This window comes from Amblyomma maculatum, chromosome 7 (genome assembly GCF_055883805.1).
Source record: "Amblyomma maculatum isolate TAMU_Amacu chromosome 7, ASM5588380v1, whole genome shotgun sequence".
NCBI lineage: Eukaryota > Metazoa > Arthropoda > Arachnida > Ixodida > Ixodidae > Amblyomma > Amblyomma maculatum.
In genome coordinates this window covers 82,384,760-82,528,938 of record NC_139350.1, presented here as the reverse complement: position 1 = coordinate 82,528,938, position 144,179 = coordinate 82,384,760, and the positions used below count along the sequence as shown (strand labels likewise).

The 144,179-nt window shown below is 45.7% G+C and overlaps 1 protein-coding gene across 1 annotated transcript; it reads left to right on the top strand.

Annotated features, from left to right (window-relative positions):
* Positions 1-43,508: 43,508 nt before the first annotated feature.
* LOC146183757 (E3 ubiquitin-protein ligase RING2-like) lies at positions 43,509-140,715 on the top strand. Its single transcript, XM_084608758.1, has 5 exons — positions 43,509-43,748; positions 95,181-95,375; positions 104,229-104,603; positions 136,837-137,017; positions 140,495-140,715. The coding sequence occupies exons 1-5, from the start codon at positions 43,509-43,511 to the stop codon at positions 140,713-140,715; spliced, it is 1,212 nt and encodes a 403-aa protein (XP_084464884.1).
* The last annotated feature ends 3,464 nt before the right edge of the window (positions 140,716-144,179 follow it).

Sequence of the window (144,179 nt, the reverse complement as noted above, 5' to 3'; positions counted from 1 at the left end):
GCACATAAAAGAGCGTCGTCTAACATACAGAGACACAACAAGACTAATAAATTCACTGTCCTCTACAGGATTCATGGATGCCGTTGTAGGGGCAAATTTGGCTTCATTGGCGGCATTAGATTTAATTCTCCAAAAGTTTCAATCTTTATTTGATCACTTTAGGAAATGAAATTTATCAACCACGCGTCAGGATTCTTGACTTAGAATGGATAATTCGAATCAATGGTGGACCAACGATTTGACCGTCGAGCGCTCCAGGGTGCGCGCCATGAGAAGGCGCTACCAAAGGACACGCGATTTCCAAATACGAAAATTTTACGGTGATATTTATTACACCGGATTGGAAACCTTCCGTTCAAAAGTATCGGACGCCTGAAATTCGTTCTTACGCGAATTGGCTAGACAATCATTACAATCGGGCATATTCGGGCGACCGTACAAAATAGCTTTAAAAAAATACAGAGCACCCGTAATTCCTCCATCAGTGAAGCGACCTGATGGCACCATGACATCGTCTGTGCTGGAAACAGCACAGACGTTGTTAGACGGTCAAGTTGCTTCGGTTTCACATGAAAACGATAGTGACGCTCACAGAGGGATGCATCTCGCTGCGGCGTCCCAGTCCCTCAGAGGACTGGACGATGCTCCGTTCACGCGCGGCGAAGTGGGCATGGCGGTGTCCTGCATCGTACCGGGAACTGCGTCTGAATTGGACGGGATAGCGCCGCGTGTAGTACGCGAACTCTGGGCGCGTCACCCGAATTTTTAATTATTTATATTTAACACGACCCTCAGGCTTGGCTATTTTCCAATGGTCTGGCGAAAGGGGCGCATCACCTTTCTGCCTAAGCCAGGTCGCCCTCTGGAGATGACATCTTATCGGCCTATAGTAATGAATTCGACTTTCGTCAAGGTTTTAGAGCATCTGTTGTACGGGTGCTTGTACCACTTCCTGTCGCGATGCAATTTACTACATTCGCATCAATTCAGATTTACGAGACAGTGCGGAGCCGTACAGGCATTAACATGCACTAGTCTCCAAATTAAGAGACATAAGGAATAGCGGCCTATACGCACTTCTTATTTCCATAGACTTTCGTGGCGCTTTTTTGCTCCTGACTTTGCTCGGTGACTGGGGGTGTCCGAGGAACCTCTGTGCACTGCTTCGGTCATTTCTATTGGACCGAGAGGTAGTATTCCACTCAAAAGTGGGAGATGCGGTCGCGCGTCCCACCTTGGGCAGCCCACAGGGTTCTCCACTATCGCCACTTCTGTGGAACATAGTTGTGCGGGATTTGCTTGAGTTGCCGATGCCAGAGGATGTATCGGTGCTGGCGTATGCGGATGACGTCATCCTTTTGCCTGCTTCCAAAAGGAAGGTGTTGATGCAATTGGCGGAGAATGCTCTCGCCAGAGTGTCGACATGGGCGGCGGAGGCGAGAGTTAACATCTCACGAGAGAAGACAGTGTGCGTCCTTATTGCTCCTCCTAGGAGTGGAATGGGGCGCACACTTCCCACCGTAAGGCTGGATGGCGTGCGATTACAGTTCAAGCCGTCCGTAAGAATTCTCGGTGTGGTCTTCGATCGCACTCTCTCCTTCATACCCCATGGCGACATGCTCAAGGAGAAGGCTGAGATGCTTGCCGCGTGCCTCAACACTTTCATGTGGCTCAGCAGTACACCGGCACCGGATCTACTTTACCGCCAGGTCGTTCTTCCTTCTCTCGCGTATGCGTCACCCGTTTGGCGGACGGAATCACCCCATTCGGGATTGCGTGCTCAGCTGCTATCAGTGCAGCATGCTCCCTTATTAGCACTACTTATTCTACAACGACCACCAGGACGCTCCAAATTTTGCTGCATGCGCCGCCACTCACTTTGGATCCTGACCGATTCAACGCGGAGTTCGCGCTATTTACGCAAAGATCAGATGTCACTTTTGGAAGAAGTACATACCGCGCATCGGAAGTGACGAGACCTTTTGACGACTCCCTCGAACACCCGGCAGAGATAATTTCATTTGTGTATGTCCGGTTGGACGTGGAGACGGTGCGGGCATCGGCGTCGTCGCCCGTCTACCATGTCTACACGGATGGCGCATTTACCTCTGTCTCGGCCGGAGCGGCGTACATCGTTATGTCACCAGCTGGCCAAATAACATCTGCAGGCCGCTTCAGGGTGGCAGGAGCGACTGGTGCATACGGCGTAGAACAGATAGCGTTTGAGGAATGCCTCCATTATATACAGGGTCTGCAGGGATCGGCACCTGTGTATATATACATGTATTCCTTGTCGATTCTCGCGGCTCTAGCCGCACCAAAAACTTTATTCCAAAATTTATGATATCAAGCAATTGCTCAAATCTATTATCACACGGAGGCCGATCAGACTTTATCACATTCCTGCACATGCAGGCGTGTTAGGCAACGAGCTCACTGACATTGTTGCGTCACGAGCTCACAGGTCGAGCTGGGCCAGATTGGCTTTAGCTTCAAAAGCTGTGGTCCATGCCAAATTCCACCGGGTCGTTGCAGCGAGATGGGCACCATGGTGGAAAGAAAACAATGAGGGAACCGGGATATTTAATTTCATTCCCGATGCAAATAATTTGCCAACCCCGTTTCCGAAGCCAATTCATCTCACCACTGGTTATGGCCGATTCCCTCATTATTTGCATCGGTTCGGCCTTTCTCCATCATCGCAGTGCCCTTGTGGTGCCCAAGAGGGTGATGTCATTCATTACCTCACATCATGTCCATTAACATCACTTCATCATCAAAACCTAAATCCGCCAGCTCCTCCTAATCACAATGTAAGAGTTTGGCGTTCTTAGCTCGAATCAAACAGAAATTGTGCCTGAGTAATTCGGCTCGTTAAATTTATTAGTTCAAAACTACTGGATTATAACCGTCAAAATTCAGTCAACTATTAGATTGGTGTTTTTTTTTCCTTTTTTACATCGTAACATTTAATCTTTCTTTCGGGGCCAATCAGGCCAAATGAGGTGGGCACTTTTGTGCCTGCCCTGATAAGATTTATTGATGTTGCGATTTTATTTTTTTTATAAATACTGTATATAGTGTATATATATATATATATATATATATATATATATATATATATTATATTATATATTTTCTTTTTATATCTTTTGTATTTAAACCTGTACATATCAAATGTACAAATTATGTTTATGTACATATTATAATAATATATTATTTTTCTCTACATTTATCCCATTCATCTTTTATTTTATCTTTTCTCTTCCTTCTGGGCTCTTCTTCTGTTGTACTCTCTCTAATTTCCATTTTAAGATCCCTCCAGACCTCCTCTCTCGACACGCTTCTGCTAATTCATCCTTCAACTGTGCAGCAGAATTTATTTGACAAATAAAATTGGGTGTTCCTTTTTGGGGGGAGGGGTTGTCTATGTATAGTTCTATTTATTATGTTTTTTGGTTCATGCAATTATGATTAATTTTAAAGGGCACCATTATTGATTATTATCCCCCATACAATAAAATGGCTCTGCGAAGCTTGCCCACCATCTGTGCTCGGTGAACCCTTTGGACACAGAAACGTTACCATGCCACTTTTATTTTTTCAATTGGCTTTTTCCACCAAATTAACCCTTTGCTCAACTGGGCCCTATTCATTTTTCTCATTCCGCTTTATTTTTGAATTTACTTTCCAACATTGTCAGGACTGCGACTTTGGATTGGGGCAAACATAAGTGTGACACTGTGCTGAATACCCAGGACAAAACCTGTGTTGTGACCGTGCACCATCCACCTAACGACCAAGTGATTTTGAAAGGTTGTATGAACGTTACTTCTATGAAACACAAGGAAATCTTCGTATTGGCAGAAACGTCAGAGGTTAGGCTGGCACCTGACAAGGCATTGCTCGTTGTCCTATCAAACTAATGCCAAGTTGCAGCAGCCAAGAAAGTGCCAATAACCCCCCTGCCAATAGAAACCCTGCGTTTACTCAGACAGCTAAAAATTCCCTGCTTAAATTGCGTAAGAAATATGGGCAGTCAAGTCCCTAGAGGACGTCAAAACTGTTGAGTTATTGTGAGATACAGGACAAGCATAAAGGTCATTGCATTCATTTGTCGTTATTTCTCAGCCTGCTCAAAATTATGCCTGGTCAACGAAAAGGCCTATATCAATTCCATGTTCTGAACATTTCAGAGCTCTCATCGCTGTTTGATTCTTGTAAATCAAAACAAACACTAGAAGTTCCAGCCAGAGGAAAGCATCCAGACAAGCCGCTACCGAATGCCAGCAAGCTTACCATGAATACAGTCTGGGTATTTGTGCAAACACAAGTGTGACTCTGTGCTGAATACCTAAGACAAAACCTGTATTGTGACCATGCAGCATCCACCTAACGACAAAGTGATTTCAAAAGGTTGTATGAACAATACTTTTGTGAAACACAAGGAACTCGATTTGGCAAAAACATCGGAGGTTAGGCTGGCACCTGACAAGGCATTGTTCGTCGTCCTACCAAACTAATGCCAAGTTGCAGCAGGCAAGAAAGTGCCAATACCCACCCTGCCAATAGAAACTGCATTTACTCAGACAGCTGAAATATCACCTGTATAATTTGGGTAAGACATATGGGCAGTCAAGTCCCTAGAAGATGTCAAAAGTGTTGAGTTATTGTGAGATATATGTACAGGACATTGCATTCATTTGTGGTTATTTCTCAGCTTCTAAATTACGTATGGTCAAGGATAAGGCCTATATCAATTCCATGTACTGAACATTGCAGAGCTCTCATTGCTGTTTGATTCTTGTAAATCAAAACAGACACCACAAGTTCAAGCCAGAGGAAAGCATGCAGACAAGTCGCTACTGGATGCCAGCAAGCTTACCATGAAAGCAGAGTCTAGTTCTCTGTGCAAACATAAGAGTGACTGTGCTGAATACCAAGGACAAAATCTGTATTGTCACCATGCACCATTCATCTTAACGACCAAGTGATTTCGAGAGACTGTGAATGTTACTTCTGTGAAACACATGGAACACTTCGTATTGGCACAAATGTCAGAGGTTAGGCTGGCACCTGACAAGGCATTGTCTGTTGTCCTACCAAACTAATGCCAAGTAGAAGCCACCAAGAAAGTTCCAGTAACCACCCTGCCAGAAGAAACTCTGAATTTACTCGGACAGCTGAAAAATCAAATGCTTAACTTGCGTACGAAAAAGCCAGCAGTCAAGTCCCTAGGAGACGTAAAAACTGTTGAGTTATTGCAAGATGTATGTACAGGACATTGCATTCACTTGTGGTTATTTCTCAGCATCCTCAAAATTATGTATGGTCAAGAAAAAGACCTATATCAATTCCATGTTCTGAACATTTAGAGCTCTTATGGCTGTTTGATTCTTGTAAACCAAAACAGACACCAGAAGTTCAAGGTAGAGGAAAGCATGCAGGCAAGTTGCTACTGAATGCCAGCAAGCTTACCATGAAAGCAGAGTCTAGTTCTCTGTGCAAACATAAGTATGACTGTGCTGAATACCCAGGACAAAACCTGTATTGTGACCACGCACCATCCACCTTAACGACCAAGTGATTTCTAAAGATTGTGTGAACGTGACTTCTGTGAAACACAAGGAACTCTTTGTATTGGCAGAAACGTCTGAGGTTAGGCTGGCACCTGACAAGGCTCTGTCCGTCGTCCTACAAAACTCATGTCAAGTTCTGGTAGCCAAGAAAGTGATAACCACCCTGCCAGAAGAAACTCTCCATTTACTTGGACAGCTGAAAAATCACCTGCCCAATTTGCATCAGAAATATGAGCAGTCAAGTCCCTAGAAGACGTCAAAACTGTTGAGTTATGGTGACATGTATATACAGGACAGTACATTCATTTGTGTATTTTCTCAGCCTGTAAATTATCTATGGTCAAGGAAAGGACCTATATAAATTGTGTGTTCTGAACATTTCAGTGCTCTCATGGCTGTTTGATTGTTGTAAATCAAAACAGACACCAGAAGTTCCATTGAGAGAAAAGCATAAAGACAAGCCGCTACTGGATGCCAGCAAGATTACCATGAAAACAGTCTACTTCTCTGTGCAAACATAAGTTGACTCTGTGCTGAATACCCAGGACAAACCCTCTATTGTCACCATGCACCATCCACCTAACGACCAAGTGATTTTGAAAGGTTGTATGAGCGTTACTTCTGTGAAACACAAGGAACTCTTCATATTGGCAGAAATGTTAGAGGTTAGGCTGGCACCTGACAAGGCATCATCTGTCATCCTACCAAACTAATGCCAAGTTTCAGCAGCCAAGGAAGTGCCAATAACCCCCTGCCAGAAGAAACCGCGTTTACTCGGACAGCTGAAAAATCACCTGCTTAATAGCAGGAGGGAGGCTTTGTTGCACTACATGTTTGTTGTGCGGCATAGCAGCAAACGTTCAGGACTACCTGGCAGGCGCTGACAGTGCCACAGATGCCACGATGGCATTGGGACTTGACAGTCAAAGAAATCTATGGCCTCCGAGATCACCCCCCCCCGCGCGCCTGCTTGTGTGCACGGAGGTGATCTCGGAGGCCATAAGAAATAGTTTGCATCTCACAATCGTCGAGTGCGGGCGGCAGCGGCGTGATCGAATGTTGCTTTTGCCTTTTTGGTTTTTGTGTCTCGCTTTTCTTGGTTTTAGTGTTAGCAGCGGTGTCGCGGCATGGCCGTCATAGTCGTTGTAGCATTCGGCGGAGGCTGCGTCGGTCGTCGTCTTGAGTGTGGTGCATGGGTGTACGTAGTGCTGTGATGGCGGTGAACATGAAAAAAAGAGCAGCACTGACATTAAAGACCAAGCTCGAAATAAAATCAGGGCCTTCAAGGCCAGTTTGCAAGAGGAGACTGATTGACATCCTTCTTGTGAAGCTTCTTATGAAGCAGGACTTGAAGATCGACTTGCTGGGAGCATTGAAGCGGCATGGGACAGCGGGAAAGGCAAAATGATTGTCAACTGCTTTTGGCATGCAGGTTTTGTTTCAGCAGAGGCCCGTTCATCAAATGACGATGGGGACAATCCTGATGAAGCAGGAGTAGAGCTCCGTGAGCTCGATGAGCCTGGAACGATTTTTCGTGTTTTGTTGGTGACATGCACGCAACAATAAGTTTAGAAGACTTTGTAGGCAGCGACGACAATGTGGTGACTACGGCTTGACTGACGGACGCCGAAATCGCTGTGGAAGTTTCTGAACATCCCGCAGACGAACCTCAGGCTGACCCTGCAGATGATGAGAACATTCTGACTTCACAAGAAGTGCTTGCTGCATTGGATTTACTGCCTCCCACTGCAGTGCTATTGAGAGCAGTGGGTTTACCCTTGTTGAGTGCTTGCAAACTGTGGAATAGGGCATGATACGGAACGCGATCAACACAAAAAAGTTGGCCGCGATAACTCAGTTTCTTGCGCGTAAATAAATGGACGGGATCCAAGTAGGCACCCTCCGAGTTGCTGTGCCTTCTCTGATGGAATTTTGCTGCTCTTGCATGTGTTTTTTACGAAATTTTATATTACAAACTATGGATAGAGCGAACTATTTTCCGATTTTTTAACACTCGTTATAACGAGGTTTTACTGTGTATAATGGAAAAATATGTTCCTGCCTGTCTTCTGTACTTCGAAAAAATCAAATGCAACGCATGTCTTTGCATTTGTTCTTGTTTTCATGTTAGAGATTTAGTGAGGGTCATAGGCTTCACACGCATATTCCAACACTGGCCGCACTATCATTTTGCAAGCTGTTAGTTTTGTTTCTGATGTGGCAAGTCCGAGGGATTGTCTTGCCATGGGATGTGTCACCAGACAGTGCCTAAATTATTTTCAAAATAATGTCTCTCTTTAAACACCTATTTGGTGCAATTAGAGAATGCCCAAATGCCAAAAGTTGTGGTCCTTGTGGCACCTAAAAACCTAGATCTTCTAGAATTGCCACAAGTTCACCTTTACACGACCTCGGAAAACAGTGGCTCATGGGGAATAGAAAGGTCAGAAGGTTTGCTGCAAAAGCTGCTTTGAGAGGTGGCCACTGCTTTCAGCATTTTGCAGTCACATTCAGAAGCAGGCTAATATCTGCAAATAAGTATACATGCACACAATAATATAAGCATTATCCTTTCAAATGTACTAGTCATTAACCGGTCATAAAACAGTCTGCATAAAAGGTATGCATTGTAAAAAATCTTTTGATGACCATACCAACCCATAGTTTGCATGGTAACATCCGCACTATAACCTGCATTGGCGGTGCGTGAGGGAGGGGGGCATTTTCTCGGAATGACAAAGAAATGTGAAATTAGCAGCAAAATTAGGAAGGGAGTGCTCGCAGAGTTAAGGGTGCTTGCTCAGAGTTTTATGGTATGCTGAAAACATATTGAGCTGTGTTCTGAGTGGGTATCACCACAGATGCAGGTGACACTTGTGGTGATGCACTTCCATCTGTGTATCCTTGAATATAGTTCTGATATTCTCACCAGATGTATGTCAGATAAAGTTGCTTGAGTCTAGTAATTAGTACCATGGATTTCTTAAGTATCCCAGAACATGCAAACGCACCAAAGGTCGAGTCATTACACACAGAGGTTTGTTGGGATAATTTGGGAAGTCACAGCACGATATTTGTGATTGATGGCAGTATGGTGCACTTGAAAAACTCTTCGTAACTGAGTTACAATAGTGTTGTGCAAGTAGGCTTAAATACACTCCAAGTGGTTCGTGTGACAAGTATGTTGATATTAGGCAGGCACATATGCCATTGTTAGAGGTGCATTATGGCAGCCAAGGTTTATCGTAAGCGCCTGCATTTCTACAATCTGAAGCCACAAGCCAGAAAGGTACTTGTTGGAGTACTTGGAGTGGTGTCCCTAAGGCTGTGCACCATGTTCCTGGCTCCAGGGATCAGATTTTAGATTGGCTGGCACACACAGCCCAAAGCACATGTGGGGAACGTTTGCACTGTCGTCAGCAAGAGTGTCATGCTTTTGTGGCAGCTGACTGGTTGAGACGGAATAATGTCATGGGGTCTAGACCAATTGCAGAACATTACCACAGTACATATGAATGCATGCCTTATGTGGCCATATGCCAATCAATGACCAATTACTCATTATTGACTAATTATTATTGGTTGAGACGGAATAATGTCATGGAGGTCTAGACCAATTGCAGAACATTACCACAGTACACATGAATGCATGCCTTAAGTGGCCATATGCCAATCAATGACCAATTACTCATTATTGACTAATTATAATTGATCAAATTACTAATAACTGATTGAATGATTACAAATTATTGACTAACTAAATAATTATTACTGATTAGTCACATTTGCATAATAATGAATAAATAATGCTGCACAGCCAGTAAAATCAAGGACATAACAGTAAACATAGAAAAATTGTGAAGATGCAAGGAGCGTAATCTAGTCGCCGATGAGCTGATGTCATCTCCCCAAAATGCTTGCACATGAGGACAGGTGCAAATTTGGCACAGCATTGAGGCTTTCACCTTTCATCACTTTAGTCGTCAAAGTGGCCAATTTTTTTTTTTCAGTTTGTATGAGTATTATATTGTCTGTGCTTGGTGATAAAATTCAACTGATCCCTGCAAACTTAAATTTGCCCACCTACCTTCTTGCCACCCCTTTCTACACTTGCCTTGAAATTCAATTTGTTACCTTAAGTGACCATCTGTTGTCCTCTCTATGCACTACATGCCCTGTGCATGCCCTTTTCTTCTTGATTTCTCTTAGAATGTCATTAACTTGAGTTATTTCTCTGACCCACTCTGCGTGCTTCCTATCTCTTAACGTTACACCTACCATTTCTCGTTCCATATCCCTCTGCATTGTCCTCAACTTATGTAGAACCTTTTTTGTTAGCCTTCACGTTTCAGCTCCATAGTTGAGTACAGAAGATGTAACCATTGTGTACTTTCCTCTTGAGTGATATGTGTAAGCTGCCATTCATAATCTGCAAACATTTTCCAAATGCGCTCCATCATTTTTATTCCTCTAGCTATTTTCCTCTAATGGTCTGGATCTACAGTTACTACCTGTCCTAAGTAAACATATTAGTCAAACACTTCCAGTGCTTCATTATCTATTGTGAACTGCTGTGCTTTCCCGAGGCTTTTGAACATTACCTTAGACTTCTGCGTACTGATTTTCAAGCCAACCAACATTTCTATATTTTTCTAAGTCATTAATCAATCTTTGCACTTCATAGCCTGAGTTACTTAGCAAGGCAATGTCATCAATAAATCGCAGATTACCTGAGGTACTCTCCATCAACTCTTATCCGTAACAGCTCCCATTCCAATTCTCTGATTACTTCCTCTAAGTAAGCTGTGAATATTTTTGGGGAGATAGCAAGATGGCATCTCTTTTCCTAACACCTCCCTTTATGGGAATTTTGTCGCTTTATGCAGAACTATGGTTACTGTGCAGTCACTATAAGTATCTTCCAGTACTTTCACATATGGCTTGCATGACTACCAATGTTTCTGCTCAGTCAAATGCTTTTTTTGTAACCAATGAATGCTGTGTATAAGGGCTGTTTATCTTCTGAGCTTTTCTCTATCACCTGGTTCATGGCATAGATATGATCAATAAAGCACCCTTCACAAAAATCTGCATGACTGTTTGCTTAATGGAAGTCTAAGGTTGTCCTCATTCGTTAACGATTACTGTAGTAAACACTTTATATGTAACATATAGTAAGCTGATTGGTCTAATTTTTTAGGTCTTTAGCATCCACTCCTATGAATAAAAAATTCTTAAGAGCTTTAGAAACCTGGTTACTAGCAAAACATGCATGTTTAGTAGATAGGTGCATTTGGAAGCATAAGATGCAGTGCCAATGTGGGCTCCTTTGAAGTTTAGAGCTGCTCAATATACTTGTTACATTCTAGCTGCCAATGAATTCAGCAGGAAGAGATTTCATAACTTAACCTTTATTTTCATGCTTGTCCTCAGCACTGAGGATCAATCCTTCCTCAGGAAGGAAGATTTTTGTATTACCAAAAGTTTTGTGGCATATTAATCCAGCCAACAAATTAACTAAATGTCATCTTTAGGTTCTAGAGCAGATGCTTCCATGCAAACTATGGGAGTGTAGATAAGAAAGGAGGCTTTACAATACATACCTGTTCAGCACACTATTTTGACTGATTAATGTCTAGTACATTTACAAGAATAATGCTCATATTATTTTGTGCATGTCTACTTATTTGCAGGTTATGTTGGCTTGCTTCTGAATGAGACTGCAAAAAGCTGAAAACAGTGGCCACCTCTCAAAGCAACTTTTGCAGCAAGCCTTCTGACCTTTCTATTCCCCATGAGCCAATCTTTTCCAAGGCCGTGTAAGGGTGAACTTGTGGCAACTAGAATATCTTGGTTTATGAGTGCCATGAGCACCACCACTCTATAGTACAATTGGGCATTCCCTAATTGTTCCAAATGAGTGTTGAAAGAGAGACATAATACTTTCAAAATAATTTATTCATCAACCATGGGTTCATCAGTGCATTAATTATTTTGAGGTTAAAACATAGCTTACCTGGAGCGAGACAGTTTTTATTCATGCCTCTTCACTGTCTTCTTCACTCTTAAATATACAAACATGTATATACAACTGCACAATTACGATGTAATTGAGGTCAGTTCTCAAAAAAAAATTCCACATGTCAAAGGTATAGGTAAAGACAGAGTACACAAAATGCATTGTAAGTTAGCTTATCTATGTTTTGTAGATTCCCAGGGAAGGCAAGCATAGCAAGGGAGGGAGAAACTCAGGCAGGCAGATGAGATTATGAAGTTTGCAGCGATACAGGGTTATGACTTGATTGATGATGGCCCAATTTTAAATGCCACAGAAAATAGGAGTCTGGAACCTCTGAACATGTCTACCTTTTACACAGTATTATTCCTGCACAAGACACTGCAAAGCCATTCAAAACTATGAAGGGGTAAATTCTCACAACATTTGATATGACATGAAAAAAAAACTAGTTTCAGTTAAACAACATAAAAGACACTGGATAAAGTAAGAATTAGAAATATGGTTTCTGATGAGCTGGAAGCTAACAGGGTAATTAATATATGGGTAATTATTATGCTGTAGATACCGCTGAAGTTCAAGACTGCAAGAGCAAGAAATAAATAACAGTATCCACATAAACTATGAATGCACTGCAAAATAGAAATGAGCGGGAGCCATGAGAGTTAAACAATCAACAGCAATCAACACACCCCCATTTTAAATGGTATGCAAATTCAATGCCTCAGCTTATACCTGTGCACATCCACTCATGCTGCTTACGGTCGGACTGTTTTGTGATGCGCCCAATGCAGCGATCAACCACGCATTAATACCAGACTATTGGCTGAGGAAGACGAAAAAAGGGGATCATGCGATTCGGTGATGTGTATTTTGAGCAGATGCCCCGAAGGTGGCGCTGCATGGTCCTGGGTGCACACAAGACTGTCGGTTACCGTAGGGGCCCTCAAACTCGCACATAGGGATCGAAGTCGGCAGCGAGAACAGTTTTTGCTACTGGCTTATCGCACGCACAGATCTACACCCTTGGCAAGGAGGATTCACACTTGATCGATTGACATCAGCATTTCACTCAACATGTTTATGCTGGAGGTATGCTTGAGCAAGCACAGGCAATGCTTTTTCTAGGAAATAGTAGTTGTGACAAAAAGGAATAAAAAAATGCACGGTCCCACTAATGGCTCTAGCTCATCCACCTCCACTGCCTTGTGGGGCACAGGAGAAAATAGAAAAGAAAAAGAACAGGGAAAGATACACGTACTGCATATTTATATTCATAAGTGTCTTTTTTTATTCTCATATCTAACAGCATAGCTCCTATTTCTTCTGGATTTATGTGTGGCCAATCCTCTTCGTGGGTACGTGCCATTATCTGAGGGCACAATAAAATGCGTGTCACAACAGCCGTCGTCCACCACTGAGGCGTGGTGTCGACTGCAATGATGATTTTGCCCTATAAACTCTAACAAGACGGCAATCAATGTAATCTGCTTTGAGACATGAATACCAGGTGCATATTACATATTCTCATAGAAATTTGTTATCTGCAAAAATGAAGTCCTAAGCTTAAGGGGTCTGAACACAAAAAGCTATTTACTAAACCACAAATGCACATGAGCAACGGGCATTCATCTGTCCCTTCCACAATACAAGTATTTTTAAACTAGCTTGAATGAATTCAACATTCCCCTATCTCTCTCATCTTTCTCCTTCCCCTAAGCTGTGGCAGAGAGGCAGCGTGCGAGCAAACTGGCGTAGCACGTCGAGCTGCCCCTCCTTTTTCTCCTCATCTCGGAAAACAGCATCTGCATCCAGGGAGGCAATGCTGCAAAGCCGGAGCACGCGGATGCTCCTATGACTGAGGAAGAAAACAGCTTGGCCCACATGCTGTGCTTCGGTGTTTTGTTCTTCCCTGCCACAGATATGTGGCTCAAGCTAACATTGAGGCATTTGGTTCGGAGAGCAGAGCAGAGTCCCGTGAGAACCTCCACAAGCGTCAGTAATGCCAAACAAATCAGTGATAAAAATGACGCTCCTCTCTCCTTCAATGCTTAGGAATGCCTATGTATGAAGGCAAAAACTTCTGCAGTTTCTTGATCTCAGAATTGGACATAACAGCCAAAGCAGGTGCTGGCAGATGAGTCTGCCACTACACATCTTCCTTGTCTGTAGGGCTGTCCCATCTTGTGTGGTTTGACCAGGAAACACTGATCTTAGCAAAACATGACAGACAGCACACTTCGCACAGGTGCCAGTAGAGGGGTATGCATGCACATGCCATCATCATTTTTATTTAGAGGAGTGCGCTGTTGTGATGACCGGCGAGATGCCACCTCTGTGCTGGTTGGCATGTATCATCAACATAAGCTCATGGATAGATCAAGAGATTGCTGCGAAGTTGGAACACGATTGCACAGCTGACCATGAATTTCTCATCTGGGTGTCTTAGGAATTGAGATTAGCAAGATTTTTCAAGTTTTTTTTTAATTCTTTTGCATTCTTTGTTTCGAAAGCAAATGTGAATACATAACAGGCACACACATTTTATATTTTCTATGCATTGTCCGAGCCAGAATCCATGGCGCAGAACATTTGCGGGGCAGTGGTGAAAATAATGCAGCTATTCCTCATACATGATCATTGGCAAATGTACATGCAGCTTACCATCATGAATGTATTCAATTTATTTTTGTGTACGAGAATCTCGTATGGAAGAAGGCACACGAGCAGCTATCTACAGAGAAAGCGGAGGAGCAGTACCAAATTTGTTTTTATGGTGCAACAAGTACTTCATCCTGTTTATGCAAAGTATCCAATCTATGTTGCTCGGACATACGTACCGTAGGACCGGGTGTTGCTGATTAACACAGCGGTGAGCTCGAGGTCACGGTTGTGGCCGTGTCACATTCCAACAGCATACCAGGGCTTGAACGATGACGTGTTTCATTTAGCTGAGTCAAGAAAGTAGACGTGAGGCTATTGTTCTGTGCTATATTCACAGCCAACCTCCAAAAAATCATGTACACTTTTTCCGAACTCTTGCTCCTAAACTGTACAGCACACAGTATGATGCTCAACTTGACTGTGTCCGCCAGGCATTCTATTTCTTCGTCTTGAATGCACACCACAGCCACAAATATCATTTTGAGGCTTGTGTTCTCCTGAAAAGATCATACAACTCTTTCCCAAGGACAGCGTGCAATGTCATCTGCTCCTTCGTTCTGTGTCACGGTCAGGTGTAGTTTCCGAAGTGCGGTTTCCTCTTTGATGCATAGACCCAAAGCTGAGGCTATCGAATAGTCGAGGCCAAAAGCTGGAATTTCCAGTCGAGCTTGTGATGTGGTGCAGTGATGGCACACACTGCAAAGCCTGGCAGATGTCACCTTTGGTACCCTGCTTTTAAAGCCCGTGAACCTCTGAGAATGCTCGACACTCCATCGTGCTGTGCCGATCTCTAACAAAGCATTCCGTCCCAAAGACTACATTGTCTTTGGTGCCTTGGAAGACATCTCGGCTGTTCGAAACCCACCGCTGGACACACACCAGTAAAAATGGGCACAAGGGTCCCCCAGCCTGGTGCTCAGCTTTTCTCGAGGTGTGCGCTTGGAAGAGGCTCCGTAAACCCCTCTGAGCTTCTCCCAAGCGCGCACCTCTAGAACCATCTTTTAGGGCTGCTAGGTTCGAAACTGGGTTTGGGCCCACTCAGGAGGGGGGTTGCAGTGGCATTTACGGAGCTTCTCCCAAGCACGCACCCCTAGAAAAGCCGAGCACTAGGCTGGGGGCACTTGTACCCATTTTTACCAGTGGGTGTCCAGTGGTGGCCTTTGAACCATGTGTTAGATGCAAACTCACCGAAGTTCAACACTAAGTCTGTGTGCCTTTCGTTATGGTGAAGTCTTGCCTTCTCACCCACTAGCCAACACCGAAGATATGAAATGAGTCCAGTTCAACGTTGCAGCCTCTCCAGGATGGAAAGGGGAACACAATCTCTCGCCAGCTGCTTGACAGTCAAGGTGGCCAGCCAGGGGGCGGTATGCAACAGCTCCAACCAGGAGAATTTGAGCTGCATAGTGAGCCACATGGACCAGACTATTGCAGTGTGACGTGCCGTCCACTGCCAGGACACTGCCGAAGATGAACATCTGGCCACTCTCGGACACAGCTGCCCCATAAAAGTAGATGGGGCTGGGCAGGTGGACTGGCATGCGATGTGGCTCGATTCTGCGGGAAATCCAAGAGACCAGATCATATCATCTGGTCTCGTGACGTCACACAACACGCTGACCAATCACACGTCCGTCTATACTTCTGACGTGTAGGTGCCTGGCGATGGCACTTGCCAACTAACACTTGATATCAAGGCCTGCCAGAGCTTTATGAAACATCATTTGGTTTAGGAAACAACCATGCAAAGGGATGGAACCACAAGACGGAAGAGAAACACGACATTACACCTCCTGAAGGTGCACGTTTTTGCACTGTCCTGTTTCCTATATTCAAGGTGCTCCAACTCGTTCAAAGAGAAGTTTTAATGAAAAAGATTTAAAAAAGGGCATAAGCCATGGACGTATGCAAAATTCACGGGTGATCCCAGATATTGGAACAGTGTGGAACTGACACCATGCATTTCACAGTGGGCTTTGATGTGCTTGATTGGCTGCTGACCTTAGGCTTTTCTGGATATCAAACGAGCCTACGACATTGTACTTCAAGAAGACTTATGGGGCATTCTGGACATGTTAGGTGTGTAAGGTGGAGTAATCAATCTTTGCAAAGATATTTATGAAGATGACCAGGTGCTTATACAATAAAAGAAAGTTGTCGAAGCCTGTAGAGGTTAAGAGGGGGCTTAGGCAAGGGTGTCCTCTTTCACCTTTGTTGTTCATGTTGTACCTGCAAGGATTAGAGGCTAAACTAGAGTGGAGTGGACTCGGCTTCAATTCTTCAAGCAAGGAGAATGTATCCAACAGTTATTGCCAGAAATAATGTATGCAAATAATGTGTTACTAATGTCTGACAACAGGATAGGTTTTCAGGTGTTGGATATCTGCAGGACAGGGGAGATAAATTAGGTCTGAAGTTTAGCAATGAAATACTAGCAGTCATGATTTTTAATTATGATGAGAGCGGCAAACACGATACAGGAGGATATGCTGGAAGTAGAGGATAAGTACAAGTATCTCTGGGTGTGGCTAAATAATGGCGCTGAATATCTAGCGGAGCATGAAAAATATGTAGCAGCTAAGGGTAGTAAGAAAGCAGCCATCATGAAAAACGGGGCACTATGGAATCACAATAGGTATAAGGTAGTGCGAGGGATTTGGAAAGGGGTGATGGTTCCTAGTCAGACTTTTACCAACGCATTCCTGCGTATGAGATCAAAGGTCCAAATGGTTGGAAATTTTGCAGTGCAGGGTAGGTGGGCTTGCTTTGGGAGCTCATGGGAATATGCCAAGTAAGGGTGTGCAGGGTGGCCTGGCATGGACTTCAAACAGTTGATGCTTTTGCAGATTTAAAAAAAATATTTTGATCATTCTCGCACTTCCTTTTGCTGTAGACAGTGATTACCCACTGTCTAAGTGGCCATCATTTTCTATGATTACCCACACTGTATTGTCCATCTAGAAATTGTGCTACGACAGGTCCTATCCCTTTACCAACAGCTTTTAGTGGTAACTGCTGTTACCTTTTATGGTTGTACACTTCAGAACTGTGCCAGTGATTACGTAATTGCTTTAGCAGGCATTAAGTCAATGCTCCCATGGTGGTTCTATGTCACGCTGTCGAAAGTGTGCTGCATAACAGAAACATTCACACACATTTAAAGCACCAATTGTCTTATCCATTTTCTAATTTTAAGGTAGGTGTGCCTCACAGTTATGGATTAAAAAAAAGTATGAATCAAAATAGCCTCATTTGAGACTTGTGGGATGTTAGATCTTATGGGTGCTAGTTATCTTCAACTCAGAAAGGTGCAATTGTTTGCTCACGCGGTGGCTTGGACAGCCGAGTACCTCCCCAGACTACCTCTATTGGAAGTGGACATGCAACAAAAACAACAGGGGTCAAATGCTTAGTGAGCTTCACCCATGCATGACAGGTGTGGAATTTGTTAGTGCTTTGGCTGGTCGCCTCATTCTTTTCTGCATTTGGCTTTTGCACTGTAAACCAGCTTGAGTAATGTACCAATGGTTGAGTTTACCACAATAGACAAAACAGCTGAATTGGGTGTTGACAGCATGGAAAGGCAAGCATTTGAAAGCGAGGGGCCAGGAGATGCAGTAACCCTGCATGCCTGGTTTTTAATACTAAGCTTGGCATCAGCTCGTTCACACTTCATTCCACAACTTTTCTTTACAGTTATAGTAAAACTGCCTGGCTGTCACCTCTGCAGATGTCTCCTCCATCTTATACTTCAAATTGTTGACTGCCACAGATTTTCTGTTTTGTTTCTGTCGCCAGAGAAATGTACTTTGGTCAGGCTACTTGTCAGAATCTAAGATAGTATCTTTCATAACACTCAGGTGGACTTTGTAGACACTGTTATAGGCAAGAATATAAATTAAAATAAAAAGAACGGAAATCAGAACTACAGTGCCTCTTTACAGGTCGGTGATGAATGTTCAAACATTGTTCAAGACCGGAGCTCATACGGTCGTGCCTCTTTACTATGAACCTCGTTAATATGGACTACTCAAAATATGGACAGCATTTCTAGAGACAAAAGTTTTTCAATTCTTTTGTGCCTTGTTAATATTGACAGTCACTGTCCGGACAATACACAAAGTTTGTTGGGGCCCATGTATTCTTGAAACATTAATCTGAACAGAGATGGGAACAAATGCTCTTCCTGCACTTCTAGTGCATGTCATCAGTGGAATGCAGTTATGAAGTGCAAGTGGCTAAGTAATGCCCCTTTTATTCCGTGGTTTTTGTTTACATTGTGAACTTTACTAGCCAATGCACTAACCCTTTCCTTATTGCATGAATGGCTGTGGAGAAAGCACGCTCAGCAGCTTGTGCAAAGTTTGTATTGTGAGCAGTTATAATAAAAGTTACGTCATATTTAAATGAGACATTATTAAACGCCATAACACGCATTGGGTTGAGCTGCATTATTTTAAGCATATTGATGACTGGGATTACAGACTTGTAGTTCACCAACTTGCGACTGATTTCAGCTTCTCTGGCCTCCGTTATGCACAAAAGCAGACCATAATTATAGCCTGTTTGTTTTTAATAATTTTTCTCCATGATTCGTTATTACGGACGATTTATTTATGGACAGGTTTTTTCGGGAACCAAAATGTACATATTAACAAGGCATCATACTGTATAGCGATTCTACTTCATGCATTAACTCCTTGAACAATCGGCTTTCAACAAAGTTATCTGATAGCAGGTCGACTTTCAGCATCCAAGCAATCGTCGTCGGGTTTTCTTGGTTTTGTTGCTGCGACAACTCCTTGGTCCTATCAAACTTACATTTCATAGAAGGCTGTGATGCACTGCTGAAATTTGTTTGCTTATAACTTTCCACCAGAAATGTACTGTGGAAAGAGTAATGTTTGTTCCTTAGGCAGTTTTCCAGCAGTGTCATTGTCATGTTGCAGCTGGTCACGTCACAGAGACACAACCTTACTGTTCACTGCAAACTCTTCGTACCGGATGATGTATGTGGTATTGAAATTCTTCTCGCAAGCATACACATTTGGGGAATTAAATGAGAAGCCAGCAACTTATTTTCAGAGAATGGTACATTGCGACTTCTATCATAGTTTGGTGTCAGATGGAAAATGAAAGCGACATCTTTTCGACATTGGTCCTGTAGCCGGAGCGGCAGCCTGTCACAAAGCAAGATGATGGCATTAATCACACAACGTATGCATTCATTAGCTTAGCAAGCAATTTCTGTGATGACATATTACGGCAGTAAAAGACTACCATATTTTCTGGTTTATAAGACGCACCTTTGTATATGACGCACATCAATTTATTCAGGTTAGGGCAATAAGGCATGCCTACTCGACCATCGCATTCTATGTGCCTGAGAGAAAACTTATGTGTACGTGTGAATGATAGCAAAAAACAAATAGATGCAACAGTAATGTGCGAAAGAACTCTCACTCAGTGAGAGCAGAAACACTTTATTATTACTCAAAGCCTTGAAAGTCTTCATCTTGGTATGCGTTCGCCGATTTCTCGCGACAGCGCTCAAGCATCCTCTGCGAGGAGCATGGACGTCGCCACCTTTTAGCATTTTGCCAGTGAGATGACTACAATTCTAGACACTATAACGACTGTAAATATTGTAAAGGCAGGCACCGGTACTGTTACTGTTTCGTGATAAAGTTCAGCTATGAACATTGCGCAAAAGAAAAAAATGCACATAAGACACACAATTGTATAGTATGCACTACCGAAAATTAAAAAAAAAACACGTCTTATACATCAGAAAATACGGTATTTAAAACCAGTTGGAAAAACATTTATTCGAAAGAAAGTCCAGCCAGTCTGAGCAGTGGGAATGGCAATTCCAACTGGAATCAAATGGAACCAGTTGCATACCATTTGAATCTGACTGGAGCCTTTTGGGAACCCAACTGTTTTTTTTTTCGACTGGGAAAGGTAAGGTAATAAAGTTAGTTCTCATGTATCACTGCCATCAGCTGTCTTTTACGAACTATGGTGACCGATAATTTTCTTGTGGTGAGGACCACGGAGACTCTACGTTGCACAGCCATCCACTTCCAGCCTGAGAGCACTGAGTTGAGATTTCATCATCGTCATGATTTCGAACCAAGCGGAAGGGAAGGTGTTCCCTTTTCAAAATTCAAATTTGTCAGCAGTGAACTCGTCTTCTGCCACTGAGTGAACATCAGCCTAACAACGGAGAGCTTTCACAAGTTGACTAAAAACAAAAGTTGGATGCAGTTGTCGCACTGTTCGCTTAAGACTCATTGAGTGATGTTCAGGGGTGGAGTAATTTCCCATGGACCCCCTTGCTCTTCTGAAGGCACCCTCGCATAGTTCTTGTTCTTTAGCTTTTCTGTTCATAAATACAACCTTTTGTCTGTTTGCAGACTTTCTCATTGCTATCCTGCACAATGCGTCGACAAAAATTAAAAATGCTTCTGCTCTGCCATCCATGTCCCCCACCCCCCAACACCTGCATAGGTCATACTTTCATGTTTCTAGTAGGTTTTGATATACTTCTATTCATACTTCATACTATTCATACGCGGAGACTCTACGTTGCACAGCCATCCACTTCCAGCCTGAGAGCACTGAGTTGAGATTTCATCGTCATGATTTCGAACCAAGTGGAAGGGAAGGTGTTCCCTTTTCAAAATTCAAATTTGTCAGCAGTGAACTCGTCTTCTGCCACTGAGTGAACATCAGCCTAACAACGGAGAGCTTTCACAAGTTCATCATGTGTTTGTCCTTCTCTAGCAATCTAGCACCTTCTAAGCTTAACCATGCCTTTACGTTTATCCTTTGGTCTGTTTGTTTTAAATATCAGTCCGTGTGCCTTGCAGATAAGCTGCTGTTATACCTTACCTGCTCTCTCTCTCTCCCTTCCTCCCTGCTGTCCACCATGGTACATCACCTAGCGCCAGGACCAGTGCTGGGAGAGCCATCTGGGCCAGGAGCTGTACTGGCTGCTGGTGGTGGACACGGTCGTTGGGCTCCTGCTGACCACGGGTGTTGAGAAGTGCTCCGCTCGTTTGACTACAAGCACATCACCCCACGCATCGGACATTGCACTGGACATTGCGCACAACTCTGGACCTCATCTACATCGAGACACCTGTCTGGTAAGTGCCTCTGACCCTGTGCCCCGGTCGTGTTGTTCTCGTTTATTGTCGACTCACCTGTACTGCAAATCTTCTTATGCACACGTTACCGTACCCGTTGCATGTCAAGTTTTGAAGAAAACTTGTCATTGTGCCCCGGACGTGTTGTGCTTGTTTATTGTTGACTGACCTGTACTGCAAATCTGTTCTTATGCACATGTTACCGTACCCACTGCATGTCAAGTTTTGAAGAAAACTTGTCATTGGTTTATGTTATAAGGGTGTTCTAGTTGGAAAAATTTTCTTGTTTAGAAAGTTTTGTGTAAAATTTTTCACAAAAGGAATCTGCAGAGTTTAAGGGAAATTTAGGAACCGAAATTGTCTCACTTGTTTTCAAATTCACAAAATGTTCATGCCGCTACAGGGAAAAATGGCCTGCAATAAGAAATTCATGTCTGAGGAAATCTTCGGTGATATAGCATAGAAAAGTATGAGGATAAAGAAGCTCAAATTCATTCAAGTTAGGTTAAGTCATGTTTTGTTCAAGTCTTCTTCTTATTTAAACAAATACTTTTTTGTTTGTTTTTGAACTAATATTGCAATGCTGTTTCTGCTGTGAGTTCCAACATTCAGGTTCTTACACAAATGCTGGTTTGAGAAAGCCAGTTAGTGTTGTAATGTAGGTGCTGTAAATTAACTGCAGAAACCAGCAGTATCATAGTATTGTTTAGCATTTGTAGCATCATTCTTAGTGCTTTTCTATTGTAATTTTATTCACAGGGACAGTTATGTTTTTACCACCTTGAAAACTCTCAACAATGGCGTCAAATTGCAGTTTCCGAACAGTGTACTTTTCTGCAGAAAGAACTGGCATCTGGAACTGAACCGACATTTGGAAGCTTTTATTTAGTCATTATTGTTCACCTTTATGTATGTAAGTCATGCTGATGCATTAATGAAGAGACTGGGAAAAGATTCACACCTGTGTTATGTGAAATGGTACCCAGAGACTAGGAACATGTTTGTTGGTAGTAGTGCTAAGAAAGCATAGAATCACACGCAATACATGACATGCAATGCATCGAATGTGGTGTCAGAGGCTGATGTCTTGAACAAAGTGCTTGGTTAGTTCAGTTAACCGGCTAGAGCACTGAGGTTTGTGACTTCAGTGCAGATGCAGGTGGTGGCTGGACGCAGTGTTGGGGTGTCACTAGATGAGGTGCTTCTTCGTGCTTGCAACGTGCAGAGCGAGCCTGTTCTGCTGCCGCTTGCTCCCCCTGGTGGCCTGTGTGAAGCTGGTGCTGACATTCTGTGTGGAGAGGGTGAGAGTACTGTGCACCCAGCCCTCAGTGCACCCCTGGCGGGCGGTGCACGCCCAAACAGTGTTCCTGGCACTCACTTTCCTGAACTTTGGGCTGGCCACAGGCACCCTGGGAGATGCCCTGCTCAGGTGGGTCACGTCTTGGTCTTATTGTTGTGCATCTACGTAATGGCTAGTGTACTTATTGATGAGTGGACTTTTACTTGTTGGTAAAGAAGCATGGAATCCTTTGAAACACTCTACTTATGTGTGAAAAAAGGCTGACCGTGAAAGCTGATATAAGAAAGCTGTGCAAGCATTCACATTTACCTTCAGTCATTTACATTGATGATTTCACTCTAATAATGGCTGGTTTTGTTCTAACAGTCTAAAGCAGTGATAGGTGAATGCTTGAAGAAATGAAAGCTAGTGATACACTGGAGCTTGATCGAGGCAGCATCTAGCAGAAGCCCCAATTTTTTTAAATGGTGCACTATGGCTAGACGGCTAAGTTATGACCGTGTTGACTACATTTGTTGCTATCGCAACTTTTCGCCAACCTATTTGTGGGTTGTAAAGTAAGGTAGCTGTGGATGAGTGGTGGGCAGTCCCGGCGGATACATGGTGCTCCATGCATCAAAATAAGTAGTTGATTTTTATTCAAATTCAAATTGCATGCTGTTTTCCCGGCTCGTTCATGCTGGTGGTTGCTCCCTCGGATGAGTGGTACATAGCACCCGATAATAATCTTGAGGACCTGCGTGCACCACGGAATCCAAAACTATATGGCCATGCAGACTTGCCTGCTTCACGCCATTAGGGCTGCAGTCATTTGTAGAGGGTAAAGCCAGGTGCTGTTTTGCTTTTGATGTTTTCTGGCGTTGTTAGGATTTAACTTTAAACTTGTGCACCTGCTGTGGTGCCACCCGTACTGCGATCTTTGAAATGCCCGTTTCCTCGAGAGGGAAAAGAGAGAGACTGCCAGACAAAATTTCATCGTCATCATTGGCATTACCATTGTAATCATTGCGATCAACTGTCATGACCATCATCATCGCTAAATGTCTTTACCTATCACTGACTACCACTATTTTTTTTATGGGCTAGACAGAACCCCTCTGATATCCCGCAGAATCTTGAAGAACCTCGTGGGCACATCTCACAGACAGATCTTGCCCATGCAATTTTCACCATGAGCCGAGTAAGACTTTTTCACCTTAAAACAAGTGTGGCAGCAGGACGAAGCAGGGGCTCCTTCTCTAAAAGCACAGCAGGACAGCCACCTTGCCACCTCACCTCACTGGCTAGAAGGCTGTCCACTGCCACCATGGGTCCACCGCTGCCAACCTTCGCCCTTCAGGAAAATTTTGTCATGCGTGTCAAGCCTCGGCTAGCGGTAAAAGTACTCTTGTAAAAGCATCGGGGTATAATTATCAATAGTAAATCCGCCTGGTTTTATTGGCTTTCTCACACTAAGTTTCGCAGCCGTCCTGTAAATTATTTCTGTCTCATCAGTCTGAACTCCGCCTCATTCAAATTTCTGTTCAAGAACTGGAAATTGTTCGAGTTGTCGCAATTACAGAGTGCACCAAATGCTAGGAGCTGCATTGGGACTGGCATCCACAATAGCAGTTAATTTTTCCGTACTTGACCAAGGATGAACTAAAGTGCTCAATATAGTTTGCTGCTGGTTTTGAAGCAAGCAGTCATGCATCTAGGTTTCGAGGAACTACTAATGGTAGGGAAGTGAGCTAAGCTGCTTTTTGTCCACAATAGATTGTGTTGTAAGCACAGTGATCCGAGTAAATGCCAAAGTATGTAGCGAGAGGGAAAGAACATGTTTTCAGCAGTGAATCCCTCCAACTCTTTTCTTTTGACGCAGATGATGCAAAGACCGTCGATGAAATATGAATGTTTCTGTCACTTTGGAACGGTAAATCCTGCAAACCAAACCAAATCATATTTGTCGACATTAGATGCCTGCTGAAGTGGCGGCAATGCCCAAGGTGATTTCAGAATGTAGTGCTTCGTGTAAGAGTGCAGCATTCAGCCCTCAAACCTGTGCAGTCCTTTCAAGGGTCTGGAGACTGCATATGCAGCCTTCCTGGGGCTATTCAACATGGACAGCTGGTCAGACAGGGAGCAGGCAGAGACTGGCCATGCCCTCCAGTACCTGCTCTCTCCTTTCGCCTTTTTCCTGGGCATTGTGGTGCTCAGGTGAACAGGTTGAAAAAGCTGTTTTGTTGGACATCTAGTGGGAAACGGGGTATCATTGAAAAGTCTCTCTCTGAAATGATGTGAAACGGACTCAAAATTGAGACTGAAAAGAATGTGTCGAATAATGAGTTGCTCGAAATTTAGTCGGGGCATGCGGCCATTTTTCTGAACTTACATTTTCTTATGAAATGCCAGAATAGGAATAAAAAAAAGACTAATCTTTTGTAAAGTCATCGGCCTTCTTGTAAAGTGCTCATGGGACGTGCGCAGACATGCTGATAGAGCACCATTTTTAGGATGTTAGCTAGATTAGCTTATGTCATAAACTGGGCCACCCTAACTTAAATGTCTCATGCATATGCTTCTTTTGTAAAAAAAGTAGAATGCGAAAGTATTATGCCACGGGGGACTTCCGTAAGGAAAGCAAAGAAAGCACAGTAGAAGATAAAGATGCGTGAATGACTTCATCAAGGGCAGCTTTTGCATGTTCAAATGTAATTCAGCATGACAGGCCCCTGAATTCAATTTTCGGAGAAGCAGACAGAAGGTGTATAAAGTCCTCTGCATGTCTCCTGAAACATGTTTTGAAACACCCATTTGTCATGCACCATCATCATATTTTGGGCTAGGTGGTGTTAGGAGAATAAAATGAGGCTTGCGCTCATGCACGAGAGGTGGCGGCACCAGCGACGCACACAGTTACGGTTGCGTCGGTTAGATGGCGCGAGAAGCGGTGGGCGGGGGGAGCACGCAGGAAGGGGGCTTAACCAGAACCACCTGGCTTAACTACATCTCCCCCTTCCTCTTATCCCTGGGGACAATGCCTTCAGGGTCGGCAAAGTCCCCTTAAAAAGAGGACCAACCGTCCCGTCCAGGCAGAGCTGAGCAGCTTTCTCTCAGGAAGAAGTCGAGGCACGACCCGCCAGACTATCCGAACGAGAGCCGGCCCCGCCCAGCTAGTCGTAGTCGTACGCATCGCCGCCGCCACCGCATGCGATGAGCGCGTAGTCGATGTCTATGACTTTGAAGATTTTGACTTTGTGACTTCTCTGTCGGACGAACCGCGGGAGACTTGTCGAGGCATGACCCGCCAGGCACTGCTCCCCGGTCCGAAAGACCGAGTCAAACACAACTCAAAAGAACGCGAAATCTAAGTCGTAACAGTGGTATGAATTCATTGTTAATGAGCTCTTGCCGTCTTTCTGTGCTTGTCAATGATGAATCTCTCCACCATGTCTGTACCCCGTACCCCAGGACAATGGTTTCCAGGAGTGGAACAAAAGCTACAAATTGCAAACATGCCCACTTTTCCTGTGCATCGGATTATAAGTAACCAATAGCTAAAGCAATAATTCTGTGACCAACTAAGATAACTGAAATAATAACTGGTAGTCATTAGCTGTTTCTTAAAACTTAGTATACTGTTAATGTTCGTTATTTAAAGCCTATTGCAAGCGACAACTGCCAGTGCTTGAGAGTCAAGAGGTAAACAGTACTCTTCGTTACAGCAAATTGGCTAGGCATGTCTAGTTACAAGCAGGAGTGTCGTGTGGAAGAAATAGAGCTAAATTATAAATCACATACTGATTTTACTGACCACACTTGCACTTGCGGGAAGCCAAACTGACCTGTGAACTGCACGGACACGAGCTTCTTGCCAAAGGCTAAGAATCCTTGATCAGATTTGACTCATTTGTTCCACAGCAGATCGTTCCAGACAGTTGTGATTGACTCTACACCATAGGTCGGCGGACTCACTCATGAGTCGACTCACTTGGCTCAGGCTCGCACTCAAATCATGATTTGAGTCGTGATTGAGTCTGGACTCACATTCAGATCATGATCTGAGTTGTGAGTGAGTCCGGACTCATACTCAGATCATGATCTGAGTCGTGAGCGAGCCCAGACTCACACTCAGATCATGATCTGAGTCGTGAGTGAGTCCGGACTCACACTCAGATCATAATCTGAGCCATGAGTCCAGATTCACACTCAAATTATTCTGAGCCGTGAGTCTGGACTCACATTCAGATCAGGATCTGAGTTGTGAGTCCAGACTCACTCACGGCTTATGAGTGAGTCCGGACTCGCATTCAAAATATGATCTGAGTCTTGCTGAGTCCGACCTAGAAAATTCCTATGAAATCAAAAGAATTCTTGCTCAGAGGTTGAAGAATCATAATCTGAAGTGATCGAGTGAGTAATGGGCACAAGTCACTAATTAGAACCTACAAATTCGAATTGCCTGTGTAATTCTAATAATAAATAAGCTTCTTGGTGAGCTGATGATGTAGAGCAATTTCGTTGTTTTTTGTTACGCAATTATTTTGACTGTGGCGATTATTGCAGGTTAATCGAGCATTTGTTCTCGTTGGTGTGCTGTATTGCAGTGGCTATATAGTTCTTCCTTTACTGTTTATTTACTTCGAAATATCTCGCAAATAATTTCACGGGTTAGCTGCTCATTGGTGCACAGCGATGCGAACGAACCAGGCTAGTTAGCTAATAATAGGCTAAGTTCGAAGAGACCATTGTGTAACCACTTTTTAATGTTCTTTCTTATTGTGAAAGAAGTCACAGGCTCACCACTACAGATCAAGAATATTGTCCGATATTTCTTTCTGTGTGCCATTGCTCTAATTGGGTAGGCTGTTTGAGGCGGTCACAAATATGTGGCTACGTACGTGGGTAATTTAAACGCATTCCGGTATAGCTGAAATTTTGCTTCGATCGATTTGGTCTAAAACCTGTCCAATATAATTCGCTTACGGTGACCACGATGATGACCTCCAGGGCTGCTTTATATTTTGCCCACCCACTGCCAAAACTTGACCTCGACTGATATAGGTGAAAATCTGTCCAATTTAATGTGACTATGGCAAACAAGCTGGTGACCTTCAAATTTGACTGGGCCTACCCTCAAATTCGGTACCCTCACCCCAGTAGATTGACTCGAGCCAATTTCAGACCAAAATAAATGGACAACATAATTCAATTACGGCGAACATGATGATGATGTCCAAATCTTGGTTTGGGCCACACATGATTTACCAATCCTCGAAATTTGATTTTGGCCAATTTACATCAAAGCGATCAGTTCCTAATTGCATTGACCATCCTTTACACTATGTTACCTAAAATTTGGGCATGATTTCCAAAACTTGGCCCAGGCCACTTTCGAAGTTTCACCTTTAAATTGGTATCCAACCATTATTGACTGTGCCCGACAAGACGGCAACCACCAAATCGGCCATAGCCATATAAAAAATTTGGCCCATGCTATAGCTAAAAAGACCAAGCTTTCATACTATAATCAGCTTAAAAGAGATAATCCCTACCATATTTCTTCCTTTTCCTGTAACCTTTCAACTCAATCATTACTGAAGAAAACAGTCTAATCTTGTGTTGTGACACATTTTTTTCCATTTATTTCTCGCTTTTTTTTTTACTGCCTTCCGCCTACTTATACAAGCTTTAGGACCGTCACTCGTTGCTTGTCACGAGTGGAAATTAGCGAGTCTATGATGAGTGAGTTGAAATGAGTGAGCTCAATGGTAGCGAGTTGAAATTAGTGAGTCCAGATGAGTTTGAGTTCAGATGAGTCATGAGTTGCAATGAGTGAGTTTATGATGAGTCTGAGTTCAGATGAGTCGTTAGTCAAAGTGAGTGAGTTCAGATGAGTCACGAGTCAAAAATGAGTGAATCGAGATGAGTGAGTGAGCGCAGATTAGTTATGAGTCTGAGTGAGCATTAGTGAATCGTCATCATGTGTGAGTTTGAGTTCATGAGTCTGAGTGAGCCCGAGTGAGTTGCCAGTTTGCGTGAGTTGGAGTTTGTGAGTGAGTGCGGACCTTGTGAGTCTGAGTGAGAGTGAGCCCGCAGATGGATCAAATTTTTCTGAGTGAGCACACGTGATTTTGCTGACCTATGTTCTACGCTTTAGTACATTAGACAGATGCTAGATTGCAATTTGTGCTCCAAAAAGTGCTTTTTTATGTTTTTCATCAATTGCACAAATAAAATTTTTCAAACTGACTTTAAAAGACACTTGCCTAGATGTACATAGAGACATTGCCTGCCCTTGCATATCGTAGTAGTCTTGAAATAGATATATCCTAGTAGTCTTGAAAAAAATGTATCCTAGTAGTCTTGAAAAAGACGTATCTTAGTAGTCTTGAAACACAGTTCAGACCCACCCCCTCAGGGGCTTCGAGGGCAGGGAAAGTGGGAAACTTGTCTGAGCACCTTGTCTAGACCACCCAAAAGGAACATTTATCTCAGTGTGATAAACATAGCTGAAGCAATGTCTCATTTTTTTTTCTCATTTTTATGTTGCATGATGTAATGTGCAGCCTGTGCCTGTACTACATGCCAGCCCTGGCACACGCCCATGTTGAGAGGGTGGCTTTGCTGAGGGAACAGCTCATCATGGCAGGTGTACACACTCTGCACAGGCCACGCCAGATATTTTATTTTTTATTTATACATACTGCAGCCTGTTTATCACAGGAGTGAGTGTTAAATAGATAAGCTTCATACACAAATAGACAGTAGAAGCTAGTGTGCACGAAGGCAGAAGACAAAAAAAAAGTAACTCAGAATATTGTACAGCTGCACAAGGACACAGTAACAAAACGTGAATGCAGCAATATACTGTAACACCGACAGATACATAAAATTGGGTGCAATTATTTTCTATCAGCAGATTGTTTAATGGCAAGGACCTAATTGTTCCAGGGATTAAGTTCTAGTACTCAGTAGCATGTAGGAAGAAACGGTATTTGAAATTATCAGCACGAGCAAAGTAAGGCTTAGAGTTAAGCTTATGGTAATTCCCACTTGACCAGCGAATAGACGATGCCAGCAGTACCAATTAAGGTCAGGAGAATATTGCGCATAAATTCCCGCCACTCGGGGAATCTGACTTCATGTGTTGCAGGCACAAGCAAAAGCAGAGACCAAGAAGACATCCATTTGCTGTACAATTGTCGGCGGACACTACAAAAGCCTCGGATAGTGTATACATTTATCAGGAGACTTCCCTTACGACTTTGTGCCAAAAGCAGTGTGTACATAGTACATGTATTGCTGTTTTGGGGATGTTTAAACAGCACAGTTTCCCATTTTTTTTCTTCACCTTTTCTGTAAAGTGTGAACACTATTTGAACTGAGGGGATCAAGGTCGTTGAAGTTCTTTCAAGGCAATGCTTTTACACCGTGCGGCAGAGTTCAAATGATACTACCACTGCACTTTGAAAGTGGCACTTGAGTTGCCTGTATGGCAGGGGTAGAAGCTGACTGAAGAAAGTGCAGGGGGCCGTTACTTTTTTATTATGACGCAAGTTAGAGACGCAATCGGTTGTGTGATTTGTATCCAACTGCAGAACCTAGGTGCCCTTTCTCCTACTTTTAGCCTATTCATCTGTACTAATTTTGACATTGATTACCTCTCTAATGAACCTCATGTGGGCAGAAACGTTTCTTCTGTTGGTTGCACTTCCACAGCTCGCATTAGGCAGCAATGAGGTCACATTCCTTTGTGTCTCCAGGAATGCACTCTGTTCATATACTTCATTAGCATATATGCTAGTACCCACTGGTCTCCGCACAGATTGCAATAGGAATCGTTTAAGCACGAATCATCCCAGTTGAACCAGATATGGCATGGTAGGCAGTTTTGCGAACTCGCTGCACATTTATTAGGCACACAGACAGGTGGAAAACAGACCACCCGAAGACGGGTGCAAGCGGGGTTAAAGTGAGACTGGGGCATCCGCTTCCAAGTGGTATTACAGGAACCAGGTGTTTCATTCATGACAAATTTGTGGACTGACTCTGAAGAATGTGGATGCTCCCATGCTTTGGATTCTCACCAGCAGTTGCTCAAAAACATAGCTGTTGCAGTTTTTTTCTCAGGAAATGTTCGCAGATGACAACATGTCTGCACGTTTCACTCTCCATGGTGTGGGCGATTACTTTGCCCAAGAGGCGTGCAGACAGTCTCACAACAATCACATATACACCGAGGCAGCACAGTTCATTGTCAGAACATTGGTACTGTGTTGACAATGCCCGACCCAGCATATGACCAATATATGAAAAGTATTGGGCTGATGGTTCATGCTGCTTGGGATATTTATACAGAAGTTTATTGGTTCACATATCTTAGGGGCTTGTTTGGGACCTGAGATGAGGTAAGGTCATCCAGGGGCAGTCAGAGTGATGAGAGAGCCTATGTAGTACCAATTCTCCCGCCCTTTTGGGGAAGAAGTTTGCGGGGTCCACGAAATTAGGAACAGTCGGAAAGTGCCCATGCTATTCAAATTCTCCAGGCACGTGTCCCACAGGGGTTATGCAAAAATTATTCTGTGAATGCTGTTGGCATAAAGAGAGTTTTTTTTTGTTGTATGTGTGTGAAAATGTTTTCCTGCTGAAAGTAAGGCTAGCCTAGACCTAAGTGAAAACTGGCATTACACAGTGAAAGATTTCACTTGTATGTGTTTTTTGTATGGAGTTGTGGGAGGGGGATGAAAGAGAGCAGGCGTGAAGCGCAGTCTTTCTTCTCTCCATTTCAGGAAAGTAAGGATAAGGCATTCCTCTGTTTTCTTCTCTCCATTTCAGGAAAGTAAGGATAAGGCATTCCTGCTGCAGCTTTTCGAGAATTTCATGGAGCAGATGGCCATGCACAAGTTTGGTACATGTGAGTGTGGCTTTTTTTCTCTGCCACCGACCGACAGTCATCTCCAGTTTTGGCTCTTTGGGAAAGTTGACTGAAAGCACTAGACCTTTAATGTCGCTGTTTGAGGAGTGTGTATTTGTAGTGATGTCACAGAGTTCAATGAGCTCAGGAGCCCGGAGCATGCATATACAGTGTTTAGGGAGACTTGCTCCAGAACAAAACATTGTTGACATTAGAGCCAGATGGCCTCGAATTTGACATTTGGTTAATTTTTAGGACCTGTTTCTAATTCTGGTGTATATTCCTGCCTATATTGTTTTGTTGAATTTTTTGCAAATCACGCATTTGAAATGTACGAGTGTTTGTGCACCTATTTGACATCAGCATAAATATCACACAGCAGTGAGCAGTCTGTAATTTCCTTCGTTGTGATGTACTCTGCACAGTGGGAGTAAAGCATTCTATATATGAATTTTTTGAAGGTTTAAAAAGTTTTATTCTTTAGGTTGCTTTTTATTGGTGGGACTATGATGCTTTTGCAAATTTATATCTGATGCACCAGAACAAATTGCAATAAATATAGCATGGATGTATTTTGCAAATACTAAATAACCTCCTTACAAAAATTTGTTGTGATACAACTGTGACAGATGTAGTAGTATCCCGCAGAAGCAGTAAGGTTGCTTTAAAATAACAAACAAGAAAGGAGGATTTTGAAATTTCAGCAAATGGTTAATGAATGAATCAGGCACATTTTTTAGCAAACATGGTAAATGCAGCTTAAAGAGCTGAAAAGATTACTTTTCATTAGAATTCTTCTGCAGCATATGTAGGTCCCTCACATTGCTGCTGAAAAGCATCCTCGATGCAAGCTTTCTTCACCATGTGGCAACGATGGGACTTGGGCTCTACAGTTTTTTAGCAGACATCCTTGAGGTGTGCTGACTGTCGTGCGAATTACTCAGTACAGTTATTTCTCAAGAAGGTAGGATACCTAGCATCTTCAAAACTTGCTCAAAGCCTGTGTGTCTTCTATTGAACCAACAGCGCGGCAACTCGAAAACATGAAGTACAGCAGCTTTGAGACAATGGTGGCAGCATTTTCAAGAGCGGTGCATTAGCTCTTGGGGACAGAAAGAGCTCCTTTCTAATTCCTTTGAAAACTGCTGGGGGACTCACAGAATGTAAAAAATGCTATTGTTACGTGCCTGCAATGCCACAAAAGTGGTAGACTCAGTGTTTGAAATTCGTAGCCGGCGTAAAAGCAGCTCAGTTTGCCCATTGGTGCACCCTCTCGCACGCTCACGTCACAAATTTTTATCGCTTCTAGATTATATTCGAGGCTGGGGTTAGTAGACATGAAAGAGGAAGGGTGAAATGTAATAAAACAAGTGAAAAACATAAAAAGCAATTTCTTTTATAAAAATTGCCATTTTTTTTTCACGTGCCTCTCCCCTTAAGAGAAGGCACATACTATGCTGTCTCGTGGTTTAGCAGACAGACGAGAATTAGTTGCGGTATTCCTGAAGATGTTGTTGGCAACATAGCAAAGTTCGATAGCATTTACAAGAGCAGAGTAGGTATCGTAATTAATATTGACTTGAAAAATATTGAAGGTGGTAAAGGCAGACATCCTTACATCTATCTGGTCATGAGAAGAAGATAGTAAAATGATGCTATGGAAACATGCTATGGCAGCATGCTATAAAAACATGCTATGGAAACATGCTATGGAAATATGCAATGAAAACATGCCATGGAAACATGCTATAGAAACATGCCATGGAAACACGCTATGGAAACATGCCATGGAAACATGCTATCGAAACGTGCTATGGAATTGGCAGAGTAGAGTAAAAGGGTAGTACACTTTTCTGGTGGGCAATTTCAATGCCAAGGCCAAGGTATGTGGGAAGGGAGCAGGGAGGTACTACAGCATAGATTCCAGGAATAGCAGACAAGTGTTTTTAGTGGACTGCACAAAGCAAAATAGTTTTCAAATCACAAATACCTTCTTCTTCAAATGGAAGAACCAAAATATGGAAGAGCCCGAAAGACACGAGTAAAAATGCAATAGATTTCACACTTAGAGCACATCCTCACATAGTTGAGAATGTAGAAAGATGCCCAGCGAAGTGGGTGTACACTCTAGCCCTAACGTAATCAACCTGACTATCGTGCGAAAAATTGCATTTATTGTATCCAAAGTTCGTAGTTAGTGGATTTCTCTAACTACAATCAAAACTATACAAAAAAGGCAGCAGCAGTGTTCATTATTCCTTGTAGAAAAATTCTAAAATGCACATCAGCTTCTCTAATGTACATCTTTCAGCTTAGAGAAGGTTCTAAAATTTCAATCGAGGAGGGTATCAGGCAGGGAGACACGATTTCTTCAATACTATTCACTGTGTGTGTGTGTGTATGCAGGAAGTCTTTAGAGAACTTCATTAGGAAGAGTTGGAGGTAAAATTGAGTTGTGGATATGTTAGTAACCTATGGTCAGCTGATGGCATTGCCTTACTAAGTAAATCAGGGGATGAATTGCAAAGCATGTATGATTGGTGACTTTGAGAGGCAAAGTAGAATGGTGGGTCTAAAAATTAATGTGCAAGAAACTGAAGTAATATCCAATGTTATTGGAAGGAAAAAGTGGCCTGTGATAGGTGATGAGGTAGTGGAAGTTGTAAGGGAATTCATCTGCCTTGGGCAGGTAGTGACAATGTGCGTGGAGCACGTGGAAGAACTTGTAGAAAAATAAGAATGAGGAGTGCATTTCGCAGCTACTGTCGGATCTTGAAGGACATTTTAACGTTATCCCTCGGGGGAAAATTATATAACCACCCTATCTTAGCAGTAATCACCTATGGAGCAGGAGCATAAGATGGGGGATGGGATTGGGAACCTTATACGAGAACAGCGCATTCATAACTGGCACAGAATGTGGTTAATTGCAGAGGCATGGTTGAGGCCTTTGTACCAGAGTGGGCATTGTTCTTAGTTTGAGGGTGACCGTGAAAAACTGTTGTACTATTGTCACACATTTGTTTCTGGTGAAATTGAATTTCAAATTGGAGCTCTTTCTTTCCATCCGCTGAATTCAAACTCATGACATCCAAGGCAGAAAAGGGCTTCACAATCATTCCTTGGAATTCAGCGGCATTTGTAGGACAGCCTAGTTTGAGGATGTTCTCACCAAATTTATCTCAATACCACTGCATTTTGTCTATGAAGACAATCGACAATACCTTTTTTTTACCTTTACGACCTTGTAAATTCTCGATTTCTACAAAGGAGTAAATATGACAAGTTTTAATTGCACTTTTTTTTAATGGTTTGCGAGACCTTAGTAACATAAATCACTGCATGGAGTTCACCTCTTTTTTTTTCCTCCTTTTATATAGTTTCGGTTTCAGCTAGTGAATGATAGCTATGACATTGCAAGTGACATTGCGGTCATCTTTCAAATGCTAGTCCTCACACAAGGGCGGGCAGCTTTAATCATTCTCTGTACTCTTAATCACTACAGTGGCATACGCACCGTATTGCATCTGTTGAAGTGCAGTTCATTTCTTCGATTTTAGATGCTTGTGCAAACTACTATATGTTCTCAAATTTTCAGTGCATGCTCAACTGATAATTAATGCTACTGAATGGCATTATCATGATACAGTGCAAAGCTATTATGAAAAACTTTTTTTTGTCAGTCAGAGAACAGGGAATATGAGGAAATGGAGCACACAGCAAGATTTTAAATATATATCTGTGGTAAAAATAGTTATTGAAATGCCATATTTGCAGAAAAGTTAATATAGTATCGCCATCTCTGCATGCGTCATTAAGTAAAGGTGGCCAGCCTATCCCTGAGCCTGCCAGTTACATAAAAAACGAACATCAAGCCTAAAGCAATGTGCCACGAATTGAAAAATATTTGTTCGTGCAGTGCAATGTCAGGGCATGGTAAAGATACCCAGGTGGTCGAAAAAACTCCAGAGCCCTCCACAATAGCACCCCTTTCTCTCTTTCCACTTTCACTCCCATCTTTCTCCCTTCCTTTACTGAGTAGTTCTGGTGTCCACAGAACAAGTGTGATTTATACTGCACCTTTCCTTTCCTATCAGCCACTTATTATAATTATTAAGTTAACCAGTGTACATTGAATGCAGACACGCACACATCAAATAAAAGTCATGCATGTGGGACATGCATGATTACATCCGAGGGGAGAAGGCAAATCTTGCTTGAAGATAGATGACGTTTTGTGAAGTTTTTCTTGAGTTCCTAGAAGGTTTTTGCAGGGTACTATGCTTGTTTCGCTTTGATTCCAAGGCCAGTTCTACTGGTGCAGTGCAGATGCGAGATACCTCCAGCACCGACCTCACCCCACTGGGGTCACCCGTCATCGCACCGGCTGTAGTGGAGGTGGGAGTTCTAATGAGGGGTCACCCCAGTGCTGCCTGGGCAGCTTACCCCGGCCCCAACACCAGGGATTTTGCTACCTGGCACAGTGACCTCACCAGGTCGAATGCACACCACCACCGGGCACCACTGCCATGTGTATCAGGCCAAAGATGATTGTTTTGTTTGGAATAAAAGCATTTATATATGGTTGTGTGATCACACATGCTCATTCACTGTTCTCTTTTAAACACCAGGATAACAATAAAGGTAAAAAGCATACATAATTAGTTTAAACGGGCCTTGCAATGCTTGTACGCTACACTTAATACATATAAATTTCTTATGTCACGCAGATACCGAATCAAAAAGAATTACAGGAATCAGTGCTCTAGAATGGGATTTATTAAGGAATGAATGCAACGAAACCAAAAATTACCCTCAACTCAATTTTTCCTGTCTTTCACTTTCCCATTTCACTTGCCCAATGACGAAAAGTGCGGCACCAATCGGAATAGCCTACATGAACACGTCACTACAACGTTGGGGAAGATAGCTTCTCACGGTTCTCTCATCACTGCAACATGTATTTGCTAAGTTGACGAGCTCTCTTCCATGGTGCCTCGCAGAAATAAATAAGGAATAAAGAGACTGGGAGTAGGCAGCGGAAGGAGAGATTCCTTTATCATCCTGCACCCCCAACTGCTATGCTTTACTCGTGAGCCTGCTCGTTGACCACCCCTTTTTCTATTCTCAAGCATCCTACAAACATGAGGAGTGACTGACGAGATCATTCAATACCTTCTTTCCCAACTTTGGCTGCATAGACATAGGTCTACATGTACTGGTCACAAAAGTTTTTAATGCAAAGTAGTAACCAGCACTCCTGTTGGTGCTTTTTTGTGTCACTCTCTTTCCAGCACCTTTGTGTAAAGCAAACAGGTTGATTAATTCATTTATAAAATACAACCCAGCATAATATATTTTTTCCTATGGATATAATTTTCAGTGTATTTGCTATTTATTCAATCGTCAAATGCTTGCCAGTTGACGTATCTGCTGGAAAAAAAACTTGTACCGACACTGTCACTGCCATTAATTTTGTCCTCAAGCAAATTAAAATACTCAATACCAAAACATGCGTGTTACAACCGGTGATAATTCCACTGCCGTAATTCAACAGTTGCAACAAGGAAGCAAAACAATGCCCAAATTATGTTGCAGGACCCATTTGAACCCTAATCAATCTGCTCCAGGCTTTGTATGAAGTACTTTATTTTCGCCACATTGGTTGCTTTTTTACTGCTGCTATGGTTTGCATATTGTTCTTGCAAGGCAATGAATGGGGGTGCACTGTCGTTCTTGGCTTATTAAGCATGCTATGGCAGTGAGCCAGCTCTCTAACTACACAAGGCCCTGTTAAAGGCATATGTCGCAAGGTGAGACATTGCATATGAGGAATATACAGAATGCACTGTCCCAGCTACAGGCACTGTTCACATATTGTGCTCCAGTGTGCCAGCGAATGGCGTAACATTCAGCGGCACTTTCGCCTACAGGGTCTTTAAATGGGACTGTGCTGTTTCAACAGAAAATCCTTGCTTAGACGAAGTCCAGCACCATCTGCACTGCAAGAGTCTAAATCGTCTTTAGAGATGGTCATTCATCAACACGTGTGGATGATCACTGACTGCATTATTGCTGTTATGTGATGATGCATGCTTTATCTCTGCCATGCAGGACAGAAGATTTTCTGTAGTACATCATGTATGGTTATGTAACTGTTTATCATACTGTAAGCCCTAGAGAGGGTCAGTCAGAAATGGATGAGCATAAAGATACAAAATTGTGTTGTCATATATCACATGAATCAAGGAAAGTAATCGGTGCAATGATAATATGCATCGATAAAAATTAGCACGCCTGCAGAACACTCGTTACGTGCATGTAATGACAACGAAATAAAGTAACTCGAAATTTATTTTTCCATTGTGTAGCATAGTTGCAAAGCCCTATTATTTTTAAACCATCCAAGACAGAAAAGTGAACAAGACAAGTCTGGTAGTTTGCTTCTTTTCTCTGTCTCGTCTTTTGGTTGGCTTAAAAATGAATCATTACCATCTCGCCCAGTCATCAATATTTTTGAAAAGCTCTATTGTCTGCCAGTAACTGTTGCATGTCCTTATGACATCTGAACCGCGCCGTAAGGGCAGGAAGGAAGGTGGTTGAAAGAGGGGCCATAGTGGAGGGTTCCAGAATAATTTCGACCACCTGGGAATCTTTAACGTGCACTAGCATGGCACAGCTATGCTTTTTCGCAAAAGGCTTTCGTGTCTTGTGCAATGTCTCTGAGATTCTGGCTGCTGTATGCATGGAGCTGAAGGGTGGCTGTTCCTGGCCTTACGGGGCTAGGAATGATAGGTAAATGCCGCTTGTGCGGGGGGGGGGGGAGGGGGGCTAGCCTGCCAGCGAATTTTAATTTGTTGTAGGCCGTCATTGCACCCACCACCGCTTCGGTGGTGGACGATGGCTGTTACCGCGCGCGTCTTTCTCTCCCTCTTCTTTTTCTTCTCTACTTTCTTTTGTCCTCACGAGGCAGCGGAGGTGGCTCAGCTACAGAGCCAGTAGCAGGCCCGTGTATTTTCTTTTCCAATTCCTACAGCCACAGCAGTCCACAGTCCGTATGCATGGAGTTTCCTTCAAATTTTTTTCAATGCACCATCTTCCTCAAGCCTCTAGTGCCTTCTAAGTGTAATTGGAGTAAATCTAACATATGTAACCAGCAAAAGACACAAACACACGAAAAGTACACAGGACAATGCTACAATATCTGAGGTTTACTGGAAGAAGCGATTGGCCAAGGAACCAATATAACACATGTATCAAACACTGCCTGCTAGCTCTTTCCTTTTTCGATTACTGAAATACTGTCAAAGTCAGGAACACAGTTTTCATATTCTCGGAAAAAGAAAGAGCAGTCGGGAAGGAAGGGAGCTTGTGGAGGTACATTAGGCGCAAGTGCATTACTGCACCATCACTATTACTCACGAATAAAGAGGTTAAATTATTAAACAACAACAGTGTGCGCATGTAGGTAGGAAGTGATATAAGTGAAGTTTTGCTTGGCTGTGATTGCCAGCATCCTACCCATACTGTGTTGATCGAAACTTATCCTCTTGTAAGTGTTTGATATGCATATGTAATTTGGTTTCGAACCCCCCACTTCGAGTAAACTTCAGTGGTTAATCCAGCACTGTCTTGTGTACTTCTGTTTCTCTTTTGTTGGTTCACACCAACTAGCCCAAATGGTCACCATGTTAATCGGTGTATACTGCCTCTATCATCATCATCATAGCCTCATTCAAGCGCATCCTTCCCACGTGGCAAGGGGAGCAGTCCACAATCCGGACAATCCGCGTGCACAAAAAGAAAAAAAAACACGGTGGAAAAAAAAAACGGTGGTAGGGAGCAGTGTGGCCAATTTAGCTACTTTGTAGCTAGATTTAGCTACTTTTGGACACGACTAGAGGAAAGGTATTCTAGCAAACTGTAGCTGTTTCAGCTCCTTCAAAATCTAGCTACAAATCTAGCTATCTTGGTGAAATCTAGCTTAAATCTTTCTACATTTTGCAAAATTACTATTCTGGCATGAAAAATCTTCCCACAGACGCTACACATGATGAAACTGACGTCAGGCACAGTGCCATCTGGTAGTTTTTAAACAAGATAAACCTCTCTTAACCCACCTCCTTTTGCTCTAGGCCTCAGGTCGTCCTCATGAATTAAGGTTTATGAATGAATGAATATCTTGCGAGCGCTTTCGAGAAAGAAAGAAAACTTGAAAAGAGAGAGGAGGATGCAATACAAGGCGCCACTTATAGAGGGGGTTGGTATGCCTCGCCGTCTCATGGAGCTTCCTCCATGTCTGCCTCAGCAGGAAAAAAAATAGCTCACAAAGTAAAGAGAAGCGAAACGATGCGGTTGATGCGGCGGCGCAGCCTCTGACTGGTGTCGCCTATCGCACAGCGCGGAGGCTCAGATGAGCATCGAAGTCGTGCTCGCGGTACACTATTGCGCATCTGTGTACGCATTCATATTACTTAAACTCTTAACGTTCCCTGTGCGGCGATCATAAGGCGCCTGGAATCGACTGTCTGATTCGACTCTCTTTAGGGATCGTGCGCGGTCAGCGCCGGACTGAAGATATCACCTGGACAGTCAACAAATCTTTCATAACTCTCCGTTCATAGGCCTCTCCCAGTCAAAAAATTCAATGGGTCCAATTAGGAATTTCCCAATTGAAATGAATTGGTCAAAAACCAATTGTGTTTTCGCCACTCATTGGGTCTGACCATTTGATACGAATAGGTGCTCCCAATTGGAAATGATTGGTCACCTATGAATACCAAATGGTTCACCTGTTGAACACAAATGGCATACCCATTGAGCCCAAATGGTTTGAACTCACATAGTTGAAAAAAAAAAGAATGAGGATGCAATTTCAATGTTTTCTCCCAGAAGTTATAGGGGAGCCGGCTTTTATACAAGTGGAATGAAATTACAATTTTTTACAGAAATCATGAGACGAGCAAGCATTACACGCAAGGAACTAACACAGATTTAATGTATATATTCACAGGTTGCAGACTTATATACTCCATTCTTTGAACAGTGCTGCTGGGACCAGTGACACATCTTTGTTATTCAGAGTTAACTTATTTAGTTATGCGTGCACTTACAGTGAACATGATATAATCAATTTATAAGGTTAAGTGGCATATACTTTTTATAAGAACTGAAATTTTTCGCGGTTGTCTCTTTATACAGGTGTGTATATCTGTGCACATCTCAGTCAAGGATATCACTGACTTGACTTTCCCAATTGGGAATGTTTGCTTAGGACCAATTAGAACCAATGGTAAGCCCAGTTGGCAGCCCAATTTGTTTCAAATGGGCATCCAATTTGCGATTTGGGAGTGAAATAATCCCAATTGGGATTGAAGAAATGCATTGGGCTTCCCATTAGCCCAATGGGTTTATTCAATCCCAAATGGGACACCCAATTGGTTTCTTCATTCCCAATTGGGAATCACGAAACCAACTGGGCATCCCAATTGGGAGTGAAGAAACCAACTGGGCTTCCCAATTGGGAGTGAGGAAACCAGGTGGTTTGGACAGTACTCATTGGAGATTGAATTGTTTCTGCCAACATTTGGGATTGGCAGAAACAATTCAATCTGACTGCTATTCCCAATTGGACCCATTGATTTTTTTTACTGTGCTGTATACGTGCAAAAAGTAGATGATAGTCCATTCTTTACATGTTTACAGAGCAATGATGCATTCGCAGCTCGTCTTTTCTCAGCGCGCAGACCTTAACGCTTTGCGAAACCTATGTCTGCCTAAGTTATCAGAATCGAATCTTGAACACATTTATCATTTGTTATTCGTTAGTTAGCACTTGCCTTGCATAGTTGCCGGCAGAAAACCTTGCTTTGACAGTTGTGTTAATTTTTACAATAGAGCTGTTAAGATGCGTTATATATTCAAAATATAAAATAAAAATTCTGGGAAAAACATCTAGCTACTTTTAGCTCCTTGCTAGATTTTTTAGCTACTTTTAGCTGCTTTCACACTGCCATCTAGCTAATTTTGCTCATCGACATTTGGCAACACTGCAGGGCGGCAGTAGCAAGGCTACTAGAACTATAGTGCCTAGAATATACTGGCTAGTGTGACGAGCGCCCGCGCTTCCCTATGGGCGAGTATGGCGCCATTTGCAATGAAATCCAATCGACAGCGACAGAGGGCGCTCCTTATCGGGAGGGTACCACCGGAGCAGACGACGCGGTTTTCTCGCTTCAGAAGACGGCAATCTGTTGGTGTTGTAAGTGCGTGTTAAACCTACTTCTGCGCGTCTTTTGCGTTCACCAAGGTGCAGTGGTTTATTTCCGTTGTAGGTACTTGTACATGCGAGCCGTTCCGCACTTCTAGCTGCTCGGCGATGATTGCATCGGTCCTTTTTCGCGTTTTGTGAGAGCGTTCTGTGCAAGCCTGTATCCCTTCTTTCTTCACTGTGTCGCCAATGGTGAAGCGAGTTTCTGAGCATTGTTTATCCTGTGTCTCTCACTAAACTGCACAGAAAAATCTCAGAGAAAGCGGCGGTGCACAAAGAAGACTTGCTTTTTTGGCACACGGGGCTACCGCTAGAACAAGGTGCGTATTTCATATATTTACTGCGCCATCTGATGCTACGCATTCATTTTGCAGAATGGGAATGAAGCATCGATAGTAATGACGGAAGGTAAACACCAACTGCTTTAGTTTGCGAGAAACATTTTTTTTTAGTTATATTCACAAGGGTGGAAACTTCGGCGAGTTGGTAACGGTGCTCCATGACAAAAGGAGGAAGGACAAGAAAATGTATATAATTAGGCGCTACACGCAGCACCGGTGTTGTGTACCTTTTCTGTGTCCGTCTTTTTGCGCTACACATGTCATATGAATGGATGCAGTTATATATTGAGCGCGTTTCACCGTAAGCAGCGCATGACCAACGAGCTTCCCCGCGATGAACCGGCCGCGTCTCGAGCCTTTATTGTGAATCTGAGAAAAAAAAATTCTTCAGATTCTTCATTCAAAAGATGGTGACTTTGGCAAAGCCCGGTGTGCAACCATAGGCCGCGATGTACCTTAAACCATATGCTGCAGTAAGTAAATGTTCCTTGTTCGTGCTCTGCTGTTCATGCAATTCTGTCCCATGCCTGTGTTCTTTATTACATATACATAAAAGGAATGTTGCGCGACTTTGTTTCCTGTGTTGTTCATATATACAATATATAAATGAAACTGCACGTACGTGTTTACTTGTCAGCAAATGTACAGTGCACAGAAAGAACCCATATATGCATGCCAATGCAACTTGTGCATTTCACTTTGTTCCAAAAATTACAAAGATATTTTATAGCAATAAAAGCCTATCCTTTAATTGTTGTTAGAATAGAAATTCTGTGTTTCCCTTTGTGAGTACGGGATGTCCGAGACTCTAAGTTGCGCTAACTTTGCAGGAGCCTTAGCAAGCGAGACGCGTTAAATATGTGCGCCGCTCCCAGTCCAAGACTGAAAACACACCCTAAAACTTGTAGTCAGCGGCTTCGGTTATAGTTTGGGTCTGAATTGCGGCCTAATAAGAGCTAAAATACAGGGCGAGCAGTACTCTTGCCAAAGATGTGAGAGCGCGGTAGGATGCGAAAGGCGCGGCTGGTACCCATCCAGTTTGCAGCGCCCCTGACGGCGGCCACCGGCATTCATCGCTCGCAGTGCCAACCGGGAGGCCAAGGTCGGCACACTAGCCAATATATTCTAGGCACTATACTAGAACATTGGGCAGTAGCGACCACCCTATTTCTATTAACGTTGGTACTTGGTAGCGACGTAGCGACGGTTGCACTTGTGGGGTGTTGCGGTCACGAACAAAATACTTTGGCAGTAAGCGGACGGGAGGTAAGCTAGCAGCACATCTAAGATGTCATCGGACAACCAAACGACGAATCGGACCTGGGAGCTGAGCCTGTACGAGCTCCACCGGACGCCGCAGGAGGTGATCACAGACAACACCGAGATCGCGGTGTCACCGCGTAGCCTTCACAGTGAGCTCATGTGCCCCATCTGCCTGGACCTGCTCAAGAACACCATGACCACCAAGGAGTGCCTGCACCGATTCTGCCAGGAGTGCATCATCAAGGCACTACGTAACGGAAATAGGGTGAGGAGAGCCTCTCTTTCGATGCCGGCGCTGCACGCCCCGGGTCTTGGTGGGAGAGCTCCTGGAATCCTAGCGCCTCTTCTGTCGCGGAGCGCGCGTGGTTTGCTGTAAACAATCGACCGTGGATCAGCCGTCTACACAGCTCAACTGCGGGGTACAATTACCGCACTAGCTCTGCTTAACCGGCTGACGGCTAAATAATGGTTCTTCAAACAGACGCGCACTAGATGCGTCGGCTTACGGGCCCTCTTTGTGCTGAACCAAGGGCCGGTCGTGACTAAAACACTGAAACCCTTGGGGAAAGCTCTGACGTTCGCCTACCGCTGCAAGCTTACAGCCAGGCGGACCCGCCGAGCGTGTTCGCTATATAGGCAACCTGCAGTGACCTAGGCGCTAGTGGAGACTGTGGAGCGCAGCGATCAGCGCCGCCAGCGGCGGCGCCAAGTAATCTGAGGCGGCCGGCACGGTGGGGTTGCGTTCGCGTTGTACGGCGGGAAGCATCTCGCCGTCTCGGCTCTCATTTTCTGCGGTTTTAAGGCAATCGAATGTCTTCAGAGCTACTTCCGAAATTCAATACTAGAGAAAGGACACCGCCTGTTCGAGAATGGTCATGTTTAGAAAGTGAACGGTGTCGACGTCGTCGCGAAGTGCGAGCCGCTCGCGACGGAACACCCGCGCGCACAACTTTGAATTTCGCGTGAGTCAACGGAATTTTTTTTTTGTAATGAAATTCATTGCCTCAGGGCATCACTCGAACATGTGATGATGAATTAAGAAATGATTAAATGAATGAAAAATGTTTCAAACGTAGCTTTTTATTTACCTGTTGCATTCACACCTCATGCCCATTCATTGAAAGTGAAGAGAGAACCTAAGAAGATATTGATCGCTGTTTATTCTTTTTTTTGTTCTTGCTGTTTGATTACAGCAGCATAAAAATTTCTTCGCGGTTTCGCTAACAGTTTAATACTATGACGAACACTTTTGTTCGTGGTGCATCTTTCGACAGTACCGAGGAGGTTACAGGAGGCATGGTGCGGTACCCGCTACGGCTGTCGTGGCGATTCTAAGCACTGTGCGGTTGTAGCGTGCGTCATCAACGAAAACTGGCATTTAGTCGTTGAGGCCCCGACCTCCGTCCTATAGGCCTGCGTGCCGGGGGCGGGAAGTAGAGGGCTCCTACTTCGGTGGAAAAATAAAGTTCTTAAAGGGACAGAACAGTGGAATTTAGGTCTCGATTTTTTTTCGCCGCAGTGGAAAGATTGATGTCTACAATGTTCGATTCCACAACGGTTTTGTTAGAAACACTGTAGAAAATTTTTACCGGGAATTTTTCTATCAATGCGTGCGCCCGTTTTTATGTAGTCCGATGCTGGAAACCGTGAGCAGCGACCGCGATGGCGACTGGTGGTCGACAAAAAAGACGAACCGAAAACAAATATAAATTTTACTCAGCAGGCCCGCTGGGGTGGTGCAGTGGTAAGACGCCCGACTACTGTGCCGGAGCTCCCGGGTTCGAACCCGACCGCGACGGCTGCGTTTCGATGGAGGCCAAACAAAGTGGCGTCCGTGTGCTGTGCGATGTCAGCGCACGTTAAAGATCCCCAGGTGGTCGAAATTGCTATGCAGTACTCCACTACGGCTCCTCTTTCTCTCTTTCTACTTTCATTCCCACCTTCCTTCTTTCTCTTACAGCGCGGTTCACGTGTCCACAGAGAAAGTGTGACAGATAATGCACCTTTCCCTTCCTGTGAACCAATTATTATTATTATTTCACTCGCTAGGCATTAATTCGCCATTTTTGCATAGAGTAACGCCCTTTTCAGTTTCACACTCAATGCTGTTAGGACACAATAACGCACGCCCTCGTCGACGAAAGTTTTAGTGGGCACTGTCATTGCTTCATTCATGAAATTTCAAACACTGTGGCGCCATCAAGGGGCACAACCTGAAAGCATACCTCTCGTGGTGTGAAAGCAGGGGTGGTCTTTATTTAAGTACGCGCTGGAGAGAGCGCAAAATATAATAAATTATGGCAAGCACTCTTAGAATATAAAAGAACAATGTGCAGCTATGAAGATCAATGATATTTTGCTAACATGTATTCACGTGGAAGGCTACACTGAAAGTACTAGGGTTTCTCCGCTAGATAGCGCCTCGGTTGTTTTTATGCGATTTTCAATGGCAAAGTAAATGTGTAAAGTCTCTTTTCTTTGATATTGTAGTGCTCGATTTGTAAAATATGAGGCAAGATCTTTTCATCTCCACCATAATCGCATGACATATTTTGGCCAGTGTTCTGTCCCTTTAAAGTTCCACGGAAACGGCCCCCAAGAAGGCACTGACAAACGTGTTGAGTGTGTAGAATACATCCTTTTGAGCATTAACGCAAAGTATAACTCCTTGGAACAAAGCCAGCGATTTATTATTAATTTTTAAAAACAGCGTTTTTTGAAATTCGCGGGCAGAGAGAATGTCGCTTGGCGGTGTCGCATGGAACTATTTCCTTGACCCGTGACGTCACGGGTAAGTTGACTGGCAAGACTTGCTAGAAGCTGCCATTCGCTGCGGCCACTGCAGCCATGACGTCAAGGACACACTTCCGGTAGCTGCGAAAGTCGTCTGCTCGTGCGCTGCTCGAACTCTGTGCGGGCTGTTACACAGCTCGCCGCCCTTATCGGTTAGGTGGCCATTGCCCATTAAGTACAACAACCGAAGCGACGCAGGGATCGGCAGAACGAAGCCGCATTTACAAATATCTTATTTATATAACGTAGTTTCAGGAGTACCGGAGTGTCGTCCGACGAGGCGTCAACAGCACGGTCAAGCACCGCACGATGGCAGCACCTCCTCGACCGCAGTAAACACCGTCGCTGTGGCCCCTCCTCCCGCATACCGTTCGCGAACGACACGGCGGATCGTTAGCACCGATGTCCGAAATAAAGCGTGCTAAAATTTGTTGCCGTATGGAACACTGAGCCGAAAATCAAGTATGAAGCCCTCGTGAGGATCGCTGACCAGCAGCAAATTGCTGGTAAGAGCGATAGCCGTGATACAAGATAGTTTCTGCTCAAGCCAGCTGCCGCTGGTGCATTTCGGCTGATCCGATCTGCTCGTACTAGCTATGCGTCGGCAGGGTTAATCTTATAATTATTTTATGATGGCAGGAAATGATTCACTATAAGGCAGTTTCATAAGTAGACGATTTACGACAGCGTTGATCATGTTCCAAAGCGTCAACCGCCGCGGCTTCGAAGCGAAACAATTTAGGCCTAGCGACGACTCGGGACGGTCACGCACGGCGCCGTCGTTCGCCGCGCTCGCGTGCCCCACCTCCGCGGTAATTGTGTAATGTACTCAGCCTGCTCGCGGCATCCCGTGCTGCAAGTGTTGCAAACTCGTGTACTTTCATAGCTAAGGCTGCGCATTTTGTGACGTTCTGCTCAGCAACAAGCCATTCAAACGATACTGCAGGCAAGACAAGGCTTCAGTACGCAGTCGCGGCGCTGTCGGCCGTAATCGAAGACGTCGGGCGGCACCATATTCTATACATCGATCTTTAAACGTGATACAGTGGGCAAATGAATAACTTTGTGAAGCAGACCCGCTCGTACGTTTCGCGCACTCGGGCGCCGACGAGTAGCTTCCGTCAACAGACGCCAACATAACCTCGGTTAACGACGCAAATCGAGGTCATCAAGCTCGGTTTGCGATAACCGCGGTTAGTGGTGTAACCATGGTTTGGTCCGCCGTGTAACATAGGGTAACCACGGGTTCGCGGTTACACTAACCGTCGCTGCGCGAACTGGCGAACTCAGACGTGTGCGAGCGAGGGCGGGTTGACGCGAGTATGCCAGCGAGCGAGCGCACGGCAACCGGAAGGTCGTCGAAGTGACGTATGTCCGGGCGGAGCTTTGAACTTGCTTGTATTCTTTATTTTTTGTATGGCTCCCTTCGGCGTACGAGTTGAGAGGGAAAATTGGAAAGGTCATTTTTAATCGCCGTTATCTCTGGTGTTGCAGAAGCTAGATCGAAAATTTTTGCGGGATAATGATGGGTGGTTCAATAACTAACAGTGTTATGGCGTTTATCCTCCTTGGTGACACCTTTCAGGGGACCTTTAACAACAACAACTGGCATGCATTTTGTACCTCCGTACCACAAGCTTGGGGAAAGCCGGCGGGAAATGCTGGCACACAACGGCACAGCTTCCGTAAATGAGGTCGTTAGAGTTAGGATTTTTACCGTTGCTGTCTATCATCTGGGACAAGAAAGTCTTAAACAGCTTGAGCAGTCGGTGCAAGAAATATGTTTGTCGCGGTACGATAGAACGAAGTTCCATGCTCCGCGTATACACAGTATCCGGGCCTCCACACTCCACCACTTCGACTTTTTCATCACCTTACGAATTATTTTACAGATAAATATGCTTATCCAAATCTGTCATTGGAAGTTGTGAACATATTTTGGCTTTGAGGTTCCGAATAGACATCGCATTAGAAATGCAATTCACAGATCCACGAGTATTTTTTTTATTTCGCCTCGGATGAAATGCGGCTGCACGGCTTTGTTGCTTTTCTGGACGTTACGTCCTTTAAAACGACAATGCCACTCGATCCTGCACAGCATATACCTGTACACGCCAGATATAACAGCACGGAAGGCGTACTGAGAAGAGTGCCCCAACCAGCGTGCGACTCCACGAGTCAGAAGTATATATATCGTTTCCTCCGCTCAACGAGCAATCGGCTTATTTTAGCTCCTTGGCTTCATCACCAAACGAATTTCAGTTACAATAATCTCTCCCAGCCACTATCTCCTTTTCTTATATATCTCTCCAGGTTCTCCCAGAAAGTGGTACGCTTGGGTTTCCTTCGCTATTGTGGAGGTCTTTCTCGCCGCCCCTGCGCTTATTTCTATTCTTGTTCACATCCGTAGTAGTCCAAGTATCGTACAAGACCACGGAAGTAACTAAATGAGTAAATCACAGTTCACTGGAATAACAAAATGCGAACGCAGAAGGAACACAGCGGCCGCAACATACATGGCGTCAGCTTCCGCGCCGCCTCAGTATTAGCTCCCGTCGGCCTTCAGGTGGCGCCACATGTCTCAGCAAACTCTATAGCAGGTTGCCTATTGTGACCTTGCATTTACGAGAGGGGTGAGCTATCATTGCACTTAGCAGAGCGACGGTCGTTGTTTCTTTTGTCACGCTTCTTCCGGAACATGACGGGATTTGGGCATATATGCCGGGTAAAGTTCGCAGTTTGCTTGTCTCGCTTTAAGTGGTCTTGGGCATTTTTCTGTTCCCACAAAGTTTGTCAGCTCTGTTGACATTCAGGATTTGATAACATACCGACGCAGAACACTAGCACATTCCTCCAATGCGCCGTTCCTCCAATGCCATGATCTTATCAGGGTTTGTATTCTGAGTTGGCATTGTTGTCGAAAGTGTCGCTATGTACAGACCTCGAGTCTCTGATTGGTGGAAACACCGGAACCGGATGTCACTGGCCCCGGCGTTTTCACCAATCCGTGTGGTTATCTCCCCAACTGGATGTCGGGGAGATAGCCACACCATCGCCTCCTCTAGAAGGATGTCTGCTGTATGCACCGAAAACCTGCTGCCCTTACCTTTCCGTTTTTCTCCTTTCCACTTGAGGTGGCATTTAGCGATCTTTATGGCGCCCACCTGCAACACGCATTTACGCATGCGCTTTCTGAACAGCCGTTTCAATTCAACACTGCACCACCCCAACCCCCTTTGCAGAGATAGGGGCATGTCTGGCGCCATCTCTCGACGACCGCGCCCAACTGCAGGCACACTGGCCCCAATGGGTAAGCAAGCGATGCCGCAGGCATCTTTCTAGAGGAGGCGATGGCCACACTTTCGATAATGACGCCAACTCGGAATACGGACCCAGTTCATGTCCCCACGAGATAGCCTGATTGGATGTTATCGTGGTGATTTGGCATTGGTGACAGCTGCTCTGATGCAGACGCGAACGTTGGAAACGTAGGCTGTACCATCATTAGTAAATGTAATTGCAGTAGGAGGCACATTAATGCATGCAACAATGAAAAGACTACAACTGCACTTCGAGTAAATATTCAGAAAGTTCAGAGTAATGAGTATCCCCAGTGATTTAGGTGGCATATATGAAATTTGGCTGCATTTGACTGAGACGCCAAACTTGGTGTTGCATGAATTCTTTGAGTTTCTTGCAGAAAGCGTTTCATCTGCTTGCAGATTATGTACGCACATTTTTCGAATGTTTCGTCGTATCCATTAGCCACTTTTATAAAGCTGCGTATTGTCGCTCCTTGTAGCTAAGAATTCTCGGCCTTTTCGTTCATTTACAAAGCTTTAAAAAAGTTTGGTCGTGTGTCCTAGTGTAGAGGTGTGCTTAATTAGATTACAGAAAATATTTTTTTATGCTTCAGTAATCTAATTAGCAACACCTATGCTTAGTTGTATTCATTATTCATACTTGCTTTGCCACCACATTATTTAGCAATTCTTTTCCTGGCTTGCTGTCTAATGTGCCTGACAATATAGCACCTTTCACTCTCATGGCTTCGGTAGTTGTAGCCTGTGACGGGCAGCTCACAAGCAGTGCCGTTTGCTAGCTCTGCTATTGAGGCAAGTGAAAAAATGATGCAAAAAATAATTTTTATGGAATACTGCCTTCATTGTGGCTTCACTGGTAGCTAGTTGCCTCGAGTATCTTTTCCTTTTTGGCAGCTGTGTATTGAAACACTCTGTAGCAAAATGAAGGAACTTCATTATGGTCGCTTCAAATTTACTGATAAAAACTCTTACTAATTGAAGTTGTCAATAAAATAATTGCCATTCGTTGTTTAGTCCATTCAGCCTCTTCGTTTTCGTAAAAACCGAATGATCACTTCATAGCGTGGCTTGCACTAGATATAATATTTTAATTTGGTCACACTGCATCATTTTGTATAAAGTGGACAGGAATAATTTAATGCATGTGCTTCGTTGAAGCAATACAGTGAGCTCTCAATAATCCAAACTCGAATGTGAAGACTACGGGTCTATTTGTTTCAGTCAAAACTGTGCAAATATCTCGGGGAGAGAACAGATTCGGGCAAGTTTTTCCATGCTTTTCTTAAAGGGGTGGGGGTAAAAATGTAAGGTCAGCATTTTTTGCGCATATTGGCTCAATTTGCGGCCTTTCTATTATCTTAAAAGCCCACAAGGCTGGTGGCCCGCCGTAGTGGCTCAGTGGTTAGGTTGTTTGACAACTGAACCCAAGGACACGGGTTGAATCACGACGAGCTGCGTTTTGATAAACGCAAACAGCAAGGTGCCCATGTTTTGTGTGATGTCTGTTAATGTTAAAGAACCCCAGGTGATTAGAAATTCCGGAGCCCCCCACTACGGCATCCCTCAGAGCCTTAGTCAATTTGCGGAACGTTCCTTATAAACTAATCTTAAGGCTGACAGTATTTCTAGCTGATTGTGTGCCTTTTCCGAGCACTTAACCTAGATCTGGCTGAACTGACAAGCATGCTTTCTGCTTAAAAGATATTGTACTAAAGCTACACATGGGCCAGAAGGACGGCACAGTGAAGGGTCAGATTTAGGTGAACCACATAGGGGTCTTTACAGACATCGCTTTGCCATTTTTGTTTCGCCTCCTTCAGAATAGGGCGAGAATTGAACCTGAAACCTCGTGATTGGCAGCCGAAACCACAGATTACTGAAACTATTTATACAAATCCGTGCCAGTCACGCAGCTTTTTGCGTGTCGAAATTCACTGAAATAGGAGCCAATCGTAATTTTTTCTAACCTTCAGAAGATTGAGCACACAATGTGCTCAATCGAATTAAAATGGCATGTTGGTGGATTATCTTGTGTTGATTTTGTGTTTGAGAAGTTGCAGAACACGAATTAGGGCCGTATAAGTGCCTGTATTGTTAGAGTTACTTGGCTAGCTAGACACTGCTTTTGGAAGAGGAAGGCGGCAGTTTCTTGGAAAATGTTATAGCACAGTAAAGTAACTGCAGATTGACCCTGTCCTTTGTGCTACAGATGCAGACGTCACATTCGACATCAGTGATGTCTAGTGCTTTGGGATTGGGCCAGCAGTGTGTGAGGGCAGCATGGCAGAGGTTTCTCATTTTATCGCAGTCACAATTTTTGCAATTCACATTCGGCAAGGCATTGGTGTGCTGTCGGATTCAGCGCACGTTAAAGAACCCCAGGTGGTCGAAATTTCGAGAGCCCTTCACTACGGAGTCTCTTGTAGCCTGAATCGCTTTGTGATGTTAAAACTCCATGAACCAAACAAACCACAAGATAACCTCTTGCTAAAACTTCTGTACAGGAAAGTGTTTTTCATTTGTCTGCAAACTAACAATGTGTTATTGCTTTCTTGGCATGGCTCGGATAAACAAAATAGGTTTACATCAGAGGGGAAAGTAGGACCGCGGGGCTACCAGCTTGAACCACACCTTGCACATACAGTGCAACAGGTGGCATGCCATTGTTCCCTTGCCACAGCTATTCTTGTATACTTTTTGGAAGCATTGTCTTTGTGCACTAAGACACAGCTGGAGAGACAGGTGTGACTTAATGATGGGATAACTGCAGAGCTCTTCAGTGTCTGCCTGTAAGTCAGTACAGGCAGACACTGGCGGTCAGTACAGGTGAAAACCTTTTTCATCTTTGCATATGTAAGTCAGGACAAGAGCTATGGATGCGCGCTTTGGCATGCACGCTAGCTAGCGTTGGCTTGAGGCTTTAATAAATGGGGCTTCTGCATTGCTTTAGAATCATTAAGTTTTTGCATGAAAATTACGTCTGTGACAAAGCGATGTGGCATTCTAAATAAACAGTCGAGACAAGAGTGCATTTTATGGCCATTTGACGTTCAGCACAGGGCAAATGATGTTAATTTCTTCATTTGTGGGGCCCTACATGAACAGGCATTAAAGCTTGAAGTGCAGGCCATGTCGGTTTTATGCATGTGGGGTGGGGTTGTTAGAAGTAAATGAAACAAACATAGGCATCTCGTCTCGAGTAGGTCTTCAGCCAAATTTGGTTTTTGTATGGCTGCAAAGAGAGAAGTGGCATTAAAGAGGCATAGATGCCTGATTTTGGGGTTCTTGTTTTATCCTTTATAATGATGCACTAGACATTACTGTACCCGGATCACCATGTGACATTCGCCTACAACCACTCAACAATTTGCAATCGAATTTCCGAGTGATGGCTGTGACACCAAAGTCATCTAGGTAATGCGAGGGATGGAAAAACACTGATATAATCCTTGCTCTGTCATTTGAATTCACTACAACACTAAGGCCAGCTAGCCTTAAAGGGACACTAAAGACACACAAGGATGTTATGAAAATCTAATAAACTACATTTGGTGACACTGTCGCCGCATATCCGGCAGCAAAAAGCGAATAATTGCTTAGATATTGCGATAAGAAGTTGAAGTTTTTTCTTGTTCCCGCCTGTCGAATTCAAACTGTTTCCTCCGACTACGTAGTCTGGGTAGATGGTTGGTTTGTGGGGTTTAACGTCTCAAAGCGACTCAGGCTATGAAAGACGCCGTAGTGGAGGACTCCGGAAATTTCGACCACCTGGGGTTCTTTAACGTGCACTGACATCGCACAGCACACGGATGCCACTCCGTTTCGTCCCCTTCGAAACGCAGCCACCGAGGGCGGGATTCAATCCCGCTTCCTTGGGCACAGTAGCCGAGCGCCGTAGAGTGACGCACACTATGACGTAAGCGGAGGCTCCTTGTATGCTAGAGAGCATAGGCGGCCCGCGGCCTTGCATCCGTCAGGGGCCAACATGGCAACACCGTACTCCCAATCGACCATCGGCTCACAATAAGTGACGGCCACAGCCGAAATAAATAAAACGATTAGGAGAGTAATTTACCGAGCGATGGGCCCATAAAGGAAGAAAAAAAAACATAGAGCGCTTGTATTGCGCAATAATTTGCATGTTTCTCAAGCCTTTGCGCTCCTTCTTGCACTGCGTATAAACAAACCGAGCCCTCGGTCATCGCAACACTTCCCGAAATGTTTGCATACAAATAAGATTTAGTTACCAGTAAAATAGTGTCCTCGTTGCTGCGCTTGCCAGTTTTGAAGCTTCGTCGCACTTTTTTCCTTCGAGGTTTCTGCTACAGCTCCGTGTTCAGCGAAAATTACGTCCATGGTAGCAGAGCATGACCGAAAAGCCGGCGCCCCTAAATTTGCCAGCGCTGTGAAATTCCACATGTTAAATGCATAGACATCTAGATCATTAGTTGCAAGTCGTGAGAGCAGGCAGCATGCTCCGATGGTCAAGAGGTTGTAATTTTTCGACCTGCAGCAATGGCCTGTATACCTCGAAACATGTGCTATTATAAATGCGGGCGTGACATAATATGCAGAAATATTTCCCATCTGCCTGAGGCTCGGCGTAGCCGAGAGGTTAGCGCCGAATGTTACCAAGCAACCAGTGGTGAGTTCGAATCTCGCTGCTGAGGGCGCTTTTTTTTTCTTCTACAAATCGATTTTTTCACATTTTTATTGTATTTATGGTGCTTCGTTATTTTTAGTTTTTACTTTTTACCCGAGGCCCTTTTTTTTGTCGCCGGGTCACCAGCGCAATATCAAGCAGGCATGGCGCCCGATGCGGACGCATGTGCGCGCTGCTCCCAGCCCATTCGTGGTAGGCAGCAATTTTTGCCGTGCGTGTCTTGCAAACAGCGTTTTCACTGCAAATGCATCAACATACAGGCCGAAGAATGCAACATCCTCATGGAATCCGGGGCCAGCAAGTACAAATGTGTTCATTGCGTGAAGCGGCGTGATCCTTCGGCGGAGGGGCTTATCTGCGGAACTAGCGACACGGGAACGCCCCCCAAAGCGCCACGCTCTTCCCTGGATTTTCAAGGCTCATATTCCGTCAGTGCTTCCTCGAGTGTTATTTTGATGCTACGGGAAATAGCTAGTCAAATGGATGCGTTAACGGATGAGGTGCGATGGCTTCGTGCGGAAAACGCGCTCCTGCGTGAATCTTTGAGTGGCCTGAGTGCATCTGTTCGTACCACCAGCCAGTGTGAGTGTTCGAATTCTGACTGCTCGGAATCTCGCAACTACGCTTCAGCCGTGGCGGTAAATCTGCCCGCTGGAATTTCGGCCCCTCCACCGAAGCCTCCTGCTCAGGACCGGAGTACTCATCTGCCACGTCCATCGAAAGCGGTGAGCCAACCACCTCGGCCTCGAGCAACGTTTGGCACAGCTAAGCAATCCATGCTTAAAGTAGCGTCCAAACTACCGGCGAAGAAAAGCTTATTTGTTTCTCGCCTGGACCCGACAACAACGGCGTCGGACATACAGGAACGTTTGGCGGATACAATAGGTGACAAGGTTGTTACTTGCACGAAACTGAAAACGAAGTACGATACATATTGCTCATTCCACGTTTCTCTGGATGAGCATTCATTTGAACTTGTGAACAATCCAGAAGTGTGGCCTGATGGTTGCGTATTTCGCCCTTTGATTGGAAAGCTGTAGTCCTCACGGCGATTCGATGACACTAACGGTGCTCTAACTACATCCGAAAATGGCCTAGGAAATTAAGCTGTATTACCAAAACACGAGAGGGCTGCAAACTAAAAGGGAAGTTCTCTTCGCGAATGCATACGAATGTGAGTATGACATTATGTGCCTGACTGAAACGTGGCTAAACTCATCATGTTCAAGTGCGTCTTATTTCTCAGATGAGTATGCTGTCTTCAGGGCCGACAGGGTCTATTCTGACAAGATTAAATACGGGGCCGGAGTTCTGATAGCCTGCCGTTCTGTGCTAAATGAATTTAGGAGACCAGACCTGGAGACATACGAAGAATGTGTGTGGTTGGAAATTCCAACGTGTGACAAATCGCACTATCGTCGGCTGTTACTATTTTCCACCAAATTCTGCTCCTAACGTTATTACCGATCATTTCTTGGATGTTGGGGAAAAAATTGATTTTTCGAAACACAAGGTTCACATCTACGGGGACTTTAATCTTCCTAAGGTCGATTGGTCCACTGGTTTGGTCACTAGTGACTGCACAGCAACTCTAGAAAAAGCCGAATGTTTAATTGATTTTAGTAATTTCCATGGTTTATATCAATGCAATGCAATGAAGAACTGTGCTGGAAACATTTTAGACCTAATTCTATCTAATGTGCCTCTTTTTGGCGTGCAAGCGGTGCGCGATCCTCTTGTTCTGATAGACAAATATTGCCCGTTTACTTTGTCGTTCTTTTTGTCTTTTCGTCCAGTGCGTGAGATGGTGCCAGAAAAATTTAGATACGCGTATGGCGATTACCTTAGGCTGTACAATGATCTTCAGGCCTACGACTGGTCAGAATTGCTTGAGATTAAGAATGTAAATACAGGCGTCGAGCTGCTTACATCAGTTGTACAGGGTATAATGAAAAAATGTATACCACGCCGTAAATTGAAGAAGTGTAGATTTCCTTGCTGGTTCTCGCGAGATTTGAGACATTACTTGAAGAAAAAACAGAAGTATCAAACTCTACGTGAAATCAGAAAGTGAATATTGGTACCAAAGATATTCACTGTGCAGAAAAATTGTGAAAAAACTGATTGCACGTGATGAAGCCGAGTACCACAAACTTCTTGAACAGAACTTTAAAAAGGAACCAAACAGTTTTTGGGATTTTGTGCGCAAGCAACGAAATGAAAAAGTTAGTGCTGCTGTGATAAAAACGCGCGACGGTATCTGTTTTAAACCTTAAGATGTGTGCCAAGCTTTTGCTGATCCCTTCAGCTCTTGTTTTGTGCGCCATGATAACACAACTGCTGTTATCACTTCTGAAGACAGCGCTGACTGTTTGGCTTATGATAATGTTACCGAGCATGAGGTTCTTTTGGCGATTCAGAAACTTACACCAAAACTTTGAACAGGAGTTGATGAAATTCCCAGCTTCGTAATCAAAGGATGCGCCGACATTTTTGGCCCTGTTTTAGCGCATTTGTTCAACTTATCGTTGCGAACTTGTGTTTTTTCTTGTCATTGGAAATTGTCAGTAGTTGTTCCTGTATTCAAGTCTGGCGATGCTTGTGATGTGAACAACTTTCGACCTGTGTCACTGATTTGTTCTTTTGCGAAAGTTTTTGAAATGGTTATGTACGAACGCATGGGCTCATACTTCAAGCAGATCTCAATTCTTCAGCACGGTTTTTTAAAAGGTCGATCTGTGGAAACGAATTTATACAGCTTTCTTGATTATACTGGCCCTCATGTATTTGATCGCGGTCAGGTAGATGCAGTCTACGTTGACATGACTAAAGCGTTCGATACCGTTTCCCATAAGGTACTTCTGATGAAGATGGAAAAATACGGACTTTGCCCTATGTACTGAGGTGGCTCAAAAGCTACCTTGGCAGCCGCCGTAACTTGGTTCGATTTTCCGGCTGTGTGTTCAACGAATTTCTATCATCTTCGGGAGTGCCTCAAGGCTCCAACTTAGGACCACTGTTGTTTTTAGTGTTTGCTAATGATCTGCCGTTACATATCAAGAACTCGAGAATTTTGCTCTTCGCAGATGATTTCAAATTATTCCGTAATATTGGAGATATTGAAGACTGCCGCTAATTGCAAGCTAACATTAACAACGTCGAGAAATGGTGTTTGTTGCATCACTTAAAGTTGAATATTAAGAAGACTTCCGTTTTGTCTCTAACTAGGAAACGCGACGCAGTTGCGTTTGATTATACACTTTTGGCGGGTCAGATTTCTCGTGTGGCCCATGTACGAGACCTTGGTGTTGTTGTTGATTCACGGCTTGATTGTAGATCGCATGTAAATTCAATTGTGTTATGCGCATTGAGACATATTGGTCTTGTCTCCAGACTAACAAAAAAATTCCAATGGCACGAATGTCTACGCACTCTATACTGTGCCCTTGTGAGACCACGTCTCGAGTTCACGTCAGTAGCCTGGAATAGCGTATCTGCTACCTATTGCACAAAAATTGAAAATGTCCAGCGTACGTTCATATGCATCTTTTATGATAGATATATTGGACGCCATCGTTTCTACGACTAGAATTCTCTCTTGGCAGACCTCAATATGTGTACTCTTAGTGACAGGCGACTCATACGTGACATGCAGTTTCTGCAAAAAATTGGGCGTGGTTTTATTAACTGTGGGATCTTACTGATGTCACTGAATTTTCGTGTGCCGCATGCAAAGGCCGCAAAATGTTTTGACACATTTTATCCAGATTTGCACGCCAACTGTCCAATGCATCGTGTACAAATATTGTATAACAAAACTTTTATTGACACGGACATATTTGCCTAATTGTTGTTTTCATGCCTGGTTTTAAATGTGCTAAGTGGTCATCCTGATGTATCTGACCTAGTGTGCGCTCCTTTAGGCCACTTGGCTGTTGAGGCACACTGAAATAAACACTATCCATCCATCCATCCATCCGTCCGTCCGTCCGTCCGTCCGTCCGTCCGTCCGTCCGTCCGTCCGTCCGTCCGTCCGTCCGTCCATCCATCCGTCCATCCATCCATCCATCCATCCATCCATCCATCCATCCATCCATCCATCCATCCATCCATCCATCCATCCATCCATCCATCCATCCATCCATCCATCCATCCATCCATCCATCCATCCATCCATCCATCCATCCATCCATCCATCCTGCAAATTGCATGGCTGTGCTTTAGTCTTGAACACTGGGTATGCTGCAGGTGTGTTTCAGCTCCAGATCAGGTGATGTCATGAAGTTAGCTGCATGGAAAAACGCCCTGTTCAGGAAGACATGCAACATTCCACTGCTGTACCCTAATGATGAACAGTTTTGAAAGCAGCCACTCAAGAACAACACATATGGCGGGAATCCACACAGGGACAGGTCAAGCGTTGTATAAGAATGTGGTCTCTAAAAACATTTTCCCTGAACGGTGCTTCCAAATGGAATACGCGAAAGTTTGTAGGCACTTACATGGTAAGTGAGCACATGCACATTGCACGAAAGACCACATACATCCACTATGTGTAATTGAAAAAATAAAAAGGCGGTCCAAGGAGCAGCATGAGTGCATGGTCTTAGAGCAATGCCTCGTATCTACTGGTGTAACCAGTAAGGTCGCACGTAAAAAGTTCGAGCGAGGCCTGGCTGTTTAGTGACACGCACTTTCGTAATAGCTGGGATGCTCCTTGAGACACACCAACCTGCAGTAGGTACAGTAACAAGACCCCCAAATATTAAAGGGACACTAAAGACACCCAAGTATGCTATCAAAATCTAATAAAAAGCATTTCGTGACACTGTCGCCGCATATCCGGCAGCAAAAAATCGAATTATTGTTGAGATATTGCGATAAGAATTTGAGGTGTTTTTTTTTTTGTTCCCGCCGGTTGAATTGAAACTGTTTTCTCCAACTACGTAGTCGAGTAGAATGACGCACACTATGACGCAAGAGGAGACTCCGTGATTGCTGCCGCGCGGGGAGCGGAGAATACTTCGCACGTGCGTGTCGACAGGCGCATCTGCTGCTTCGAGCTCGTATTTCAGGCGCCGCAGGCCCAAGCCAAACTATCCGAGCACGCACGAGGTGCCCGAGCCGGAACATCACCTAAACTGAAGTGGACGCCTGTAGCGCCGTGTTAGCTGAGAGACTAGCGGCATCTACCGACAAGCAGATGAAATATTTTTATTATGGCCTCCGAGATCACGTGACTCCGCGCGCACGTTCCTCTTCAGCCGTTCCAATCACAAGCGTTTAGGGGTAGCTCGGCTGGAAACGCTGATTGGTGGACACGCCGCGGCCTGGCGTGACGTTTTTTGCGTCGGGCTCGATGCTTAACCGGACCTGACGTAGTCAAAAACTGGGTTTGCTTGTTTATTTTCGTCCCTAGACGCTCTAGGGAATCGCTAGGTGCCCCCCGCTCTGGCAACGCGCGCGATTCCGGCATTCGGTTCGTGGATCTCGCTGCTGCATGGCTCGGCGCGTTCGGTCACCGAGGTGCTCGACGATGGCGGGCCTGCGCGTTTACGTGAATGCGCTTTCAGCACGCCGATCCGTACTGTACGTTGGGCGGAATGACGTTGATAATGGCGACGACCTGCGGGAGATCGCAAGCACCGTCAAGGTAAGTATAAATTGCGCAAAATTGTCTCGCATTTTGGTTATTTATAAGTGCTGTGTCGCTTGTCTCTCCCCACGTGCTTCCAGGACCTCGTGCAGCAGCAGCTCGTGGCATGGACGCTCCTCGTGTTCAAAAAAAAAAGAAAGAAAAAAAAATAACGAAAACATCCGCCGTCGGCAACTAACCGCTGCCTGACTGCTATGCTGAGGCGCACGTCTGCCGTGCGCATTCTCAACCCTGATTGAGGTACAAGAACGCAGATTTCTTTGTCGAAGGTTTTGTAATATGTTGCGCATTCATCAAATCGCTATGTTCATAATGCAACTTTTTTCTACTCTTTTACAGCACCGTTTCCTGTATGCTGCGAAGAGGCAGAGGATTTTCTTTGTACGCAGCAGCCCATGTCAGGGATCGCTGCATCGATCAGCTCTCCAAGATCATCGCGGCAACCCTCGTAAATGTCTACAGTGGAAGCATCGCTACAGCATCCAGGGCAGCATGCATATAACCAGGCACTGTGTACGACATAGTGCACCACTGTTGACGGTGCACGGCAAAGGGCCACGGACGAGTGCAGGGCCTTGTGTTCGCCACGCCGTCACGTCGCTGCGCATCCAAACGGCCCTTTTCAGGGCCGCCCCAATGTTTCCTGGCAGACCGCAGACCTGCACATCCCGTACTCCTCTTCCCTCTCTACGTTGCACGTGGCTTCGTATCAATCGCCGCGGCCACCCAAATAACTTGCGCACTAGGCCTCTTTACCAGGCTATACGTAAATACACGCATGCAAAATCGTGTCAAATTTGATTTAATAAAGTGGTACAGTGCTTATTACCTGCTTCCCTCACGCATTCTTCCGAGTCTTCGTGCAGCAGCTGCAGAACACGTGGCAATCGTCACTCTGCTGCCGCGACGAACGCTAACTATAAGCCCATACAACAGGGTTAACAGCTAGAGTATTCTCAGTGTGGTGCGGCTTTGTTCAGCGATGTTAATGGAAGTATCGACATTTTATATAACAACTGCATAATTGTCTTGAATATTGCTTCATAAAGTACGGTACTGCTTAATTCTCACTTACCTCGTGCATTCCACAGCTGCTGCAGCTAGCACGTGGCCAGCGTCGTTCTCTCCAGTGCTGCAGTGACGACAAACTATAGGCCTCGCGATAGGCTGCAATATACACCGCGGCTTTGTGCCGCTGTGTATTTTTTTTATAAATGCATCACATTTCAAAGGTTATAGTCGCCATCCAGGGATCACTTAACTCGAGAGCACGGGAAAAGGCAGAAGTGTACGCACCTGGATTCGATGCCATGTACAACGCCGTTTTTTTTTCTTTTTTTTTTTTTTTTTACGAAAGCATCCTATACGCTAGGCGTCCTAGACAAGGTTCAAGTGCAGTGTGCCTTTGTATAGTAACCATGTATGGGGTGAGCGGTTGACATGTTTTCAGTTCACTTTTGTTGGCTGTTTCTTAAACAAAAATTGTCATTGGTCTCTGTGTCTGTCACTGTGCCTAAAGAGCTGCTCTAGCCGAACCACGTACGTAGCGATGGATTGCACCGCTGCAGTATGGCTTTGTTCCAAGTTTAACAAAACAGTTGAGGCCAAATCAAAATCGGAAATGACCATTTCCAACTTGGATATTGGCCCCAAGTCAACAATTTGGAGTCCAATTCAATGGCAACAGTTCAGGTCTGTGCTAACATTTCGTACCATTAAGGGAGTCGAAATTATGGAAATGGCATGCATTTGTGAACATCAAACATGCTTCACATCCAATTAACATGTCATGCAATGCTAATATAAAAGCTCAATATTCTATCGGGGAACTCTATGAAATCTGCTAGAGCATGGAGCACACGTTTGTAGAGATATTTTTTTAAATTACCAGCACTCGAAAAGGTATTGGAAATAATTGAATCAAGTGCCATTCAAGGAATCAGATGAACAGTAACAAAAACAAATCATCCTTTATATATTTTGTTTAGTACCTCAATGAAGAGTATTAGGCACACTTTTGCTGAATTTGTACATAAATGACATAATTCATATTGATAACAGTGTTCAGCTCATCATGTATGCTGATAATAGTGTGTTTATTACTGGCTTTGATCTCAATGAGACTGTTTTACATTGAAATTATTTACTTGAGAAACCGTTTGCCTGGCCCAATTTCATGAAGAAATAAACACAGAAAAACTATTTTGTTTTGAGTCTGAAATAAGAAAATGCTGTAAGAGATGGCTACCGATCTATAATAAAAATATTGACCTTGTAGAAACTCGCATAAGTCTTAGCGTGGATTTCTTTCATTTGAGGCAGGAAATTCATATAAATAACACTGCAAATAAAAAAAAAAGATTTCTTGAATGAGTGAGCTTTACCTTGATGTGGTACTGTCCTTGCCTTTAATTATGCAAGTCCCCACAGATAAGGTATTGCAGTTTTATGTGGGAAAGTACCACAAGAGCAAATATCAATAAAATGATAATTCTCAGTAAATTAAATGTGTGTTTCTTACATAACCGATATTGACTGCCGGTTTACGACATGACACCTCCGTGCAGAATACAGTATAATTATCTTTAACTATGAATGCCACTTGTTGCATGTTTCCTATTTTTCTTGGCAGGACAATAAAAGCTTTCTTTGCTCGATGGCACTGCTGCAATTTAGAGCTGCTCCGTTTTTAACTCAAAACTCCGACCTCTGGTTTCTCCTGCACTTTCACACTTGGTGCAACCTGCAATCAATAAAACACAATCTAATGGTCTCACTGAATGAACTTAAACAGGTATTCCTGAAATTGTGAAAACAGCTATGAATACACTTTTTAGGGTTGCAAAATCAGAAATGTTGCAAAGTTAAAGAGCATTGCAGAATCGGCATTGGAGCAATTTAAAAGAACGGATGCTGCTGCAACATTACATGACCCTCCATCGATTGACACCACTCATTAACCTCCACCACTTCTCAATTACAACTGCTGCGGACATGATTTTGCAGACACGTTCTGTGGATGCGGTTTGCGGACAGAAATCTGTGAAATCTGTGCGTTTGCCAGCGCTGTGTTAATGTATTTTATGTTATCACTTATACTACTTGAGAATTCATTTAATGTTCTATCAGTGTGTTGTGCTACCTTGCTAACAAGTTTCCTTATATCTTCTTTGCATGTGTTATTGTATGTAGTTGTATCCCCCCTACAATAATGCCTCATGGGCGCTGTAGGTACTTACAATAAATAAATAAACATAGCGAAGTAATACTTTCGCATTAATTCTTGCACTTTTTTAAATAATGTGTAAATTTTTTTATTCTACTCTGCAGCTAACGTCTGCTGCTCCTTTGTAAATGGGTCCAGGACCTAAGTGCATGAGTTGCTCTCTGAAACATTTAATTTAGCTCTCGAGACTATCTAATATGCTCGAATTGAAATCATTGACTCCAGATTGGACTCCAGATTGGACTTTGAAATTAGTTGCAAAATTTTTAACTGCAAAGCCTATTGAAATCTAACATGTTTGGGTGTATTTTTACTAGGGAGCGAAATGCACCAGCTTCCTTTAACATCTTAGCCAGCGCACACACAATGCATCATTGAAATGTAGTTTGAATTCCAGTTTCACCATGCATAACAATTGTCCATTCAGTTTGGATGTTCATTAGGAATATCAATTCTAACCTGTAAGATGACTATAACTTAGCAGCCCATAATAAAAATAAATTGCTGCTTTACAGAGAGTTAAAACTATGCAGTTGGGACTAAGTACTTATTCCAGCTGGGAGGTCATCTGGAAACTGGAAGACATTTGATTATGGAAATTCAATTAGGGCTGAAAATTCTAATTGGAAATAATGAAAAGATCCCTAAATGGAATGAGGGCTTGTAGAGAAAGTTTAAATTCTGGAAACTCAATTGGATAATACAAGACTCTTTAGCAGGATCTAGAACACATCTTTTACAAATGAACACTTGAAACTTAGAGCACTGGCTGATGCTCACCGCCGCAGCGCTCAGAATAACTGACATCATGGTCAAAACTACAGTAGGTGTTAGTGCAGTATACACCAGTGTTGTCACTGCGAAGTGAAGAGCCACAAAGCAGAGGACTGCCATCCTTACTAATACAAGACTCTTTAGCAGGATCTAGAACACATCTTTTACAAATGAACACTTGAAACTTAGAGCACTGGCTGATGCTCACCGCCGCAGCTCTCAGAATAACTGACAGCATGGTCAAAACTACAGTAGGTATTAGTGCAGTATACACCAGTGTTGTCACTGCGAAGTGAAGAGCCACAAAGCAGAGGACTGCCATCCTTACTACTGCCAATATAAAAAGTCCTTCTCAGAGCCACCCCTATTGTTTCCTGGCAGATCATGGGCCTTCAACTTCATCGTCATGTTTTCTCATTTTTAGTCTTTTGTAGGATGTATTGGGCCTTCGGTGGTTTGTCATGCAACACTGCATGACTAATCCACTGAGTGCAAAGCCGTTAACCAACAGAAATATCTTTTCACTTCATGTGCGGCACACAAACATCATGCATAAAAGAGGCCACATGTCACTATTCCATCTTTCTTTACACTTTCTTTCTTTAGCACACTCTAAAACCATTCCTGTAAAAAGCTAGAGCTTCTTTTACGCAAAGTGACATGGCAATTGTTGTAGCTTGAAACATTTTCAAAACGAAAAAAAAAATGCATGAGGCGGCTCACAACCATTGTTTTTTTGTAAAATTGTGTTGCTTCATAGGCAGTAACTTGAACAACACTGACAACGTTTCTACATTACTTTGAAACAACCCAGGCAAAAATCCTAACTGATGTAAATGGTTTAAGGAACAAACTTCCAGTTCATACCAGTTGGATAACAATAGATCCCCAACTGGAATTCAACTGGGATCGACGTTCATGCGTATAAGGTACCTGTTGCATGCGAGCCTTGCTACCTGTTGATGGTTTACAACTCAGAAAGAACACAAAAACGAGGGCACAAGTGCAGATAAGGCGCATGTTTGCAGTCTCCATGACCGGTTGTATTCGTTCCTCTGTATCCCATGAAAGCACTCAATTTCTAACTCCCAATGGCGTAGGTCTGCGACATCCGGTGCAACAACGTGGGGCAACCCCCCCCCCCCCCCGTCTACATGAACACACCTGAGCGCAATACCATCAACTACTTTGTCGTCAAGGCTTTCTTCGATTTGGGAAGTTTGTTTTTCGTATCGCACAACATGGTGCAAGCCGAGGCATTTTTTTCCTTCATTTCTTAAGACTTCAACGTAACAAGCATACCCCACAACTGATAATAAGCTATATTACGAGGGGCATATGTCATATTTTTTTCTTTTCTTAAGAAAGGTGCATTTGTGAAGAACTAAGTAGAGGTTTTTGACAGATGAATTTCTAGATTGGGACCACTCAAATAAAAGGGCATATAAAAACCACAAGAATTGCAAACTTTGAGCATGTAGAAATACTTGGTAACATGCACAGTAACTAAAAAGTGGCAAACTGGCAGATGCGACCAGGATTATAACACGGTGCCATTGTGAACAATTTCGTTTACATCAGGCATAACGCAGTGCCAGCAAAAGCCTTGAGAACTGGCCAATATGCTGTATTGTAGTTCATATTTTTTATGCTTCCACAAACTCTTCATAAGGACTGTTGAAAGCTTTGAACATGCACAAGACAACAGCAATTACATTGGCCACAGTGACAAAGAATAAAGTAAATACGAACCAGCTAGAATGTTAGACTGAGCGTTCACATGCAAATATGGGCATAGAAATGCCATTTGAGAAGTAAGCATGCTAATAGTGAAAGGACAACTCGAACACACAGAAGAGAACTGAAGCTACAAAAACAAACAAGCAGTCATAATTGAGGCCTTCAACAACTACGCTGTAAAACACAAATTTTGCAGAGGGACAAGTGCATAATTAATCCTGCCGCACAAATGAAATAAGCATACCCCTCGATCAATTATAGAAATCGCTTGTGTACAAAAAGTGGGAAACACTGAAGTCATCTTGCTTTGAGCAACTAATTTCAGATATTATAAATCTTGTTTTGAAAGCTGGTATTGATCTAAAGAGCATAAAGCAAAAAAAAAAAAACCGACATGCCAACATTTTCATTTTCCGGTCTTTAAGGCTTCAAAGCTGCTACTCGGTTTGTCAAAATCAATGTTTTTTTGCCAGCTCACCTACGAGAGATGATAATACAAGATCTGAAAGCGTGCACTGACCCATCATAGGTCCTCTTCCTCAGAGGACACAACCTCCTCCTCTCACAGGATACAACAGACACTCATATATTAGGAATAGTTGCAGGCTGGGGAGAGGCTCTAGAAAATCTCAATCTGGGGAACTCCAATGCTGCCCAACTGTTGGCCTTTTCGAGTCCAATACTTGCCACTTTAATTTGAGGTGTCTCCTCAGCCAAGGCTTTTCGATGAAATGTGTTCTATCAGACAGCTTGTCGTAGAAGGATGTAAGCTTCGGAATACATACTTTAAGGCTTGAGAGGTTCCTCAGTAGAATAAAGAAATCTCTTCACTTCAATAGGACCAGATATGTTCTGCGGCTTCTAAAATCGCTTTTGATTTAATGCAGAGCTTGGCATAAAATCTACCAGTGCAGTCAAGCATCGCCCCTTTTATTTTCTCCCTGCAATGAAAACCCTGAACCTCAGACACATTACCCTACCATACTCTTTTTGAACTTCTGGGGCCTGTCTACTGATATTCTGAGCTCATTTGATTTTATGAATTTCTGCTCAATAGCCTTGCACACGGTGGCCACACATCATCTTTGAGAAAGAGCTTTAAATCATCCATCTTTGCCACCACTTTGTCAAGGTATAGGTGCTTTGTCCGCAAATGAAATTGTGCAGCATTTACTACGTCAGGTACTGCATGCTATAGGTGCAAGCAACATAAAAAAGCAATGGCACAGACTACTGTAGCCTCCTTGCAAATACAAAAGGTACCAATGAGCAGTGATGCCTTGCTAACAGAATAAATTTAGTCTCAAAGTGGTCTTCAGCAGCGGAGTGATAGTGGGGGTCGTCAGGTTTGATTGCATGATGGACTGACTTGTATCTCTCATTTTAACAATAACCTTCTCTTACAGCAACAAAAGAGAGAAAGCATTCTCTTGAGGAAAAGAACTTAAGGCCCACAGTATTGCAGCATGTGAATTGCCTTGCATATATTTCTCTAACTGCACTCTTTGCATTACCATCCCCCCCCCCTCCCGCCATTCCCAGCCACACTTTCCTGAGCACTGCACCCAGTGCAGTCCTCACACCCCTATAGGGACAGCAAGGTTTCTAACCCCTCCTTTATGCTAAAAAAATGCCTTTTTATATCCTGAAAAGCAATCCCACAATGTCTGGACAGCCCGAAGTTCAGCAAATACTCGTTTTACTCTCTTTGCACCTTAGTAATGTATAAGAAAGATTTTTTTTTTTGCTGTTGACATATTAGTTGCATAAAAGGTGGCATATGCCCAGAAAATTTTGTTAAAAATTGGCTATAGTGCATGCTACCTTTCTCTTTCATAAGTCTTTTGCAAACTGAAGTGGTGGACCACATTAACTTATTCTTCATTGCATTATGTCATCATTGTGCAATTAAAAAAGTGTCCACTTATATATATTCACAAGTGCCGTTTGATAAATAATTGTCTTTAAACTCTGAGGTTGTGTGAAAGAGATACTAAATAGAAGGAAAAATAGTGTAGCACATATATAACTTTATATGTGCTTGTATGTGTAAGGTATAGCCAAATAAGAATGTAAAGGATTTCTGGACTGCAAGCAATCAATGTAACGAATGACAAACATTTACTCAAGGCAATGAAAGTTATTAAAGCATTTCAATGTTTTTATGAACAAAAAGAAATGCAGTGTTTGAATATATAACAAACAAATTTGTGATGGCAGTCAGCAGTTTGTTTCAGGCTACAGGTCCAGTTAAAAATCACAATTGACATATATGACGGGCGCAAAACTTGTTGCCGTGAAAGAAATGCAGAAGACGTAAGACGCTGTTTATTACATATTAGACATGCGAAGGCATGACAAGCTGAAATGGTCCATGCGTTGCATTAGAACAAGCACTAACTCATTAAAAGATGCATGCATCACATGGATCTCAATTTGACAGCAAACATATGCTGACACTTACAAAACATACAATGCCATTACTCTTCATGTGATATACGCTGCAATATTTTCATGTTTTCTAAAGGCTATGCACAGTTCTGTACTACTTAAAAAGTACACATCTTATAATGCTCCTATAGCTACCCATATATAACATGACCTCCTTATTAACAATGTACAACATTTCTTCTCGTTAGCCTGAAATCCTGAGGCTGAATGTTATGAGATCTGGTTGTATTAATTGCGACTTTATGATATGCTCCATCAACTTTATTTGAGGTATGAAGGCATTATGCTCCAAGTGCAAGATGGGGATTTGCTTTATTAAACTTAATCTAAAACAAGCCCTTATCAATGTGAAATGGCTTACATAGTTTTATAATAATCATAGCCCAAATGAGAATAGGATATTCATTAGGCACCTAATTGTTTTTAACAACAGGGTAACGAAAACAGTGAGAGGTCATCCTTTAATACTACAGCTTATTTAGTTTTTTTTTCCTAATCAACATATCACTCCCAGCATCACAATTCTGACCTAAAAAAAATGTAGAGTTGAAGGACCTAGTACTGTATCTCTATTCCCTTTGTCCTCAAGGCTTTTTTTTTTGCCCCTACATATAATAGCGTCGGCGCCGCGGTGCTGCCGGCCGGCATCATATGCATTCGCCGGCGCATTAGTTTGGAGTGAGGAAATTAGGTCCTTTTTAGCCAATAAGAGCGGTCACCGAGCGCATTTCTGGTTAAAACAATTCATAATGAACTATTTCGCTTAGAAAAAGACCGAATTATATCGGGACGCATGGCAACGGGACGGACGACTGTTGCCGACAGCCTGCGCGCCTGAAAGACGTCGCACCGAGAAAGCTATTTTGCAAGGAAACGTTTTGCAAATATACGAAATGTGCAGAAGAGCGGAATCACCGCAAACATGGTGTGCATTTGTCACTGGAAAATTCGCCCGGCCGGCCTACGAACAGGTCACACTGCGCTGGCGAACCTCGATTGTTTTTGTCGCCGAAAGGTCTCACACAGATCTAGATAAAGGAAAAGCAATTAAACTGTGATTTCCCCGGCAATTTGTGTGGTGTGACAAGCTGGTTCGGAAACCTCTTCGCGGCTCGAAGCGTGCAGGTTATTTGACGTCGCTGCCGTTTCAACGGTGTCCGCACTGCATGCAAGCTAGACCTCGTGCCTCTCCGCCTACGGCCATCGGCTGGGCAGCTGCCGTTTGCTTGCGGCGCGCCGCCGACACCGCCGGCCATGCCGCCGGGTCGCGCCTGGACCGGGCGCTTGAAAAACGTGGGGAATCCAGGGACAGTCTAGGGAAAACACGTGCACCCTACATCCGGACATGACATCATAAAATATCACGTGACCCATGACGTTGTTTGTGACGTCATATATGACGTCTTAAATTTTGGCCCAATCAGCGTTTCCAGCCGAGCTACCCCTAAACGCTTGTTTCCAATCGGCCGGAGAGAGCATAAGTTGGAAAAGGGGCGTGGCAGCGTCTTTCGCCGCACCGCGGCGCTCGCCACCTATGCATCAATAGAGTCACTGGAAAATTTTCAGAGTACCGCAAAGGTGCCCGCGGGCGCCATTTTCCTTCCAGACCGCCGGGCCCGGCCGCTATCTGAACGGCGAGTGACCGCATCCGTAGGCTTGGAACGTGTTTTTAAGGTCAGCAAAACGGGAAGGCTCTGGCACGTTTATTCAGACAGTGCCAACACTGATTGTGCGGTCGCTAACTTTAATACCGCAGTCAGCAATCGAGGGAAAAATAAGTTTGTGGGTGGATCGGCGAAAACTGCAGGTCGCCTGCTATTGCAAATCTCCGGCCCTTTGAATCGACTTGTTTTCTACGCGCAGTGCTGGGGTGTTAAAACATAAAATGACGGAGTGTGAAATAGCATGTCAGCGAAGGTCGCAGGAACGTGTAGGCATATTGTTATGTCGTGGAGAATGCAGTCCGGCGGCGCCGCGGTGCCGGACATGGTAAAACACGAAGCGAGGTGCAGATCGTTATCACGCTCTGAAACGATGAATCGCTTTGTATAAGCAACATAAAGTGAAGCAGCAGGTTCGCCGGGACAGCGTAAACAAACTAAGATACAATTTAGTATCGCCGTCGCGACGCCAAGAACGCCAAGTAGGCTTTGTTGAAGCATATTGTTTTGTGCGAACTTAATTTCTTTTTTTTTTCGGCGCCGTCATTAAGCGAACGAAAACTAAAGCACTGGCCTCACCCATTTTCAGCATGAAAAAAAAAACATGGCTTACTATATCTGCGCTATCACCGCGCGGTTGTGAATATTGTACTTTTCATTGTTTGATGGTATCGCCTGATGTTTCATCGCCGTACATCTTGTGCCGCCAATTTGCCAGAACCTCGCTCATTAACTGCCGTCAAAAATTGAAATACCATCAAAATCGTACATTGATGGTTCACACACATTGTCCAGAAGTCGCCAGCTGCGAACACACAACAAATATGATCGGTTAGTTTATTTTATAGGGTTTAACATCCCGAAGTGACTGAGACTATGAAACACCGTTGTGGAGAGCTCCGAAAATTTCCACCCCCTGGGTTTCTTTAACGTGCCACTATAAATAAATACCTAATAAATCTGTGCATAAAGCTTTATGTACGTTTACATTAACAATAAAAATAAAAAACGAAGAGGTGCGCGCGGTCATCGATCTGCCTACGAACACGCGCCCATACGCTTTCATGCACGAGTAGAGTGTGTTTATCACACAATTGAATATAGATGTATCTGCTGCCAGCTGGCTAGATATTTACCTTACTGTGAGGGTAGCTTTTTCAAAATTCCTGGAGTAAAATGGATGCTGCATATTCCTGTGCTGGAAGGTAAACACATATACTGCGTTGCGATCAGGCCCACCATGTTCACGTTGAGTATTTCCTACGCTTCTTCGCGGCTAAATGAGAATAACTTGAAACCAATGAACCAGCGTATCTAGGACAAGGTGTTCCTTGAGGCACAAGTTTTTGCCGGTCGGTTCTGTGAAGCCACACTGATCACCAGTGCAGATCACTTTTTTCGTTCAGGCACAGAGAACACACCTTTCCTAACGCAGGCCTGGTGCCGCACCCAAAAGCCCAACATAATCTCTCACGTGTACACTGCGAGATACAATCGAAAAAAAGAGGAACTCCAGCACAAGACACGTATTCTGCGTGCGCGCTTGGAAAGGATATGGCGACGTGATGTCACGTGACGCGCATCATCCAGCAGGCGAGCCGGCGGCGCGCGGAAAACGAATGTGGTACTCTGAAATTTTCCAGTGACTCTAATGCATCAATAGAGTCACTGGAAAATTCTCTAAGGCGTCAAGTGTTCCGCCGCAGCTTGGCGCAAACTATAAAACACGAGTTTCCTCAGCTTGCGCTCGTACCACAGTCGAGCTGCCAGCTTTAAAATGCCACGGGCAAGACGGCAGACAACAATTTCGCTATCGGTAAAGTACTGATAATATAAGGCCCACATGCCCAAAGTTAGGCAGTGACTACCCGAAGCTGCATGCCTGCCCGAAGCATGCATGCGTGCTCTGGCGCTCTCTGCTGCGGTTCCGCGTCTTTTTTTTTTGTTGCCGTACATTTGCGAGTTAATTAACTCGCTAAATACAGTATTTACGAGTGCGGCGACTTACATAAACATCCATCGCACGAATGCAATTCTCTAAATGGTTCCGCCACAGCCATCTGATTATTGCTTACTTAGATGCATCTCACGATAGCTATTTTTTTTTCTCGCACGGTTTTAAAGCAGCCTTGGAAGATCGTAAGCACGCAAGTTCGATAGAGTCCTTACGGAAAACAATTTACATGGGTTTTTATAATATGCCTTATGGCAAGCTTGCTTGATAAAAAAAAGTTCGATAAAGGTGAAGGGTAATCGGGTTACGTGCAGGCACCTCTGCCGTCATATGAGTATATGCGAGGTTTTCGGAAGTGATCCCGATAAAAACGGACCAGCTTATAGGATCGAAAGTGAGGAGAAGCTATTATCTCGTTTGTGAACTACGCGGCCCGCCATAGCATTAATGTGCGATATTATCAAGCGAGTTTCAGCTTATTTCTTGTTTTCACTTCTTTGCATATGATACAGACTGGATGCAGTGCTTTTATTTTTAATTTTTACTCCTGTGCCTTTACACGCAGAGGGCCAAGCCGAGCAAATGGGTTATTTCAAACGAATTATGATTAGACTATAGAATGACACTATCATACACGCCTGCCACACTAGTTAGCAATTTTTCATTAACTTTCAATGATATGCGAAACTATATAGTTCATATATAGTCACATCACCTAGCAAGTGAAGTGGGATAACAGAACTAATCAGACACTCACCCTGATCAGCATTTCGCTTTTGCGTCATCTTTGTAAGTTTTTAGGCAGGCTTTTTCACTGATTATCCTCTTCTATATACCCTTGCCACCCACAGGATACAGATCTTCTGGGGGTACCAAACTGTTGGTTTTTCGCACCAGTGATACAACTTAATCGAACCATTTCTACGTGGAAAACACTCTCGATGCACACCTAAAAAAAATGAAAGCACGTATGTTTAGGCGAAATCATTCACCCGTGATAAAATAATATGATTTGAACAATAAAATCAAATGATCACACTCGAAGCAACAAGAAAGTGGTGGAGAGATAGGAATTGAAGCAATGAAAGGCGGTTGCTTACTGCAAAAAGCCAATAGCAAGAGGTCCACCGTCTATAAGAATAGACAATAAAAATAAGGCACATTTAAAGGTGCATGCAGCAGTTACAGTGATGCAGTGCTACCTTTTGTTAGGCAGGCTTTTCCGCTGATTATCCTCTTCTTTATTCCCCTTCCAACCACAGGACACAGATCTTCTGGGGGTGCCGAACTGTCGGTTTTCGCACTAGTGATACAACTCAATCGATCCATTTCTACGTAGAAAACATTCCGATGCGCATCTAAAAAAATGAAAGCATGTATGTGTAGGCTAAATCATTCACACATGATAAAACAATAATATTTGAACAATAAAATCAAATGATCACACCCGGAGCAACAATAAAGTGATGGAGAGATAGAAATTGAAGCAATGAAAGACGGTTGCTTACTGAACAAAGTGTTGGGACTTGGTTAGCGACGCCATCGGCTCCTCCGGTTTTGGTGCCGTGCTCGAAGAAGCGAGAGGCTCAGTTGAGAGGAGAAGAGGAAGAGACTTTATACAAGAGGTTACATGTTCCAGGTTCACAGTGAGAGAGGGCTCGCATAAGATGGAGCTCGGTATAACTAGCGAAAAAGTTCCCCAGGTCCCCACACAGAGTCCCTAGGTACGCACGTCACATGACGTAACTGCGGGAGAGAGTCCAGAGGAACGCCCAGGTCAAAGGGCAGATTGGCGCGGGTTAAAATTTATGACCGCGGCGGAAGCGGCTGCTCCTTGGAGGTGGTATCCGAAACCCTTGGAAAGGGCTGCGCCGCCGGCTCCGTCCGCTCCGCTTCACGGCAAATGGCCCTGGAGTCGTGTCCCGGCCACGGCGCGAAGTGACGAAAACAGAGCAGTTAGACAGGACAGCGTAAACGCAGTTCTTGTGAGATCGGCGCCAACTGCTTTGTGTGTTTCTCTTTTCGGGCGGAGAAGGCGCAGACAGTCATAAATTCCCGATACACGTCGAAACGGACCGAAGAGAATGCGTGGCACAGGAAGTCGTTCACTGTGGCCTCTTCGAAAAGCACTTGGCCAGATGTCCCTTTAAAGCCGCCGTCCGGACGCAACAAAAGTCATAGCAAGAGGTCCTGCGTCTATAAAAATAGGCAATAAAATTATGGCACATTTAAAGGTGCATGCAGCAGTTACAGTGATGCAGTGTTACCTTTTTTGTTTCACTGCAGCGGTTGGTATAAATATTGCAGAAATTGCTAGAAATTGAAAACCTCATCCAAGGTTGCTGCGGCGTGTTATTTGCAGCTGTTAACGGTAAGACAGGCTACCCTATGAGTGCATGTTCCTTTCCTCTTTTTTGTACCTTGAATGAAAGCGACTGAACAGTGGGTGTTGTAAGAGGTGCAGCGTCCCTAGGAATAGGGAACAAAATTAAGTTTTGCTTGTAATAAACAAAGGTACAAAAAGGAGCAAATATGTTTGCAATAATAGCATGATGACCTACCTTTTCATCAACAGCTGTAAACAACCTGTCACTACTAGTCGGTTCTTTGGATAGGGTTGTCAATGCCAGAGCTTAAAGCTAAGAGCAATATGAGTAATATTTATAGCGGTCACGGCCGTAAAGAATTAGCACAATACTCCATTACTGTAACTATTCAACCGTCCATTTATACATATTGTTCATTAAAGAACCATGAACATCTTATTAAGTTGCTCTTTTCTACTCCCAAATGATTTCCTATACAATTATAATACGTGGGTCGCTGCTTCGGTTTAAAATTTTTGTACGATGGCTATGACGTGCACTTCATGCATACAGTACGTGAGGCACAAAGAGCTATAATTGCCGAACAGGCGGACCTGACGTCCTGTTCTATTTAAAGTGCGCGCCGTGATCGAGCGCTTCGCGAGCTATATATCTCGGACGATATGGTCGCCTCATACCGGCCGTCAATTTTTTGTACAATGTGTCCCACATGCACGTTGTTTACTTTCCAGTGACAGGGGCGCAGTGCACACACGGCTGATGCGCCTTTTTGCTTGTTTTGTTATTTTTCTCAGCCTTCGAAGCGCGTCTGCGAAACCGCTCTCCTATTGTCGCCGCTTCCTGACAGCGCGCCCTCACCTGAAGGTGCGTTTTCAGAAGGTGGGCGTCGATTAAGAAAATTTTGAAAAGGGGCTCACTTGCGCTGTTCACGGCTTTCAAATCCTCAATATGATATTAACCATTATAAAAGTGGGAGTTCATTATTACTAAAGTATAGCCTAATCATCAAGCGGCATCACGCACATAACGTCTGCCCCACTGTAAAATTCGCTTGCACAGACCGCACGGACAGTTTTCAAAGCATCGTCTGTACATTTGAAAACAAAAAAACTGCCCTAACTTTTAACAAAATCCAAAAACTGAGCGAACATGGCTTCCTTCGCGCAGAAACGACGCTGTCCAAAATATATGTACAAAGCTGAGCGCGTAGTATTCGGTTACTAATTGATTGCGGCGCTCTGCGCAGTCAAAAAACTGCGCAAATGGCTGCCGGTAGTGTTCTGTCGCGCGTTGGTGGCACACACACCTGTTATGCACGGCTTCTCTATTTTCGGCGCAAATGTTCATATCGCAGCCAGTAAATAAGTCCACGCACTTGCTTGCATGTAACCCGGACGAAAATTCGTTTAGTTCTTGAAGTCATGCTTCGCGCAGTTGTTTCGAGGAGAATACGGAAAGAGAACATTTGGGACTGGTAGGAGATTATATAGAACCAATTATGAAGCAATGGCATGCTGCAGAGATATATACTCACGGTCTAAGATGACTGCTTTAACCGAGTCCGAGAATGCCGATGGTTTCCCGCCGTTGCTGTAATCCGTACTCCGGCGACATTTCACAGCTCTACTATTCACAGATATGTAGCAAGCACAAACCGGAGCACATGTAACGTATATAGGCGCAAGAAAAAAAATTAGACACAGCACAATGAATAAGAAAATTAACGAGGGAAGCAATTAAAGAAAGGTATAAGAAGCAGTCACAAGTCTTGTAGCGTCTTCATCAAGCTCTGAAATGAACGCTTCGGGAGGAGGCCGCACAGCCGCGCAGCGGGGGATTCGTAGACGAGGTGGAACAATGAACTGCTCAACCAGTGCGCGTCGATTCCCGCCGCGGTGTTGTGTTCGCAAGGGCTGCGCGTGGGAACGAAGGACCAACGACCCTCTCGACATTCCATTCCTCCTTTACCCCAGCCTCTCCTGTCTGCATCGGCCAGCCGTGCCCAGAGATTGGACCGCGCCGATGAGCGGCCGCCAGCGCGCACCGCTCGAGTCGAGGTCTAATAAATAGTTTTTTTCTGCTCGCAAAAGCATTGTTTCTTCAAGCCAACCGCGGACATAACATTTTCTAAAAAAAAAAAATAGAAAGCCTCCCCATCTACCATCCACAACGTTGCGTAAATCTATACAGTTGGTGCATCGACAAATGCGCACGTCATCTTTCCCCTCCCGCTTCCACCTATGATCGAACAAAAGACGGTCGTTCGACCCTTGGTATTTACTTCAAAATATTATATATTGTTGCATGATGACTGATTAATAATATCGAAGAGGCGGAGTTCCGAGCTTCTCTGCTGTTCTGGCCAAATTTATTTATACATTACACAAACTATGTTCAAGTTAGCTAGCTGAAAATTATCTGACTGAATATATACATGTTTTTATTTGTATTCAGTTAATTTTCGCTATTCGGGTAAGAGTAGATGTTTTTATAAAAATTCTCAAGATCGGCCCAAGAAACGAAATTTTCTTAAATTGCAGGCCTTTGTTTCAGAAAATGTTCATGGTAGAGCAGCAATAATTCCACACTATGCTCTCAGCATAGTTATCCGCAAACAGGTAAAGCTTATATTTTTGTGACACTTGAATACAGATACGATCGCGCTAATTTACGGAACACAGCGAACATTGAAACTTTCTTAGGAAAATAAAAATCTGTTTTAACACTGTTTAAACTTCTTCCCCCTATTCTACACTACCTCAGCTTTCAAAATCATTAAAAACACCGCGCATAATTTTGTTGCGCTAGTAATTATGGCCACTTTGATAAGGCCTTTGTCCAATTATAGCGCACCGCGCAGATCTGAAGTTCTCTGGAATTTGTGAATCGTTCAAGGTTTTTAAATTTTGGCATATTATTGTAACAGGGAAAAATACATTTATAAAAGAGGATTAAAGATGTATGCATTGAGAAACAGCCAAGGAGCCAGGCAATGAGGGCCCCCAGTTCGACGCACTTCTTTTTCTTAATCTTCCACAAACGAGCGCGCCACTTCGTCCTCATCATTCTCCAGCTATAAAAGTATTTCTTCGGTTATTGTTTGTCTCGACTTCGCAAATTGACGGTGACAGACACAGCAATGAATGATTCAGAATCAGTTTTGTACGCGTTGAATTCCTGATGCGCTGTGGCATCAGGCACCACACAGATGTTTTTCACAATCACCTTCACCTTAACGCGAATTACAGAAGGAGACGATAACGTTCAATGAGCAAGCAACGTATTCCAAATCATTTTAGTAGAATGGAAAAATTGTGAAGGGCATGGAAAACTGCCTCAGTAAAACAGTGTTTCTGGGATGCATCCGTTTTTTTCGAATGACTCGACAGCGCACATTATTTTCATTCCTGTACAGTTTCTTCCATGCAGTCCTGGCTAGCGTGCCTGCATGAAGTGTGATCGGCAGATCGAACGCGCGGCAAAAGGCCCACTTCAGGCCGTCTGGATGCCGTCATCTGAGAGAGGCACGAGCATCCGGTTACCAATTGTTTTTTTTCCTTTTTTTTAGCATTCGATACCTTGCTTTGCCACTGCAGCACCAGTTATGCTTTCCACCGATCGCATCTGGCGCAGCAGTTTCTCATGTCGCCCGCGCTGGTGAAGCGGGCTTCCCGGCAGTGGTCGCATCTCATTAACTTCCCCCCGTGTTATTGGCGTCCGGTTGCGGTGCGAAAAACAGGCGGATAGAATAGTGAAGCTCTAGTGCCGATGCGTTGAACTGCTACAAGGAAGTATTTTTTATTAGTTTTGGGTAGCTTCACCATAATATATGTATCGAAGTCTGTCGGTCTGAAGACGCAAAAACGAGCTCTCACTGCACCGTCTCTTAAAACGAACGTCTAGGGTTAGCACACCCCCGCGCTCATGGCCGCTCCGGTCATCTCAACATCTCAAAATTACTGTCCTCATTTCCGTCGACATCTTTTCCCTACTGTTGGACATATTTTTAGAACCTGAAATCCAATCCTGCTTGCATTTTATTCGCTTAGTGGCCAAGAAGTCAGACCTACAGCAATTGCAAATTCCTTTTTAAGGGTCTTATTGGACTGGTCGTAACTACTAGTGCACCAATATTGTGCAATGTGTTTTTATTGACATTGCAAATTGATGTAGAGAAGAATACGTGAACAAAGTTTAAAAAGATATCATAAACGGTTTTTTTATTATCCTCATAAATTTTCATTGTAATAATGGTGAAGGTGATTGCGAAAAACGTCTGTGGGCTGCCCTATGCCACAGCGCATCAGGAACTCTACGCATACAAAGCTGACTCCGATTCATTCATTGCTGTGTCTGTCACAGCTAGTTTGCAACGTCGAGGCAAAAAATGACAGAGGATGATGAGGACGAAGTGGCGCGCTCGTTTGTAGAAGAATAAAAAAAAAGAAGTGCGTCGAACTCATTGCCTGGCTCCTTGGCTGAATACAAGTACATTCGCACTTGTATTCAGAACTCGAGCGTAACCACTGAGCCATCACGCCTTATACGCTTCAGATTCGGATATCAATTTTGTAGAGATTTTGCGGAATCCTTGTGGATTGTGCGCAAATGTTCTACTTATCATGGGTCCCGAAAGTGATAGCGCGCATGCATAGGCGGAATTTCTCGCCGTTCTTCCTAAGGCTCAATAGGCCTCACTCTGGAAGCGACGGACCAACTGAGCATAGGCATTAAAAACAGTTGAGCAGAGGCAATTTACGAGACTTTTGTGGCCACAGGCCGACAAAAACGACCTTCCTTTTGAGACGTGTGTTAGCGAGGTAAGCACACCTGCGAGAAAAAGTGGAGAGGCCACGCGCTTTGAAAAGTCTGCACGTCCTCCTTTTCTGACGGTGAAGCGGTTATTTCTGTTAAGGTACTCTCCTAAATGTACTTGCCATCTTGCCCAAACAATTTTGTCTGGCGCATTGTTTTGTATAAAATAAAAAAAAAGCAATCGTAGCGGTTTGCTCGAAGCTGTACGTGTTGGTTCAATGCTGGAACTAAAGCTGGAACGTGAAACCGAAGGAGGTTCTTGCCTCTATCAGCCTCTCTCGCCTCCCTGCTGTTCACCGGTAGTCTGCGCAGAGCGTGCGTATAGTGTTCTAGAATTCTAGAACACTATAGCGTGCGCAAGCCAACAGCGCATGTGAGACGCGCCAGCACAGTCGGTGGAAAACAGGCGGAGGAAGAGGGTGGATGTTTACTCTGCGGGCGCGTTGAGGCCAAATTACAGGCGCCGAGGAGCGCGTTTCATCGTATTGGGCGCGCCGCTTTCGAGCTCGCACGATGTCGACAATCGCCGAACCTTTCGCTTTCGCCGTAGTCCCTTTGTTCTCTCTCCGAGTGCGTTTTTTTTTCGTTTTTTTTGTGTCTAGATATATAATCTCCCTATTACTGCCTGTAATATATAGATATTGATGCTTATTCGCTTATTTAGTCGAGTTTGCATTTTTCCTCCTTTTCGCGTTTCAGGGTTTGAACTGTTGTCATATTACTTTTATGGATTCCGTTACGCGTGTTTTTACGTTGCGTTTCTTCGTGACAGCAAATAAATGCATATTGTAGCGCCCGAACAAGAAGCGCGATCGCTTTGACAAAGACGGCGACGCTGCTGCCGTGACTCGCACGCGTGCGCTGTTCCGCTGCTGTTGTGCTGCACTGTGCAGTTGCCCCGACTTCGAACTGTTCTTTGCTCTGTCGGTCACAGCTAGTTTGCAATGTCGAGACAAAACGCTACTGGATGATGATGAGAATGATGAAGACGGAGTGGCGCGCTCGTTTGCGTAAGATTAAGAAAAAAGTGCGTCGAACGGGGGGCCCTCATTGCCTAGCTCCTTGGCTGTCTCTCATTGTATTTATCTTTATTCCTCTTTTGTAAATATATTTCTCCCTGTTACAATAATATTGTCACGTCTCGGTAGAACGCCAAGGAGGGACTAGCGATAGATGGTTTGGATGGTCGACCAGAGCGAGTCTTGCGTTCCAGCTTCTTTCTCTTCCAGGCTCGCGATTGTCGTCTCATATGTCATCTTTTGCTTCGCCTTCTATGTGTCATTTCCCCCCTCCTCAGGAAGCATCGTCTCGATGAGGTCGTGGGCGATTCACAAATGCCGTAGAATCTTCAGATCTGCCTGGTGCGCTACGCCTTGCACCAGGGCCTTATTGAAGTGGCCGTAATTACTTGCGCAACAAAAGTATGTAAGGTGTTTTAATGATTTCGAAAGCTGGAGTATAGTGGAGAATACGTAGTAAAAGTTTAAACAATGTTTAAACTATTTTTACTTTCCTAAGAAATGTTCACTGTTCGCTGTTTTCTTTAAATTAGCGCGATCGTATCTGTGTATTGAAAAGTTATATAAATATAAGCTTTAGCTGTTTAATACATAACTATGCTGAGAACATAGTGTGGATTTTTTGCTGCTCTGCAAAGTAGAAAAATTTCGTTTCTTCGGCCGATTTTGTGAAAATTTATAAAAACATCTACACCACCTTGAAAAGCGAAAAATAACTGAATACAAATAAAAACATGCATATATTTAGTCCGATAATTTTCAATTAACTGTAACATATTTTGCGTAATTCAAAACCAAAGTTGTCCAAAAGAGCAGAGAAGATAAGCGCGAAACTCCGCCTCTTCATTATTAATTTCGTGTGGCCGGAAAAATGTTTTGGCACCAAAACCAATTGCAGATCTCTTCTTTCCATTTATCTGACAATGTTATATAAAGTTTGGAAATTAATATGAAAGGTCGACCGACAATCTTTTTTTTTCTTACGTGGAAACATTCTACTATTTTTTTCTTCCTTTTCCACCGCCTAGCGCGGTTAGAATGATCGGACTCTAAGCTAATAGGCGGAACAAACTAATTTGTTATTTATTGCCGATATATATGTTGCGCGCCATATAAATGCACCGGGGCTTGTCATGCTCGCAGTCTGCGCGAAAAACTGCCATTTTTTTCTTTTTTTTACCACCGTGTGAATGCCCAAAACTAAAATGGCAAACTCGAGTCTTCTGGCTTTTCATTTTCCAGGGATTACGTCTAGAAAGTACACACATCGTATTCGTTCCTTTCCCCAGAAAAACAGACGATACTGCGCGTAGTTCCTTATGGATAATGCAAAAGCACTAGGACAAAAAACGGCTGAGAAAACGGTCATTTGTTCGATCAACTTGCGGTAACGTTTTCTTTCTCGGCAATGAAAATTCTAATCATAATTTAATGTCACATAATCGTGCTATGACAACATGGTTTCGTTTTGTATGCGCGTTCTCACTAACAACTGGATTTGTAGTAGAGGTTAAGTAGATTCAGGGATGTAATCGGCGCCCACTACAAGCATATTAGGTCGGGAGTGCTAGCCGGCTTCCTGGCCCACATGGCACGCGGCCGACCGTGGGCTGCGAAATGCCCGAGCAACCATTGCCAAACAGGTCGGCATTCAGTTGGGGTTACAAGCTCGGGCTATGGTTGCTGGCCGACTTCTGCCCAACCTAGTACATGGCCGACAATTGGCCGCCCAATGGCCGAGCTACCATGGCCAAATTGGCCGGCGTTCAGTCGGGTGCTCGAGCTTGGGCCTTGCTTGATGGCCGACTTCCGCCCTACCTGGCACATGGCCAACCATGGGCCGTCATTCGACCGAGCCCCGAATGCCGGCAGGTCGGCTGCCGACCAGCTGCCGATGACAGGGCCATAGGTCGGCAGTCGGCCAATGCTGCTTGGGTATCATCTAAGCGCCTACCATTTCTAAAGCCGTTCTGAAGTTCTCCGAGTATCTTGTTACTTTCTGCCCATGCTTGCACCTTTAATTTCACCGCCTGCAAGGCTAACCTGTACATAACAGATGTTATGGTAATCGGCCTGTAGGATTTCATATGCATCCTGTCTCCTTTCCCTTTATAAATCAAATTCATTTTACTCTGCCGCCAGCTTTCCGGAATTCGCTTATTTGTTATGACTGTTTCCAGAGCTTTTAACAATGTTTCCTTACTTTTTGGACCGAGTTCATTAATCAGCTTGATCGGAATTGCATCTATTCCTGTAGATGTGTTTTTAGGAATATTTTTTTGCCTTTTTCCAGTTTAGATTGGTCAGTTCCAATCTGCTTTGTATTCTGGTACCTTGTGTTGCTTCCTGATTTGCGGAGATTACCCTATCGTCGCTCTTAAATGACTCGGCTATAACTGATGTAATGTAGTTCACTGCGTTGTCTCCTTTTAAACAATTTCTCTCGTTACCTTGAATCCGATCCTGCTTTCTTGGATTCTTCTTCCCTAGCCAGCTTTATATGGTTCCAGAAATTCTCTTGCTCCGCCTCTAGAGGCATCGTGTATGTCAGCCATCCAGCGATTGGTGGACTGCCTTATTTTACTTTGGACGAGGGCCTGCACCTAAAGTTTCTTTTGTCGATATGATTCCCATTTTTGGTTGATTTCCTCCTGAGATACCTGTGCTTTCTTTGCCACCCGGTGTTCCCTTGAAGCAGCCCGTCGTTGTTCAATAGCTTCCCTGATTTCCTTATTCCACCAGCTCCATATCTTCCTCTTTCCATTCCAGCGGTTTGCTACTTTAACCTCCATAATTTTCCTCCTTATGAGTAGTTCTACCTGTTCATAATCCCAGTCTTCCATGGGGCTTTTCTCTATTGCTTCCTCTATGTCTGCTGCTATCTGCGCAATTTGATCGTCGTTTAATTTTGCGTTTATGTTTTGTCTAAGTTCCATTTCTCTTTTCATCAAGGGCCCCATCTGCAGACTAATAGGTTTATGATCACTTCCCAGACTACACTCCCCTTCTTCGTCTATTTCCATTTTTGTGACCTTGCTATAAATTTCCTGCGGCATTAGACAGTAGTAAATGGTCGTCTGCCTGTTGCGGAATTCCAACGTGATTTGGCCTTCACATTTTGTTTCTCTATTTACTATAACTAGATCGTGTCGCTCACAGAAATCTAGCATTAGCTTCCCGTTACAATCTGTGTATCCATCCAGGTCGTCGATGTGGCCGTTCATATCCCCCAGTAGAATAATATTGGCCCCGCTTCCAAGCTGGCTTATATCGTCACTGAGACATTCAACAAGATCCCTGTTTTCTTGCCTGCATTGATGTGCTGTTCCTAAATAAACTACCCCTAGCCATGTCCTTATGCCGGCAATTGATCCTGAAACCCAGATATGTTCTTTACAAGGTGATTTAATTCTTTGGCAATTTGTTCCCTGGTGTATCAACATACCTACCCCTCCACCCTTTTTTTCATTCTCATTTTGTTGCACCCTTCCCAGACGTAGCCTTCTATAAATGGCGGATCTTCTAGATCCCTGAGATGAGTCTCGCAAAGAGCATACACACCTATTTTGTCATCCTTCAACTGCTGTTTTATCTCTAGCCATTTCGCTCTTTTTCTACCTCCTTGCATGTTTATGTAGCTGACCCTATTGTTAAATTTCTTTTTTGTACTTTTCTTTCTCGACCTACTCTTTGGCATTTTTTTGGGCTCAGCCTCCGTTATTACACTTTCTTTTTCTTCACTTCTAACTACTTCTGTGCACGGAGTCCTCGCGGATCCCCTAAAAGAGCTACAGCCCTGCCTGACAGGCGCCAGCCGATCTCTGCTCCCACCCTTCTGTTAAAATGAATGCCATCTCGCTTAAAAGCCCTACCAAAACCTTCTTTATGCACATCCCTGTTTACCTCAACCACTTCGAAATGCTTCTCCAGGCTTAACTTTCTTATGTCCTGATTAACTGTCACCACGTCCTTTTCCAGCTTTCCGTTCAATCCTAGCACCTCTGGTACTGTGCATACAACTATCTGCGCTTGCTGTGCTATCTGCCTGATCTCGTTAACTCCCTTAGCTAAACTTTCCACCACTCCTGCAGCGTCACCATTTAGGACATCGTTTAGACCCGCGGCTACTATTACCATACTGTACTCTGCGGAATTCTTCAACAGCCTATTTTTACTCTCAGCACTGCCCTCATTGTGCTCCCTGGGAAGGCTCCAACTAACACTCTCTTATCACCCTTTACATGTTCCAAGATATCTTGCTTGCACCTGCTCATGTTAGAATCTCCGGCGATAAGCACCTGGGCCTTCTCTCCCTCTCCCAACTGTTGGCTCCTGCTTTCGGTTATCTGTGTCCTTATCTCCGGGATTTTCATTCTTCCTTACTTCTTCCTTTTTTTCCGGCTTCTTAGCAGATGCTTCTAAATAACTCTGACGGTTCGGATCCGCTTGACCTACTTTGCTTATGCCTTCCATGCCAGTGCTGGCTGCAGCCACGTGGCCCGCACTGGAATGTTCGTCTTCGTCGGTTCCAAGGATAAAGTCGGCCACTTTTTTTTTCTGTTTGAGGAAGCTTCTGATTTTCCGCCCTTAACAAACGTACTTCATTTGCCAAATCATCCACACGAGACACTAAACTGCCCCTTTCTTGATCAAATCTATCTAGACGTGCACTCAGCACGCAACACCGACACAAAAATTCGCTGCCTTCCGCTTCACCTACAGAGTCAAAACGCGTTTCCGTGAGATTAACCTTCGCCTCACACTGAGTACACTTTACCTTCTTTTGATTGCACATCTTAGGGATGCATCGACTGAACTATATCTATTACGAATTCTCAGAATATACAAATTGCCAAAAGAAGACACTAGAAACGACTAGCAAACACGCGTTAAAAACCAATTCTGCGAATGCCAATAGCCTAGAAAAAAATGTTTATCTAAACAAGATAGTTAAAGAATGAAGGCCAAGAAAACGGGGACGAACTGCGGTGAGGAAGAGGAGAACGCGAGCGTCGGGTCTGCGGGGATGGTGAACGGTTGGCTGCACGAACAGGGACACCGGGGTCAACACTGTTCTGGCCGGGCGAGGTGAGGAATAGTGAGGGGCATAGTATCCGCGGCGGTCGGCGTAGGTGAATTGACGAGATGGCGTGTACCAACGGCTACGGCAGTAACAGTAAATGTGGCCAACGCGGGAACAAGTAAAGCAGATGGGGCGATTGTCATGGGTACGCCACTCATCCGGATTGCGGTACCGATATCGGGGCGTGAAACCGGCGGTGGGTGAGGAAGCTACAATCACTGGAGGGGCAGGTCCTGAATCCATGGTGTCGGTGCGGCAGGTAGAAGGGAGATCCATATGCACAACCTCTTGGCGAACAACAGCCTGAATGAGTGATATTGTAGCCAAGGTGCTGTCGGGGGTATGTGAGAGTGAAGCTGCGGGAGTCGTTGCATCAAGCTCTTTTCGGACGATGCGGCTTAAAGTAGTGTCATTGGTTGGCGGTCTAGGAGTCGGAAGATCGACACAGGAGGAGCTGGCAGCCGTGTTCGGCAGCCGGTCGAAACGATGAGATATGCGCCTCAGTTTCGCTTGTTCGAAACGTCGACACAAGTCTAGCGCAGAGTCCACAGTGGAACAATCTCTGCATAAAAAGATGTTGAAAGCGCCGTCGGCAATGCCTACTATGTGGCCGACTTTATTTTCCTCAGGCATGGTGTGGTCGACTATGCGGCACAGGGATAGGACGTCCGGTATATAAGTGATGTAAGACTCTGTAGACGTTTGGGCGCGAGAAGCGAGCGCCTTTTTGGCGGTGAGGTGACGGCAAATGGGCTTTCCGAACAGGTCGTGGAGCTTCTGCTTACAGATATCCCAAGATTATCCCAAGATGTGAGGTCCTCTTCATGGGTTTCAAACCACACCCGCGCTGTCCCAGTCAATTAAGATGGTGTTATCGAGCATAAGTGTGGGATTCCACCTGTTGTGCTCGCTGACTCGTTCGTATAGGGCCAACCAGTCGTCGACATCAAAGTCGTTGGTCCCACAGAAGGTTCCGGGGTTACGGGGATGGGCCATGATGACAGCAGGTGCGGCGGCAGTAGATGTAGCGGCGTCAGTAGTCATAGTGGTGGTAGCGATGTGTCGGCCGCTGCGAAGATCTAGCTTGTGACGGGGATTGAAGGATTCACCTCCACCAAGATATGTTACGGGGAATATTCACACTACGACAGCTGCCCACACAACTGGGTATGATCACAGCACAGCACAGCACAGATCAGCACTCGTCTGCGTCTTCTTCTTCTGCAAGCCTGTCGCACTTCTTTATCTTCAGCACGACCAGCGAATACCGTTCAGTAACAATATGATGGATAAACCTAGTCACAAGAGGTGTGGACCAAATTACGCAGCCACCAGTCTCTGCCTATTTGCACATTTTTGGGCTGGCTTTCTAGTTTTAAACCTGACTACCAGCGCTTCACGTCATCATAGTGAAGTTGCATCACCGGCCTTTCCGAGGTGCCAACAATCTGATAATGAAGTTTTTTTTTGCGGGCCGTATGTAAATCCAAACGTAGTTCAACAGACCAACACAGCTCATCTCAATCTATGGTGAACCAAAGTTATCACCTCACTTGGACAGTTCGCTTGAATGAGATCAGCGCGGCCATCGCTACCAGACTGTGCTGGCAGCCATCGGACCCGTTTCCGTCATTGTTGGTCTTTGTCAGTGCCTTAAATAAGCTCTGAAAAATTAGGTGAACTCCAACGCAACCTTAAAACACTTACACAGGGCGGGATGACCACCATAGAAGAGAAACTTTTTATACTTACCGAAGAGTAGCATGGCAAGGGGAGTAGCATATTGTAGGCCTTGTAGAAGTTGCTTCACAATCTTGAGTGTTGCCAAAGGTTATGATATTAAGTCCTTCAGATGAAATGCCGAAAAATCGCTCGTAATGATGGCTACTTTTGAATTATAGTAACAGATAATTAGCGCAGGATTCTAGCCGCACAGTGTATGTGCAAACACATGTTTGCACAAACCGAACTTGCCGTGGTCACCGCCATGTTGTCATTCGCTATTCTTCTAGTCTAGACTTTGGAATGGCTATTTTTGGCTTCTCGAGGCTAAAGCCGTAGACACAACCACGACAGCACTCAGTGCGAAAAACGTGCATTAGTCAAATTATATAGCAAGTAATAAGTGACATATTTAAAATTACTGCTATATTATTTTTATTTTTTCTTGCAAATACTTCTTTTCGCACCACTTCGCTTCGAGGGATGTAGGCGATCATCCGAATGTGCGTCGTCTGCTGCGCTAGCAGACATAAGCTGAAGGAGTCTCGTACATATCATTACCAGCCTGACTATACCCACTGCAGGGCGAAGGGGCGAAGGCCTCTCCCTTATTTCTCCACTTAACCCGGTTCTGCGCTAGCTGCATCCACTTGACCCCTGCAAACTTCTGAATCTCATCCGTCCACCTAACTTTCTGCCGCCCCCTGCTACGCTTTCCTTCCCTTGGAATCCAGTTTGTTGCCCTAAGCGACCATCGGTTATCCTCTCTTCGCACTACATGTCCTGCCCATGTCCACTTCTTCTTCTTAATTTCCACTAGACTGTCGGAAACTTGAGTTATTTTTCTGACCCACTCTGCACGCTTCCTATCTCTTAAAGTTACCCCTACCATTTTCCGTTCCATAGCCCTCTGGGTCGTCCTCCACTTAAAAAGAAATCTCTTCGTTAGCCTCCACGTTTCAGTGCCATAGGTGAGTACAGGTAAGATGCAACTGTTATATACTTTTCTCTTTAGCGATACCGGTAAGCTGCTAGCCATAATCTGCGAGTGCTTGCCAAATGCGCTCCATCCCAATCTTATTCTTCTGATTATTTCCTTTTCATGGTCCGGATCTGCGGTTACTACCTGTCCTAAGTAGACATATCCGCCTACTACTTTCAGTACTTCGCTACTTAATGTAAACTGCTGTTCCTTCCCGAGGCTGTTGAACATTATCTTAGTTTTCTGCATATTGATTTTCAAGCCTACCTTTCTACTTTTCCTGTCTAGGTCATTAATCATTATGTGCAGTTCATCCCCTAAGTTGCTTAGCAAGACAGTGTCATCAGCAAATCGCAGATTACTGAGGCATTCTCCATCTACCCTTATCCCTAACTGCTCCCATTCCAAGTCTCTGAATACTTCCTCTAAGCAAGCTGTGAATAGTACTGGGGAGATTGTGTGTCCTTGCCTAACACCTTTCTTTATGGGAATTTTGTTGCTTTCTTTATGCAGAACTATGGTGGCTGTGCAGCCACTATATATATCTTCTAGCACTTTCACGTACGGCTTGTCTACCCCTTGATTTCGGAATGCCTGCATCACCACCGAGGTTTCAACTGAGTCAAATGCTTTTTCATAATCAATGAATGCTATGTATAAGGACTGGTTATATTACGAGCATTTTTCTGTCACCTGATTGATGGTATGGATATGACCGATAGTAGAGTACCGTTTCCGAAACCCTGCTTGATCCTTTGCTTGATTGAAGACTAAGGTTGTCCTGATTCTATTAGCGATTGCCTTAGTAAATACCTTATACGTAACAGACAGTAAGCTGATTGGTCTGTAATTCTTAAGGTCCTTAGAGTCCCCTTTCTTATGAATAAGGATAATGTTTGCATTCATCCATGGTTCCGGTACCGTCGATGACACCAGGCACTGCGTATACACGGTGGCCAGTTTTTCTAGCGCGATATCCCCCCGTGCTTCAGCAAATTTGTAGTTATCTGATCCTCTCCAGCTGATTTCCCTCTTTTCAGAGTTTCTAATGCTTTCTTGACCTCGTCCTTCGTCACTGGTGGAACGTCTGACGGTTTTTCTCTACCGCCAATCTCATTACGGTCCTGACTATTTTGGCTACTGTAGAGATCTGTATAGAACTCCTCGGCTACTTTGACTATCTTATTCATATTCGTGATGATGTTTCCCGCTTTGTCCCTTATCGCATACGTCTGGTTTTTGTCTATGCCGAATTTCTTCTTTACCGCTTTAAGGCTTCCCCTGTTCTTTACAGCATGCTCAGTTTTCTCCATGTTATACTTCCTTATATCGGCCACCTTGCGCGTATTGATTAGCTTTGATATCTCGGCCAATTCGATCCGGTCTGTTGGATTGGAAGCTTTCATACTCTGGCGTTTCTTAATCAAATCTTTCGTCTCCTTAGACAGCTTACCGGTATCCTCTCTAACTATCCTACCGCCTACCTCTACCGCGCACTCAGTAAGGATATCTCTGAAATATTGTTCCTTGCTTCTAGGGTAATGTCGCCATCCTCGGTTAGAGCTGAATACCTATTCTGTAGCAAGATCCTGAACTCTTTTGCCCTCCTCCTCACCGCTAATTCGTTGATGGGTTTCTTTCTTACTAATCTGTTGCGTTCCTTCAGATTTAGGCTAATTCGGGACCTCACCATCCTGTGGTCACTGCATCGCAGTTTCCCGATTACCTCTACATCTTGCATAATGGCGGGGGTTGAACACATTACGAAGTCGATTTCATTTTTAGTCTCCCCGTTCGGACTTTTCCATGTCCATTTCCGGTTCTTCCGTTTGCTGAAGAAGGTATTCATGATTCGTAAGTTATTGCGCTCTGCAAACTCAACTAGTAACTCCCCTCTGCTATTCCTAGAACCATTGCCATAGTCACCTACTGCCTTGTCTCCTGCCTGCTTTTTCCCTTCCTTGGCATTGAAGTCGCCCATTAGTACAGTATACTGCGTTTTTACTTTTCGCATTGCCGATTCTACATCTTCGTAGAAGCTTTCAACTGCCTAGTCATCATAACTACATGTAGGTGCATAGGCCTGTACAACCTTCAGTTTATACCGCTTTTTAAGCCTAATTACGATGCCTGCCACCCTCTCATTAATACCACAGAAATCATCTATTTACTCGCTATATTCTTATTGAGAAGGAAACCTACTTCTAGTTGTCGCCTCTCTGTTAAACCTCGATAACACAGTACATGCCCATCCTTAAGTACAGTATATGCCTCGTTCGGCCTCCTAACCTCACTAAGCCCTATGACATCCCATTTCATACCCTCTAGTTCCTGTAAGAGCACTGCTAAACTAGCTCCACTAGCTAGGGTTCCAGCAATAAACGTTGCCAGGGTCAGTTTCCAATGGCGGACTGTCCAGCGGAGCCAGGAATTCTTAGCACCCCCTGCTGCATCACAGGTCTGACCGCCGCCGTGGTCAGTTGTGCCGCAGCCGCTGGTGACTGAGGGCCGGGGTTTTATGGAGCTTATCGTAGATGGTTGCGGCCAGTTACTGCGCCAGGGTGGCCAACTCCTGTTCTGGTGAGGGAGTGCGTTGCCGGAGGTGTTCACCGGCTTCAGGTCGCACCCCAAACCTGTTTATGCAATTCCATCGACACGCGGATTTTTTTAATCCGGTGGAGAATTGCGCGGCACCGGGATACGAACCCCGGTCCTCTTGCATGCGAGGCGTATGTTCTACCGCTACAGCACCGCTGCACATATGCCCGTGGGATAAAATTATCACCGCAAAATGATAACATTTCTCACATCATGTTGCTTGCAAAACCTCACAGCGGCAGCCAACTGGTGTTGCAAATGGATCATCTCACGGTAAGCGGAGCTGGATCTTTAGAACGCTGATAAAAGTGGCAATCTCATACACAAAGCAGCCAGGAAAAACAAGAACGCGATGTACGATCCATTTCGTATAGTAATACTAACTAGACATATTTATACATGCCAAACCAATATGGATAGTTGTACTGGTTGCCCATTTACAATTCGTATATTTGTGTCGCACAAATACGATCAATATATCCATGTATCGGACCAGTACCTATTGTCAATTGGACTACTTCATATTCGTAATAGTCCTATGCAAAGTCAAGCAAGACCAAATAGATCCAAACAGAAATCCCACATAACCAATAAATGTTCTGTATTGGACTCATACAAATCTGTATTGGAATGTTTGCTAGGGCACTCCTTCAAGGTCCAAGGCAGCCATTCAACAGCCTACAGTTTGAAGTTGAAGGGAACTCTGAGAACATCTGCTTAAATAAACTGAAAGTTGGTTTAAATAAAGTGGAGGTCTGGATCAACAAACGTGCACTGTAACAAGCCCTATGTTTAGCTTTGTGTAGTAGCGATAGTTCGCAATTTATTGCCTAACTATAAACAAGAAAGAATATATGTAAAGAGAATGTAGGGTTTGCATGTGACATTATAGGCCTACTGTCCAAGGTATGACCTTTTAAGCAAAGGAACCCAATGTTTAAATCAGGTACCGGTGATAGTCTGTGCAAAGTGCTACAGTGGTATGCGCCCCACAAAGCAGAGAAAATACAAATCAAAGCTCTCTCATCCTCTCCTTTGGGAAACCAGCTTCCCTGTTCTCTACGCTGGCCCGTCAAGCCGCGAGGTTGACGTCAGAATCGCAACGACATCCATTGGTCCGTTTCGCTGACTGACGGGTGAAGGATGGGCGTACACCACTAATTGTGTCCGCTCGCTGTGCACTTGTCTCTCGCCAGGGCCGGACTGAATTAAGCAGCCTCGCCTGTTTTGTTTTCGCGCACGCAGAGTACCATGCCTCACCTCCCGCCAAACGCGGAGGAAGGGAAATTTGGCTTGCGGAGACTAGACGACTGGGCAGGAGTGAAAAACCTCTGAGAGGAAGCGGAAGTAGAGGGAATGCAGAATCGTTTGATAGGCGGCGGCTGTAAGTGCGTTAATAATTACTCTTTTAAAAACCTTTTTGCGGCCTTGCATTATGGGGGCGAAGTCTAAGTCACCAGGGAAGAATATATTTGCGACAGGAGGGTGAACAGTGGACCTTTAAGCTGAAATATTGGCTTGGAAATAGTCTGAATGATGAATATGCAAGAAAACTTCAAGCAGAGTGAATGACATTAGTGAGGTCAGTTTTGCTGAAGGTTGGTTGGCATGGCATCCAAAGAGCTCACCTGTCTTTGTCACCAGATTAGGCTGGATCGTGCTTTCATTCACGTTGTTTTGCGTTCTTGCTACCTTTATCACTTTCTTGTTCTTCTAGAACAGGCTTTGGTGGTGAAATTCGACCTATCGGTCCAGCCTCCTTGTGTGCAGGGGAGACATTAGTATCATCGTGGAGCATACTTAGACTGACAGATATTGGGAGGGGAAAGCTTATAAAGAGACACTGATGACTGCTGTCGATGTATTGATCTTGGTTTTAATTGATTCCATATTTCTTTCTGAGCATTCTGCTGTCTCTCCAGCTGCAAAATACACGCTTATGGCCGATGAAATTGAATTTAAAAATTTTCCCCTCGCTTCATTCAAACTTGGTATGTCTGCACCGTGAAGAACTTGCTTTTGCCATTTATAAGGGAATGGCAATGTGGCATAGTCTCCAAGGCCAGTGCCTAGATTTTGGCTTCATACATGTGGTTCGCTTGCAAAATTAATTGGCCAGAGCATAGTGATGCCTTTTTTTCGTATTCATATTTGTTATTTGTGGACAGCACGGAACATACGGATTCTTACAGGAGGCAGCCGGTGTGCATTGCCTAGGATGCACAGCCTTTGTCAAAAGTTTAGAGCTCAGAGAGTTTGCTTTTAAGTCGTATATTATGACTTCTACAAGTAGAGGGTGTACACTAGGGTGTTCACTATTTGTCAAAATTTAGAGCTCAGGGGGTCTTCTCCTAAGCCGGGCAGGGAAGCTTCTTTAGCATTCCTGTAAGCTCTTGCCATTGGGAAGGATAGGATGAAAAATCTTCTACAAGAGATTTAGGAAGCTGTAAATGCATTACGAGCCGCATGGTGAGGCTCAAAAGCAGGTCTCCTGGACTCTAAACTTTTGAAAAGACTTTACACCTAGAAAATTGCCCATACAAGCAGGCATAACTCGGAGAGCTAAGCTGAGGTTTGTGTGGCGTATAAACTTGCGCATCCCTTTTGAGGGCAGGGCCAGTGAGAGGCTGTGTGTGTGCATGTGTGCGTGTGTGTGTGTGCACGCACACACACAGACACTCACAAACTTCCCATCCTCGGTTACCTTTGTTTCATTGATTAAAGACTGATCTTACTCGCTCAGTGACATAAAGGTACTGACAACTTCCATCGCAGCCACTTGGTTGCTACTTAGGTTGGAAACCTCTTAGGAGATGGAAGCAGGTAATTTTTCACAGATACTGATAGTCTTATCAAAGGCATGGCAGGTTTGTGCCTGTAGGCATCTGAATAATACACACTGGAAAGCACTAGCTAACAGAATTTAAATTGAATGTAATGCACTTCATTTGATGATACGGTGAATAGGGCTGCAACTCTGCTGGGCCCTCGTATATCCACATCAGGACTCAAATCTGCCTTCAAAGTGTGAATTACACACCTTTTTGATTGATTACTCTTCATCTGAAATCATTCACTCCTTCACTGTTTAATGTCAAGAAATGTCTAGCTAAAACCGCTTTTTTTTGTTGACTTCTTATTGTCTTTGCAATGGGAAGGAAGTATCCAGCACTCGAAAATAATTTAACTGGGACTCTGTCAGGTTAGCATAATGAAGCTTATTGCTTATTGTATAGAGAAGCGCAGCCAGGCAGCTTTTCCACTGACCTGTGTTATTGATTTCGACCTTATCGGAAGAACTCATTACTGTCATCACTAACGTCTTCCCTTCCTCAAACAATGTCACTCTCAGTGTCTTTAACATCTTCGAAGAACAAGCACGTCGACAAAGCAAAGCTTCTTGCTCTGACAATGGGCTGTTAATACATGTGCCACTTACACCAGACACCTTTTTTATTATTCATGTTGCCGTGTAAAGAAAATGTTCAAGTAGTGGAACAAGCAGTTAATGGTTTAGTAGTGCCTCTGTCGAGTGCCTTATGACTAGGTCATGTATTTTATGGTGTTTGTTTCGATGGATGTTTTTCAGTGTTTGTATACACTTTTTAGGAATTGGGTGTTTTTCAGCTAGTTGCATGGTGCAAACTGGTAAACGCGGGGATTACTGGTGAAACAAATCCTCAAAGCTCACAAGGTCATAGAAGCAAAAAGACACAAAAAGGCAAGCAGGCAAGTTCCCCTTCAGAGTAAACCCAAGAATGTTGCCACTTGACACTTCAAGTGGACTTCCAGCAGACTCTAGGTAGGAAATTGAAGGCAGGCATTTGTGGTCGTGATGTGAGGCAATATTCCACCACACAAAACTTTCTTTAAATTGTTTTGTTTTAGCTTAACGAAACGAGCTTCTCCCCCTAACCCATTGGTACCCTTATGTCGAATAACAAACAATACACACCCCCAAGGAACGAAGACAAAAGCGGGTCTAGTTCCATGAAGAATGCGAAGTGTTGTCAAAGTTCTTTTGTTTGGAAAAAAATTCTTGAGGAGAAGCTGAGAGATTTCTTTATTGGGTCCATTGCTACAGCAACAAAGATACCAGGGCAGCAGAGCCCAGACCGTCTCCCACCCCAGACTGTTTCCTGAGTGCCTGCAAACTCGTTTCTTTAGTCTTAAGGGGAAAAAATGGGAATATTTTCATCTTGCATGGGTCCTAGGCTCGCATGAACATACCAAAAACCGAAATTGTTCAGCTTTAATTGATTCAGTAATTTTTTCTACCAGTAGATGGTTTATGAGTGTTTTTCAGTTCAAACTGGAAATAACACGGCCTACATATAACCTATGCCACAGGCAAAGGTTTACTCGTCCAAAATGGTTCATGGGTTAACAGACTGGCACACTTAGGGGACTTTAAATCACATGTGCTTGCAAAGCAAGCATGTAAACACACATTCAGTGTAGCCGCATTAGAGTTAGCGTAAATCACGGAGGTGTACGCTCTGAAAGTAACTTTATATGTTCATTTGGATTTATGCGGTTCACCGCATGATTAGTGAGGTTCCGGTACATTTTGTAGCTTGCGCATTATGAGAAATTGTGCTTCGCATGCGTGGACGTTGAGTGTTTAGGCTGTGTCATCATAAGTGGTTGCAAAGCTGACATTGGCAAATTTCGAGCCAACCCGCCCTTGTAGCAAAAGATTACGCACACGAGTTGCATGAAGAAGCAACCAAAAATAGAACGTGTCAATGTGAAATTCATGTTGTCATAGATATGGTTTTAACTGCTCGCAAGCATGCAGTTTAGTTATCATCAAATCGCGTGTAGTAGCTTCAGAGCTGGACAGCGTCACCATGTATTGCCATTGGACAGAAAGCTCCAGTTTCTCTGCTGTGTGTATGCGAAAACAGGAGTGCCCGACGTGCCGCAAGAAGCTGGTGTCCAAGCGTTCCCTGCGGGCGGACCCTAACTTCGACAGCCTCATTGCCAAGATCTACCCGAGTCGGGACGAGTACGAGGCCCACCAGGAGCAAGCGCTGGCGAAGCTGAACAGGCAGCACTCGCAAGCACTGGCACACAACATCGAGGAGGGCATGCGCATGCAGGTAGGGAGACTGCATGCAGGCGAAGAGACTGCGCGCACGCGCCAGCGTCGCTATTGTATGGAGGGTCACGAAGTCCAGTACTTGCTGTGGTGGTGGGTAACTGTCGGCAGGGTGCAGAGCAATGGTGGTATAGCTTGCAAATGTGTGCTGCGGCCATGCTTGTAGACATAGCTGTCCAGTGATGGCTTTCTAGGAGTAATGGAAGAAGCTCGGTCTGCTTGTCTGTGGAGCTCTGCTTCTTCAAGCCAGTTTTGATCATTTGTACCTGGACAGGCGAACGCGTGCACTCGCAGCCGATCGCGAGAAATATATACTCAAAGGGGACTAGGTGCTTGTTGGATATTGTGAGAGTGCACCAATCGTACGTTTTTCACTGCAAGTGTAACAAGGGTATGTTTTATTTTGTCTTGTTTGCATGTATCCATTGCATTTTCTCTTTTGCAGTATTTGTATGTCATGTAAGCCCTGCAGCGAGTGCCATGCACAAAATTCAAAGGTCATTGTTTTGGATCCCACTGGAATTTTGTCGTAGCTTGCAAAAGTGTTCGCTCTAACATTTGCCGGTTTCTCATCCGTTTCTTAGTCGCTCTCAAGTTCAAGCTGATGGCCAACTCGCATGATTAGGCTACCACCTGGTCCATCATGTGTGAGGTTATGACTCCCCAATGCCATGTGACCATAAAATTATCAGCAGCACAATTTAAAAAAAATACTGAGGATGTTTCATAATTTGAACCATGAATTTTTTAAAAAGAAACATTGCAGCACAGCTGAGTGAAATCAATAAAATTTTGTTTCCCGTAATAAAGCACTGCTCAGACAATTTAATTTCTGCTCAATTATTATGTAATACTAATTATGCAAAATATTTATCATTCACTGAGGTAAAGTGCATTTTGTTATATAGTAGTCATGGGGTTGAGAAACAAGCAATCAGTTATTCTGCTCATTTATTATCGACATGGTAATAAATGATTTTCCAGTGTTTAAAGGTCCACACAAATGGTTACCAAGAAGGATAAGCAATGCCATAACACTCATAGATATTGAACCACCCATCATTCTCCCGCAAAGGTTTTTGATCTAGCTTCTGCAACACCAGAGATATCAGCAATTAAAAATGACGCTTCCAATTTTCTCTCTCAACTCGTACGCCAAAGGGAGTCATAAAAATTAAAGAATACAAGAAAGTTCAAAGCTCCGCCCAGAAATACGTCACTTCGACGAACTTCCGGTTGCCGCGCGCTCGCTCGCTGGCGTACTTACGTCAACCCGTCCTCGCTCGCCAGTTTGCGCAGCCCCTGTTACACGGGCAGGGTTAACCACGGTTAGCGTAACCGCGATTTCGCGAACCCGTGGTTACCCATGTTATACAGTGGACCGAACCATGGTTACACCACTAACCGCGGTTATCGCAAACCGAGCTTGGCGACCTCAGTTTGCGTCGACGGAGGCTACTCGTCGGTGCCCGAGTGTGGGAAACGTGCGAATGAGTATGCTTCACAAAGTTATTCATTTGCCCTCTGTATCATGTTTAAAGATCGATGTATAGAATATGTGCTGTTTATTGTGCCGCCCGACATCTTCGATTACGGCCGACAGTGCAGAGGCTGTGTACTGAAGCCTTGTTCACCCTGCATTATCGTTTGAGCGGCTTGTTGCTGAGCAAAACGTCAAAAAATGCACGGCCTTAGCTGTAATTAAAGTACACGAGTTTGCAACGCTTGCAGCACGGGATGCCGTGAGCAGGCTGAGGTACGTTGCACAATTACCACGGAGTGGGGCGCACGGGTGTGGCGAACGACAGCGCCGGGCGTGACTGTCCCTAGTCGTCGTTAGGCCTAAATTGTTTCGCTTCGAAGCCACGGTGGTCGGTGCTTTGGAACTGATCAATGCTGTAGTTAATCGTGTACTTATGAAATTGCCTTATTGTGAATCCTATCCTGCCATAGTAAAAGAATCATAGTGTCACGTAGTGGTGACGAGGTCGACGACACAAATGAAGGGGTCGATGATTGCAGTAAAGAAACTCTTTATTTGGGCTGACTTGCGCCCGCAAAAGAACTAAGCAACTCCGCGGCGGCGATAGAAACAAACGTGCTCGTCGATCGTCGAACAAAGAATGCTCGTAACACTCGGCAACGCTCAATTTAAAAGCTGCACAGAACAATCTAGATAACGTCGCAAACAGCTACCAGCACGGGCTGGAACATTGTGGAAAGACACCCGAGTGGCCGGAACCTTCGAGACAGATCTCGGTGCATCCTGCGCTACAACAAAACTGATAAAGGTGTGACTCGCGACATTGAGCATTAACAAACAAAGATTACGGAACTGATACGCGGTCCAGAATCAGAGTGATAAGCGGGTATGCCGGCGGCTGTTGAAAACAACAAATACTGTTTTGAAGGTTTCGCGGCATTACTCCCTCCTTAAAAAAAAAAACATCGCCTCGATGTTCCAAAACAAAGAAACTTAAACATAAACACTGCAAAGTTTAAACACCACACATTCTTTAACGCGCGTAATATGGTTTCAGTCGTACAACATGTACAATTTCTGGGCGTGTGCGTCGCCGTTGTGATGCTGACGTTCCGTCGGGAATGACTTCATAGTCCAGTGGTCCGACGCGGCGAAGGATTTTGTATGGCCCAAAGTATCGACGCAACAACTTTTCACTTAATCCGCGACGGCGAATTGGTGTCCAAACCCACACTTGGTCTCCTGGATTGTACTCTGTGTGGCGTCGTCGTAAATTGTATCGTTGGCTGTCGGTGCACTGTTGGTCTTTAATACGCAACCGTGCGAGTCGTCGGGCTTCCTATGCACGCTGCAGGTAGGCGGCGACGTCAAGGTTGTCTTCGCTGGTTACGTGCGGCAGCATTGCCTCGAGCGTCGTCGTGGGCTCCCTGCCGTACACAAGCTTAAACGGGGTCGCTCTGGTCGTCTCCTGGACTGCCGTGTATAAGCGAAGATCACGTACGGCAAGATGGCGTCCCAGGTCTTGTGTTCAGCATCGACGTACATAGCGATCATGTCCGCGATCGTTTTGTTCAGGCACTCCGTAAGGCCATTGGTCTGGGGATGGTACGCAGTTGTTCGTCGATGGCTTGTGTGAGTGTATTCCAGGATGGCTTGCGTCAACTCTGCCGTAAACGCCGTTGCCCCGTCCGTGATGAGCACTTCTGGGGCGCCATGTCGCAAGAGAATTTGTTCGACAAAAAATTTGGCAACTTCTGCCGCGGTACCATTTGGTAGTGCTCTTGCTTCGGCGTAACGGGTAAGGTAGTCAGTGGCCACGATGATCCACTTGTTACCCATAGACGAAGATGGAAAGGGGCCAAGGAGATCCATCTCAATTTGTTGAAAGGGCAGGATTGGGGGCGGAATCGGGTTTAGTAGTCCTGCTGGTCTGATCGGCAGCGTCTTGCGTAGTTGGCACTCACGACACGTCTTCACGTAGCGGGTAACATCGGCAGGCAGTCGCGGCCAGTAATACTTCTCCTGGATTCGACGCAACGTGCGCGCAAATCCGAGGTGGCCTGCTGTGGGCTCATCGTGCAACGCCTGCAGAATTTCTTGCCGAAGGGTTTTAGGCACTACGAGAAGCTGCGCGGTCTATGTTGGGTGCGAAGTTCTTCTTCACGAGGAGGCCATTGCTTAACGTGAAGGATGATAAATGTCGCCTGAACACACCAGGAGGGGAAGCGGTCTTTCCTTCCAAGTAATCGGCTAGCGCTTTCAGCTCAGGATCTGATCGCTGTTGTTCTGTGAAACTGCTGGCGCATACCGGTCCCAAAAAAGGGTCGTCCTCATCGTCCTTCGGGGGAGCATCGACGGGAGCGCGGGATAAGCAGTCTGCGTCGGAATGCTTCCGGCCCGACTTATAGACTACAGTCATGTCAAATTCTTGAAGTAGTAGGCTCCATCTGGCAAGGCGGCCGGAAGGATCTTTCAAATTACCCAGCCAGCAGAGCGCGTGATGGTCGCTTACCACCTTGACTGGTCGGCCGTATAGGTATGGACGAAACTTAGATGTGGCCCAGATGATTGCAAGGCACTCCTTCTCGGTCAGCGAGTAATTGACTTCGGCTTTTGTGAGGGACCTGCTAGCGTAGGCGATTACTTTCTCCTGTCCGGCACTCTTCTGGACGAGAACGGCTCCTAGGCCCACACTGCTCGCGTCGGTGTGAATTTAGATCTCGGCGTTTTCATCAAAGTGGCCAAGTACAGGAGGGTATTGCAGGCGGCGCTTAAGTTCGTCGAAGGCTTCTCCTTGGGGAGCTTCCAATTTAAAAGGTACGTCAGCCTTTGTAAGCTGCTTCAACGGTTCGGCGATCCGTGAAAAGTTACTGACAAACCGTCGATAATAAGCGCACAGCCCAAGGAATCGACGCACAGCTTTCTTGTCGGCAGGCGGTGGGAATTGTACGATTGCAGCTGTTTTCTCTGGGTCTGGGCGAATACCGTCCTTGCTAACGATGTGACCTAGGAACCGGAGTTCTTCGTAGGCGAAGTGACACTTCTCTGCTTTTAGCGTTAGTCCCGATAAGTTGATGGCTTCCAGCACTGTCTGTAGTCGTTTTAGGTGGTCTTCAAAGTTTGACGAGAAGACAACAACATCGTCCAAATATACCAAACAAATTTGCCACTTCAAGCCTGCCAGGACTGTGTCCATTACTCGTTGAAACGTGGCTGGTGCGGAGCAGAGGTCAAATGGCATCACCTTGAACTCATAAAGGCCGTCCGGTGTGATGAATGCGTTCTTCTCGCGATGTCTTTCGTCGACCTCAATTTGCCAATATCCGCTCTTCAGGTCCATCGATGAGAAGTACCTTGCATTGCAGAGCCGGTCGAGAGTGTCGTCGATGCGGGGAAGCGGGTAGACATCCTTCTTCGCTATGCTATTCAAGCGGCGGTAATCAACGAAGAAGCGAAGTGTGCCGTCTTTCTTCTTCACCAAAACGACTGGTGCCGCCCAAGGGCTGTTCGATGGCTGGATTACGTCCTCACGCAGCATTTTCTCAACTTGATCGCGAATGGCCTGGCGTTCTCGCAAGCGATACACGATAAGGGCTTTGGCGCAGAAGTCGGGCGTGTTTGTCCGTTATTATGCGGTGCTTTGCCAGTGGTGTTTGTCGTACCTTCGATGACAATGAGAAGCACTCCCCGTAGCTTCGAAGCAGACTGAGAATCTGGTCTTTCCTGTTGTGGGTCAATGCCGGGTTGACGTCAAATGTGGGCTGACGGAATAGGTCCGGTGCGTCTTCCAGCGTTTGGTTGTGGAGGGCGAATACATCTTTGAGGTCCGCTAATTCGTCGAGAAAAGCGATCGTTGTGCCCTTGTTGAGATGCCGGTATTCTTCGGTGAAGTTTGTTACCAGAACCTGAGCTTGACCTCTCCGAAATTTCGTGATGCCTCTTGCGATGTCGACACCTTGTTCTAAGAGCAATTGGATATTTCCTTCGACGATGCCTTCAGCGGTTTCGATGTTTGCGCTACCTACGCAGACTGCGATGCTTGATCGGGGCGGGACGGTCAATTCTTCATCGAGGACGTTTAGAGGGATGTGTTGCATCGACGTCGTCGTAGCAGGAATGGCTTTGTCTGCAGAGAGCTTGATGAGCTTGGATCGCAGGTCGATGATAGCCCTATATTCATTTAGGAAATCCATGCCTAAAATCGCGGGAGCACTGCTGCAAGACCACAAAGCTGGTGGGGTAAGTACGCCCATTTACGGTTATTCTTGCAGTGCATCGTCCCGATGGAGTAATCAGGTTGCCACCTGCGGTGCGAATCAGCGGGCCATCCCAAGCGGTGGTAACTTTTCTGAGCTGAGAGGCTAACGGTCCACTAATGACTGAATAGTCAGCTCCGGTGTCTACTAAGGCAGTGACTCTGCGACCGTCGATATCAACTTCAAGGTCACTTGTTCGCGTCCTCGCATTGCACGTGGGCCTTAGTGTCCGATCTCGGCTCCGTCGTTTCTTCAGGTCATGGCCGGGGCATACCGTTGTTACTTCGCTGGGCGGCGGTGTCTGCTTGCACTCTGGTCGTGTCGTCGTCGATGTCGTCGTGTGGAGCGGCGATGAAATGGTTGCGTCGCCGTTAGTGGTCGTCTGCGGCGGAGGATGTTCGTCTTTTCGCCGTTGAGCAACCTCACCTCCAAAGGTCGCTCTGTTTAGTTTCCTCTGTGCGGGCTTGGGGACCTTCCGGGCATACTCTCATCATAGGTACGGCCTGGCGACGAAAAGCGGGCCCTGTACGGCGATGGAGATCTGAACCGACGGCTTGGTGACGCAGTCTCACCGCTACGCAGATATTTGTCAATTTCTTGTGGTCATGGAGCGTCGACTGCAAATCCGCGGAGACCGATTCGTCCGTACGGTCAGTGGCGCAGAATGTGGCCGGCCTCCCCGCAGTGGAAGCATAATGGCCGGTTGTTTGCAGTCCTCCAGGCATCGCACTTCCTGGGGTTTGGGGGTCGTTGGTAGGCTTGGCGGGCGGGGGCCAAGGGGCGGTTTTCAGGAACAGGACGGTAGCGGCGAGGGCTCGGAAAGTCATCACGTCGGGGCGGAGGGCGACGTAATGCACCAGCGTAGTTCATCGCTGTTGCCTCTTGTGCTTGAACAGTCGCAGCCGTCGTTTGAGGAACGCCCAGCGCCTGCTGGACTTCTTTACGGACGACGTCCGCGAGCGTCGCCACCTGTGGTTGTTGCGATGATGGCATCAGTCGGCGGAGCTCCTCTCGCGCGATCTCCCGGATGAGGTCCCGAAGGCTCTCTCCGCTTGTAGATGCGCTGGGGTAGTGGATTGAGCAGTCCGGCTGAAGTGGTCGCTCGTAGTGGCGCATCCGGGTGGCCAACGTCTTCTCAATAGTAGACGCCTCCGTTTCAAATTCCGCCACAGTTCTTGGCGGATTTCGCACAAGACCCGAAAAGAGCGACTCTTTAACGCCTCGCAGTAAAAGTTTGACTTGCTCACCTTCGGTCATATTAGGGTCGGCGCGGCGAAAGAGGCGCTTTATCTCCTCAACATACGCCAGGACAGGCTCGTTAGGGAGTTGACGTCTTGACTGAAGGAGGGCCTGGGCTCTTTCCTTTCGGACGACACTTGAAAAGGCAGTCAAAAACGCTTCCTTGAAAATGTCCCAATCCTTCGTAGCTGCCTCATGATTTTCGAACCAAACTCGGGCATGTCCTTGAAGAACAAAGTAGACCTGCCTGAGTTTCGCAGCGTCGTTCCAGCCGTTGAATTCGGCCACATGGTCGAAAAGGTCCATCCAGTCTCCAGCATCTTCATCCGGTCGTCCATGAAAGCAGGGGGGCTCACGAGGTTGGACGAAAACAACCGGTGCTGTAGGCTGGGCCATTGTCAGCGTCGATGCCTTCCGAGATCGAATGGGGTCAGGCAGCAGACCGCGTTCGGGTTGTAGGCCTTGAAGTCGGCGGCTGGCTCGGTGAACTGTAGGCTGGTCTTCCAGGGCGACAGGAACACGGGTTGGGTCTTCGCTTGAAGGATCAAAGGCAGCACCTCCACCAGATGTCACGTAATGGTGACGAGGTCGACGACACAAATGATGGGGTCGATGATTGCACTAAAGAAACTCTATTTGGGCTGACTTGCGCCTGCAAAAGAACTAAGCAACTCGGCGACGGCGATAGAAACAAACGTGCTCGTCGATCGTCGAACAAAGAATGCTCGTCACACTCGGCAACGCTCAATTTAAAAGTGCAATGAACAATCTAGATAACGTCGCAAACAGCTACCAGCACGGGCTGGAATATTGTGGAAAGACACCCGAGTGGCCGGAACCTTCGAGACAGATCTCGGTGCATCCTGCGCTACAACAAAACTGATAAAGGTGTGACTCGCGACATCGAGCATTAACAAACAAAGATTACGGAGCTGATACGCGGTCCAGAATCAGAGTGATAAGCGTGTATGCCGGCGGCTGTTAAAAAACAACAAATACTGTTTTGAAGGTTTCGCGGCAATAGGATTAACTCTGGCGATGCGTTAATCGCAGAGCTAGGACGAACAGATCGGATGAGGCGAAACGCACCAGCGGCAGCTGGCTTAGCAGAAACTTGCATGTAGCACGGCTATCGCTCTGACCAGCAATTTGCTGCTGTTCGGCGATCCTCACGAGGGCTTCATATTTCATATTCGGCTACGTATTCCAGACGCCAACAAATGTTAGCACGCTTTATTTTGGACATCAGTGCTCACGATCTGCCATGTCGTTCGCGTACGGTGTGAGGCAGTAGGGGCCACAGCGGTGGTGTTTACAGTGGTCGAGGAGGTGCTGGCATAGTGCAGTGCTCTACCGTGCTGTTGTCGCCTTGTCGGAAAACACTGCTGCTGTCAGTATTGCCCTGAAAGTACGTTAGCACATTCTGCCAAAACAAGAAAAGTGCGCTTCGTGATCTGCAGCTGAAATATGGTGGCGTATGATGTCAGTCATTTTTTTTTCATATTTCACAAGCTTTCTTTAAATGTTGGGAAGAAAGACTATGCAGGAAATGATGCGTTGGTGAACAAAATTGAATTGGTTGTTCCTTAACCCACTGTGCGATCTAACGAATCTTAAACGGCCTTATAATAAATATTTAGAATTTCCATAATTATTCTTGGCTAATTAGGCAGAATATAAAGTACTGAGAGGAGGACCACGCGATAAAAACCTGTAACTTGCTGCTTTCACCCAGCTAAGGTTCCCCTCCTTTTAAAAAGAAAAAAATCTGCTAGAAATACATGCAGCACCCTGTATATAGAACAGTGACTGTTTGCTTCCTTCGTGCTTAAATGCATAATTAATATCATTGTGTTGCTCGCACCCACGTGCGCAGGTCCTGAACCGGAACCAGCGCGTGCGCAAGCATGCCACTCACGGGAACAACGGCAGCAGCGGGCCCGCTACCCCAGCCGCTGTGGCGACTTCCACCGCTTGTGTACCTGTATCATCCTCGGGCAGCGGCGCTGCCAACAGTGGCCCCCAGGTCGTGACTGCCGCCACACCAACCATGCCCACCTCTTTTTCGGCAGCGGCTGCACCTACAGCCAGTAGTATAGTGCAGCAGGAGCAGAAGCAACAACAGCAGCAGCAAGAGCAAGCGCCTCTGCAGCAGACACCCACTCCCGGAAGCTGTAGTGACGCCACCACGCAGAGCAGTACGAGCAGTGTCGGCTCCTCGCAGCCACGCAAGAGGCCCACGACACAGCAGGTACAGGGTGCTGTTGCTGTCAATGCCACACTGCTTGGGTGCTAAGGGGGCTACTGGCACCATCTATGAGCGGTCATTGGAGGCTTTCTGTGATACTCGTACCAGGGTGCAATGGTTTCTCCGGGGGCGGTCGGCAGTGACAGTTCAAGTACAAGCGCATTGAATTGATTGCAAAGTTCAGCCTCATAAATCCAGTGGCACAGCTTGAAGATGCGGGGGGTACTGAAGAATCAAACTTAAAAAAAAGTATGGTTTTAAACAAGTTGGCTCTTTGCAGCACTAAACTTTTGTCATTTTATGCTGGAGCAAAGTGCCTTGGCCTGCTTAAGGCCAACTCCCATCACTGCGGAAAGCTAAAGGAAGCGCCAGTTAAAAGTTGGCATGGCTGGCGGGTGAACAGTGTTGGAATCGTGCTGCTGAAAGGTGCGCTAGCAATCGTCACGGGTTTACTTTATTCGAGCGCAACCATTTATGCTCCTTGATGGTCAGTAAACTCTCTTTTTTTCGACTGGTAACGTATGCTTACATTAATAAAGCAGTGATACATACTTGCCCCAATTACTAGAGCTTTCCTTAAGACACTGCTAGTTGCAAACGAGTATTATTCACAAGTTTGCGAAATTGCAATGAAGAAAGAAGCCACAATATGACAAGCACCTGAGCAAGTACTCGTCGTCATGATCAGAATCTGTGTGCATACAGCATTTCTGAACATTTTTGTGTGGGGTTGACAAGCATTTGCCCACGTGCATGATCATAGCTGAATGACAGTTTCCACAAGGCTCATTATCCTAAATCCAAAGTGCGGCACTATAACTAAATCTCAAGTTGAGTGCCGAACAGAAATTACTGGAAAGCTTGATAGAAGGCATAAATGACACAGAAAATATTTGCTATGAAAAAAAAAACAGTGTGGCTGCTTTTATATCGGGGGAGAAATATTATTGCAAAGTGTGGGCAGCCCAGTTTATTTGGCACATCACTGTTATGTAAGCATCAGTTCAGTTCAGTCGTTCAGTCGTGTCCGACTCTTCGTGATCCTATAGACCATGTCACGCCACGTTTTCCGGTCTCTCACTATCTTGCTAACATCACATAACTTCATCTGCAGCGCCTCGAGGATGCCATCTAACCATCGCGTTCGCTGCCTACCCCTTCTCCGGTGACCCTCAACCTTTCCCAACATCAAATGTTTCTCCAGCGACTCCTCTCTTCTCATCAAATGACCAAGGTATCTGAGCTTTAATTTTAGAATTTGGCCTTCCAATGAGCAGTCAGGGTTTATGGTGGACAATATCGACTGATGTGATCTTCTGGCAGTCCAAGGAACTCTCAAGAGTCTCCGCCGGCGCCACAATTCAAACGCGTCAATTCTTCGGCGGTCAGCCTTCTTCACAGTCCAACTCTCCCATCCATACATCACAACTGGAAATATCATAGCACGAGTTATACGGATCTTGGTTGACAGACTAATGTCTCTGCTCTTTACTAGGCGGTCAAGGCTAACCATGGCTCTCTTTCCCAGAAGCAGGCGTCTCCTAATTTCTGGCTGCAGTCTCCTTCCGGGGTAATCTTGGAGCCCAAGAAGAGAAAATCTGTCACAGCTTCCACTTCTTGTCCCTTGATGCTCCAGGACTCGATAGGGCAAGAGGCCATGATCTTTGTCTTTTTAATGTTCAATTTAAGCCCAAACTTCTCACTCTCTTCTTGTGCGCGCATCAGAAGTCTCTTGAGTTCCACTTCACTTTCTGCCATTAAAGTGGTATCACCCGCATATCTACGGTTGTTGATACGTTTTCCGGCAATATTCACTCCAGCTGAAGACTCGTCCAGACCGGCCTTCCTCATGATGCACTCTGCATATAGGTTAAATAGGCAGGGCGACAGTATGCAGCCTTGCCTCACTCCTTTCGCAATCGGACACCAATCAGTAAGACCATGCCCAGTTCTGACTGCGGCCTCTTGCCCTTCATACAGGTTCCTTAGGAGGCAGATGAGGTGAATTGGAACTCCCATCTCTTGGAGAGTTTGCCACAATCTGCTGTGATCTACGCAGTCAAACGCTTTCGCATAATCAATAAAGCAGAAGTAGATGGGTTTCTGGAACTGTCTTGCTTTTTCCTTGATCCAGCGAAGGTTGGCAATTTGGTCTCTAGTTCCCCTGCCCTTGCGAAACCCAGCTTGCACGTCCGGAAGCTCTCGATCCACATACTGCTGCAGCCTACCTTGGAGGATTTTTCAATATCACCTTGCTAGCATGCGAAATAAGCGCGATCGTGCGGTAGTTGGAACAAACTTTGGCACTGCCTTTCTTTGGAATGGGGATGTAAACTGATCTGCTCGAATCCTGTGGCCACTGCAGGGTTGTCCAAATCTTCTGGCATAATGTATGCAGAATGTTAACAGCGTCGTGATTGAGGTTTTGAAGCAACTCAGCTGGAATGCCATCAATTCCGCTAGCTTTGTTCGTAGCAAGGCTGGCTCAGGCCCATTCAACTTCACTCTTCAGGATGCCCGGCTCGAGATCAGTAATCACAACCGTCTTATGTTGGGTTCGCACATCCGAGTCCTTCTTGTACAGTTCTGTGTATTCCTGCCACCTTTTCTTTATCTCTGAAGCTTCAGTGAGGTCCTTGCTTCGTTTGTCCTTTATCACGCCCAGCTTAGCACAGAAGCTTCCTTTGATATCTTTGTCTTGTACAGAGCTCTTGTGTTCCTTAATTGGCTGTTGTCCTCAACTGCTTGGCACTGTATGTTCAGCAGGGCATTCTTATCTCTCCTTGCTATTTTCTGAAAATCAGCATTGAGAACCTTGTATCTTTCTCTTTCCCCCATAACTTTTGCCATCCTCCTTTCCTCAGCTATTTACAAAGCCTCTTCAGATAACCAGTTTGATTTCTTGCATTTCCTTTGTTTTGGAACTAACTTAGTAGCAACTTCTTGTATTATATCATGAACATCAGTCCACATCTCTTCAGGCTCTCGGTCTTCTAGATCTAATTCTTGAAATCGGTTCCTCACTTCCACAGCATATTCTGAAGGAATTCGATCCAGATCGTACCTGAAAGGCCTTCTAGTTTTCTGCGTTTTCCTCAACCGAAGCTTAACTTTGGCAACAAGAAGCTGATGATTGGTGCCACAATCAGCCCCAGGCCTTGTTTTTACTGCTTGTATAGCGCTTCTCCATCTCTGCCGGCAAAAAATATAATCGATCTGATTTCTGTACAGACCATCCGGTGAATGAGTATTCGCTATGGTCAGGTTGTTTTCTTGACAACTCTACTAGCCTCTGCCCAACTTCCTTTGGCTCACCAAGACCGAACTTGCCTGTAATTCCGGATATTTCTTCACTCACGACTATAGCATTCCAGTCTCCTATGAGAAAAACGACGTCTGATGATGGAGTGTGGTCTACTGCATGTTAAATTACCCTTTTTCTTGATTTAGCTTCGCAGGTCCTGGGTGTAGGTTGTTCTTGCTAAGTTCAGACAGAATGAAATGCTGTTTGTGTACAGTCAAACCCACTTATAACAATACCGGATTTTAAAAAAGCGTTGCGCATACGTGGAGATGCCGATAATGCCAATGCAGCGATAATAAAAAAAAAAGAAAACAAATGGGGGCGAAGCACGTCGAGCCATTGCATTGGTCGGGTATGCCGAGGGAAGCTTGCATGCCGCGGAGATGCAGTGGAGGACGGAGCGCTTCCTCACGCGGAGGAGAAGGGGAGGCATAAAGCGCTGCTAGGCACGGCCGTTCTGAGGGGAAGCTTTGAGCACTCGCCTTCAAGACCGCCCATGGTGGCCTAGGCAACTCGCGTCCTCTCTGCCTAAGCACGATGGAGCAGTCATTCTAAGGGTCCACTGACCGTGGTGCGCTGCACTGTCCTCCCCTATTTGCTTTGTCCAGGCCCCGCTTTGCGATTGCGCGTTTGTTCCAGGCTTGCAGCAGCTTTCGTGTGGCTTTTTAGCGTGGTTCTCCTAGTGTGCCATCATCGTTGACAAGATCTTGCTAACCCTGGATTTTCCGTGAACAGCAAGCAATGAATGATTGTTCGAGAACTCCGACTAGCGCCAGACGCGTAGCTCTTGCTCCTGATGGCAGTGCAGTTCGTTTTTAGAGAGTTGGCAGAAGTGAGCTCCTCCACCATGATGAACTGCTTCAGGAAGGCGGGCTTCGCTGGGGATGCCGGATGCCACAGCGATGACCGAACTTTGGTCGACAGTGAGCGGTAGTGATGGCGACGCGCTGGTACTTTAGGAATGTTTACATGCCGACAACACATCTCGAGAGACGAAGAGCTGACAGACGAGGCTATCGTCTCAACTGTCACTGGCGCGGAGGATGGTGACAGTAGCGACGGCGACGATGAACCGTAACCGGTGCAGGTTGCGTCTCACCAGGAGGCTTTGAGAATGATCGACTCCCTGCGGGACTTCCACTGCACAATGTTCAGCAGTTGGATGTCCTGCAGAAAAATGTCGGCCAGATTGCTGTGAAACAGACAATGCTTACGGATTACGAGTTTCTTTCTGTTACAAAATAGAAAGTGTAAGTTACCTCATCCTCATTAAGTGTGTATTTTATGTTTTTTTTTTGTTTTTGAGGCCTGACCAAGTTATAACAATTATCGGTTAAAACAATATTTCTGTGGCACTTCAATATTGTTATAAGTGGGTTTTACTGTCGATTGGTTTGGTTTGTGGGGTTTAACGTCCCAAAGCAACTGAGACTATGAGAGAACGCCGTAGTGGAGGATTCCGGAAATTTCAACCACCTGGGGTTCTTTAACGTGCACTGACATCGCACAGCACACGGGCGCCTAGCTTTTCGCCGCCATCGAAAAGCGGCCCTCGAGGCCGGTAATCGATTCCGCGTCCTTGGGAACAGTAGTCGTGCGCTGTAACCACTGCGCTACCGCGGCGGGGTGGTTTGACTGTAGAGGGACGTGACTCTAGTAAATGTAACGCTCGGGTTATAGTGGCGCTCATGCGTCACTCATCATGATACATGTAACAATAACACTCCATTCTTCTAAAGGATAGTGAACTATCCTTTCCGTCGGTCGTAAATGTTGCCACGTGCATAAAAGCAATGCCAAAGCCCTAGACCATTCTTTCTTTATCAAATTTTGTTTCAATTCAGTGGTAGTGGGATACTATTCAGAAACCTTTTCCCCAAAAATGTTTTTTCAAAGGGTCCCATTTATATTATTTATGTTAGCACATCGGCGTAAGATGATGAACGGTCGGACGATCGGTAGAGGAAGAACGAGGGTCAGCGTTTGTAGTCGCGGTTCTACTTCCATCAATCCCTCTGTAAATAAACCCCCTGTGCGTACTAAGCAAGTAACAGTTATGGTGAGATGTGCTTGGGGTATTGACCCCGAAGCCTTCCATCAATCGAAGGAGCCGTAGACTCGCTGGCTTGCCACCGGTGCCATTGAACATGATTGAAGACGGCAATAGCGAGCAGTAGGAACCACGACGGCGAACAAGTGGCCACACTATCGAGAGCCCCGGACTTTTTTTGGAAAACCTGAGGAAAACATTGGCGAGTGGCGCAAACACTTCGAAAGGGTGAGCAAATACAATCACTGGAATGCGGCTACTAAACAGGGTAATGTGGTGTTCATCCTTGCTGCAACTGCCTTCGACTGGTTCGACAATCATGAGGATTCACTAAATACATGCGCTACCTTTACAAGTGAGATAAATAATAATTTTGGGGACGAACCTGCCAAGAAGAAGCGTGCAGAGCAGACATTGCTTCACCGGGCGCAAGTACCCGGAGAAACTTGCACTGCATACATCTAGGCTATTTTAAAGCTATGCAAGCTTGTGAATTCCAGCATACACGAAGAAGATAAATTCGGCCACATCTTAAAAGGAATAGCGGAAGGTGTTTACAATTTCCTGATTAGCAAAGAGAGCCTGAACACCATCGCCGATGTTATAAAACACCGCAGAACATTTGAAGCTATAAAGTTGCGTCGAATCACGCCTAAATTCGGAAGACTGGCCAATGTAACCTCTGTAGCCAGTGTTGAAGCATGTTCTCCACTTCCAGTGACTGATGTGATACGGGAAATCGAGCGTTAGGAACTGTCCAGGTCCAGGGACACCATCTGCCATGAAGAATATCTGCGGCACAGTAGTGCACCGCAGGCAGATGTCACTGCCCTTTTCACTCCGTAGGTACAACCTAGAGGCGCTTCGGATATGGGCGATCGTAACAACTCTGTCCAAAGTTATGTCCATCAGCCGACAGGAAGGAGGTCTGCTTACCCTATAGACGTGGTTCTTCAGCAGCGAGAGCCTGGATACAAACAACGTCGCTACTTTGTTAGCCAGGACTCTTATGCTGATTGTTGGTGCCCTCAACCTGTGTGTTACAGATGTGGCATTGCAGGGCACATCGCAAGATATTGCCGCCGCCGCTTCCCTGCTTAAGACTACCGACCCCCTGCTAACATTTGCGGAACACTGCACACCGAACAGCAGCGATCTCTAACTATGTCCTCTTGGGACGCATATTATTCAACTCATTTACGGAGTTCATCATCTGCATCTGATCGCAGCGTGACGCAGCCACCCCAGCGCCAGCGGCGGTCACCTTCCCCGCGACGTCGTTTTTCCCCTCCGCCTCCGGGAAACTAGGAGGCGCGGCCGATGGAGTGAGGCCACCGACGAGTCAATGACTTCCATACCTCTACCCGTGTTTATGCTAAAGAACAAATTGGAAGTGCTTATTGATGGTGTGAGAACAATGGCTCTTGTGGAAGCTAGAGCTACAGTATTTGTTATGAGTTTGAGTTTTAAGAACAGTTTAGGTTGGAAAGCAATGTTTAGTGGTGACCGTGCAGTATTATTACGTGGTGTCGGTGGTGAACTTTTGGTTCCAGTAGGTGTGTGTGCTTCAGATATTGCCATTGGCGGTCTAATGTTTAAAACAGAATTCGCAGTGCTGCCTCGGTCAACGCGTGATGTGATTCTGGGGATTGATTTTCTGCAAGAGGCACAACTTGAGACTGTCGTAGGGGAGAGATTAATTTGAATTCTTCACTACTTTCGGCTCTTGTGGATGATTCGACACCTGAATTTGGAGCCTTTGCGGTGGAAGAAGACACAATTGTACCAGCTTTATCAGCATCATTCGTGCGGGTTTTCTCTATCCGCAATCAACGTGAATCGTTTGAAGCTGTCGTAGAACCAACACTCACCTGTTCTAAGAATATCCTCGTGCCTCACGTCGTTCCCGTGACTAGAGGCCGCACTGAGCTGTGGACAGTCAACCACTCTGAAGAGCCATCTGTGTTGCCTCGAGGCCTAAAACTCGCCCGTTTCGAGGAAGGCGTCTCAGGTTCCGTTGGGGGGTTAAACAGCTCTGTCACAGAGCAGCAGGTGCAACCAGTTTTAGAGACCGAAGTTCAGACAATGATTAACAAGTCTCTTTCAACATCCGATCGTCGCATTTTAAAGGAACAGCTTCTGAAGCACGTGACAGTGTTCGACTTTGCCAAGGACGACTCAACACCGTTGCCTACCAGTCGTATTCGTCACACGATCAACACCGGGTCCGCACCTCTTATACGCCAGAAGCCATATCGAGTCTCAGCAGCTGAACGTAAGGTAATTGATGATCAAGTTCAAGAGATGCTAAAGCACGGAATTATTTGAGAATCTTCTAGTCATTGGGCAGCTCCAGTCATCCTTGTTAGGGAGAAAATGGCACATGAAGGTTTTGTGTTGACTACCGTCGTTTAAATACAGTAACGAAGAAAGATGTATACCCACCTCCACGTATTGATGACGCAATAGACTGTCTGCACTCAGCCTCATACTTTTCTTCTATTGACTTGAGATCAGGCTACTGGCAAATTTCCATGCACACTGCAGATAAAAAACAACTGCATTCGTAACACCAGATGGTTTCTATGAATTCAATGTTATGCCTTTTGGATTATGTGATGCGCCTGCCACATTCGAGCGGTTCATGGATACAATCATGGGTGAACTAAAGTGGCAAATTTGTTAATCCTATTTGGACGACGTAAGTTTTGGCAGAACATTTCGTGAGCACAACAATCGTCTGGATATCGTGCTTGATTGCATGGAACGAGCTGGACTTATACTGAATACAAAGAAGTCTCATTTTGGGGATCGTGAAACAATTGTTCTTGGCCATTTAGTTGGCAAAGAAGGTGTTCGACCAGATACAAAGAAAATTGAAGCTGTCAAAAGTTTTAAAGTGCCCCAGTCAGTAAAAGAGCTGCAGAGCTTTTAAAGTCCATGCTCGCACTTTCGACACTTTATACCAAGGTTTGCAGATATCACTTACCCACTGACATGTCTGCTGCATAAAGATGCACCATTCAATTGGACCAGTGAATGTGACGCAGCGTTCCGTCATCTCAAATTTCTTTTGACCTCGGGCCCCATCCTACGCCACTTCAGCCCATCAGCTCCAATTGGCGGTACACACTGACGCAAGTGGTATCTGTATCGGCGCTGTACGTCAGCACGTCATAGCATATGCTAGCCACTCGTTGAGTAAGAGCGAAAGAAATTGCACGGTTATTGAGCCGTTGTTTTCGGTATACAGCGCTGCCGCTCCTATCTGTAATGGAATACTTTCACCGTCGTGATCGACCACCATTCATTTTGCTGGCTGGTTAGTCTTCGTAACCCATGTGGGCGGCTCGCACGACGGGCTTTATGCCTACAAGAGTTTAATTTTACTGTGGTGCATAAAAGCGGCCATAAACACTCAGATGCGGATTGTCTTTCGCGTTTGCCGATTGAAATGAGTGATGACAAAGCATACAACTTCGATGAATATTTGGCCCCACTTTCGCAAACCTTCCCCGATCTCCGAGTTTTCAGAACCGAGCAACACAAAGACCGAACATATTCTCTGTTTGATTCTGCCAACGATCCTATGAAGAACACATTTACCATTCGCGAAGGAGTACTTTATAAAAAGAACTTCGCCTCTGGGGGAGCACGCATGCTTCTTATCGTTCCGGAAAGCCTATGCATCACAGTTTTAGAAATGATGCATGATGACGCCACGTCTGCTCAATTAGGAGTGGCCCAAACACTACACCGCACACAGCAGCGGTTTTACTGGCCGAAGATGCGTTCAACGATCCAGCGATACGTAGCCAGCTGTGTGCAATGCCAGCGTTTTAAGCTGCAGACTTCAAGTCCACCGGGAAAACTGCGACCATTTGAGCAAGTTGGCACTGACTTTCTTGGACCTTTCCCACGGTCCCCTAAAGGAAACCAATGGATTCTTGTGTGCGTAGATAATTTAACCCGCTATTGTGAGACAGCCGTGATACCACCCGTTACTGCATCTGAAGTATCTTATTTCTTACTTCGATTCGTCATTCTTCGGCATGGTCTTCCTGCTGTCATCATTAGTGACCGTGGACGCCAATTCACAGCGGACATAGTCGAAGAACTTCTTTGCCTCAGCGCTTGCAATTTTCGCCATTCCACATCGTATTGACACATGCCATTCATAGACGACGAAGATTTGAATGGGCGATTCGGAAAAGACGACGAAGAAAAAGGTGCTCCGCTTTTGTGCTGCCCTGACTGGCTGTTGGTGTTCTTCGGTGCCAGAGTGCCAGAGCGGCTTCTGTGTAACGTTACGTTACAAATCTGGTGGAGGTGCTGGGTATCAATCCAGTCCTGCATAATCAACCTGTCAATACGGAGCTTACCCCCGTACATCAACGCCTCGGCCGCCGCCTACGTGGCGAGCCCCCTGAATTCGGATCCCTTCCGGCCGCTACCAGGACGACGCACCCTCAGACGGGCGTAGAACCTGCTGCAATGACATCTGAGAGCAGGCTTCCCACCCACATCCTGTGTCATCAGCCGCGAACACCCCCCTCTTTTCATGGCGACGTGTTCGAGGACGCCGAGGGCTGCCTTGAGAACGATGAGCGAGTTGCTCGTTACAACGGGTGGACTGATGAGCGTAAGCTCCTAAACGTGTACTTCGCTCTTGAAGAGTCTGCACGGACATGGTTTGAAAACCATGAGGCTTCCTTACTATCCTGGGCAGCCTTCTGTCGTGATTTGAACGCCACGTTTTCTAGCGCCGACCGCCACAAGCAGTCCACCGCGAACTGTGGCGGAGTTTCTCAGCGAGGCAGCGACCATGGAGACAACGTTGCAACACCGAGCCCGTCAGTATAACCGTGATGTGAACATCATTGGGTCCGACGCACCCCCTGTGCATGTCGGCAGTGACATGGACGCATTACGAAATCTCATCCGTTCTGTCGTGCGGGAGGAACTGCAAGCGCTCCGGATGCCTTGCAACACAACACCTTTTCCTTCACTGGCTGAAGTCATCCGGGACGAGGTGCGTATGGCAGCTGAGCAAGTTGCTGATATTCCCCAGCAGCGCTTTTCCTACCAGACGTTCGACGGGAGGCCCACCTACGCGTCCGTCCTACGTAAGGATCCCCCGCCGGACCATAGTTTCAACCCCGCAGCTCCAGCATGGAGAAGCAGGGTCCTCGCATGGAGCACCGTTTTTCTTCCTCGTCTTTTCCGAATCGCCCGTTCAAATCTTCGTCGTCTATGAATGGCGTGCGGAAGAAGCGCGGCAGCTGGCAAGACAGCGCATATACCTACAACAGCAACTAGACGCTGACCGTTACAACAAGGGATGGCTCTTCGCTGCCTACGCGCCTGGAGACTATGTCTGGATTTGGACGCCCGTTCGTCATCGTGGGCTCTCTGAACAATTGCTGCGTCGGTACTTCGGCCCATACCGTGTCCTCCGCCGCCTCAGCGACGTTACTTACGAAGTTGAATCCGCGACCCAAGATACCTCAAGCCACAGACGATGCAAGTTCACTGATGTTGTACACATTGTCCGGATGAAAGCCTACCACGATCGCCCCGCTGACTAATCTTGAGACTGATGGCGCCCCGTTATGTGCTGTGGTATCCCATACCAACCTAGCATACTATCTGTCAGCTCATCGCATCAAGCGGCATTTGCAGCATCGAGGCGATGCTACCAAGAAGGGGGGCAATGACACATGCCTTTCATAGACGACGAAGGTTTGAACGGGCGATTCGGAAAAGACGACGAAGAAAAACGGTGCTCCGCTTTTGTGCTGCCCTGACTGGCTGTTGGTGTTCTTCGGTGCCAGAGGGCCAGAGCGCCTTCTGTGTAACGTTACGTTAAATATCATCCCCAAACGAATGGTGTTGTAGGGCACACTAATCGGACGCTTACCACCATGTTATCTATATTCGTCGCTGAAGATCATAAGGACTGTGATGGCGTTCTACCGTCCATTACTCATGCAGACAGCACAGCGCAACATGAGACAACAGGCTATAGCCCCTTTACCTTCTCTATGCTCGCTCGCCTCGCTGTGGCCTCGACACAATACTGCCATTTTTTATATATGAAGAACCTTCTCTTGCTACCACGCTCTGCAGAGCTGAAGAAGCTCGCAGGCTTGCCCGCGTTCGAGTTTTATCTATGCAAGAGCGTTCTAAGAACCGCTACGATGCACGACACCAACAAGTTTTTATGTTTCTGGTGACATTGTGTGGTTGTGGACACTTCTATGTAAGCATGGACTATGTCAGAAACTGCTGGCCCACTACACTGGACAGTTTGTAGTGTTAGAGTGCATCAGTGACTTGAACTATGTTATAGCACACCTAACTGCAAGTGGTCGACGATCACGCCAGTCTCAGGTGCTGCATGTCGCCCGCCTCAAGCGGTTTTATTCCAGACGATCTATTTAACTCACCCTACGGGCTTCGTCTGCGAGGAGGGAAATGTCACGCACCATAGCACATTGGCGGAAGAAGAAGAACGGTTGGACGATCGGTAGAGGAAGGAGAACAACGATGGTCAGGAGGACGTTTGTTGTCGCGGTCCTACTTCCATCAATCCCTCTGTAAATGAACCCCACTGCGCATACTAAGCATGTCACAATATTGTTACGACGGGGGTAAGACGTCGGAGCGCTGAACAACAAGACGATAGGACAGGGAGCTCAGCTGGTCAACGGCAGCGCGTCCGGCACGAGAGTCTGTTTCCAATGTCTTTTTCCTTCACTTGGGCTCTGAGCTTCATCTTCTGTACTGTTACATTTTCCCCCTGGGCAGATGAAGTCCCCGGGTGAGGTAGTTATGCGTGTCCACGAGAGTGACACGGCTTCATCCTGGCGGCATGGGCAACTTCGGTTCTGACTGAACGACGACCACTTGCTGTCATACGTGCTATTTGGTAATTCACTTCACTGACGCGTTCAAGCACAACGTAAGGGCCAGCGTAATGCGCCAATATTTTCCGTGCTAAACCACGCTTTCGGAGAGGTCGCCAAAGCCACACTAAATCTCCAGGGGCGTAAGACACATGGTTATGTCGGCTGTCGTACCATGCTTTGAATGCTCTTGCGAAGCGACAATTCGCAAACGGGCGAGACAGCGAGCTTCTTCGGCTCGACAAAGAGTTTCTGCAATGCACGGTTCGTCATGGACGGAGTAAGGAAGAATGGTGTCTAGACAATATCGAGGAGGACGGGTATATAGCAGGAAGAACGGGCTGTAGCCAGTCGTCTCATGTATTGCAGTGTTGAATGCAAACGTTATAAACGGCAGTATAGTATCCCAATTCGTGTCGTCAGATGCGATGTACATAGATAGCATGTTTGGCAGTGTGCGGTTTGTGCGCTCTGTCAAGCCGTTGGTTTGAGGGTGATGTGAGGAATGCCGAAAATGCGACGCATACAAATGAAGCTCTTCCACAACATCTACCCTAAACTGGCGGCCTCGGTCACTAATGATCACCCGCGGAGGTCCATGGCGGAGGATCACAGAACGGAGCAAGAACAGGGACACGTGGTGAGCGGTGGCAGAAGGAAGAGCTGCCGTTACGCAGTAGCGGGTGAGGTAGTCGGCACAAGCCACGATCAAATGATTTCCGTCGGATGACTTCGGGAAGGGACCCGTAAGGTCGATTCTGATTTTCTCAAATTCGCCACGTGGTGGAGTCACAGCATGCAGCAGGCCCTCTGACGTGGACGTAGGACGTTTGTGTCGTTGGCACTCGGTGCAGCTCGCCACATATCACTCAATCGTCTGGTGCATCTTTGGCCAATAAAACCGGTCGCGGGCATGATGGAGCATTCGTGCAGAGCCCAGGTGACCAGAAGTGGGGTCGTCGTGCATGGCACGTAAGATGCACTAGCGGTAGCTCTCGGGAACCACAGGCAGAAAATTCGTGCCGTTGCATGAGTAAGCCTTTTTGTACAAAAGGCCATCATGAAGACAAAATGGGCTGGATGCAGTGGAATCCCGCGCCTCTGCAAGCAGTAGCTCGAGGCTTAATTATGTCGGTCTCTTGCGCAGTCCGCAGAGCCGAGGCGTCGGGAAACTCGGGCACGACGGAGGCGATGTAATGATCGAAATCACCAGAGTCACATTCGGTCGTAGGAAGAGGGAGGAGACATGAGACAGTCTGCATCGGCGTGTTTGCGGCCACTCTTGTACGAAACAGTGAAGTCGTACTCCTGCAGACGAAGGGCCCAGCGTGCCAGACGACCAGATGGATCACGAAGGGTGACTAGCCAACACAGGGCATGATGGTCCGTCACAACCGTGAAATGGCGTCCATATAGGTAGCACCGAAACCGCTGAACAGCTGTTTCGGAACTACAGCGAGACACTCCTGCTCCGTAACAGTGTAGTTACGCTCAGGTATGCTGAGGGAACGGCTTGCATACGCAATTACATGCTCGGCTGTTGTCGAGCATTGCACAAGCACAGCACCAACACCAATCCCACTTGCATCAGTGTGGACTTCACTCGGAGCGGAGGGGTTGAAGTGCCGTAATATGGGATGTGACGTAAGCAGAAACTTTAGTTGGTAGAAAGACGCGTCACAACCTGAGGTTCCAGTCGAGAGGGACGTCCTTTTATAGAAGGGATGGAAGAGGGTAGGCGACGTCGGCAAACCTTGGGATGAATAGTCGAAAGTAGGAACACAGCCCCAGAAAACTGCGGAGCTCCTTTTGAGTCTGTGGTCGTTGGAATTCTGCAACTGCGGCAGTCTTTTGTGGATCTGGTCGAACTCCATCGCGGTCGACGAGATGCCCGAGTACCAGCGCTTGACGTTCACCAAAACAGCACTTTTTGGAATTCAGGACAAGGCCAGCCTTCAGTAGGCAATCTAAAACAATAGCGAGTCGCGTGTTATGTTCAGTAAAAGTCCGGCCAAAAATAACAACATCGTCTAATAGCGCATGCAGATTTCCCATAAATCTTTCAAATGTGGCCGGCGCATTACATAAGCCGAAGGGCATCATGTTAAATTCAAATAGGCATAACAAATGCAATTTTTCCTTGTCAGCAGGGTCCATCGAAATCTGCCAATACCCCGATCGCAAATCAAGTGAAGAGAAATAAGACGCGGAAAAAAGGCAATCTATGGCATCGTCGATGTGCGGGAGAGGATACACATCCTTTTTAGTGATGGAGTTGAGGCGACGATAGTCAATGCAGAGCCTCCATGTTCCGTCTTTTTTCTTTACCAATATCACGGGAGCAGCCCAAGGTCTGAAGGATTCCTGTATTACGGCCCTGCATGTCTTGGACTTGCTCGGTGATGATCTTACGCTCTGATGGCGACACACGGTACGGCTTTTGACGGATCGGATGGGCAGATCCCGCGTAAATTCTGTGGCGTGCGCGCGACAGCGGCAAAAGGTTGCGAGCCGTCAGACTGCGCGAAATCAAAGACGGATAGGTGCTGGGACAAGAGGTTCTTCAATATCTGTCGTGAGGTGTTCAACGATGCGCTGATCATCGGAAGCTTTTCGTCAGCAGGTGAGTTAGTAGCGGGGTTGTCTAGGGAAGGAGTAACGACAGCTACACAATTCGGGAGAGTTGCGCTATATGAAGTGTACTGTGATAGTCAGCACTTCAGCCATCGACATGCACCAGTGCGTTGTGCAACGAAGACAGAGAAGAAGTACGCTGGGCTCGCCGTTGCAAGGTCCTCTCCTCACAGCTCTCCATCTGAGCATCAATAAACGCCCTATTACAATTGGCGGAGGTGCCGGAAACGATCCTATCCAAACTGGAACTGCGAAGCCGTACACTACCCTCTACAACCGCCATGCAAGACGAGTCCACTTCTACGCTGCCGGCCGTTCCACCCACGATCATGTGTTCTGGCGTCGTGAGCCAGCGTGACCCTTGCCTCTTCAGTGGCACGGCCGACCAAGATGTCGACGACTGGCTGTCATCGTATGAAAGAGTAAGCAGCTACAACAAGTGCAATGACTCATACAAGCTCAGTAACGTCATATTCTATCTGACGGACGTGGCGAACCTCTGGTTTTGCAACCATGAGGCTGACCTGTCATCTTGGTCGACATTTAAAAAGAATTTCGCGGAAGTGTTCGGCCGCCCGGCAGTGCGTAAGCTTCGTGCCGAACAACGTTTGCACGATCGTGTTCAGCGCGCTGATGAGAACTTTACCAGCTACATAGAAGACATCGTTGATCTCTGCAAACGAGTCGACCCGGCCATGCCGGAAGCGAACAAAATCCGCTACATCCTCGAGGGTATTTCTGAGGACGCCTTCCAGATGCTGGTAGCGAAAGATCCCAGCAGCGTTAGTGAACTCGTGAAGCTTTGCCAGAGCTACGACGAGCTCCGCAAGCGGCGCGCTTCTAGGCGCCGCTCCAGTGTGTGCGACGAAGGCGTATCCGCATTAGCCCTGGGTGGTTCGCCAACTTCTGAAGGGAGCCCGCTGAATCAACAGATCAAAGATTTTATTCGTGAAGAGGTCGCACGTCAAATCTCACTCCTTCCCCATTTTCAAGACTCGGGCCGCCTCGTTCCTGAACTGGCTCCATCTTTGGCCCCTACTATACGCCGTGTCGTGCAAGAACACGTCGCTGATGTCTTGCCGTCCAACCCCGTGCTGCCGCCTGTGACGGCACCTCTCACGTATGCCCAAGTAACGGCTAGGCCACCACCTTCGCCCACGTCTGGCTCCTATGTGCAGGTCCCTGCCTACCGTTCACCGCCGCATGCTGAGCCTTCGTTCCAAGCCCCACCCTCAAGGTTCCGCCCGCATCCTATGAAACCTTGCCGTACTACGGACAACCTTCCGATTTGCTATGCCTGCGGTCGGCCGGGCCATGTTGCACGCCTTTGTCGCCAGCGCCTCCAACCTTCACAGCCTGACATTCGACTTTATCCGTACGATACCGACTCATGCTCGCAAATGATTCCGCCCGGTTCTCAATTTGTCTCACAAGATCGCCAAACCTATGCCACTCGTCGATCACATTCTCCTCGGCGCCGATCGCTTTCTCCAATGCTGCGACGTTCTACTAGCACCGTTGAGGGAAACTAACAGTCGCAGTTCCGGGGGCAAGAACTGCGCTTGTTTCGAATTCCTCAAGTCCTCCGTGTCGTCCCGCTAATGTTATCAAAGTTTCTGTAGAAGGCGCCACAGTTCTCGCTCTCGTCGATACCGGTGCAGCCGTCTCCGTCGTCAGTGAAGCGCTGTGCCGTCGAATTCGCAAAGTGACCACTCCGATTTCCGACTTTGCGCTCCGCACCGCCTCATCACAGCACATTCACCCCTCCGCATCTTGCACAGCCCGTGTGCTCATTCAAGACGTCTTGTACCCCATCGAGTTTATTGTTCTGCCGAACTGCTCGCATGATATCATCCTAGGATACGATTTTCTATCGACTCATCAAGCCGTTACTGACTGTGCTCGTGCGCAAATTGCCTTCGCCCCACTCTGTGATGCCCCCTTCTGTGATACCTCTCCCCGCACTGCAAAACTTCTCGTCGCCCATGACACCGACATTCCTCCGTTCTCTGCTGCCCTCGTACTACTGTCTTGTGAGTGGGTAACTCCTTTGACTGCGATTTTTACACCTTCCGAAGCCGCCTCCCGTCATCCCTGCCTCCTTTTTCCGTTCGCAGTTCTCGAAATTCAAGACGGCAAGAGTGCACTTTACGCCTCGAACCCATTTTCTTGCCCAGCAGTCCTGCTCCGTGGCGAATGCATTGGACGTCTTGAAGAGCTTGATCCCGGTCATATCACCACTCTTGCTGACTCAACCCCCTCCTTCGACGTTAGTCTGTGCTCTTACGATGTTGCGACCGCTTCGACGCCCTCCGACGTTTTCCAACATGCTATCGATGCTGATCTTCCACTTGCGCAACGTGATCAACTTGTCGCCCTCTTGCAGAACTTCGCTTCTTCATTCGACCTTCCTCAAAGTGATTTGGGCCGCACGTCTGTCGTAGAGCACACCATCGACACGGCAAAAGCGCACCTTTGCGCCAGCGCCCCTATCGTGTGTCGGCTTCAGAGCGCCAAGTAATTGCTGATCATGTGGACGACATGCTCCGTCGTGGTGTCATTCGGCCATCCCACAGTCCCTGGACGTCTCCAGTTGTGTTGGTACCTAAGAAAGATGGCTCCTTCCGGTTTTGTGTCGACTACCGCCGGCTCAACAAGATCACGCGCAAGGACGTCTATCCTCTGCCACGCATCGATGACGCACTGGACTGCTTGCAGGGCGCCGAGTTTTTCTCCTCGTTGGATTTACGATCTGGCTACTGGCAGGTGCCAATGGATGACGCTGACCGCTCTAAAACTGCCTTCATCACACCAGATGCATTATATGAATTCAACGTCATGCCCTTTGGGCTTTGCAATGCCCCGGCCACTTTTGAACGCCTCATGGACACTGTGCTTCGTGGATTCAAGTGGCGAATCTGTCTTTGCTATCTCGATAATATCGTAGTCTTTTCTACCAATTTTCAATCCCACCTGCTCCGACTGAAGGACGTTCTCACTTGTCGCGCTACCGCCGGCCTCCAACTGAATCTGAAGAAGTGCCGCTTTGCTGCTCGCCGACTAACTATTCTAGGTCATGTCGTTTCTAAGGATGGCATTCTTCTCGATCCCACCAAACTTCGTGCAGTTGCCGAATTCCCACGCCCAAAATCACTGAAGCAGCTACGAAGTTTCATCGGCCTGTGCTCCTACTTTCGCCGTTTCATCTTAAATTTCGCCTCTATTATTGCTCCTCTCATCCAGCTCCTCTCCGACAGCTCCGACCTCTCAGCATGGACACCTGCTTGTGATGACGCCTTCAACACCTTACGCCGTCTTTTGGTTTCGCCTCCCATCCTCCGCCACTTCGACCCGAATGCGCCAACTGAGATTCACACTGACGCTAGCGGTATTGGGATAGGCGCCGTTCTCACCCAACGCAAACCTGGTATCCGAGACTATGTGGTGGCGTACGCAAGCCGCACCTTGACCAAGGCAGAGTCAAATTATTCTGTTACGGAAAGAGAATGCTTGGCCATTATTTGGGCCATCGGCAAATTCCGTCCGTATGTCTATGGCCGACCATTTTATGTAGTCACTGATCATCACGCTCTGTGCTGGCTGGCGTCCCTCAAGGACCCGTCCGGCCGCCTTGCTCGCTGGGCTCTTCGCCTCCAAGAGTATGACATTCGTGTCATATATCGCTCAGGCCTCAAGCATACTGACGCGGACGCTCTTTCGAGCTCACCGCTGCCTCCCTCTTCGTTGTCTGATGAGATCTGCGCCTACGATTTGTCTTCGCTTGCCACTATCGACATGGCCACGGAACAGCGGCGCGACCCGTGGATATCTACACTTCTGGACTTTCTTTCAAGTCACTCTCCAGGTCGTTTGTCTAGGGCGCTTGCCCGCCAAGCTCACCATTTTTCAATTCGTGACGGGCTGCTCTATCGCCGCAATTATCTTCACGACGGAAGGAAGTGGCTTTTAGTCATCCCCCGTCATCTCCGCGCCGAAATTTGTGCTGCTTTCCATACTGATCCTCACTGCGTCCACGGCGGAGTGTTGAAAACCTACACGCGCTTGCGTCTACGCTTCTTTTGGCGTGGAATGTGCCGCTTTGTCCGCCATTTTTTCCGCTCTTGCCAGTCTTGCGAACGCCGAAAAACTCCTCTCAAGTCTCCTGCTCCATTGCAGCCGTTTCCCTGTCCTGCCCGTCCGTTTGATCGAGTCGGCATAGATCTATACGGTCCCCTTCCTACAACTTCAGCTGGCAACCGCTGGATTATCGTGGCAGTGGATCATCTGACCCGCTACACTGAGACATCATCACTGCCCTCTGCTTCTGCACGCGACGTGGCTGCCTTTATTCTGAAAAACCTGGTTCTTCGCCATGGTGCCCCTCGCGAACTGCTCAGTGACCGCGGACAAGTTTTCTTATCAGACACTCTTGAGGCTCTCCTGAAAGAATGTCGCATCATACACCGCACCGCTACCTCGTACCACCCTCAGACGAATGGACTCACAGAACGTTTCAACCGCACTCTCGGTGACATGCTAGCTATGTACGTGAACACCGACCATTCCAATTGGGACCAAGTTCTATCGTTTGTTACTTACGCATATAACACCACGGCACAGACCACTACTGGACTCTCTCCATTCTTTCTCCTTTACGGGCGCGAGCCACCCTGTACCATGGACACACTTTTTCCCTACCGCCCTGACGTTTCCGAATCTTCCCCGCTATCCGATGCCGTCACATACGCAGAAGAATGCCGTCAGCTCGCCCGCTCTCTCACAACAGAAAATCAGTGGCAACAAAAATACCTCCGTGGTACCGGCGAAGCTTCGTCATATCCCCCGAACTCGCTGGTGTGGCTCTGGGTGCCCTCCACAATCCCTGGCCTTTCAAAGAAATTTCTTGCTCGTTACCACGGGCCATATAGGGTCCTCCAGCAAACATCTGCAGTCAATTACCTAGTTGAGCCCGTCATGCCCTCTGCGGACTTGCGTCGCCGTGGTCGTGGAACAGTTCACGTGAACCGATTGAAGCCATTCTATGACCCGCTGTGCTTTCCGCGCAATAAGTCGCCAGGATGGCTCCTTTTTTTACCTGGGGGGGAAATGTACTGTGATAGTCAGCACTTCAGCCATCGACATGCACCAGTGCGTTGTGCAACGAAGACAAAGAAGAAGTACGCTAGGCTCGCCGTTGCAAGGTCCTCTCCTCACAGCTCTCCATCTGAGCGTCAATAAACGCCCTATTACAGAAGCTAGTTTGGAGCCCGCTTGAAAAATAACTGCTTCCGATGAGTAATTTTTAGTCCACAGTCCGGTACGGTCCTCTTTCACGCGAACCAAACAGTGGGGCACTAAAGCAATTTTCTTACGCACTGTAAATTAAGAGGCGCCACAGTAGCCTCAAAAGAGTAATTAATAGCACAGGAGCAGGACACCTGGACACACACTGCAGAATGGGGCGGTATGACGACTTCATCACACACATACAAAACGTCTTCATAATTTGACGTCTCTTCCAAAAGTTCACGAGGGAGAGAACCACTAACACTTAGCTCTCCCGTTCGACAATCAACTGTAGCGTCGCACATACGCAGGAAGTCAATTCCCAAGATTACGTCGTGTGTAGATCGGGGCAGTACTGCAAACTCCGCCGGAAATACTGTGCCCCCCAAAGAAACTTTAACGCTGCATACCCCAACCGGATACAATAATTCTCCACTTACTCCATAAAAATTTGCAGTTTTGTCCCAAACATAACTTTGTTCTTCAAAAGGTTCTTCAAATATAAACTCATTACTGAAACTGTAGCACCAGTGTCTACCAACACCATTGTTGGCAAACCATCAACAATCACATTGACCTTGCTCTTTAACATACACACAGACGGAGGAATAATAGGTAGCAGAGCACATTGCCCAGCGACCTCACCTCTATCGGCCGCGCTGGCTAGTTTTTTCTGTAAGGGTGGCGGAAATCGGCGCCCTTGGTGACGGGGAACGGCGCACACGGAACGAAGGAGGTGGTGTCACACTGCTGTCGGACGCGGGAGAATGACTTCGGAATCCTTCCCTTTGGAAACGACTATTCCTGGTAGGATTATCTGGCCGATAGTTGTGATGTTCTGACCGATAGCTGTCGATGTAGGGCTGGACGGTGCGTCGGTTCGATGCCGTCGGGGGATTCTGGAACGATGCGCGCCGATTGCAGTAGCGGGAAATGTGACCCGCGACACCACACCGGTAGCACACCGGAAGAGGTTGGTCAAAAAGTGGCGTTTCAGCTGGTTCCTGCATGTTAGGCCGCGACGAATATCTAGATGGTGGTTCCGGGACGATGTAGTTGTCCGGCGGTCGGCGCGATGTACGATTGGAGCAAGGGCGGAGATCTCTACGCTGATGGCAAGAGAATTGTTGGAAACTCTCTTCCGGTCTTGGTCGCGGAGTGTATAGGTCTTGGCGGCAGGCAAAGTCGGTGACATTCGCGGACATCGGCGGGCACGCACCCCCGTAGGTTGGAAGCGCATATACGTCCCCTCTGAAGCCATTGGGCCGGGCAAGCTGATCACGTCGTGACATCTCATCTCGAACAATTTCACGGATGGCGCACAGGAGGCTTTGAGATCGCGATTGTTCAATACTAGCCACTGTAGTCACATTTCCGAGCCGTCCAAATTTTTTGTGTAATGCGGCGATTCTTCAGGGCCTCGATTATTCGGCAGTGCCGGATAATGTCAGAGACCGAACTCAAGTTTCCTTGGCAATGAGGAAGTGGTAGACATCTTCTGCAATGCCCTTGACCAGATGGCCTACTTTATCGTCTTCAGTCATCCTGCTGTCCACGGTCTTGCACAACTTGAGTATGGCCTCTATGTAGGTGGTGCAAGTTTCTTCGGCTGCCTGAGCCCTCTGAGCAAGTGTCTGCTCGGCCTGTTTCTTCTTTCCAGCTAGGTCACCGAAGCATTCCTTGATTGCTTCGACAAAACTTTCCCAAGTTGTCAGGGAGTCCTCGTGGTTCTCATACCACATCAAGGCGGTTTGCGTCAAAACAGGCAACATTGGCTGGTTTAGCCACTGAATCCCAGCGGTTATAGCAGCTCACACGTTCATAATGAGTGAGCCAGTCATCAACATCTTTCCCTGCTTGGCTTGCAAAGGAACGAGGCTCGCGAAACGGTAGCGTCGCACTCGTGGTGGTCAGCGGCACATCGCGAGACGGTGGTAGAGGGTCCCGTGTTGATGTTCGGGGTTTCTCGGTAGTCTGCTGCATTCTTGTTGAAAAAAGTGGGAGACCAGCGAGGCAACGGCTCCGACGAAGCTCCAGCGGTTGAGGATGCGTCTTGAGGGTAGTCGTACCCAGCACCTGACCACCAATTTGTTACGACTGGGGTAAGACGTCGGAGCGCTGAACAAGACTATAAGGCAGGGAGCTCAGCTGGTCAACGGCAGCCCGTCCGGCACGAGAGTCTTTTTCCAATATCTTTGTGCTTCACTTGTGTTTATGTTCACTTGTGTACTGGAAGTAGTAGGCGAATATGTCTACTTAGGACAGGTAGTAACCGCAGATCCGGCCATGAAAAGGAAATAACAAGAAGAATAAGATTGGGATGGAGCGCATTTGGCAAGCACTCGCAGATTATGTCTAGCAGCTTACCGGTATCGCTAAAGAGGAAAGTATATAACAGTTGCATCTTACCTGTACTCACCTAAGGCGCTGAACCGTGGAGGCTAACCAAAGTTCTACTTATGTTGAGAACAACCCAGAGGGCTATGGAACGAAAAATGGTAAGGGTAACATTAAGAGATAGGAAGCGTGCAGAGTGGGTAGGAGAAATAACTCAAGTTACCGACATTCTAGTGGAAATTAGGACGAAGAAATGGAAATGGGCAGGACATGTCTTGCGAAGAGAGGATAACCGATGGTCGCTTAGTGTAACAAACTGGATTCCAAGGGAAGGAAAGCGTAGCAGGGGGCGGCAGAAAGTTAGGTGGGCGGATGAGATTAAGAAGTTCGCAGGGGTCAAGTGGATGCAGCTAGCACAGAACCGGGTTAAGTGGAGAAATATGGGAGAGGCCTTCGCCCTGCAGTGGGTATAGTCAGGCTGATGATGATGATGATGTGTTCTAAGCTTCATCTTCTTCTGTACTGTTACAATATCTTAGCTGCGGTCATTCGAGTTACCGTAAACATCTGCAAATAATACAATAGCAGATTTCGGACAGCAAAAACGTTTTAAAAATTCAGTGGCGTGTAATGTGCGTGAAGAAATCTCACAGAGGAGCACTTATTACTCAATAGCATACTGGGCTTGTGGCGAAAAGCTTACACCACACCCTGATTTGAGAGGGCAGTTTCAAGCACTAGTCAAACATGTCTTGGAGAAATCGTCTTGGCACCGGCATGCGCCGACCACCGGAACTGGAGACCTGATACGTCGTTATCGAGACAGACCCCCCTCACCTCCCCATTCTAGTTCAAGCTATTACTGTTTCTCAATGTGGAAGCACCCCAGAGGGCACCACAAGCCTATAATGCATCACACCCTTAACACAGAGCTTCATCATCATCATCAGCCTGATTATACCCACTGCAGGGCGAAGGCCTCTCCCATATTTCTCCACTTAACCCGGTTCTGAGCTAGCTGCATCCACTTGACCCCTGCGAACTTCTTAATCTCATCCGCCCACCTAACTTTCTGCCGCCCCCTGCTACGCTTTCCTTCCCTTAGAATCCAGTATGTTACCCTCAGCGACCATCGGTTATCCTCTCTTCGCACTACATGTCCTGCCCATGTCCATTTCTTCTTCTTGATTTCCATTAGAATGTCGGTAACTTGAGTTATTTCTCTGACCCACTCTGCACGCTTTCTATCTCTTAATGTTACCCCTACCATTTTTCGTTCCATAGCCCTCTGGGTTGTCTTCAACTTAAGTAGAACTCTCTTGGTCAGCCTCCACGTTTCAGCCCCATAGGTGAGTACAGGCAAGATGCAACTGTTGTATACTTTCCTCTTGAGCGATACCGGTAAGCTGCTAGTCATAATCTGCGAGTGCTTGCCAAATGCGCTCCATCCCAATCTTATTCTTCTTGTTATTTCCTTTTCATGGTCCGTATCAGCGGTTACCACCTGTCCTAAGTAGACATACTCGCCTACTACTTCCAGTATTTAGATCTCTTTTATTTTGGCACTGCATTTGCTGACATCGTACATCACCCCATGCTAGGGATCGAAAAGGGGGCAAACACCTCCATGTGCCTGACGCTAGTGTGTGCTCCCTTCTCACGCTAGTATGCTCGTTTGGGGAATGTCATGTGAACAGAATAACATCTCGCAACAGATATACCGCTTCTACCTTGTGCACCTTATAGCAGCGCATGAGCTACCAACTAGCATGCACCGCGTGCAGGAAGTGCTCTTGGATTTGAGGCTTTAGCAATTGTTGTCATTCGGTCCCTCATCTGTAGTTGCCCTGCCAGCTCGTTAAAGGGACACTAAAGGCAGCCAAAGATGGTATGAGAATGTAATAAACTACATTTGGTGACACTGTCGCCGCATATCCGGCAGCAAAAAATCGAAAAATTGCTGAGATATTGCGATAAGAAGTTGAGGTTTTTTCTTGTTCCCGCCGGTCGAATTCAAACTGTGGCCTCCAACTACGTAGTTGGAGTTGAGTAACGCACACTATGACGTAAGCGGAGACTCCGTGATAGCTAGCGAGCTAGCGCGGCCCGCGGCGTCGCATCTCACAAGGGCCAACATGGCAACAGCGTACTCGCAATGAAGGCCTCAGCCGAAATAAATAAAACGATGAAGAGAGTAATTTGCCGAGCGATGGGCCCATAAAGGAAGAAAAAAAAACATAGAGCGTTTGTAATGCACAATACTTTACATGTTTCTCAAGCGTTTGCGCTCCTTCTTGCACTGTGTATAAACAAACCGAGCCCTCGGTCATCGCAACGCTTCCTGACATGTTTACATACAAATAAGATTTAGTTACCAGCAAAATAGTGTCCTCGCTGCTGCGCTTGTCAGTTTTGAAGCTTCGTCGCACTTTTTTCAAGGTTTGTGCTACAGCTCCGTGTTCAGCGAAAATTACGTCCACGGTAGCAGAACATGACCGAAGTGCCGGCGCCACTACATTTGCCAGCGCTGTGAAATTCCACATGTTAAAATGGATCCAGTGCGCAATATAGTGCGCATAGGCATCCAGAACATTAGTTGCAAGACGTGAGAGCAGGCAGCATGCGCCGATGATCAAGAAGTTGTAATTTTTAAACCGGCAGCAGAAACACTTTATTGTAAATGGGGCCATGACATAAAAACTAGAAACATTTCCGAGTGGTTAGCGCCGAACGTTACGGAGCAAGCAGGAGCGAGTTCGAGTCTTACCGCTTCGGGCGGTTTTCTTTTTTTTTTTTATACAAATCGTTTTTTTTAACCTTTTGTAATGTATTTCTGGTGCTTCGTTATTTTTAGTTTTTACTTTTTACCCGAGGCCCTTTTTTTCGCCGGGCGACGAGCGCAATATATCGACGCTCTCCTTGGTATGAGCGGTAAGTATGCCCCTTTTGTTTACGACGCCTGCAAATAGCACGTTGAAGGTCTTGTTGACGCAGTATATGTTGGTCAGATGTGCCATGATTTAGTGAACAATTGAATGATAATGCGTTTTTCCTTCGGTACTTAGCATATGTATGCTTTTCGTGGCGTACGTAGCTGCAGTAAAGTGGTCAGGTCGCAGTCGAAGCGGCAACGGCGGCGATATGTTGGCGCAGAAGTGTGAACGAAGGAGTGTGTCGGCGGTAGCGGATTTCGCTCGCTCGTGCCTCCGAATGCTCAAATGGGAACCATCAAGGCGCATCTGCTGCTCCAAGCTCGTAATTCAGGCGCTGCAGGTTCAAACAAACTATCCGAGTGCGCACGAAATGCCTGAGCCGAAACATAACCAAAACTGAAGTGGGCGCCTGTGGCGCCTCCAAGTATATTTTTGTATTTGCCTTGCAACGTTTACGTTGTCTTTTCGCCGTCGTTTACGTATGATAAAAGTGCGTTATCATGTTTGAGAAAAAACGTACTACCGCATTCAAACATGCAACGTAATTCGCATTTGTCAGCCTCCGGGATCCCTAGCGCGTCACGTGATTTGTAGTTGCGAGCCTCGGCCGTTTGGCTGTGGTGGTGATACCTGTATTTCTGTTATTCTTCTTTACTACCTTATAACAGCTCTGTTTTCAGTAAGAGTGGTCTTTTTGTAATCAGGAACTGGCATTCTATCGATGGAAACCCACTTACTTTCTCTCTTTAGTGTCCCTTTAATGGCACTCTCTGCTTTCAAACGGAGTGGTTCATTGTTGTAAGTAAAACACTTGGGAGTCCTGCTCTGGACCAGATCGGCCTTGCTGAGTCTGCTCTCCGTCGTGTCTTCATGGCAGGACTTTTCAGGAACGCCCATTGCAACATAATGTCAGGGGGGATACTTATTCTGTCTGCAAGCAGCCGTTGGAGATCGTCAATAGCACGATGACAATCCGGGGAAGCAAACACCACATCGGCTGAGTGGCAAATCATAGTTCTTCATCTTCAGCTTTTCGAATACTGCAAGATTGATTTCATAGGAACTTCGCATTGAAGAGTATGTTGCTATCTCCGGACTACAAATTGCTTCTCAAGACGTGCAAGTATGCGCCCTTCATTACAACATGAGTGTGGACCCAGATAGTGATCTGTTTCTGGGCATTTTTTTTCACTTGGCGAAGCCTCGTTAGCTTACTGTGATGCAGTTGTGCAATGCTTTTCCCAGCACTGTGTGCACCCTACTAATTAACTCTAGAGTCATCCCACTCTTACAAGCATTTACATACCTGCCAAGAGTGTTGACACAAGTAATGCCAAACTCTGCAAGTTAGTAATGCGACAGTGGAAGAACGCTTGGTTCGAGACAGGTTCGTTTGTCAGTTTTGCATGACACTTGTTTCTCAGAGCAGTCGTGCTACTTCCTCGAAGCTTTCGCGAAGAAGTTGGGATGCAAGCTCCTCGTTTCAAGGATGCGGAGAAGGAAAGAGCCCTCGCGCCAACTACTTCACAATGTTGGGTCCATTCTAATGCCGCAGAATCTTGAGGCTTTCTTTACAACAGTGTGTGGATTCTAGAACAACGTGCCCAATGCAAGCTCCTCGGTTCAAGGACGCGGAGAAGGAAAGAGCACTCGCGCCAACTACTTCACAATGTTGGGTCAATTCTGATGCCGTGAAATCTTGAGGCTTCCTTTACGGAAGTGTGTGGATTCCAGAACAAACTTCCCAATGGATGCGGGAAGCTCCGAGCTCACTCTGTAATTTATTGTGGCAAGAAAGGACATTGTTCTGAAGTTCCCACTCCAGAAAATCGAAGCAGGCCAAACTCGTTGCCGTCCGGCTTCCTGCTAAAGCAAAGTTCTTGCATGCCACAGTCAATTGCAGGACTGAGTAGAATAGGGGCCCGAGACGCTGGGGTTTCTGCAGTCCGTGAAGTGCCGGCAGTGCTCGACAATATTGATCAGGTCCGGACAGTACACAGAGACCGGCCTCTCCAGTTAAAAGGTTGTAGCTGGCACTATACATTGTTGAAGGACGGTAAGCTCGTGGTGTCTGTGTCACTGAATCACCTGCCACACTATTACTCAGTGTACCAACCATGCAAGCCTTTGAAGCCATCAAAATTCTTGGCGGTGCAAATGCACCCGGACCATCTTTTCATGCTGAGGTGTGTTCCAGGGCCTCGACACACTATGAGAAGAGTACACTATCCGCGTAAAGCCAGACGTACCATTCTCACTCGATGTCCCATGACAGATTCGTCTTCTGCTGTGTGAAATCATTCGCCAGGAGCTCTGTAAATAAAAAATGATGGTATTATTTGTTGTGTTGACAATAACTGCAGTGTGCTGGCTTGTGGTGGCACCTAAGAAGCATAAATAGTATTGCCTGTGCATTGACCTGACCGGCTGAACGAAGTGCCACACCTTGCCTACCATTGAGCAAATCCTTGGACTCCTTGACGAGGTAGCCATTTTTCCGAAGCTGGATGCGGCTGTAATACCACCGTGTCACTCTCAGCAGACTCACAAGCACCGACAGTTTTCTTCACACCTTTCAATAACTTTTGTTTCTGCCGACTGCCATTCGAAATCGCCTCCACGCTGGAGTATTTTCGAAAGCAAATGGCCTGGGCCCTTGAAGATAAGGTGACTGTAAATATTATTAACGGTATCCTTGTCTTTGGACAACCCAGAAGGGACGTGACACAAGACTCGAGCAAGTACTGACCGCTTGCAATCGTCGGCATCATCTTAAACCAAGATAAGTGCATCTGTGAGTCCCTGAAGTCTCATTCGTAGGCGTCATTACCTCGGCTCAAAGCATCAAACTGAATCCAGGCGATCATTAAGGGGTCCACGCAACGGCACCCATCGCAGAAATTGAAGAATCAGGCTTAGACTGGGATGGTGTATCATCTTGCCAGGTTCCAATCACATCTTGGGAATCAGTGCACTGATATGCGCCCTGCTAAACAAGAACGGTAGTTCGGCTTGGCTGCAAGAACAGCTTCTGACGTCCAACCACTGCTGGTTCAAGTACCACCCATCTTATATGCCACAGCAGTTTCAGCGAATGCCAGACCTTTTGGTCTTGGAGCAGTCATATTGCACACAATTATCTGATGAATGCACGTCAGTGGCTACCACAGAACAAAAGTACAGTCTGGAAGAAAAAAAGACTCGGCTACATCGTTGACCATCCAGAGACTTGAATTATCAGAGGTATCACATTCTCCGCAGAAATTAATTCCTCCCTGCTACGGTGCAAATACTTGGATTAAAGACAGTGCCCTGTCAGCTCCAGATGTCCTACTTGCTCAAAACATGTTTGGCTACAGCTGATGTATTGTCTTGTGACCTTGTGGGACCTTTTGCTGCAGAAGTTGTGGCTTCCGGGCTGGTACTACCTGTGAACATAAAGGATCTCAGAAAGCCTGAAGCTCCAAAACAGCCGGCCAAAGAAACCAAAGGTTTCCTTTCATATTAGCAAAGTATACATCTGTGAAGGATGAACGTTTTTCTTGAGCTGGCCTTGAATACACTTGAATCATTATGCTGTTCTCACTGAGGTCAGTAGCGCACGAAGGACTCACACAAACTCCTTATTCTCGCAAAGGCCCTAGCTCATGAATCTGTGTGGTGGCCGGGCATAAAGGCGAGATTTTCTCTCTCGTCACCGGTTGCCGGTGAAACCTTCCCCTCCTACAGACCTCTGTGGTTGTGCGTGGGATGTTCTTGGCCCGGACCTGTCTCGGCTGAACTGTCAAACATTCTTTATGGTGGTAGATTACTATTCCTAGTTTGCATATGTTGCGACTGCCAAAAACACAACCGCTGAAGGGGTCAGTGATGGACTTGGAAAACGTGTTTGCTCATCATAGGATACCACATGTGAGGTCAGACTGGTCCGCCTTCCTTTTCACAAGATTGTGCCCCAGCAGCTCTCTTTTCCACAGACTAATGGGGAGGTGGAAAGAATAATATACACTGTGAAAGACCGCAAAGCGAAGGATTCTCGGCTACAGGAATGATTGAGGGGTGACTCGCTTTAGCCCTGTTCAACTTGAACACAGATGAGCAGCTTCGTCCTCTCTGGTCTAGAAGGCAGGGAGTAAAAGTCGATTATAAACCGCATAAAGAAAAGTCGGCCAAGGACTTTCAATCGATGTCACCGGGCCTTAAGCTGGAAAACACTTTTAGATTCATCCAGACTATGCATATGGTACAGTTATGAGCAGTGCCCAATGTTTGTTTTCTTATCATCGAATTGGAGCATTTAAGGGTTCTGCGATGTCACAGAAGTCTCGTTTTCTTCCTGCTTAAGTCGACAAGCCCTTCACTGCTACATCCTCGCCGCCCAAAACAAGTGGCGGCAGCTACTTCTTCACATGATTGTGGTGACGGAGTTGTGTGCAGCCACAGCAGATGTCATGTTGTTCCACCAGGCCGGTTGAACTTGTGGCTAGAGGAGAAATGTAGTTGCTGCTAGAATCGTCTGTGTCTCCCGACAGAGTGGTTGAGCGTGGTAAATAAAACGCTTGGAACTCTCGTTTCTGAAACTGGTTAGTCTTGTTTAATAGGCTACCTGTCATATTTCTTACAATAGTACAACCGACTGGCTGTTGCCAGTGATATATTCTCACAGTAAATCTTTCTCAGTACTTCTAAATGTGTTCAATATTATGCATGTCTTGAAAGTGTAACCATCAAATTCCTTGGGAACGATGGCCAAGTATCAGTGATATGAGCAAGGCGTGGATGGAGAGGCCTTTTACAGTCGTCCAATGGCAGTAGTTGCAGGCTCTTCTTTTCTCATCCAGTTCAACTGTGTTTTAACGCTGCCTGGTTAAAAATTTCGTTACTCATAAAATTTGGTGCAGTGGGCAAGGAATCATGGGGGTGGTGCTTGCAGGTGGCAGCTGGCATTGCCGGGAAATGATTCTTCGATGGTTTTTGCGACTTAACCGAGACCACATGATGTCAGAAATGTGGGAAGGGCTGCCAACTCAGGACGCTCATTTGATGCGGGAAAGTGGAAAGAGAGACAACCTTCCAGTGCTCTTGAATGCTGAGTCAGGCATGTTGCACCTTGGCTGAGAGTGCTAGGTGCTGAAAGGGCTGAATAATAATGAGATCAAAAGTGCGAATTTTGACTGAACATTATTCACACCCGCAATGCCCGCCAGTACACATCACATTGGGCCTCATCAGTTATCCTGTGGTCCTCTTCAATTATCCTCTGGAGTGTGGAGCCAGATTTTCCTTATTATTTTGTTTTCCTTGAATGACCGTGGGGCCTAGTGCGTTACTGTGCTGTTCAGTGTTTTTACCGAGCATGGCTGCAGACATCAGCTTCCAGTGTGAAGCGAGGTGTAAGTCCCGGAATTTTGTATTTTCTGCACGGTGGAAAAGCAGATTTGGTTTGGAAGATGCTCACAAATATTCTGGAAGTACGACTTGCATATGCTGCCACCACTCATTTGACTCGAAGAGAAAACTTTTATACTGCTAGCCATCTTGTGTGCACATATATGTGATGCGCTAACACACTGGGATTTATAATAGTCCCTTTAATTCGAGCACTCGTTCTGTTGCATTCAGATGGGGTATGCTGCTTTTTCGCGACAGCACCATTTTGTAATTCTGTTAAATTAATATTGTATAACAGTACACACACTTCCATAAGAAAAATGTTCAGGTTTATGCAGGCATTACAGCAGATGACAGACTACAGTATGGCGGACATCCCACAGGAAGAATTTCTCGAATGTACAAATTGGAAGGCCACATGAGAATGAATGCGATTATGTGATCATACCTACTGTGTATTTGACAAATGCAACAATCCGAGGGTGTGGCATGTAGTGAAGATATCTCGAAGCTTGTGTGTACGCTTCACGACCCGCCGAGGACCGTATGCTCGTGTCACCACCAAAAGTGCACTCGACCATTTCTTCTGCATTCTTGTATGGCCGCCCTTCACAATTTTGAGTCATTTTGTACCCGAGGGATCAATGTCTGCCATATGCCTGTGTTACAGTCAAATACTGCCGCACACAATGCAGTGGTCAGTGTGCTCGACTAGTGTGCCCGAGGATGCGGGATTGGCTCCCGACCGCGGTGGACACCTCTCGAGGAGGGTAAAAGCAAGGCACCCGTGTGCTCTGTCATGTCAATGCGCATTGAAGAACCCCAGGTGGTCGAAATTTCCAGAGCCCTCCACTACAGCATCTCTCATATCCTGAGTCACTTTGGGACATTAAACCCCACAAATCATGAACCATCTTGCAAGAATCTGATAGAAACAAGTGCCTGGCACAGAACTGAAAAACAAGGAAAAAATTATGTTTGTAGTATCGCAGTCTGTTCTCTTTCTTTCTTTTTCCAAACATACTGCTAGCTTCTTTCTAGGCTATTCCAGGATTTGGGTACATTATGGTGATTTTAATCACATCACACTTCATACAAGCACAAAAGGAAGCACGCACAATAGAAATAACATTGGAAATAAGTAATCATCGTGTGAACAATATAAATTGTTTATGGGGTGGTATGCAAGGCAAATTACCTTTGGTGTTTCTCCTCCTGAAAGCCAGCGTCTTAGTGCCCAGACTATGGTGCAGTCCTGATTACTGCAGTTTTTATTTAGTCTGACGTAGGAACTGCACTGATCTATAGGAGTGTTTTGATTGAAGATTCTCCTGTGCTCTACTAGCAGAGTGCTTCGTAAAGTGCTAGCCTTGAGAGAGTTGTGCCCCCTCAGGCCGCAACGTGTTCCAACGACACGGAGTCCGCCAGGGGCGAGACGGAGCAGTCTGATGCAGAGGATACCGACGCTGCTCTCAACAGCGAGATCGAGCTCGTCTTGAAGCCGCAGCCGCAGATGATGCTGGAGAACCCGAATGCACTGGTTCGCTACATCAAGACCACCACAAATGTTACCGGTGAGCGAATAATGTGTGGAGCACCCTTCACCATCTTGTGCAGGTCATGGCGTTGCAGTGCCCGTCTTTAAGAGCAACCTCGATAATAAGTCAGGTCGGACCATATTGATAGATCACTGCTGACTAATGGATACAAGGCTGCTTTCGTATACAGGCTGTGATGATGTGATGATGATATGGCTTGTTTTGTTAGAAATAACTGAAGCCAGGTTAATTCGGTGATCATAGGGCCTTTTTTCCATTATTGCTGTCACGAGGCCAGATTGAGTAGCAGGGGAAAATGGGTGCCTTTTTAAATAAAATTTTCTTGGCAACACGACAATTGCTCAATACTTATGGTAAACAAGAGTTGAAGATAACTTGGTTCATGAAAATAAAACAAGATATCTGAACTTAATTCAGCTCATTTTTAATATGGGCTGCCGTCCAGCATTTAGAGCATTTTTTTATCACAACATGAAATTCAACCTTTCTATTTAGGCGGGAATCTGTGTGAAACTCATTTCAAACCGATGTCAGAAGCTTACGAACGATCGGTGGCAGCAGAAGCAAGGTCTGACGTTACACAAAGCCGCCAGTTGGAACATATAAGCTTTAATACCATTTCCTCTTTTCTTCTGGTTACCATGTGCCACTCAACCTATGCGTAATTGGTAGTGCTAGCTGTTGCTAGAGGCTGTGGAAGTAACGCGGGTGAGCAAGAATAGTGATGATAAAAAAAGAAAAAAAAACCTATGCCACTTTTCTATAGCAGGCAGGGCACCAGTGAATATTGAAAAGGGTTACACAGGTATTCTTTCACTTTGGCAGACCTATGATGGGCAGCAGATAGATTTGCATATTGAACACACTTGGCAACATTCTGCTTTTGGAGTGTGAGTGCGGGCTTCCTTTTTCTCTGGCTTAAAGGTACTGAAGAGGCTTTAACAAACATTTAGCCCATTTTGGTCACTGGAAGGTACAGAAGAGAATACAAAAGAAATGGCCGTGGCTTAGCGCAGTTAGGCCAGGATACAGTAAAACCACGTTACAAAAGGCACTCAAGGGACCCGAAAAAGATGTCTCTTGTAACCAAGGTCTCTCGTAACCAAAAATTCTTACCAACTCGTATATGCGGCAGCTTAGATTCCCTTAGCTAAATTCTGTTCCATATTAGTGTCCTGTTTTGTTGCGCTATGTCAGGAACCAAGGAGGGCCTCGTTTTGACTAGGAAGTCAAAACGAGTCAGCTGTGTTGTCTCTTTTAAATGGTGAATAAGTTACTTTAGGGACCTACAAAAGTTGCCCTTAGTAACAGAGTGTTTCTTGTAACCATGTGTCATTGCATGCAAAGTTGTTAACATGGCAAACATAGGAAAACCAACTAAACCATTTTTATGTGTCACTTATAACTGAGTGTCTCTAGTAACCATGTCTCTTGTAACGAGATTGTACTATACGCAGTGTAAGCATATGGGACTGGAACTGGGCTGCCTACTCCTCTCCAATCCAATCTAATATAATTCAAACCAATCCAGTCCGATCAAGCACAGTTCATTCCAGTGAAATACAATCCAATCATATCCTGTCCAATTCAATCCAAACCTGTCCAATGACGAGTGCGCGCTCGCCTGAAATGCGCCGCTGACCAGCCTATCATCATCAGTATTATCATCCTCACGCTAAAGAAAGAAAGTTAAGAGGCGCTACTCACTATATCTAGCTATGTTGTTGCATAAAAGATGAGGCATCTTCTGATTGCTTCTTGACTGCCAGATGGCGCGGTGAGCGCGCGGCGTCCGCCCGCTGTGGCGGTAGCTAGGCAACGGCTCTGTGCCTCCCACCACGTGAAACTCCTTGTTTGTGGCCTTGTAGCTTTCGCTACAAAATAATCTTTCCAATATCAGTAGCTGGTAGTGTATTCCAGTAAGGGTGGCTTTGATTACCATAGAATGACAGCACAGGAAGTAGTAGCAGTGATGAATATGTGTATACTACAAAATAATCTTTACAATATCAGTAGCTGGTAGTGTCTTTCAGTGAGGGTGGCTTTGATTACCATGGAATGACAGCACAGGAAGTAGTAGTAGTGATGAATAGGTGTATACTACAGAATAATCTTTCCAATATCAGTAGCTGTTAGTGTCTTCCAGTAAGGGTGGCTTTGATTGCCATAGAATGACAGCACAGGAAATAGTAGTAGTGATGAATAAGTGTCGCCTTCCGAAGGTTCAGAAGGGTAATTCGACAGACGAAGGAATAGGACAAGTCAGGAAGTCTTGATGTATAACGAAGAAGGAAGATATATTTATAGATTGCATACACAAAAGCAACTGAATTTACACTGGTGGCCTCACACAGAGCTGCCACCGTCCGAGCAAAAAGGTACATCACAAGCACAAAACATCTAACACAGAACAGGAAAGCTCACGTGCCGAGCATGGAGTCGCCAGCTGTGCTCGACTGGACAGAACTGCTCAACCGGGTCTGATCGCCGCTTTTTCATGGCAACAACAGACATGAGGGCGGTCACTTCACATCGTCCGCCTCAAAATTACGCAGCCAATCAAACCCGTTGATTAATAATATCCAACCCCGGTGGGATGGCCATAATATCGGACCCAGGTCCTTAATTCTTTAAAATAAAAATGCAGCGTGCATGCTGCACGCTCTTTCCAGTCGGGGGTTAACAACCTCTCCCCATCGGCGCTCGTCCTCCTTTCTTTATCTCACGGTCCACATGGAAAAACAAATGCCGCTGCCGCGTTTTGCGAAGAAGCGCCGCGGGAATTTTGAGACGACGACACTACTTTGCTAGCCACAGGGGCCAGGGTGACAATACAGTGAGTGGCCATTAGCGGGAGGTGCTCGTCGCTGTTGCTACTGCCCGAACCAGGAGAGGTGCCGCGGGTGGACAAGGTCAAAGCGGGCTTTCATTTAGGACAAAGATCGAAACTGCTCTCTAGACAGCACCGTTCCCGCGCACCCCATTTTCGGGCTGTCTTCGAGATGCCATCTGTCGAACGGCTCCATTAACAGCCGCGTTCCTTCGTTAGCGGCGCCACGTGGGGGCATCAACAAAGCGTGTTCATGGGAAACAAGCCCTTCCAGTCAGAGGGGAGCGCATCTAATGTCGCGCCCCGAAAGTTTTCCAATGCCTGGGGGTGACAAAAACTGAAAGTTCCTGCACCCCAAGCCTTCTCGGAAGCGGCCGGCGCCGGGGGAGAGGCGCAAGGAAAAACAAAACAAAACGCTTCAATTCTTTCTCTTAGAAGCGGGGTCCGGCTTCCCTTTGGACGTGGCGTGGGGCTACGCGTGTAAGTGCCAAAAAGAAAAGCTGCCGTTTATCGCGGCCTTACAGTAGTAGCAAAGAAAGGAATGACTGACTTGGCACATTTACCTCTCTACAATAAACGAGCTGAGGACCTTACCATGGCCTTTGTTAGCGCTCTGTTCTCTGATGCTTCCTTGTCCATTTATACTCTGTGGACTTGTGCAGTGGACCACCTGTCCAAGTACCTGGCTATGTGGCTGGCCCCAGACAAGTTAGAACAGGACGCGTTGGCACCGCACAGCGTGGCGCTGTTCACAATCTACATCGCCGTCACGCCAGGCCAGTTCACACCGCTGGCAGGCAACATGACACTCGACCAGGTGAACGAAAAGTACGGGAAGGTGAACAAGCTGCTAGAGATGTATTACGCGCACCGGAAGGCCTGAACCCTTCTTCATCCACCTACAGCATTGGCGCAAAGGATTTCGACACCTGTGATGCTTGCACGTGTTCTTGCTAAGCTGTGACTCCGCTGTGTCATTGCAGTCAATGCTGTTCTGGTGACTGAAGATGTAGCAATGGTGTTTATAGGCTTTGCAGCAACATTGTCATGAAGCTTGTTAATAAACCAGTTGTGGACCCAGCGTGTGCTCTCTGAACGTGCTGGCATCAGTGACGCTTCATTCGCTGTCAAAAGTGACATGGATGTGAAGCGTATACTGTACATGGTGCGTCCGTATACGATGGTGGTGTCGGTGTAGGTTTAAAAGCTTACCTGCAAATAATTTTAAGATCAAGGAGGAACGTAGGAGACTAGGGTGTGGTAGCTTTGCTTCATGAGGTCAGTCAGTGACGGAGAGCTAGCATTGTGAACATGAAGTGCGTAGATGACCTGGATAGGAAACAGCTGGGAGCACACCATGTGCCTAACTTTAGAATATGCCTGCTGGAAGAACTCAAGTAGTGATTAAAAATGCATTGGCAGTGTCTGCAATGGTTGGTGCGACTAATTTTTTCATCAGTGCAGACATAGGTGAAAAGAAGCACAACACGGGTTTTCAGTCTGTGAGTATGTGCACAAAACACTTTTGTTGTTGGTAGTACCGTTTCATTGATGCAGGTTTGCAAGGATAGATTTATTTGCCCGACGGATTGTCCTTTTTTCAATTCTTTCTTTTAGTCAAAGAGATGACAATGATACCCATTTGACCTAGTTTTCTCTGCCAAAATATGGTATGAGATGCAAAGTTTTTGAAGTTCTTATTGTCTCCAGTAACAGTGCAAGGCATTAGGCATGAGCAAACTGAAGAGGATATGCCTCTTTGTGCTTTGAGTAATTTTTTACGCTATATTTTGCCAAGGGTGTTGCCAAGGTAGTGATACTGGAAGAGGGTTAACTTTCCGGTCCAGGTGACATGGTGAGGCATTTACTGATTGGTGGGTTGTTTGACATTACGAGATTATTTTACATGACAGAGTTGGAACTCGTGATAAAAGATGGTGCTGCATTAAATTGTTAAAGACGCATCGAGGCATACCTTTTCCAATTATGGGGCTCGTAAAACTGTGCACACTTTTCTCAAGAAAGAACTTGACCTCTCTTCCATTTGAGGCACCTTGGTCCAATATGCATCCCTCTAGTCTTTGTAACTTACTTCATAGCTAGCAGTTGGAATTTTGAGTTTAAACCATTAAAGGTTTGTCATTCAGTGCATAGACAACTTGTAATTGAGTACGAGTTGCACGCGTTGAAAATAAACTAATTGAATAAGCTTGATTAGCGGTGTTGCTCCGATGACGTAAGCGTTTCTTCAAACTGGGAAACCCCAGCTAGAAGTACCTGCTGGCTAAGCACTGTTTGTTCACTATAAGTAAGTCATTTTTCGAAAATATTGTTTGCCAGAAAAAAAAAAGTTCTCTTCTAGACTAAACATGAAAAAATATGCCTTTTAAATTTTATTCAGCATATAACCGGAAAGTCCCATCTCTACTCTAATCACTCACTTAGGTGCTTAATGTCTGATTACGAGACAGGGCAGAAATTGCTGCTTTCTAGAAGACTCTGAAATCCCCGAGTGGAAAATAAAAACACTTGCAAAGAATGTGCTTCATCTCGTTTGAGCCGTTGACTCAATATTACAATATTTTATTCTACACTGTTCTGTACATGATGCACAACAGTAGTTTAGTAGCTTTGTAAGCAAAACTTTATTCTGGTGAGCATGGCCACATGGCACACTGTTCAACTCGAGAGTTGGACAAAGGTTCAGTGACCCTGTGATGTTTAGTGTATTGAAACAGGGCTGGGAGTTTCTGGGCCAAGGTGCAAATCTTGATGCACACTGCTAGAAAGGCCCAGTTTTTACATTGAAAGGTGTGCTACATCTGTGATATCGCTTCCTTTTAATGATTTTGTGCATGTAGCACAGTACAACAGCAATTGCCGGAGTGTCATTATGCATCCTAGCATGAACATTTCTTTAACTGACCTAGATGTCTCATCAAGAATAGCACGTTTAAAAGTTGCGCAGAAGGAGTGAAAAGCGGTATTCAATCTTAAAATCGTTTTGTAAGAACAACTGAGCATTGTTTTGTTTTTTGTTCCAAATCCAGAAACTGAAACTAAGTCAAATGCAATGGATGTAGATCTATTACCTTTCCTTTGGGAAAACAAATAAAAAAGAGACCCAATAGTATTTAGGAAACTTGCATGCAAAAACTACTACAAACAAAATGTGCTAGATTCTGCTGATGTGTAGATAGAAAGGAACCAAGTCAATGTAATGAAGCAGTTTTTCTCAGCTCAAGTATTATAGCTTGGACAGTTTTGAACATTTTTTCATTTATTCCTTCTGCAGCATTGTTTTAGAAAAAGTAAACGCTGTTATATTACCGTTTGTGACTGATTGATTGATTTATAGGAAGGGAAAGGCGCAGTAACTGTCTCACTTTTTTTCTGTGGACACCTCAGCCGCACCGTAAGGGAGGCAGGAAGGTAGGAGTGAAGGTGAAAAGGGAGAAAGAGGAGCCGTAGTGGAGGGCTACGGAGTAATTTTGACCACATGGGGATCTTTAACTTGCGCTGACATCGCACAGCACACGGACGCCTCTTGATTTCGCCCCCATCGAAACGCAGCCGCCGAGGTCGGGTTCGAACCCGGGTACTCCAGCACAGTAGTCGGGAGTCTTACCACTGCACCAACCCGGCGGGGTGTTTGTGACTGAAGACCGCTATTCACACTTGCTTGTGTTGATGAAGCACTGCGGTGGACCTTATTGTGTACATTAGAGGCACGTTTCATCTACTTTGCAAAGTAATCATTTCTAAGCCTACATTTCTAAGCCTACTTATCATAAACGGAGCCTAAAATAATTCTCTAGAATTAAAGTTTCTAGAACAATACAGGGTCATATCGAGAGTTCAAATCAAACATTCAGAATTTGCATCATATTATTGCCCAAACTGTATGTGCATACTTTTTCAGTACATTTTGCTTTAAAAGTTGCTCCTTCCTAAATAGAAACCTTGTTGTGTAAGTGTTTGGAAAACACCACGGTTTGTGTCGACAACAAGCTTGCATTGTTCTCAGTGCCTGTTTAGGTACATGCAGCTCAACAAGAAAAAAATAAAAATTATGCATCACTGTACTACATGTTTCAGACCTGTATTGCTTGAAGTACGAAAATTTGAAGAGAGGAAGTGTTAAATGAAAAACAATAGCGAGAATGTGCAGTGGTTTACCTCGGCCTCATTTATTTCATATACTACTGGCACTTGCATGCTGCATAGAACTTTAATACCACCTTCCTTCAGAACTGCTCTAAGCTGCTTGCTTCATTATGCTTTCGCCCATCTTAACAGTATAACTAAAACCCAAACAAGGATTCAGAATTTTTGCCTGGTGAAGAA

What these genes read in the sequence shown, in the direction of transcription:
- LOC146183757 (XM_084608758.1), top strand. Translation starts at nt 43,509, where the DNA reads ATGTCATCGGACAACCAAACGACGAATCGGACCTGGGAGCTGAGCCTG. An exon ending in CACTACGTAACGGAAATAGG is followed by an intron (nt 43,749 to 95,180) that starts GTGAGGAGAGCC and finishes ATGCGAAAACAG; the next exon opens with GAGTGCCCGACGTGCCGCAA. An exon ending in GACCACCACAAATGTTACCG is followed by an intron (nt 137,018 to 140,494) that starts GTGAGCGAATAA and finishes GGACTTGTGCAG; the next exon opens with TGGACCACCTGTCCAAGTAC.